Genomic DNA, 144,179 nt, shown 5'->3' with positions numbered 1-144,179 from the left:
TTTATCTATCACGTACTTGACATTTTAAAGCTTTTCATATTTGCTATTAAAAAACCAATGAAATTCACAGAAAAAACCATAGGTTATAGTGGATATATAGTTAGGAATTTGCATTTACAAAACCTTGAAAATTCAATGAAAAAACCATAGGTTATAGGCCATATATAGTTAGGAATTAGCATTTACAAAACCTTATTTTACTTGCATAAAACCATTGAAATTCCATATATAGTTAGCTAACTATAAGCGCTAACTATATATCGCGCACCCGCAATCCACTGCTGATGATGTCACATATTACATCATTCATGACATGGTCAGTGACATCACTGATGACATCACTGATGACATCTCAAATGACATCACTGATGACAACTCAAATGATATCAATGATGACATCTCAAATGACATCACTGATGACATCACTGATGACAACTCAAATGACATCACTGATGACATCTCATTTGTCATCACTGATCACATCACTCATGTGATAATACAATGAACCTCTTCAGACTCTAATATAACCTTACATACACTCAGTATAAACAGACACTCACAGACTGTCACTCATCCATGGAGTTACTCACACACCTAGTCAGTCATGCAAAGAATCAATCACACCTCCATTTCCTCAACTATACAGTTATACACATCTTACTTATTCAAACATATAATAACACATATTTACTCTCTTATATAATCCCTGATACAAGCTCACAGTGATCGATACAGCCACTCACACATTCACTGGGTCTTATGTTCAGTTATTTATATATCTCAACTCTCACATGTATTGTGTTTTACATACGTACTTACTTGCACATGTAGCAATGAGAAATCCATTCACTCACCAACACACCCATGCACAGTCAACCGCCCATATAGCTGTTTCCACATGCACTCTTGAACTCATACTCCTAGTGAATCAACTGCTTACACATCTATGCACAGAGTCACGCACCTCCCAGCCACCCACACACACACTCAGCCTCCCATTCAAATATTTGGGCAACCAATCAATAACCCATATGGCCACTCTTATAGCTACTGATCAACACATGCAGCAGCTTACACAACAACAAACATACTGATGCACGAATTAAGACAGTTTAGTCACTAACCCATGTACTCAGTGAGACACATTTAATCACTCACTCATACAGTCAGTCATGCACCTACTAAATTCTTCATCCAGACACTTATACATCCACTCATTCTTCAATATGTGAAACATATTTAAACTTTACAGACACATACAATCACTGGTTGTTTTGATCAGTGATGTCATCAGTGATGTCACTGACCATGTCATGAATGATGTAATATGTGACATCATCAGCAGTGGATTGCGGGTGCGCGATATATAGTTAGCGCTTATAGTTAGCTAACTATATATGGAATTTCAATGGTTTTATGCGAGTAAAATAAGGTTTTGTAAATGCTAATTCCTAACTATATATGGCCTATAACCTATGGTTTTTTCATTGAATATATATATATATATATATATATATATATATATATATATATATATATATATATATATATATATATATATATATATATATATTACCTACTGGCTATCGCCAGTAGGTATATATAGTTAGAATTTTTTCCCTATGGGACTTTTGAAAATTCTATGTCTAATAACTTTGGCGTTTGTGGACGGAATCGGCTGAAATTTTCAGGAAAATGGCACATTTTGTTTCTGAGCAGCCCCTGAAAATTTGGTGGGGTTTCGTCAAGGGGGGGCTGAGAAAAAAGGGGGGTCCCAAAACGCGTTTTTTGCATTGAGTTTTCCATAGGGCGGTTGGACTCACTTTTAGCTCGAACGGCTGAATGGATTTGCACGAAACTTGGCAAAATTGTAGGGACTGTTAGCCCGATGTGCCTTTGCTAGGTCTCAATATATGTGCTCCAGTAGTTTTTGAGAAATTAACGTTTAAATCAAGATATATATCTGTAACAGCGCTCCGGGCAGCGATCCGGTCCGCTTACTTTTCGCTTATCGGAACTTTGCGCGCAGAAAGCTGATTGGCTCTCCGGTGTCTGTCAACATTCTAAACAGTCCGGAGCGGACGCCATCTTGTCTCTCGGTAGGATCGAGAGAGAAGAAGAGGTGGAAAACGAAGGGGGAATTTAATGAAAGGGGGCAAGGTATCCCCCTCTTGACCCCCTAGGAATGTTGTTGGGGTTATTAAAGGGTCCCGTGGGGAAAATAAAAAAAAATGATTTTTCACGGTAGAAGCGCGGCCGCGAACTGGTAGCGAAACGGGAATTCGCCATTTTGTGCTTCGTAAATTAAATTACTAGTTATAAGTGGGTGCGGGAGACGTATCCTAATCCCCTATGTTTCCTGAGGGTGGGTGAGGAGGCTGATATATGTTGATACATCTCTTCCAGCGGCTGTGCGTGAGCTTTTTTTTTTTTTTTGCTGCGTGACAGTCCGGAGCGGCCGCCATCTTGTCTCTCGGTAGGATCGAGAGAGAAGAAAAGGTGAAAAACTAAGGGGGAATTTAATGAAAGGGGGCAAGGTATCCCCCTCTTGACCCCCTAGGAATGTTGTTGGGGTTATTAAAGGGTCCTGTGGGGAAAATAAAAAAAAAATGATTTTTCACGGTAGAAGCGCTTCACGGGCCGCGAACTGGGCCGCAAACTGGTAGCGAAACGGGAATTCGCCATTTTGTGCTTCGTTAATTAAAGTACTAGGTATAAGGGGGTGCGGGAGACATATCCTAATCCCCTATGTTTCCTGAGGGTGGCTGAGGAGGCTGATATATGTTGATATATCTCTTCCAGCGGCTGCGCCATCTTGCCTTTTTTCGAATGCCACAATTTTGTCGTGCACGGCAGCCATTTTAGATGCCAGGCTGGTTCCAGGCTATCACCTAACCCTGCGGATGTAGTTTATGGCCCCAGCTGTAGAGAATTCAGACATGCCAATCCTCCTGATTCAGGCGTGTGAGTACTGATTTCAGTGCTAGTCTCCCGCCTCCCGATTTCTGCAAGCAAAAACCCGGGGGCATATTACGAACAACTAGCGATAATTTTTGTCTATAACTTGTTTAGAGACAAAAATTATCGCCGCACATCGGCGATTTTTATCGCAGATAAACCTTGCTATTATCGCAGAAAAGTCAGCGATATTCATGTATTATCGACCTAATGCTCTTAGCCATGTTATCCACCTCCCATTGGATAACATGGCTAAGAACTGCTCAGGGCAGGTGTTAGATTTTGGAGATATTCGCGCTTAGCGCGAATATCTCCAAAAGTTGGTAATAGGAGATAGCGATGTTAGGGACTGTTTCCAGTCGCTAACATCTTGGCACGCCACTTTGCATGTCATTAGTGATAAGTATCACTGACATGCAAAGCGGGGCCCAAGATGGTCGCTATCTCCTTTTAGCTGTCACTAACTGGTGTTAGCGACAGCTTGATAATAGGGAAATAATTTTATCTCCGCTTTCATGGTTTTTAAAGCCAAAAAAGCGGAGATAAACCCCCTTGATAATATGCCCCACGATTCCTTGGGGGTTTCAGCTGACAGGGCTTGGTATTGTGTTACATGGTAATTTTTCCATGAAACGTCAGAGGGTCGATGTAGGGGTTCTAGAAGAGGTGATAAACCATTTAAGCCTCATGAACAAGCGCATGGTCTTTTAAAGATTTGTGAAGTACTCGGGGCGGCGGTGTGTGTGTGCCCTCTTTCAGGAGCGGGCGGGGGGGCACTGCCAGCAACTTGCCAGGTCAGGTAGTGTTCAACACGTGCATCACCCTTTCTCTGCCTGCTATTGCGCTCCATGCTTCGGAAAGGTAATAAAAAGAACGTGCATTTGTGTTTGAAATGTCCGATCCTGCAGCAGCACACTTCCAAAGCCCACACATGACAATAACCCGAATCAAGGCCCCATTCACCCGTTTTAAAAAAAATAGATAACACTCCAACAAAGTAAGGTTATAAAACTTTATTAACTACTAACTTTAACAAACGGAACAAAAACTAAAAACATTTAAACATTTCTCCACACAAAAAGCAACAATGGTTAGAAGCGGTCTTTTGTGCGAATAGTCCCAAGGCAGCACAACGTGCAGAGTTCTGGACGGCACCCAGGTGATGTCGCCTGGGTGCCGCACTGGTTTAGGGATCCTACAATGCTGCTCCGAAAATTGGCGTGGGGCGTCCCGGGTGGGGCGGGAGGAGGCCTCGTCAGTAGCGGTCTGTTGTGCGAATAGTCCCAAGGCAGCACAACGTGCAGAGTTCTGGACGGCACCCAGGTGATGTCGCCTGGGTGCCGCACTGGTTTAGGGATCCTACAATGCAGCACAGAAAAACAGCGTGGGGCGTCCCGGGTGGTGCGGGGGGAGGCCTCGTCAGTAGCGGTCTGTGTCCAGTGTCACATGGCTGACACAACATGTACGACAGGCACCCAGGTGATGTCCAGTAAACTGCTGCACTGGTTTTGGTATCCTACAATGCTGCTCCGAAAATTGGCGTGCGGCGGCCCGGGGGGGGGCGTGGGGGAGCCGGCGTGAACGGGCCTCCCCAGGTGGCGGCCATCTAGCTGAGTTGCGCTCGCTCTTGCGGCCACAGCGTCTCGCTCACCATGTTGTTGAGTTGCTCCCACTCTTGCAGTGCAGCGATAGGCGGCTGCCACATGGCTCTTAAAATGGCGGACGGCTCCTCGGTTTTGGGCCTGGTCCACTGAAATGGCCCTGGGACACTTTGGAACTCGGACGCTTGCCTGCTAGGGCTTGGGCTCCATTCTCGAAAAGCGTCCCCTCAGCCGTGAAGATTGTATAAAAGTCTTGGGGGCCCCCGACTCCCGCAGACTTCCGGTGGGGAGCGGCTGCCATGATTGCTCGCGGAATGACCACGACGGAGCCACGAGATGGTGGTGCTCTCATGCTGACGCCAGCTTCAGTCTGAATGATCCAGAAACAAGGTGGGGCTTTCATCGTTTGGGAAAAAAAAATGTTCTAAACCAATGAAAAGTGTTATTTTTAGGTCATATGACCAAGCCTTCCATCTTTAGGAAACCAAAAGTAAAATGAACCAATGAAAAGTTTTATAAACAAGTCACATGACCTGTTATGCGACATAGGGCTACAAAAAGCGTAGAAAATCCGTTGGCACGTGAGGCGGCGTCAGTAGCGGACCGATGTGCGAATAGGCCGAAGGCAGCACAACGCACCGAGATCCGGATGGCACCGAGGTGGTGTCCAGCAAATTGCCGCACTGGTGTGGCCATCCTACAATGCTGCGCCGAAAGACGGCGTGTCCAGCTGAATTGCGGTCACTGTTGCGGTACAGTGACTCGAACGCGCCGAGATCCGGATGGCGCCGAGGTGGTGTCCAGCAAATTGCCGTACTGGTGTGGCCATCCTACAATGCTGCGCCGAAAGACGGCGTGTTCAGCTGAGTTCCGGTCACTCTTCCGGCACAGTGACTCGAACGCGCTGAGATCCGGATGGCACCGAGGTGGTGTCCAGCAAGTGGCTGCACTGGTGTGGCCATCCTACAATGCTGCGCCGGAAGTCGGCGTGGGGTGCCCCGTTGGCTTATGAGGTGATGTCAGTAGTGGACTGATGTGTGAATAGGTCGGAACCAGCACAAGGCGCCAAGATCCGAATGGCAAGTCCTGGATGTTGAGTGCCTCAGTTGAGATTTCTGAGCAGTGCTTGTAGGACTGTCTGAAGCTTATTTGCACCTGCTGCAGCTTCACTAGGTCCGGCGGAACTTTTTGCCTTTTCCTTTCTGCTTCTTTTCCTACAATGCGTTTCTTCTGAAGACACGACCAGGTCCCTGAATGTGTGCAGGGGGACGCTATTGATTGAATGAACGCGCCGAGATCTGGATGGCACCGAGGTGGTGTCCAGCAAATTGCCGCACTGGTGTGGCCATCCTACAATGCTGCGCCGAAAGTCGGCGTGGGGTGCCCCGTTGGTTTATGAGGTGATGTCAGTAGCGGACCGATGTGTGAATAGGTCGGAACCAGCACAAGGCGCCCTGCACTGTTGAGCCTTTTTCAATGTCTGATTTTTGTTGTTTCCCCTCCATCAAAAACAAAACAAAAATACAAGGCGCCAAGATCCGAATGGCAAGTCCTGGATGTTGAGTGCCTCAGTTGAGAGTTCTGAGCAGTGCTTGTAAGACTGTCTGAAGCTTATTTGCACCTGCTGCAGCTTCACTAGGTCCGGCGGAACTTTTTTCCTTTTCCTTTCTGCTTCTTTTCCTACAATGCGTTTCATCTGAAGACACGACCAGGTCCCTGAATGTGTGCAAGGGGACGCTATTGATTGAATGAAAATGGCGGCTTGACACAAAGCTGACTCAAGCGTTACTGTTGGTGCTATACAGACAAAAATTGGTTTTCAGTTTGTACATTCTTCAGGTTTTTTTTTTCCATCCAAGTCTGATTGAGAGTTTGTAGAAAAATGGCTTCAGATTTTCCACATACTACTCTTCAACATTCTTCCTAAATGTAACAATGTGAAACTCACTAGGAGAACGGCTGTTTCTGTTTCCTTTCAAAATGCTGCCACCAATATTTTCTGAATGGAAGACACCATCTTGTAGCATAAAGGGCCGAAAGGGGTTCTGGTCTGGCCGATGGTTGGTGGAGACATTTTGACTATATCTTGGACCTGCCCGGCCTCGCCCAAAATGGCGCCGGTATAAATGGGACTCGTAACTCTTTGCCCGCAAATGTATATCTAGAAAATGTTATTGTAAGTGGCCCTGTCGTATTTTAATTACAAAATGTACGTCCACCGATTCCGCAACTGTTAGACACCTTTGTTCTTGTCACCTAATGGCCCGCTCGTTACGTTCTTCTACAGTGTAAATGTCTCCTCATCATATACGATTTCAGTTTGCTCCGTGGCCGGCCCACGTGGTTATAGGACCGTATTTGTATACTGACATTTTCACAATAAAGGTTTTTAAAACAAAACACGGTAGTAGTATTTTCATTTGTAAAGTTTTTACTTTTAGTGACTGTTTTCGAATCAGTAAAAGGCAAGTGAAATAAAGCAGTCCAATTACATGACGGATAAAAGGTATAATATGTAGGAACGCAGTAAAGATAAATGGTCAAGGGCAGTTGTGTTTTTCATGTCTGCAACATAAAGTGATCGATAAGAATCTGATAATCAGGCGTATCGGCGACTAAGACAGCAGGCCGAATCTCTTTTACTCAACGGCTCCGTCATGGAAGGAAGAAACGCCCTTTTTCTCGAAAAAGGAATATATTTTACTTGCAAGACAGTTGTAAATTTTCCGGGAAAGTACATTAGCCTGGAATATTATAACATATGTTTGAAAAAAAAATATTGTTCGAAAATAATAAAAAGCGTAATTTTTAGGTCATATGACCAAGCTTTTCATCATTAAATTAACAAAAGTAAAATGAACCAATGAAAAGTTTTATTAACAAGTCACATGACCTGTTATGCTTACGTTACGCGCTGCGCGCCGCGCCTCGGATCACTTCCGGGTGCGCTAACGCGGCGTGTCATAAAACGCATTACGCGACAATGTAGGTCAAGAATATAGTCTAAATGTCTCCACCAACCACCGTTCAGAACACAACCCCTTTCAGCAGTCCAAAAAGTTCTGTTAAATGACAACAGAGGGGACAGGCAACAAGAACCATCAGTCAAAGAGGGGAGGGCAAGTTCTTCTCTTCCGGGTCATGTTGGGGCGCTACCGGAACTGATCGAATTGGTAGTCTACAGTGTTTCTGGATGTTTCAGACTAAAGCTGGCGTCAGCATGAGACCACTACCATCTCGTAGCTCCGTCGTGGCCATTCCACGAGCAATCATGGCAGCCGCTCCCCACCAGAAGCCTGCGGGAGTCGGAGGCCCCCAAGACTTTTGTAGAATCTTCACGGCTGAGGGGACGCTTTTCGAGAATGGGACCCAAGCCCTAGCAGACAAGCGTCCGAGTTCCAAGGTGTCCCAGGGCCATTTTAGTGGACCAGGCCCAAAACCGAAGAGCCGGCCGCCATTTTGAGAGTCCTGTGGCAGCCGCCTATCGCTGCACCGCAAGAGCGGGCGCATCTCAACTACATGGTGAGCGAGACGCTGTAGTCGCAAGAGCGGGCGGAAAACAGCTGAATGGCGGAAGAGGCACAGTGTAGCAAAAGCGGGCGGAATGGCAACTAAAACGATAAAGGGGCGCCCCACTACAGCTTGTCTTCAGGTCAAACGGATTGTGGGACAAGGTCCAGAATTGAAGAGTCATCAAAAGGCAAAAAGTTCCGCCGGACCCCGGGAGCCGGCCGCCTATGTCGGGGGCGATCTCAGGCTACACCAGTGCTATAAGACTTGGGGAGGGTGTCGGAGCCAAGCGTCTTCTCCGAGTCCATGGCCATCACACCGCCCCTCAGGGGCCTCCGTCAAGCTGTTTAGGAAGGTAACATATCACATTGTTTTCTAATGCAGTCAGGTCCACAAACGACACTCACTTACTTTGAGAATAGTGAAGCTGCAGTAGGTGGAAATAAGCTTCAGACAGTGTTACAAGCGCTGCTCAGAACTCTTAACTATGGCACCCAACATCCAGAACTTATGCTATTTGAGAATGGTAGTGACATCGAAGCATCTCAGGGACCAAAACCATTAACGTACTTTCACGTATGAAAATCTTACTTGGGGAGGGGGCAGGAGCGAAGCGCCCCCTCCCAGTCAGCGCCACCACACCGTATGTTGAAAATCTGAAGCCATCGTTCTACAAAGTCAACCAAACTTGGATTGAAAAATCTAGAAAAATGTACAAACTGAAAACCAGTTTTGGTCTGCATAGCATCAGTAACAACGCTTGAGTCAGCTTTGTGTCAAGCCGCCATTTTGATTCAACAAAGCACAGGCATTGAAAAAGGCTGAAATTCAGAACTCTAAACTATGGCACCCAACATCCAGGAGCTTGCTATCCGGATCTTGGAGCCTTGTGCTGTTTTCGATCTATTCACACATCGGTCCACTACTGACATCATCTTATAAACCAACGTTATGTAAATAGTTTTTTAATAAAATGTTTTACCCTGTTTCTTTGCTGGTGTGTTGTCTATATTTTTAATATTTGCATAGGGTTTGTCATTATTTTGTGCGGGATGGGTGATGGAGCCGAGCTGTCTTGCAGCCCTCATGGTGTGGAGCTCAGTTCATCTCACTATTTTCGTATTTCTCAAGAAGGGTTGTTCCTAATATTTCTATTTTAGCGAGGTCAAAAAGAGATCCAATTAGTGGCCTACTGATTTTGCTCGATTACTTTTATTTTTTTACACGATTTTTCACTATCTGCAAAGACTAAACAGAGTATTGCGACTTTGTGCTTGTTTGTAAATAGAGAATGATCCAAAGAGAACCAATTCTAAAACAGTAAATGCTTGGACAACAATCAATCAAATGGAGAGACAAGGAGGCACGACGGATTACAACGGGGGTAAAGGCCTGCGTTAACTACCCTTCAGTATCTGCAAAGAGAGAGTACTACTAAGGCAAAAGAGGGGAGGGGGGGGGGGCAGCGTTCAAAGCACATCAGCGTGCATAAATACGAAAATGTTTTTATCTATCACGTACTTGACATTTTAAAGCTTTTCATATTTGCTATTAAAAAACCAATGAAATTCACAGAAAAAACCATAGGTTATAGTGGATATATAGTTAGGAATTTGCATTTACAAAACCTTGAAAATTCAATGAAAAAACCATAGGTTATAGGCCATATATAGTTAGGAATTAGCATTTACAAAACCTTATTTTACTCGCATAAAACCATTGAAATTCCATATATAGTTAGCTAACTATAAGCGCTAACTATATATCGCGCACCCGCAATCCACTGCTGATGATGTCACATATTACATCATTCATGACATGGTCAGTGACATCACTGATGACATCACTGATGACATCTCAAATGACATCACTGATGACAACTCAAATGATATCAATGATGACATCTCAAATGACATCACTGATGACATTACTGATGACAACTCAAATGACATCACTGATGACATCTCATTTGTCATCACTGATCACATCACTCATGTGATAATACAATGAACCTCTTCAGACTCTAATATAACCTTACATACACTCAGTATAAACAGACACTCACAGACTGTCACTCATCCATGGAGTTACTCACACACCTAGTCAGTCATGCAAAGAATCAATCACACCTCCATTTCCTCAACTATACAGTTATACACATCTTACTTATTCAAACATATAATAACACATATTTACTCTCTTATATAATCCCTGATACAAGCTCACAGTGATCGATACAGCCACTCACACATTCACTGGCTCTTATGTTCAGTTATTTATATATCTCAACTCTCACATGTATTGTGTTTTACATACGTACTTACTTGCACATGTAGCAATGAGAAATCCATTCACTCACCAACACACCCATGCACAGTCAACCGCCCATATAGCTGTTTCCACATGCACTCTTGAACTCATACTCCTAGTGAATCAACTGCTTACACATCTATGCACAGAGTCACGCACCTCCCAGCCACCCACACACACACTCAGCCTCCCATTCAAATATTTGGGCAACCAATCAATAACCCATATGGCCACTCTTATAGCTACTGATCAACACATGCAGCAGCTTACACAACATCAAACATACTGATGCACGAATTAAGACAGTTTAGTCACTAACCCATGTACTCAGTGAGACACATTTAATCACTCACTCATACAGTCAGTCATGCACCTACTAAATTCTTCATCCAGACACTTATACATCCACTCATTCTTCAATATGTGAAACATATTTAAACTTTACAGACACATACAATCACTGGATGTTGTGATCAGTGATGTCATCAGTGATGTCACTGACCATGTCATGAATGATGTAATATGTGACATCATCAGCAGTGGATTGCAGGTGCGCGATATATAGTTAGCGCTTATAGTTAGCTAACTATATATGGAATTTCAATGGTTTTATGCGAGTAAAATAAGGTTTTGTAAATGCTAATTCCTAACTATATATGGCCTATAACCTATGGTTTTTTCATTGAATATATATATATATATATATATATATATATATATATATATATATATATATATATATATATATATATATATATATATATATATATATATTACCTACTGGCGGTCGCCAGTAGGTATATATAGTTAGGATTTTTTTCAATAGGGAGTTCTGAAAATTCTATGTTGAATAACTTTGGCGTTGATGGACGGAATTGGCTGACATTTTCAGGAAAATGGCATATTTTGTTTCTGAGCGTCCCCTGAAAGTTTGGGGGGGTTTTGTCAAGCAGGGGCCGAGAAAAAAGTGGGGTGCCAAAACGTGTTTTTAACATTGAGTTTTCTATAGGGCGGTTGGACTCACTTTTAGCTCGAACGGCTGAATGGATTTCTATGAAACTTGGCAAAATTGTAGAGACTGTTTGCCCGATGTGCCTTTGCTAGGTCTCAAGATATGTGCTCCAGTGGATTTTGAGAAATTAACTTTCAAAAAAATATATATATCTGTGACAGCGTCCCGGTTAGCGCCCCGGTTCGCGTACCAGACGCGTAACGGAACTTCGCGAGGAGAAGCGGATTGGCTCTCCGGTGACTCTCAACATTCTAAACAGTCTGGAGCGGCCGCCATCTTGTCTCTCGGTAGGATCGAGAGACAAGAGGTGGAAATAAACGAAGGGGGAAATGAATGAAAGGGGCAAGGTAGACCACTCCTGACCCCCTAGGATTGATGTGGGGGCTATTAAAGGGCCCCGCGGGGCAAAAAAATAAAATACATTTTTTTTCGATTTTTCGCGGTGGAAGCGTTACCCGGTACGCGTACCGGGTAGCTCACCGGTAGCGTAACGGGAGTACGCCATCTTGTGTTTCGGACGAATTTAGTCACAAGATGGAGGATAAACAATGTTGGGAATGGGTATAAGGGGGCACGGGAGACATATCCTGACCCCCTAGGTTTTCTGAGGGTGGCTGAGGAGGCCCATATATGTAAAAAAAAACCTGTTTTTTTCAAATTTTCGCACGGTTGGCGCCCGGTCCGCGCACCGGGTAGCGTTCCGGAAAGCGTCACAAGGGGAAAACCAAGGGAAAGAGTAAAATAATATTTTAGAGTGCTTTGAGGTAGGGTAGCTCTGAATAGAGCTGTTGTGTTGTGTGGGTGATGTAAGTACCAACATGTAGGTACCAATGAAAAGTCTAAAATTCAATGTACACCGTCTCCTCTGTAGATATTTTGTATGTTCTAATATGGGTTATTTAAATGTAAATGTGTGGAAAAGCACTTCATGCTTTAAAGCAATTGTATTTTTGAACTGATTGTTCTTTCCTCTTAGTCCTCCTCTTTGGTTTTTTTCCCCGCACTCTACTTCAGCATGATAGTTGATAAATTTGTTCCCTCAAAAAATTTATATCCATAAAAAAATTATATTAAATACATATAAAATATATTTTTCCTTTAAAAGAAGAATACATTTTACAGCTTTTGATATTTTCTATTAACAAACCATTGAAATTCACTGAAAAAACCATAGGTTATAGACCATATATAGTTAGGAATTAGCATTTACAAAACCTTGAAAATTCACTGAAAAAACCATAGGTTATAGACCATATAAAGTTAGGAATTAGCATTTACAAAACATTATTTTACTCACACAAAACCATTGAAATTCGCATATATAGTTAGTTGCACTAACTATATATCGCGCACCCGCAATCCACTGCTGATCATGTCACATATTACATCATTCATGACATGGTCAGTGACATCACTGATGACATCTCAAATGACATCACTGATGACATCACTGATGACAACATCCAGTGACTGTATGTTTCTGTAAAGTTAAAATATGTCTTACATATTGAAGAATGAGTGGATGTATAAGTGTCTGGGTGAAGGATTTAGTAGGTGCATGACTGACTGTATGAGTGAGTGATTAAATGTGTCTCACTGAGTGCATGGGTTAGTGACTAAACTGTCTTAAATTGTGCATCATTATGTCTGTTCTGTAAACTGCTGCATGTGTTGATCAGTAGCTATATGAGTAACTATATGGGTTATTGATTGGTTGCCCAAGTATTTGTATGGGAGACTGAGTGTGTGTGTGGGTGGCTGGGAGGTGTATGACTCTGTGCATAGATGTGTGAGCAGTTGATTCACTAGACGTATGGGTTCAAAAGTGCATGTGGAAACAGCTGTATGGGCGGTTGACTGTGTGCATGAGTGTATTGGTGAGTGAATGGATATCTCAGTGCTACATGTCAAAGTAAGTACATATGTAAAACACAGTACATGTGAGAGTTGACATATATAAATAACTGTGCATAAGAGCCAGTGAATGTGTGAGTGGCTGTATGGACCATTGTGAACTTGTATCAGGGATTGTATAAGAGTAAATATGTGTTAGTATATGTTTGAATAAGTAAGGTGTGTATAACTGTATAGTTGAGGAAATGGAGGTGTGATTGATTCTTTGCATGACTGACTAGGTGTGTGAGTAACTCCATGGATGAGTGACAGTCTGTGAGTGTCTGTTTACACTGAGTGTATCTAAGGTTATATTAGAGTCTGAAGAGGTTCATCGTATTATCACATGAATGATGTCATCAGTGATGTGATCAGTAATGTCAAATGAGATGTCATCAGTGATGTTATCAGTGATGTCATCAGTGATGTCATTTGAGATGTCATCAGTGATGTCATCAGTGATATCATTTGAGATGTCATCAGTGATGTCATCAGTGATGTCACTGACCATGTCATGAATGATGTAATATGTGACATGATCAGCAGTGGATTGCGGGTGCGCGATATATAGTTAGTGCAACTAACTATATATGCGAATTTCAATGGTTTTGTGTGAGTAAAATAAAGTTTTGTAAATGCTAATTCCTAACTATATATGGTCTATAACCTATGGTTTTTTTCAGTGAATATATATATATATATATATTCACCGAAAAAAACATAGGTTTTACAGACGTTATAGTAAGGAATTAGCATTTAAAAAACCTTAGAAATTCACAAAAAAACATAGGTTTCAGGGACGTTATAGTTAGTTGGACATTTCGCTAATACAACATGATAGAAATCCCCCTGTTATAGTTAGTCAAGCTAACTATAACTCGCTCCCCCGCAATGCACTGCTGATGACGTCACAATAACTAACCCTGGGCGGAGTGGGGTTTCGCGGAGCTACGCGTAGTGGGCGAGAAACTACGCCCACCTCCGCACTCCGCGTAGCCCCACTCCGCAAACACCACTGGCCGCCAGCCCCGCCACCCGCCTCCCTCCCGCCCTCCCTAAATACTTTCAATTAAAGGAGTCAAATAATTAAAACGCACTTACCTTGCCCGCCGCTGCCCGCCGCGTCCCCGGGGCTCGCTATCTTCCGTCTTCTTTACTAATGCGCATGCGCGGGCGGCTGCGCATGCGCATTTCTCACGAGAAAATGCGCATGCGCGGCCGCCCGCGCATGCGCATTAGTAAAGAAGACGGAAGATAGCAAGCCTCGGGGACGCGGCGGGCAAGGTAAGTGCATTTTAATTATTTGACTCCTTTAATTGAAAGTATTTAGGGAGGGCGGGAGGGAGGCGGGTGGCGGCCAGCTACGCTCCGTCTGCGGAGCTTGCGTAGTGCCGCCTGGCTACGCCCGCTCCGCAAAATGCGGATTAGGCGGCACTACGCACACTCCGTGCACGGAGCGTAGCTGGCCGCCCACCCCTAAGAATAACATCACTGATGACATCACTGATGACATCTCAAATGACATCACTGATGACATCACTGATGACATCATCCAATGTCTATGTTTTTCTATAAAATGTATACATGTTTTATATATATATGCCAAGCTGTATTGAAGAATGAATGGGTGTGTAAGAGTCAGCATGGATGCTTTAGTAGATGTGTGACTGGGTGTATAAGTGAGTGATTAATTGTGTCTTACTTAATGCATATGTTAGCAACTGATACACACATTCACACAGTTTAGGGTGTCAGTTGGTTTGTAAGTGGTTGCATTGGTTGGTTAGCAGCTAAACGAGGATCATTATGGGCTATTGATCTGTAGTCTGAGTATCTGTATGGGTGCCTGAGTGTCTGTGTCGGTGGGTGGGGGTGGGTGTCTGTGCATAGATGTGTAAGTGGATAATTCACTGGGTATATGTGCTCAAATCTCTATCTCTAAAAGGCTGTATGGCTGGGTGAGTGTGTGCATGGCTGTGTTGGTGAGTGAATGAATACCTCAGTGGTACATGTGTAAGTAGCTGCATATGTAAAAGGCAGTATATGTGAGTGTTGGACTGTATAAATGAGTATATGTGACAGTGAGTGATTATGAGAGTACCTGTATGGATCAGTGTGTGCTTGTTTTACTTATTGTATTAGAGTGTAAGTATGTGTGTTAGTATATATTTAAATAAGTGAGGTGGTATGTGTATAACTGCACAGGTGAGTAAATAAAAGTGTGATTGAATATTTCCATGACTGATTAGGTGTGTAAATAATTCTATGAATGAGAGGCGGTGTGTGAGTGTCTCTATAGATATGTGAGTACATATTATAATGCTGTATTAATAGCTGACTGTATGTATAAGTGACTGTATATGTAAATGAGTGGATATGTGTGTAGAGCTAGGAATTAGTGACTGGATATGTAGTAACTGGTCACAATCAAAGAACAACACGTGGGTTGCTATTTGGTCTGCACATCTTTTGACATTCTAAGTATAGCTAGAACTGTTTAACTGAATTGGTACAAGGTGCTTAAAATGGTGTCTTAATACCCACCAAGCAGGGTAAATTAATCTCTAGACCTGTGTGGTCTGGAGCAATAATTAATCACAATACACCAAAGCACACCCAATGGGTCTTTTGCACCATATTAAAGCATGAGAATACTCAGTTATCGTTTTGGTGCATTTCAACTACACTAGGTTTCTTTCTACACCTTTCCACTTTATCTAATCTCGCATCCGGTTCACATCTTTCAATACACTCTTTTTACACAAGTGACTATGAATTCACTATCTGCTTTTAATTGCCGACTTGAATGCATTCTCTATGTATACATTATAGACTATGTCTTAATTGTAAATTTACAATAGCTGTTATGTATGTATTCCTCTGCAGCCTTGAAAAAGACCTGCGGGCGAAACGCTCGTTGGCTGCTGCTGTGTCTTCGTTTGTTGTGGAAATAAAAATCAAAAGACCTGATTTGGAAGTGTGGTTGAAGTATTTCTTGAAGCCTTGTTCAAAGGACATTTGATTAAGGACTTATGGGAAACACACCAGAAGGGAGAACTTCCACTGCTATTTGCTATTGAATTATAGATATAGTGATTGAGTGGGCTTTGATGTAGTAACTGGTATTGGTGTGTTTATAGTTTTGAAAATGATAGTCTGTATTTCAGAGTGGATGTATCAACTGTTATATGAGAGTGTGATGAGGTGCATCAGATTTTTACATGGATGATGTCATCAGTGAAGTCATCAGTGATGTCACTGACCATGTCATGAATGATGTAATATGTAGCGTCATCAGCAGTGCATTGCGGGGGGGCAAGTTATAGTTAGCTCACCAAACTATAACAGGGGAAGTTCTATCATTTTGTATGAGTGAAATGTCCAACTAACTATAACGTCCTTGAAACCTATGTTTTTTTTGTGAATTTCTAAGGTTTTTTAAATGCTAATTTCTAACTATAATGTCTGTAAAACCTATGTTTTTTTAATGAATTTCGAAAGTATTTTAAATCTTAATTTCATATTTTAATATTTATAAAACCTATATTTTTTCTATTTTTGTTAAATATTTTGCAACTCTATTATCCTTTTTTAACTTAATAATTATGTAATAGTTTATATTTTCCCCCAAAAAATATGTATATCAATTTTTCTCTTTTTTTTGAGAAAAATAAATTCCCGTACTGGTAGTCTACCAAGCTCCATCAGCACGAGAATCCTATCCACCATATTGAAATAATGTACATTTGGAATCCAACGTATTCATGACAGCGCGTCCCGTGTAACAACATAAACGGACAAGGTCACGCCACCTACTAGTTTGGTATGTGACGGATATGCAGTACCAAGCCGTGCATTACGTCATGTAAGTATCTGATTGCGCCCGCAGCGCGTTGCGTATGCAACAGGTGCACACTGCCAGGCCCTTTCTTACATCATAGATTTATGGTGTTGCACCGGGTATGCCATTCCCTCATTTTCCGTTATGTCTCAAAATTATATGTAAATACATTTACAGTGTATATGACAGCAAGCGATAATCTAAAATATTTCAAACATTTACATATTTCTAACTGTAATAAACATATTATAGTAAATATATTGTTTCAAAATTGCATCGGGTGCGTTCTCCTTCGGCACTGAGTGCGTGATTACCATGTATCCTTAAAAAAAGCTTTTGATTAGTTCATAACATTTCCCATTGTAATTGTAGCAGTTGAAGGAGCCACCCATTGTAGTTATTCTCTCTACAGCAGTTCATGAGACATACCTCTTATACTTTGAGAGCTTTTTTGATACTTCTTGCTATGTACACATATCTTGCACTACACACAGCAGTCAGCAACCATCTTCATCAATATTCATCGTCTGTAAAGTAGTCTTCCACGTATGATAGCCATACACCTAAAAGTTACATAACCAAAGTTTACCCCACTATCAGGGATAACATAGTTACATACACTGCCCACAGCACAATGTAATTTAATACAGCTCAGGGGCAGTATCATGCTTAGATAATAAACACACAGACACAGATAGATAGTGGAAGTGGGTATGGGCGCATGCGCCCAACACCTTTTTATTACCAGGGTCACATATCCAGTGGCATCTGTGGTGGAGGTGTGTGGAGTCAGTGTAAACCAGCCCTCAGGGAATAGCTGCTACTGTCATCAACTACAACAGTAATCATTGGATCACACACAGACATTCAATAATAAAAGAATGAATAATTTGTGCTGCAGCAGGGTAGGGACAGTGGATGGTAAATAATACAGAAAAATATTCTATTGTAAAAAAACACAACTTGTGGTATACTAAGGCACAATTAATAGATCTGAAATAATACACAAACATTTTTATCATAAAGGGTCCATCAGTTCTAGTGCACTCAGATAGCCACGTCAAAATCATTCAGTATGTCAACAACCAGCGATGAAGTATGCTGTAGACGGGCAAGTTGTACTAGGAGTAATATCTGTTGCCATCAGCACAACATCATCTGCAATAGCAACTCAATATAAATTGTGAACACTGGTGTCTACAGTGTAGGCCAGAGAGAGCAGTAAGTAAGGGCCCACAGCTACGTAAGGTGGAATTCGGCCACACAGTTTGCCATACGCGAAGCAACAAAAAGCGTGTCTGGAGCCTGTAATAATACGTATGCATGGTGTAGACAGAGCGCACTGGAGCAATGTCTTGTCCTACAGAACTTTGTCATCTACAAGACCAACTCAATCTGAATTGTGGACACTGCTATCTACAGTGTTAATTGCAGACAGTACTCACACAGACATTCATGAATACTTTCTCTCACTTCCTCTTCACAAAAGACATAAATTGCAAAAAAATCTGCAATAAAACAAAACAATTCAAATACCATTTCTGCTGTCTACAGTGTAGACTTCTCAGTGTTCCTTTGCACTTGCAAATTAAATTTGGTCATTGTAGTAAACCTATAAGTCATTTCAAAACATGTCTTAAAGTAAGTATACTAAAAACATAATATGTATATTCCATAGACTTTGTAGTTAGTTACTTGACTACTGGATTCAATAATTTAACAATCAGCACTCAATCTGATCTGTGAACACTTCTGTCTGTATTGTAGGCCAGACTCACTATTCATTAATGCCTGACAGCCATGTACCGTTTAATTCAAAAGCATGGACTTGGTTGCAGCTGATCAGAGGGGGTACACAGAAATAATAACAACGAACTTATGACATCCTCAATCATAGAATCAAGACCACATTTCACTGTTCAAACCTGTTTTATCGCAGTGTACTGCACCGACTAGTGTCAACAAAGCACAGTAATCATGTGCAGCAGTAAACTACTCAATCACAGAGTCTGATGCACCTCAACAGAGGGAGTTCTATCAAAACCAAGCAGCAAGTAATATTAGACATCTTCCACTGTGGAATCAAGACACATTCCACTGTTGGGACCTAGAGTTGCTTGCACCTGGTTGATGTAAGTACGTTCATCCGGTCCTCGGAAGCTAGTTTCCGGTCAAGGGAAGACATGTCTGAACTGGGGTAGCCGAGTGGGCTAAAGAACGGTGATGGATTAAACCCAGATCTTTTGACTGGGTGTGAGTGTTTGATTGATTCAGATGCTCCGTCCATCACCACCCCCTTTTGTCCCAGAAGTACGTTCATCTCCACTCTCACATGAAGTTCTAACATCCTCCATTGTGGGATCAAGACACCGTTCCACTGTTGGGACCTAGAGTTTGATGCACCTCATCGGAGGGGGTACCACAAACCATCACAAACTGTAACTTCTGACATTCTCAATCATAGAATCAAGACCCTGTTTCACTGTTCGGACCTGCTGTACCACGGTATAGTCCACCACCTACAGTCAATCAAGGCCATTAGCACAAAGTGTGATGCACCTCAACAGAGACAGTTATATGAAAACAAAGCAAAAGCTTGTATCGGACATTGTCCATTCTAGGATCGAGACACTGTTTCACTGTTGGGACCAAGAGTTGATTGCACCTGGTCGAAGGGAGTACCTTCATCTCCACTTTCAGATGCGGTTCTAACATCCTCCATTGTGGGATCAAGACACTGTTCTACTGTTGGGACCTACAGTTCGTTGTGCCTGATCAGAGGGGGTACACAAAAATCATCACATATTTTAACTTCTGACATCCTTAATCATAGAATCAAGAACCCATTTCACTATTCAGACCTGCTGTACCGCGGTGTACTCCGCCGACTGGTGTCAACCAAGCACAATAATCATGTGCAACAGTTAGCTACGTAAGCACTGTGTCTGATGTACCTCAAAGGAGGGAGTTCTATGAAAACCAAGCAACAAGTAATACCGGACATCTTCCATTGTGGGATAAAGACGCCGTCGCACTGTTGGGACCTAGGGTAGGTTGCACCTGGTCGAAGGGATTACTTTCATCTCCACTCTCAGATGCAATTCTAACATTGTCCATTGTGGGATCAAGACATTGTTCCACTGTTGGGACCTAGGGTAGGTTGCAGGGAGTACTTTCATCTCCACTCTCAGATGCAATTCTAACATTGTCCATTGTGGGATCAAGACACTGTTTCACTGTTGGGACCAAGAGTTGATTGCACCTGTTCGAAGGGAGTACCTTCATCTCCACTTTCAGATGCGGTTCTAACATCCTCCATTGTGGGATCAAGACACTGTTCTACTGTTGGGACCTACAGTTCGTTGTGCCTGATCAGAGGGGGTACAGAAAATCATCACACATTTTAACTTCTGACATCCTTAATCATAGAATCAAGAACCCATTTCACTATTCGGACCTGCTGTACCGCGGTGTACTCCGCCGACTGGTGTCAGCCAAGCACAATAATCATGTGCAACAGTTAGCTACGTAAGCACTGTGTCTGATGCACCTCAAAGGAGGGAGTTCTATGAAAACCAAGCAACAAGTAATACCGGACATCTTCCATTGTGGGATAAAGACGCCGTCGCACTGTTGGGACCTAGGGTAGGTTGCACCTGGTCAAAGGGAGTACTTTCATCTCCACTCTCAGATGCAATTCTAACATTGTCCATTGTGGGATCAAGACATTGTTCCACTGTTGGGACCTACAGTTGGATGTACCTGGTCAGAGGGGGTACACAGAAATTATCACAGACTTTAACTTCTGACATCCTCAATCATAGAATCAAGACCCCGTTTCACTGTTCGGACCAGCTTTACAGCAGTGTAGTCCAGCGACTAGAGTCAACTAAGCCCAGTAAACATGTGCAACAGGTAGCTATGCAAGCACAGAGTCTGATACACTTCATCGGAGGGAGTTCAATGAAAACCAAGCAACAAGTAATATCGGACATCTTCCATTCTGGGATCAAGACAACGTTCCACTTTCGGGACCTCGAGCTGGTTGCACCTGGTGGAAGGTGGTACACAGAAATAATCACAGACTTTAACTTCTGACATTCTCAATCATAGAATCAAGACCCCTTTTCACTGTTCAGACCTGCTGTACCGCAGTGTACTCCATGACTTGTGTCAACCAAGCACAATAATCATGTGCAACAGTTAGCTACGCGAGCACAGTGTCTGATGCACCTCAAGGGAGGCAGTTCTATAAGAAAACAAGCAACAAGTAATATTGGACATCGTCCATTTGGGATCAAGACACTGTTCCACTATTGGAACCTAGAGTTGGTTGCACCTGGTCAAAGGGAGTACCTTCATCTCCACTCTATGATTCAGTCCTAACATTGTCCATTGTGGGATCAAGACGCCATTCCACTGTTGGGACCTACAGTTGATTGCACCTAGTCAGAAGGGGTACACAGGAATTATCACCGACTTCAACTTCTGACACCCTCAATCAAAGAATCAAGACCCCGTTTCGCTGTTTGGACCTGCTGTACCTCTTTGCAATTTCAACTTCATGCTTAGCAATGGCTGCTTCATTTTCCAGTATTGGTCGTCCAAGAAGATCATGACTACATGGACCACTAGTTTCACTATCTTGAGAACTTTCATGACTAATTTCAGCTGCCATAGTCTTTTTCTGTTCAACTTCCATCATTCAACATTTTTAAATACATAGCAAAAATTGTACATGCAACGCTACCTTTACATGTATTACAAGAATCTTTGTAACAGTCAAAGTCTCCAAATAATTCACTTTCACTACACCATGGCTTAAAAAGTTGCAGAACTGCTAAACAGTAACATTCTCGCTTATCTTAAGTTTCACAACTAACTTTCTTGTGGTTATGAGATTACTCTTTGCATGTTTTACTAAACAACCATGACATCCAACTACTGCATATTTTCCTTCTTTTAAATTCTCTTTAACATTTATTTTCAAGCTGTTATGTTGAAGAACTTCATACAGACATAGCTGTTCTAGATGTTGACTCCTTTTTGGTTAGTACATGCCCAACATATTAGTTTTAAGATTGGCTGTACTGTCTGTTTCATTTACTGCTAATTCTTTATTTACTTCAAATGATTTCAAGACTCTACTTCATTTGCAGGCAAGACCTAAACTTACTCAAATGATTCCTCTTGACTTTGAATTTAAATTTGAAGAGCACAAGCAGTCTGAACATTCATACAATCCAATTTCTTGGTAGGAAAATGTTTTCAAAGTAAAGCTGTATCATTCTCCACTAAGGCTATTTTCTTGTGCAATTTCTTCCCGCCTTTTTCTAATCTCTATTTTTTTCAGATTTTGTTATGTACGATGTAACATAACATGCAACAGCAATTGAGTTATTTGCAACATACTGAATGTCCATGTTCGTATTCCACATTTTAAAAAAAAGACTGGATTGTAATCATTGATACACTTTGACACTTCTCTTCTTTTTAACTTGTAGTTATTCTTAGCAGCTTTTCGAGTTATTGTGTGCATTACAAAAGAAAAAAAAGAATTTACTCTTCCTTTACAACTGACTGGACTGGAAAAACCAAACCAACATGTGGTGTAAAATGTTCTTTTAGACTTGTATTTTCTTCTGCAATACTTTCAACAACTGTGACTTTGGAAACGTAAAACTTGATATCTCAAGCTTCTGTCTCCTTCTTCTCTTGGTATCTCACATGTCACATACTATTCAATGAAAGAAAAACAATTCTGTTTCATCAGAATCATTCCCAAATGTAGGTCATCCTTGATCCATAGTAGCATATGTATATGAGATGTACCTCTTGCTTGATACTCCTTTCTCCAAAGAAATCGGTAACCTCTCCAAGAGGTGTATTCTTTTCATTGCACATAAAAGACATCATAGATTGAACCTATCATTAAATATCAGCACACATTTACAGGATCCAAAGAACACAGTTCCCCACAAGTCTTTATTTCAACTTTTTTTATATTGGAATTCGCTTCTCTTAGAAAGTCAAGCAAATCTTCCCATGCATACTCTAAACAGCTAAATGTGACAAACCATGTTGTTGTACCTAAGTTCCGTAACATACACTTGAGTTCTTCATGACAACTATATAAATCCCTATTTGTTCCACATTGACATGCCATCAAATTGATTAAGTGTCCTTTTAAATTTTCATCTGTTTCTTGAACTTTCTCCACAAATTCTTTCACAGAACAAACTTATTGATGAACTTTAGTTTTAAGTATTTGGTTCACTGCATACGAAAGAGTCCACTTTCAAACAAAAGGTGAAATATGTATAAAATGCACTGTAAAAATCTAGGATCTTCAGAATATAAACTGAAATTTCAAGTGGTCAAATTGAGAAAGTGGACAAGTCAAGGACTGAAGATATTTATGAGCATTACAAAAGATATCTTTTGCATTCAAAAGAAGTAATAGGAATCAGCATTGAGTTATTTGAAATGAAAAAAAGCACAGGGAACTCCAATGAGTGTATGGGAGAAAACCTTGGAAGGTCATTATTTTCCATAGCTGTTTCCTTCTGGAGAAGGTGGACGGTATAATGATCAACCTGTACAGATTGCAGCTCCAGAATATCGGTCAACAAGATTCATCTTCTAAACGTATTACCTGTTCAACCACATTTATAGTTTTGTAATAAATAAAGGTAACCTTTTCAACTTTATTAACACCCATAAATTCTTGCCATATTTTCCGACTTTTTGTTACTACACCATTTCCTAGAATGACTACTGCCTAATTTTCCTCTTTTACTCCAGCAATAGTTTCAATATTTTTCTTAAAATATAAAGGTAAGTACACCACTATTCCTTCAATCCTTTTTGCAAGTCTGTTGGTGGCAGTTTACCTGTTTTCGGCTCCATCCGAAGTATAGATTGAAAATAATGAACACATCGAATTAGAACAGACTCATATGTATTCAATTCTGCCAGTTCCTCTGGAAAAGCTACTAATTTTAAGTTATTATGTACTGCTCTAAAAGGCATTTTGTTCTCTTCTAATTTGTTGTAACAATATTTACATATATGTTGATCACTACCTAACTCAAATTGACCTTCCACCAACAAGTAAATTGCAAACTCTACCCACTTTCCATTGCTCTCCTTTTCACTTTTCAAATACAAATCAACATTCCTACTTTGACTTTTATTATCAGTACGTCGACAACAAACACAATCATAGTTTCGTATTTCCGACCACACTACATTAAACTTTCCAATTTCTTCTTCAAACTGATCAGTACTAATCACTTTCCCATCTCCTCCAAAATCTGTAATTGTCAAACTTCCACCTTCTAGGAACTGCTCCTCTAAACAAAAATATCGCATTTCAATATCATCACACTTTTTTGAACAACTAATAAAGAAGCATATAAAAGACTTGTATCAGTTCACTTAAAAATAATCTCGAACTTTTTACATAGTACACTTTCCTCACAAACTTCCGCATTTCTGAATGACGTACTGCTAACATCCTCAACTGATGAAAAACCCTTTTATATACTTTTCTGCAAAGACTAGCCAGAGAATGCTCATACTTCTCAGTATATTTTCTTACATGACATGAATCTGGTCCTTTTTCCAACCAAACGTTCTATTTAATACTCTCTCTTCAAAATCACAATGAATAACTTCTGTTTTAAATTGAAAGCACTATCCACTATACTTTTAATACGCTGCCTCTCTTTCAATTCAAACACTTTCATTTATATTTGCAGCATGTTTTCATTGAATTCTGAATCACTTTAGATCAAAAAAGTTTCTGACGAATTTCATGAAACTGCTTTTGTCTCCGAGTAACAGATACTATTTCTTTATCATGTTTCCTTTTCCTGGTCTTTGGAATTGAACTCTGCTTCACCTTACTTGAAAAATTCTTCTTTTTTCCTCTTGTGTGATCCTTTTTTCACTACAAGCTCATAATATAGTTTTTTCACAAGCTATCTTGTCCTTATAGTAGAACAAACTGTTTCTGTAATACTCACATTTTCTTCTAATTGAAGATTTTGCCTTTTGTGAAATATATATTTGTCTTCTCCTTTCTTTTTTTTCACTTCTTCTTGGCATTTCCAAATTTTAATCCAAACGAAATAATTTTCTGAAAAACAAAAAAATAGATTCAAATATTTTTCACATTTGTTCACTATGTTTAAATAATAACAAACAATTTCAAAACTTCCACTAATAACTTCCACACCTAGTACTGCATTGTGATTAAGCGAGACAGAGGAGCACTGGGATGACAAGTAGTGCCATAGAACATACTGCAAGTATTTATTTAATTATTTACATACACCTTTAAAAATGTATATGTAACTGCATTACCTCATACTTTTCATCTCTCCACTGCACCCCACCACCCCACACCACTCTCTCTGCAACCCACTGCAGACAACCTTATAGATAGTATTTTTTTAAATTTTAATTTTTGTACTTAGGATGATATTATTAACCAAACAGCCCCCACAAAAATTACCTTTATTAGCCTACAATTTTATCTGCAACTTCCCAAACATAACACTGCACCCTGGGCTTTAAGTGGGGGGGGGGGGGGTACTTTATTTTTGGGGGCCTAAAAACAACTCTTTATGGGGATCTCTTTTCAGGCCTCGCAAACCTCATCCGTTTTTTCTTTTCTTTATCGCACTGCAGTGAGACTATGAGAGCATGCACATTACTAATTACTTAGAAGTGCAGACATCATGCCAGGTAAATCGTATTGTAGGAGAAGGAAAATCCTTTAAAAGACAAATTTTCTCTCGAAATTTCCCTTCTCTTTTTGGAATGCAGGAGCAACATCATCGTGGGAGGGTTAGCAAACAGATCACCAGGCGCGCATCGCCCATTGCCCCAGACTCTCTCTGACAGCTTCCCACACACAGCCACACCACAGTACTTCACAGGTCTTCAAAAGATCATTTTTTGGTTAAGAAGACTCTGTTCTTTTTTCGGTTCACCCTTTTTTACAGCCCCTAGATTCCCACTCTGACTATTGCTGAAAGAATTAGGCACCCGTAAAATTTCGCTCTGGTTGCACCTCTGGAATCAACCACAAGCAGGCAAGTCCAGCACGAACCTGCTCTGACCTTACACACTCTCTTGTTTTAGTGCAATGAAAACACACACTTTGTCTGCCTCACTTAGTTCTCACACCTCCTCTTTATTATTAACATAAAAGCTTTCCAATTACTTTTATATTCTTATACTGTGCTTCACATGGAAATATAGAACTCAAGGTTCTCACCACCCCAAATTAGCTCTCTGATATACTGTCCCAAATGTATTAATGTACAGGTATTCAGTATCTGTCAGTCCCGGCCTCTTTGAAACAGTGTACCTATATAAAACTCAACAGAAAGTTATGTTTCTAAATTAACGTCTTACACTTAGGAGCTCCCTTACATTTCTTTTGCTAGATGTACCTTTCTTTAAAACACCACCAGAGAAGGGTGGTGAAGTATGCTCCACAAATGGCAACTCAAAGCTTTGTTATTCTTTATAAAAAAATCTGCCTGTAAATACTTTTTGCAAGCCTATAAGATGCTGGGTGGATGAGTATAATACGTCGTATTTAGGATCGGGTGGACGATGCACGCAAATAAGAATGTATAGTTGAATAAAGGGCACATGGATGCATGGCCAGATACATCAAGGCATAGACACATAGATGGATGTATCAATGTATAGAAGGAAAGATAAATAAATGCAGGGACCAGTACTTACGATAGACGGGTGGGCTGGTAGATGCTTAGGATTGGATCTGGGACAGATGTATCTATGGATATATAGGCGTATGGCTTCATGAATGGCACAGTGCTTCCAATAGGCGAGTGGGTTCATAGATGCGTAAGATAGGTGCAGGAAGAGATGTATATATGTATATAAGTAGGAATGTATGCATCAATTAAAAGATGGTTGGATGGTGCAGGGCTTAAGATGGATGGATGCTGGACTTTAATTGGGCTGGGTCTGAGGACAGGCACTTATTTTAGGCAGCCACCAAACAGGTCTCTATCAGGCTCTATTTTCAGCCGTCGCAAACATAGTATGTTTTTTATTACACTGCAGTGAGAGCATGCACATCGATGTACGCATGCATATTTTGCTCACTACTGAGAACTAGAGATATCACGCTGGGTTACCCACATTATAGAAGGAAGGGAAATCCTTTAAAGAATGTTTTATTCTGAACGTAGGATAACAGAAGATGATTTTCTAAAGCACACAATGATACTTATCTTGATTTAGACCACAGCCCAACTTGCATAGCCCACACCCCTTTAAGAGCTTAACCCCCCCCCCTCCCTTTGAGAGCAAACTCACTTTTTTTCCCACTTAGAACCCTAACTACATCATAGTAACAAAGAAACAGTGTAAGCTTCCAATGATATCTGCAATGGCACCAAGTTTCATTATTTTCCATCAACGCTATCAGTCTTCTACCACAGTACAAGAGTGTCTATCACCACGACGATTTCTTATCCACAGAAATGTTGTGTAATTTGTGTACCTGTCTGCTGGAACACTCACCACCAAAAAGTATTAAAACATATACCATACCATAAAGCAATTAAAAAATGGGCACACTGCCACTGCACCACCCTCTTCCCCATCCTTTCCTAACCTAACAAAATCAAAGAAAGAGCCACACCAAACCTAGTAGACACACTATAGCAATACAGGAACTTTAATTTCAACAACTGTCTGCAGGAACGCTCATGAGCAAAGCGTATTAAAACATGCAAATGTGTGGGTAAAACATATACCATGCCATAGGGCATAGGGTACTTTATTAGTGCTCCCGGTAGTACTACATCACCTTCAGTAGCTCGACATTGCACGGTACTACATTTTGTGTTTTAATCAGCAACATAACCACCTCCCCCACACTCACCCCACCCTTCCTTTTTTTTTTTAAATCTGTTTATTTGCATAGTAAGTAGAGCAGCAGTATGGAACAGTTGGTATACAGAGAAATCGTGCAATAATACGCTCTTCTAGGCACAATGGTAACAATTATGATATACATTTTCCATTTTGTTGCATTTTAGTTAAACTAAACAGAACCCTCGAGAAAAACCCCACCCACCACCCAATTGAAACCCACCCTAGGCACTCAGACATCATATTTGCATATATCCATTGGTATTTGGCTATGCCCAAAAACAGCACATTCCTGATACGGTATCCTGCACAATCAGTCAGTGACATAAACAATAATTGTATGAGTTCCCCCATTGCCGTGCACAGGTGCACCAAGCATTCCTGCGGTACGTTGTGGTCCATTGAGATCAATTTATATTTCAATCAACAGGTAACGAAATCGTAGACTCAACATCTCCCCCCGTTTCAAAAATTCCTAGTATATAAAACCAGTCTAGCGAGATCGGCGTCTTCCTGAGGCCCCTGCATTCCTCATGCTGTAACGCATCCCCCTCTGCTCTACCCCATCTTACAACTTCTGTCTTACACAAGTCAGGGTCAGGTGGTTTTGGCGATTTCCACCTCATGGTTATTGCGCGTTTCGCAAGTAGCATGGCCATATCAGTAAAGCGTGTCGAAACACTTCTTTTACGCGCCACTGGTCCCAGCCCCAGTATTGCGTACTCTAAGGTGTGTGCCTGTAAGGGAGCACCCGCTCCGGCGAGCGATTCGTGTATAGTGTTCCAGTAGTAGCCCAGTTTTGGGCAGTCCCATAGCATGTGCATCAGTGACGCATCATCTGCTCTGCAACGGGGGCAGGTGCTATCAGTGTCAGGGAACATAGCGTGTATACGTTGTGGCGTTAGATACGCCCGGTGTAAGACCATCAGTTGAATAAATTTGAACTTCGGTTTTCTAGCCACTTTTTTGGGACATTGAAGGATACGCTCCCATTTCTTGTCCCTGAGTGGTCTTCCTATGTCGCCCTCCCATTTGGCCTTGAGGGGTAATAATGAGATTGCCCTCCCTATTCTGATACCAGCAGTAAGCCATCTGGTCAGACCCCACCCTTCCTTAACAGTACGAAATCAAACAAAACCCCCAACATTCCTAGTAGCACCACTATACCCATACACAGGCTTAATTTTAACAGGTGTGTGCCGGAACTCTTATCAACAAAAACGTATTCAAACATGCAAATTGCATGAAAAACAGAAACCAACCAATAGCACGGTTAATAAATGGGCCCAGTGAAACTACATTACCTTTACTAACTACACATGCCCACGTTACAAATGTCCGTCTTATAATCAGCAAATGCGCACCCCCCCACCCCCACCCATGCCTATGATAAACCTTACGAAATCAAACAACGAGCCCCAGCACTCCTGTTACCACTACTATAGCCATACATTGACTTAATCACTCATCAGCAAAAGCTATTAAAAACTGCAATTTTGCAACTCAAACATACACCATACCATAAGACAGTTTATAAAAAGTACCACTACACCACCTCAACACCCACCCTTGCTTCACTTTACGCAATAGAAGAAAGATCCCAAGCAAATGTAGAAGCGCCACCATAGCCATACAGAGGCTTAATTTCAACAGATGTCTCCCGAATTGCTCATCAGCAAAAATATTAAAACATGCAAATTTGTGGGTAAAACATATACCATGCCCAAAGGGTGCTTTGTAAGTGCTCCTGGTGGTACTACATCACCTTTAGTAGCTCCACATCTACAAGGTACTATATTTTGTGTTTCAATCAGCAACATAACTACCTCCACCACACCCACTCCCGCCCTTGGTTAACCGTACAAAATCAAACAGAAACCCCGCACCATTCCTAGTAGCACCACAATACACATTCACAGGGTTAATTTTAGCAGGTGTCTGCCGGAACACTTATCAGAAAAAAACTATTAAAACATGCAAATTGGTGAGTAAAACATAAACCATCCCATAGCACAGTTTATACATGGGCCTAGTGAAACTACATTACCTTTACTAACTACACATGCCCACGTTACAAATGTCCGTCTTATAATCAGGGACATACGCACCTTCCCCACCCCCACCCATGCCCTTGCTTAACCTTACGAAATCAAACAACGAGCCCCAGCACTCCCGTTACAGCCTCTATAGCCATACATAGACTTAATGTCAACAGGTGTCTGTTGGAACACTCATCAGCAAAAGCTATTAAAACATGCAATTTTGCAACTCAAACATACACCATACCATAAAACAGTTTATAAATCATCACAGTACCACCACACCACCTCAACATCCGCCCTTGCTTAATTTTACGCAATGAAAGAAAAAGCCCAACCAAATGTAGAGGCGACACTAAAGCTATACAGAGGCTTAATTTCAACAGATGTCTCCCGAAACGCTCATCAGCAAAACGTATTAAAGCATAAAAATTTGCGACTGAAACATATCCCGTGCCATAAGTGCTCCCAGTGGTACTATGTCACCTTTAGTAACTCGACATCTGAACGTTATAATATTCTATGTTTCAATCAGCAGCAAAACCACCTCCCCTACACCCATCCCGCCCTTGGTTAACCGTACGAAATCAAACAGAAACCCCTAACATTCCCTGTAGCGCCACTATACCCATATACAATATCAATTTTAACAAGTGTCTGCCCGAACACTTATCAGCAAAAAGTATTCAAACATCCAAATTGGAGGGTAAAACATAAACCATCCCATAGCACAGTTTATAAATGGGCCCAGTCCAACTACACCACCTTTACTAGCTTGACATCTATATGTTAGGAAAATCGTTTAAACACTCTGCAGAGTGTACAGCTGGGGATGCGGAGAGTAAACAAAGTTCTACTTCCCAAACTTTTGATATACCATCCCTTTACTGTATCTATATTAAAGATATTAAATGGAATGAATAAATTGACGAGTGTCTCAAAAGGGATAGTGAAGCTCAGCCACGGTAAAACATGGACTACTTCAACACCTACATAAACCCACCAAAGCAACACAGCCTAACAAATAGTATCACTTAAAATCACATGTAGTTCTCTAATATCAACAAAGTCATACAGAAAATATTCCGCACATTTTCATTTTTTTATCTCTCACACATTTATAAAACATCTCTTCTAAAGAAGCACTTCCCAACCACTTTTATTCCATAAGAACAGACAATAATTAATACATTTACTACCATATATATTTTAGTATATCTACCTTTTGATTAATGACTAGTAACAAAGTACCAAAACTATTAACTATACCTAAATGCAAACCAGAAACCATGTTCCTAATATATCTCAACCTAGGATCACATGTTTCAAACTATGCTTACATATAAAAGGAACGTATCACTTTTCCTATCTCAATCTACTCTCTATGTAATCTCCAAACATTCTAGATGGCCCCACTGTACAACAAATTACTTAGACTTTCAGTGTCAAAAATGAGACCACAACCTGCCCACATAACATTTCTGGGTTTCGTTTTATCACTTTTAACTTAATAACACATACATCTCCTACCACCACCCCCACTCCTCTATTTCCACATAAAGTATAATTTGCAAACGTGCAACATTTTATTAATCTCCCCAAATACGTTACAAACACAAATTAGTGGTGTACCTCATTTTCAAAATCATACAGTCCTATAAAGATGACAAACTACACTTCTTCTTTGTGAAAAATCCTTAAACATATATAAAGTACTTATTTAACAACAGCTCAAATTTTATTCATATTTTATAACCAATATCAAACACCACACTTTACTAACTTTATATTACTTTGAAATAAAAAATACTTTTTAAAATTAAAAAACATCACCTCAAATACTTAATCACTACTACAGAACACATAACACATCTTGTTCATTTCTAACTCACCTTTGTAGTTGTTATCCAGATTTCAAATGTCACATACGCATGCAATTCTTTCTTTGTCACATAGTACATGTAAAGCACCGATTTCATCAAGAAGGGAACCAGGAATGGTACAATTTCTCTGTCGCTCAACACATAAATACATGTAAAGACCAAATCAGAATACTTCATTCCTTCAATGACATTCCAAAAGTTATCTCCATTGGTTAATTTTTTTATTTTCCATACGAAAAGCTATTTAACCCCTTCCCTGCGGAGCATATTCCCCCGTTGTGCTGGGGGAGGAGGGGCGCCCAGCTCCCCGTTGCTCATGACGAGTTCAGCTCGTCATGAGCCACGGTGGTCGAGTGCTCATGACGAGCTGAGCACCTAATGACCACACCCGTTTCTTTAGAACGCTTGCACAGCAGGAGAATTTACCCAACATGCGAGCGTTCTAACGGTCATGACGAGCTCAGCTCGTCATGAGCACACGAGCACTGAGACTCATGACGAGCTGAGCTCGTTATGAGCATGGAATGTGTTAATATCCCATGCCACATACAAGTCAGAAGTATAACCTATTTTATCACCACACTTTCTGGAACATTCTACGACACCTGCAGGTTAAAAGTTCATCAATTATTTTTGTAACCTAACTATATACTTTTGCAACATTTTATCGAACATTTAACAGCACGTGCAGGTTAAAAGTTCACAATAGGGGACAGTAGTTCATCAGCTTTATTCCCAACTTCAGCAGCACCGCAGCTTATGCCCCCAGCGCCATCAGACCCGTAGGAGTCTTGCTTTCCACTTTCCAAATACCAAATTCATTTCATACGCATGAATAATCTTTGCACTCCCTTTATAATAATCCCTAAGCACCATACACAAGTTACAATGTTCGGAACAAAAGTTCTTCCGAGTAGCTATAACTACATGCTGACACTACTTGGACAGATGTGGCACAGCGGCCAGAGCACATGACTTCACAGCATATGACACACAGTTTGGGCTCACGCTTTCATCCCTGAGTTCGGCAGCAGCTCAGCTTAGCAGCATGACACTCTACACACTACCTCACATATTTTCCGTACCACAGGACTTTCAGACAACTACGATTTAGTAGTTCATCCTAGTAGTTATAAACACATGCTACACTACTTCCACAGCTGTAGTGCAGCGGCCATGGCACATGACTTCACAGCATAAGACACACAATTTGGGCTCACCGTTTAATCCCTGAGTCCCGCACCAGCTCACCTTAGCAGCATCACACTCTAGGCAATACCTCATTTAATTTTTGGAGCCTAGCACTTTCAGACTGGGAGTTATGAGTAGGTCACTTCGCTCCCCCTGTATAGCACACCCTAAACACCCCACAGAGGTTACAGTGCTCCTCCTTCCGATTTCCCACTTTTTTGCCCTTTTTTCCCCTTACTCGCTTCAACGTAATCCCAAAATGGCAGCAAACACTTTTTAGTTGCAACCGCTCACACCGCTCGCAGCCAATAAGCAGCAAGCTCGTGCTCGTAACGCCTCAGCCAATCAGATGACAGAATTCCCAAAAATCGATATCTGTAAATGTCGTAATTTCTCAAAAACTACACCAAATAAACAAAAGCGTGCTTTCTAGACCAAGACCCATCTCTCTGCCAAATTTGGTCCATGCCCTAAGGCCTACTTTGCTGCATGAGTATTTGGGTACTGACTGAATGATTACAGTTCTGGAAGGAGAGTGCCAGACTGAATTTATAGGTGCTTCAGTTTTAGCACAGTGAATATATAAGCACATACTGCTGAATGGCTCACTATAATAATGAAGCAGCAGTGACAGAGTGTTTGATGGAAGTGTAAGGATACAGACTGGGGAATTGAAAGTATAAAAGACAAGTTTGCAGGTGCATGGAAGACTGCATGCATAGTGCATAGGGGTTTGAGGCAGTCCATGCCCTAAGGCCTACATTGCTGCATGAGTAGTACTTGAGTACTGACTGGATTATTACAGTTCTGCAAGGAGAGTGCATAACTGAATTCATAAGTGCTTCAGTTTTAGCACAGTGAATGAATAAGAACATACTGCTGAGTGGCTCACTACAATACTGAAACAGCAGTGACAGAATGTGTGGTGGAAGTGTAAGGATATAGACTGGGGAATTTAAGGTATAAAAGGCAAGTTTGCAGGTGCTTAGAAGACTGCATGCATAGTGTATAGGGGATTAAAGCAGTCCATGCTCTAAGGCTTACTTTGCTACATGAGTACTTGGGTACTGACTGAATGATTATAGTTCTGCAAGGAGAGTGCCTAACTGAATTTATAACTGGTTCAGTTTTAGCATAGTGAATGGATAAGCACATAGTGCTAAATGTGTTACTACAATAGTGCAACAGCAATGACAGAGTGTTTGGTAGAAGTGTAAGGATACAGACTGGGGAATTGAAGGTATAAAAGACAAGTTTGCAGGTGCATAGAAGACTGCATGCCTAGTGTATAGGGGTTTGTAGCAGTCCATGCCCTGAGGCCTACTTTGCTGAATGAGTACTTGGGTACTGAATGAATGATTACAGTTCTGCAAGGAGAGTGCCTGACTGAATTCATAACTGCTTCAGTTTTAAGCACAGTGCATAGATAAGCACATACTGCTGAATGGCTCGCTACAATACTGAAAAAGCAGTGACAGAGTGTTTGGTGGAAGTGCAAAGATACAAACTGGGGAATTGAAGGTATAAAAGACAAGTTTGCAGGTGCATAGAAGACTGCATGCATAGTGTATATGGGTTTGAAGCAATCCATGCCGTAATGCCTACTTTAATGCATGAGTACTTGCTTACTGAAAGCGGGGTTGGAAATGAAAATTATGTTAACTTACGTTTCACCACTCAGTATCATCAAAATAGGATTTCTTTTCTAGACATTGAACTATATATTCGGGATATGAAATTATGTTCAAGGATGTACAGGAAAGAGAATAGTTGCAACTCAATATTGCATGCAAAAAGCTGCCGCCCAAGCAGTCAGATAAATGTGATACCCTATGGCGAGATGGTTAGGGCTAGAAGAAATTGTTCTGAAGACTCTGAATTTCACATGAATGTGCAGGATATTGCAAACCGATTTGAGGCGAGGGGGTATAATTACAAGGTGATTGAAAAGGCTTGGAAGAGGGTGCATGGTCTCAAAAGAACTCATACTCTGGTACCAAAGAAGGAAGCAACTGGTGACACGGCGGAACGTAAAGTACACCCTGTTACCCATTATAATACTGAGAGTTACAAATTATACTCTATACTTAATAGACATTGGCATTTGCTTCATGCAGATAGAGACTTACAGCCCTTCATTAGTGACAGACCAAGTGTAACTTTTAGAAAGGGTAAGACACTATCGAATGACCTCAGTCCTAGTTACCCCATGAGGGCGTCCAGAACTTGACTCACTAGTCCGACTAAGGGCTTTCACAAGTGTGAAAGGTGTAGTTCTTGTAGGTGGGTCAGGAAAAAGGTGACTAGTTTCCGTTATTATGGTTCTGAAACTTTTGAGATAAATACCTTTATGAATTGTGACACCACGTTTGTGGTATATACTATAGTCTGCACATGTGGGCAAATGTATGTCGGGAGTACAATCAGGAGACTACGAGACAGAATGGTTGAGCATTTCAGAGCATGGAAAAATGGGGATACCAGGTACCCCATAGCGGCGCATTCTGTACAGAATTTCGGTAAAATGGATTAACACAAATTTAGCTTCCATGGGATAGATCATGTTACGCAGGACCCACGTGGAGGTAAAAGACTGCTGAAACTTAGACGCAGAGAGGTAATATGGATAATGAAACTTAGAGTAGTCGAGGATGGTATGAGTACTGACAATGAATATCAATTCTTTTTGGGACAAAACTGAAGATTTATAAAATTTGTGGAGTTACGCATGAATAACAGCTCAGAACTATTGTATAGATGGATGAAATGGGAATAGTTGTATTGGAGATGATTTTGTGTATATAGTTACATGTTTTTAGTTAATTTTATGAATCTACATGATTCTTATGTGTACACTGAGTAAAACACTGCCTCCTCTCTGGCCTTATTGACTCATGTGTAATGACTGTGATCCAAGAAGCACCCTGTCGATTAGGGGATACATTAATTATGTGTAAACTCTGAGAATAATTTTTGTTTGTTTCTATCAAAAAAATCTGCTAATACTAGATAAATATGCTTCTTATAATTAATTTGTGAAGGATTGATTATTGAATGTAATCTATACTTGCCTCCTCCTGAATTAATTTAATCTATACATTAATTCCTAACTTCCAGCACCATTATGTCTTTTCATTTTCTCTTTTGACTTCTGCATGAGCATGTTGTTTTATTTTGTTTTATTTGTGCTTTTCATATTAGCGAAAACCAACTCTTTATACTACACTCTATCTCTCCTTTTCATGTCGTTGATTATGCTGGAAACTGTCCTTCCGGTAACTGTCCGCCCACGTTAGGAAGATTGTTTAGATTGTGAAGGACCAATAAGGAAAAAAGATAATAATACGTATATTTGACGTAGAGTTTGGTAAATTACTGTAGATTTAAATATTTACACTTAGTAATGGTACAACAATTATTATCTCTGATTTTTGGGGCGTGGTAATGCACTCTCAGTTCAGTTGATTGTTTATCTTTGTTATTTTTATTATATTTTTCATATGCGTCGTTGGTGCATAGGTAGGTACCCTACTGAGCCTTTTGGGTATGAGGATTCAAAGAATCCCGTCTTGCCGGTTGCAGCTCTATGTCCTACTCTTGCTCACGTGACTACATGGGTGTGCGAGTATTGTTTACTTTTAATTTATTAGAAATAATTGAGTAATAATTGAATGAAAGATAAAGGAGTGCAAGGAAGGAGTGGTTCCTGTGTTCGCAGGAAACACATGTCAATTCATATTACAACAATTATTATGACATGTGGGATTGATGTCTTGACACATGGAAATTCAATGGCCTTCTTGCACATTACAAGATGGCGCCCTGCATCCAGGAGCGCTTGTGGTGCCTAATGTATTGGCTAGCCTTAGGATAGTGAATTTAGGAATTTACGAATCCGCCAATAGTAGTGCTGATTCTTACAACTTTATGGGGTATCGTTGCAATAATAATTCAACTATATTAGGAGGAAGCCCTGGAATATGGGGAACTTATTGGTTCCTTAGGTACATTAAAAGATGGTGCCCAGAATTTTGGATCTCGCAAACTGTTTGCGGAATTTGGTGTATGTCGTTTAATTTGGAGGGTTAATCCATTTGATCTAGGCGTCAGCCGATATCGGGCTGTATAATACATGAAGTGATTTATGGAGGGTTGAATTAAACAGAATCTAAGGAGTATGGACGTATTTGCATGTTTTAAGATGGCGCTGGTGGTTTTGGGACTATATTAGATACTCTAAGATGGCGCCTAAGTGGCACACAAGTTCGGGAGTGAAGATATTCGCTACCCACACTTCGATAAGTCTGCAGTTTACACTGTAATTCTAACTGTGGTCATTTAGCATCCGTTTATGATAATTAATGAGATCTGTATATCTTTTTGCAGCATTTGGACTTTGTAATATTAGAGTCTTTTGGGAGCGTATACGTTCAATAGAAATTGGAGTTTGAGGGTGAGTTGGATTTATATTATTATGATGCTAGGGGTGACGAGTTGGTCTTTTTGTTCCTTATTTTAATTCGTAATGTATGATTTGATTACAGCATCGAACGGATGTTGTGACATGATATGATGTGATATTTGAAACCACAAGGAGTTTTTACTTCAGTGAAGGAACTATATCAGATGATACGGTAAAGATATGATTCCTTATGTTGATTTAATGCAATGTGCGCTTGCACTATTGACACAGCATACTAGCGAGATGCATGGTGTCGTGCCATGATGTGATTGGACTTACCAATAAACTCAAGGGCTGAGGAAACAGCTGTACTGTAGGGCTTTAGGGACCTAAGCTCTGTAATTATTTACATTAGACTATGGATCTGTTAATATGTTTTGTGTGGCCATTTTTTGTGATGATGTGAACAACCTCGGATTACTTTGATTTTCGGCGGCTTGACGGTACCTATGACTGCAAATTTATGACTGGGACGTCTATACGGAAATTACAGGTGATATAATACAGAGATAAATGCACGGTATGATTTTGGGTTTGCGATGATACTACCTTTATTCTGGTAATGGATCTACTTGCTTCCCACTTATAGTAGGTGGAGCATGATTATGATGTGGGCTTTGCTATCTTTTCACAATCTCCTTTTTGCACTGGGTATTCTGACTCTGCCTATTCCTTTCCCGAACTATAGTATATGTTATATGGAAATGGGCGAGGATGGAGTCCCAGTGACATATGAGAATTGTATGTTTATTTGGATTGCAGCCGTGAGAAAGTCAATGTGTTTTACAACTACCACGAAGAAACACATGTTGGCTGCATCTTGAAGAAATTATGTTCTAACTGGAATGAATATGAATTTGAAGAAAATAAATTTGGTTGGATAATCATTTCCGGAATATCGGAACTTTGATTTTAGAAACTGGACTGTGGAGTTCTGGACTTTTTGGTACTGTCCAGAGGTGTCAGGGACAACACCCGAAGACCCCTGAGTTCTACCTGTCTCGGTGCACAAATAAACAGAAACACGGGCTTCTCGATGGTGGCGTCAGAGACCAAAGGTTTATTACTGCAGGGACACAGAAGTCACAGAAACTACACACGGGCAGAATCTAGGAGCCTGTTCGATTTGCATTAAGTGGTTGCTCCTTAAATACAGAATATTTAGCTGGGGGCAACATTCTCCACATACTAGTGTGTTTCTCAAACATGGTGTCCTAAACAATAAATATTTGGCGTTACACAGGAATCGTCAACCATAACTGATGTCAAAACATTACGAATGAGAGGTTCCCACTGTTCCATCATAATCCCATGTCATCTTTACATTCAAGAGCCGGACCGCCTCATCGTAAACTTCGTTACCTCCCCCTAATAAAGGCCCAGAAGGAAAGGAGCAGAGCCAGGTGCAGAAGATAGAAAAACAGGATAAGAGATGTTAGTGGGTCGTAAATGGGCAAGGCTACCAGCTTCGGCCGCCTAATCATGATCAGGCCAACGAACACGAGAACCAGTATAGCAGGACTGGCCTCGGGCAGAGGAGGCAGCTTCTGCCGAGTCATGCGGCCACAGCGTTTCTGTCCTAAGGTGCACGTGTCACTAGAGAGGTGTATCGCCGGCTGAAGCCTACGTGTCCTTAATTGAAATGAAGTGATCAGGGGTCACTGCGTGTCCATTGACTATGTGAGGGCAAGAAAACAAGATGGATGCCATGATCTAAAATGGATGCCATCGGTATATCGGAAATGTGGTTATAACAGGAGTGCTCTTGCTCGTAGCGTAGCAAAAACACCAGGATATACTAAATGGATCATTTGCGGTTCATCGGTACCAAAATTATGAGTTTACGACAATGTTGAAAACACGGGTTCAAATCGTCACGGAACCTCAGTCCCTCCTTTTGCCCTTACATAGGCAATTACTCAATCTATGTCAGAGTCTATCTCGATGTTCATTAGGCCAGTGACATGTTGTTGCATCATCATCCTTTCTCGTACCTTGTCTCCAAATACAGGCGGTTTTCTAAGACAGGTTGCAGCACAGAGGCTACACAAAGCGGGACCACATTGGATAATAAGACAGCACGAGAATAGGAATTCTAAGATAATACCACCGACCATTAGAACCTTCCATCCCCACGCTGAGAGTAGAGTCCAGAGCCATTCCATTAAGGACCAGTTTCCCTTGTCTACATGGATAGAATCGGAAATCTTATGAAGCTTAGAGATCGCTTCATACACCGTTGGAGCATTATTGGGTATAAAAACACAGCAGCTCGATTGGATCATTCTGCATACCCCACCTCGATCTGCAAGTATTACGTCAAGAACCATACGATTCTGCAACGTCATGAGACGATCCGCCTGGAGCTCAGCTGTTAAATTACTAAGGGCACCCGCAGTCTCTGTAATAGTAGATTCAACTACCCGTGTTAGCTGTCGTAGATTTCTACTATTGGCCATAGGCCCCCAGAATGGAAGGAAACCTTTGAAGAAGTCTCCGGCTTCCTGACTAGCGGTATCTTCCTTGCTGAAAACACCTCTTGCTACTCTGGTCTTGTGATAATCTGGAGAAGCAGTGTATGTCGGGGGCAATAGTCGAGCAATATAGCATGAACCTGAAAAGTCAGCAGGCAACCATGTATATGCCCTATCCTGACAAATGAAGTAGGTACCCTTAGCAGTTAGGAAGGCAGGGGAAGAGTTAGACGGATACACATAAGTCTCAACGCACTCACTCTTCCCTAGCCGAGCTCTTGGATTTCTCCTATTTCCTTGCAAACAGACTTGACCTCGGTGAGGCACGACCCAAACTGGAGTGGAGCTCATACGCGTGCTTTCACCCAAACTAATGCGATACTCCGTAGAATTCCAACTCAGATATACTCGTAGTTCATCCCTAGGATAAGATGGGGTATTATTGACGTCTTTAATCATGTCAATGATTCCCTTGACTAAAGCTTTATTAGCGGAATTATATTTAGCGGAACGTGGTGGACGCGGGGGATAGGTCTCAAGGGCATAGACAAAAAAAGTCTGAAAGGCCTGAAATGATCCATTATAGCTAAAAGGCAAGACCAGATAAGGAATGCCTTTATCCATAGTGTGTGGTATCAGACCACATACCCAGCAGTCTGTTGTGTTAACTACCAGTTGGTGTTGATGTAAGAGTTGTACAAAAGTGTTGTTTATGAATTCTGAGCGTCAAGCTTGTTCGTGTTCAGGAAACGGATGAAAGGAATGGTAAGAAGCAATAGTAGAAGAAACAGGATCAAGAGGAGGTACTGTAGTTGTTATCGGTGTAATAATCAAATTGATGCCAAAGACGATTCCACCCACCAACATTATTAAAACAATTAAATACGTAATTGCACATTGCATCATAAAACATTTGTTATGAAGAATCTTGTACAGTCTATTTCTGCGACCATAAATTACATTTTCTCGGTGCAGCCCAGGAAGCTCCATCTTCTACAACCGCTCGCGACCACTGATGGTATGTACGTAGTTGAAAATGCCTCTACCAGCCCTGGGAGTTCCCAGAACTGACAGAAAGACCGACCTTGTGTATGGCCCCCGCAGATTCAACTAGGCACAAAGCCACGACCCTATGGCTACCCAGACGGCAAGGTATAAAGCACAAATAGAAATATACAGAGAAATGAAAAATGTGTTTAGCAAACTTCCTGGCTGGAGGCAATGTATTAGAGCAAAATTATATAAATAGGCAGTTTCCTGCTTTATTTGTCCTTTAATTGAGAACGTAAGTTGTATCTCAGTTTTCCTGGTGTAGTTTGATCCGGAAATAGACTGTGTTCAGCAGGAGTAACAATGTTCGGGTTCGCAGATGGCAAGTGTTCGTTTGATGCAGAGGACAAATGCTCAGTGTTCAAAGGAGCAGTTTCAGATGGGGAGTCAGAGTTCGGTGAATCAGTTCTCAATTCTGCATCGCTGAAAGGAATGTATCTAGGAACTGGTTCGGTATCAGAGGCACCAATTCCTTTTCTCACCCAGTTATCATAAGGGAGTGGTAAGGGCACACGCTTGGTATGCGTCGCGTGGATCCAATTTTTTCTACCGGCCACTCGTACAGCAGTCCTCGTCGCCAACTGCACCTGGAATGGTCCAACGAACTTGGGTTGAAGATTTCTGGTTCGTCCAAAGTTCCTTACGACGACAAAATCTCCAGGTTTCAGCTGATGACCTGGACTCTCCGGAGGCTTTGGCAATGCATCGAAAACCTGTTGATGAATGAGACTCAATTTAGCAGTCAAGTCAAAAAGATAATCGATTAACATTGGGTATTCCAGCTGCCTAAACTCCCTAGGTCTTGGTACCCCCCAAATATTAGCAGGGCGACCGAACACTATCTCATAGGGACTAAGCCCTACTCGGGAATGCTCAGTCGCTCTTGTGGATAACAAGGCCAAAGGTAAGGCATCTGGCCAGGCCAAGCCCGTGGAGGCTTGTATCTTAGCCAGCTTCAGTTTAAAGGTGCCATTGTACCCTTCAACTAAACCTGCTGACTGGGGGTGATTCGCACTGTGGAACTTTTGTTTTATCCCTAAGCCTGCACACACACTCTGCATAACTTTCCCTACGAATTCACTTCCATTATCTGACCATACAATCCGTGGCATGCCATACCTGGGGAAGTACTCCTTGAGGAGGATTTTGGCAGTGGACAAAGCAGTGTTGTCTTTGAGTGGATAAGCTTCGATCCACCTTGAAAAAGCACAGACTACCACTAGGACGTACTTAAGGTTATTGCATCGATCCATGTGAATGAAGTCTAACTGAATCACTTCAAAGGGACAGGAAGGAGGAGCGAAATGACCAGCAGGTGTGGGGGTTCCCTTGCCAGAATTATGCATCAGGCATATCATGCAGTTTCTCACCACTCTTTCTGCGCACTTACTAATTTCATCATTCTTCCAGACTGGAGCCAACATCTTACAAATCCCTTTAGAACTGATATGCGCTGTTCCATGCGCCATCGTTACTACCGCAAGCACATACGCATCAGGCAACATCCAACGCTGTTGTTCCGTCAGATCAATCCAACATCCATTCGAGTCCAAATTACCCGTTTTCTCTTTCCATGCAAGTTTTTCCTCTTCAGTCGCTTCTTCCTGAATCATTCTCACACTTTCCATTGTGTCCTCACACATTCCCGAATCAGTAACCTATCTTGCAGACGTTGCAACATACATCCTACTCATCGAATTCCTAGCTGTCTGTTTTGCTGTCTTATCAGCAAAGGCATTTCCTCGACCAACATCATCCGTGATTGCTCGATGAGCACTGCACTTCACAATCGCAACTTCCATTGGTAAGGTTAGAGATTCCAACAAGTCATTAACTAGCTGACCATGCTGGATCTTAGTCCCATGGGACGTAATAAAACCTCTTTCCTTCCACAATCGTCCAAAACTATGGGCTACGCCAAATGCGTACTGACTATCTGTGAACACATTCACTCTCTTTCCCTTAGCTAAAACACACGCTCTAGTCAAAGCAATTAATTCTGCAGCTTGGGCAGAATTCTGACTCACTCTTGCAGTCTCCACAATCGTACTCAAAGTTGTTACTGCATAGGCAGCTGTTACATCACCATTCTCCAATATAAAACAAGACCCGTCAACATACAACGTGCCATCTGGATCTGACAACGGAGTGTCTTTAAGATCAATTCATCCTTTTGTCTCCTCCTCAGTTCTGAAACAACAGTCATGTGGTTCGGAATCACTTGACTCTTGACTAGTCGGCAACAATGTTGCTGGATTCAATACATTGCATCTTTTGATCTGAATATGACTCGCTAACAATGTCAACTCATAGCCTGATAATCTAGCACTGGTAAGGTGCTGCGTTTTTGTTCGGTTCATGAGTGTATCCACGGCATGTGGAACCATGACCACTAGCATGTTGTTCATGACCAAACCAGCAGATTGTCGAATGGACGCTGCAGCTGCCGCTGTAGCTCTCAAGCAACTAGGCAACGCTCTAGCTACCGGATCTAATGTTGATGAAAAATACGCACAAGGGCATTGTTTATCACCAAATTGTTGCGTCAAGACACTCAACGCGCAACCTTCTCTCTCGTGGACATAGAGTGTAAATGGCTTACTGTAGTCAGGTGTACCCAACACAGGGGCTGAACATAGTGCATTTCGTAACTCAGAAAAGCTCTGCTGACATTCGTCAGACCATGGCACTGGATTCGGAACACCTTTCCCAGTCAAAGCCACTAACGGTTTTGCCCAGAGAGAAAAATTTGGGATCCATTGTCTACAGTATGAAGTAATACCTAAAAACGCACGCCCTTCTCTCTGTGTACTAGGAACATTCATCTGCATAATTGCTTTTATTCTCTCTGGGGTCAACCTTCTTCCCTCCTTTGACAAGAGATGACCTAGGTAGGTCACTTCTTGGCAGCAGTATTGCATTTTGGAAGATGATACCTTGTGGTTCAAATGAGACAAATGATGCAATAGAGAAATTGTAGCTGCTTTGCAAGTTTCCTTGTCATCGGCAGCCACTAGAAGATCATCGACATATTGCACTAAAGCAGAACCAGGAGGAAGTACAAAAGAATCCAACTGACTTTTTAATGCCTGACTGTAAATGGATGGGCTTTCACAATAGCCTTGTGGAGCACGTTTAAACCTGAAGCTTCGTCCTCCTAGAGAGAAGCCAAAAATATCTCTGCTTTCCTCGGCTATCGGAATGCTGAAAAAGGCATTCTTCAAGTCGATCACTGAGAACCACGTGGCTGTAGCAGGAATCAATGTTAACAATGCAGTAATGTCTGGAACCACAGGAAACTGTGGAATCACAATCTTATTAACCTCTCTAAGGTCAATTACAAACCTATAGACTGGAGGTTTTGTGGGGTCAGTTCGTTTTAGAATAGGCAGTACAGGGCTATTACAGACATTTCCTCTAGTTTCCTCTATCACGTCTTTCTTGATCAAATCTTGCACTATCAATAGGAGCGCACGCTCACCTTCACTAGAAATTTTGTATTGCGGGATTCGCGGAAATTTGACATTTGCCTTTAAAGTCACTACATATGGTGGGATTTCCAAAAGACCTACATCGTTAGGACCAGTCGCCCAAAGAGTATCAGGGAGAGAACGCATGTCCAGTGGGAGCGCATCCATTGACAAATACATCAGGGAGATTATTCTTTTACCTAATGTAAGCTGTACTCCTGAAGGAGAACAGTACAATGTCGCATATAGGCGTTTTAACAAGTCTAAACCAAGCAGATTTTCATTAGAACCAGTCGTCAAAATTAAAGGTGCTTTCAATTGACGAGGCCCAACAGAAATAGACAAAGGACCAGAAACAGGGTTGTAAACAGGGGCGCCTGAAAAACCTACAGAAACATTTGTTAAGCCGGACAAAGGTGCGCCAGGGAGTTTTGCATGTATGATAGAACTTTTTGCTGCACCAGTATCCAACAGAAACGGTTCGACTACACCTGATGTTGCTACTGCGACATAAGGCCCACTCTGGTCTACTGGAACTGATACTACTCCCTCTCTTTGTCCAGGGCTGTCCTAGTACTCATTTTGCTGAAATTCCTCACCAACTTCACAGTAATCTTCAACATGATACTGTTGAGATCTAGCTGGCTGTGTAGTCTGACTATTTCGTTGATCAAAATAATTAGAAGGGCGATCATTCGTTTGTGGAGGCATAGTACCTCGTCCTCGACCTCTAGAATTTTGCATAGAACCACCACGACCTCTCTGAGCTGCTGCAGCATTATTTTGTGCTAGTATCGGACACTCATTCTTATAATGACCTTCCTTCTTGCAATAAGCACACTGATTCCATTGGTACTGCGGTCTCTGTGAACCATAGTCAGTCCTCTGATATGACCCTTGCTGTGTATTCGTTTGATTCGTACGAGGCGGATATGCTTGTTGCAAAAGGACTTTAGTTTTTAAATCTTTCGTCTTTTTATCTGATTTTTCCTTCTCTTCTTTATCCCTATTTTCATAGTACTGGGCAGTTGCAAGTATCTGTGCAGTCGTAGAGACAGCCCACGCACTTTCAGAATTCTTTAATTTATTACTAAGCTCTGGCAATAGATTGTGCACAAATTTATCAACAAATAATCTTTGACCTCCTTCTGTGCTCATATCCTGACCACTGTGATCTACGAAAGTTTCTTCGAATTTGGTGAAAAAGTCGGAGACGCTTTCGTCTTTCTTCTGCCTGCATGCGGACAACTTGTCCCAGTTAACACGCAATGCCGGCATCAGAGTTTTCATTAAATCAATTATTCTACCGGGCAAATTAGCAATTAAAGGTTCAGGTTTAGAACCCCCAATTTGTTGACAATCCGCCGCAATAATAGCTGCCCAGTCACCACCTAGAGCAACTGGATGATTCTCTCTACGAATTTTAGCCCAAATTGGTTGCGGAACTACATTACCAAATAGCATGTCAATGTCCGTTAGATTCATTACGCAAGCTTCAACCGTCTGAGCCAATTCTTTGTAGTATCCAGCAGGATTTTTACGCGGATCTGGCAAGGCCTGTTTTACTGCTAACACTTCAGCTCGCTTCCACGGAATGTGTATCCACACTCTCTGGAATTGCGCTGGAGCGGCTACAATACCATTCACTGCGTCAGCTTGAATGGCTTCGCGCCATATTGGTGGAACCTCTCTCATAGGGCAGTGGTTCCCAAACTTTTTTGACCGGTGGCTCCCCTGACCTAATTGGCAGTTGGCCGTGGCTCCCCACCATTTTTTTACCGGTGGGTGGGTGGTGTGTACCTCCTGTTATCTTCCTTAAAGTATTTGGGACGCAATGAAGGTATTATATTGGTTGGAATGCTTGAATTATTAATCTCATCCACTGACAATCACTTTGGGCTGCATCCCAATCCATCGTTTTTTTCCCCAACGGAGTGCCTGGTCCCAAACCCTTATTTATGCCAGCTGCTGCTTTCATTACCTTTTGGTACTGAGACCCGCTCTGAGAAAATGGAACATTGAGTTTGGTCTGTCGTAATCAGTATCCCCAGCCTTATTTTACACTAAAAAGGTCTGTCCTTCCATCTGTGTGCCCATCTATATCCAAACAAATTCAACCATTTGCACACCTATCCACCGTATATCCTTCCGTCCATAATTTCACTCATCCATCCCTCCATCCACCCTTTCACTCATCCATCCATTATTCATCTACCCACCCTTTCACCCCATCCATCTGTACAATCATCCATGCATCCACTCTTCCACCCAGCCATCAATTCACTTACTCATCCATCCACCCATTCACTTACTCATTCATTTACCCAGTCATTTATCCTTCCACCCATTCACCCTTTCAGTCATTCATCCTCCCTTTCTCTCTCCATCCCCCTTTCACTTATCCATCTATCTACCCACCCATTTACTCTTCCATTCATGAATCCATCCATTGATCCTATTACTCATCCATTGTTTCACTCATCCAACCATCCGTTCACTCATCCAGCCATCCGTTCCCTCATCCATCCACCCTTTCACTTCACTCATCTATCCATCCTTTTGTCCATCTACCCCCTTTCATTAACTCAGCAATCCTTGCATCCACCCTTTCACTCATCCATCCATTCACCATTTCATTTATCAATTCATCCATCCACCCATTCACTTGCCCATCATCTACCCTTTCATTCATCTACCCATTCATCCTTTCACACACCCATCCACCAATTCACTCACCCATCAGCTCCCCTTTCACTCATCCATCTATCCTTTCACACACCCATCCACACCTTTACCCATTCATCTACTCTTCCACCCATACATCTACCCTTCCACCCATACATCCATCTATTTACCTTTTCTCTCATCCATACTTCCATCCATTCACTCATCCATCCATCCTTTCATTATCTATCCATTCCCCCTTTCATTCATACATTCATCCTTTCAGTAATCCATCCAGCCATTCAGACATTCCTTCACTTATTGACTCACCAACCTTTTCACATTATGAGCTGAGCCTTTGTTTGCAGAGTCGCAGGCATAAGAGTCCCATCAATAATGAACTACAGCAAGGGGTGGGCTGGTGGAGAGTTCACTATGCCCCTGCACATAGGCAGACTGAAAACGCAGAAGGCATGAGTCATGCATGATGCACAGTGCCAGGATGTGAGGTTACTGTAACATGGTGTTGTTTCCAGGGCTTTAAGCGGTGTAAAAAAACTGGGAGGTCTCTTCAAAGGGGGTGTTTGACGTAATTGAAAGCGCAGCTTAAAACACCTAGGCTAAAAATCTTCTCTTAGCATAGTGTTCCGCCTCACTGGTATTATGTTGTCTCTGTCATTGCATCCAGATATATAATACAGCAAGTATCATTACACCTCAACAAGCCAGGACTATTGGCTTTGTCAATGGTTGCTAGTTCCTTAAAAAAAAAAACAGGAGCAACCATGGCTTTGTTGAATACAATATTGAAAATACTTCAGTTCTAAAATGACAGGACAGTGAGAGAACGATAACCTGTTCTTTTAAACTTATTTTACAGGCTTCTATGAATGAAGTGCTTTCTAACGTTGCAGCGTTGGCGTTTTACTTTTTATCGTGCAGAATGCCCTTCTGTACTCTGAGGCAGGAGGAGGCCGCCACATGGTGTCACACCCCCAGACTGCCCCATTGTCATTCAGTAGGTGGCAATCAGCGGCATACTGAATGACAATGGGCGGGAAGGGCTGCTCTCGTGCTCCTGGAGGAGTGCGAGGCACCTCCAGCAGCAGGGGTGAGGCCTCTCACAGGGGAGCAGCGCTGCTCCCTGTGATGGCCAAAGTTACAGCTAGTGTGCGCGGCGCCCCTGGCACCTCATTATGGCGCACTGGGGCGCCGCGGCGCACAGTTTGGGAACCACAGTCATAGGGTATTGTCGACCTTTACTACTTGTGCTACCTTTCTCCAAACCCCTTGGTGAACGGAGGGAAGGATCAACCCTAAAATCCAAAATTAGTTACATTGCTTCTTTTATCTCCTGACCAACTATCATACCTGCAGCAAATTTTTGTTGAATATGAATTAATTTGTCTGGAACTTGTTCAGAATCATTCTCATCCCATTCCTCACGCAATAGGGAACACATAACATCAAACACATAGCGTTGTGTCGGTTCGTTCCATTGCATAAATGTATCTAATACATCTCGTACATTATATCTTCCAACTTTCGAAACCCACCTGAGAGCAGTGGAATCTAATATTCCTCGTTCTTCGATATTAGGAAGCTGACTACGTCTCTGAACAGATTCAGAGGCAGGACTTTTAATCAAAGTTTTGTAGAAGGGAGAGAGAATATTAGAGACGGAATCAGTGATTCTCCGACGAACAGAAAGCGGAGTCATATAGCTAGAGGAAGTTTGAAGTAGAGTGGTAGTTGGGACAGAAGAAACAGCAATAGTAGGTGTAGGAGGCAAAGTAGCTTGCGAAACAACAGGTATTAACGGTACAGGCATAGGCAAAGGAGCAGGAGCTGGCAACCCTGGAAGAGGAGGTGCCGGAGGAACATTGATAACCACAGGGATGACAGGAGCTTGATTCAGGGGAGCAGGAGCAGGTATACCAGGCTGTCCAGCAGCTGGTAACACAACATTCGGCAGAGGAGGAGCCGTAGCACCCTGTGCATACGGTGGAGGTGACCTCAACAAGTAAGACAACAGAGGATCGTTTTCAGACTCCTCCAATATCTTAGTTGTACTCGATGGCAAATCAGGGTAGCACTTGTCAATCGCTAAATTACGCTCTCTATCGGCTACCTCTATCGCTTTCTCAGATTCATTAAGTTGCAGCTGCTTAGCAGACTGTTCTAGAGTCAACTCTTGTTCTTTCTGTTCTTTCTTCAACTTCTTAGTCTCTCTCTGTTTGGATTATTTTCGCCAACAACGGAAAGGATCAAACATTGCCAGCCGGGCTTTCTTTTTAAACAACTTTCTTTCTAGATTGTCAAGAATTTCAGGTTAAAAACTACCATGTAGTGGCCAACTAAGGACACCATCTTTTTCCGTATAGCGGATCCATACCTCGTTATAGGAGATAGGGCCCACACCGAACTTGCAATAAAGATCATAAAGAGGAGTTCCAATCGGAGGAACCGAACACGAGTCCTCCAACCGGGAATCCCTGTTGCAAACAAAACATGAAAACATACAACTTTTCCGACCTACCATTTTATAAAACCGGAACACAGAACAAACACAAACAACAGTGCGCACTCGAACTTAGGCCTACCAAAGAGAACAAATGTATCGATACCCAAACTAAACCAAAAGATTATCGTAACTAGAGCAACCAGTGATAATCTTACAAAACTAAACCAAACCAAGGAACTAAAAGGATTATCCGAACCCTTACGAAGGAACCAAACAACTAGCGACCACTTAATACTTAACTGAGGTACTGAAGACGTCACCAAGGAGAAACCCGTCACGTCTCGCTGTACTAAGGTCTGCACCTCGGGTCCAAGACAGGGCGACGGTCAAGGCAACGGACCACTGCAGCCGTCCGAACGGGAACCCTCGTGGAAGAGAACGTCAGGCCACTTTTGCGATATGCCGGGATCGATGAAGTGGGGCGCCTCCCTCCGGAATCTTCACACGAAGCTTCTCGAACTCTTCGGGCTTTTGGACCGGTACCGAATGACGTCCCCCCACGTTGTGCGCCAATTGGAGTTCTGGACTTTTTGGTACTGTCCAGAGGTGTCAGGGACAACACCCAAAGACCCGAGTTCTACCTGTCTCGGTGCACAAATAAACAGAAACACGGGCTTCTCGATGGTGGCGTCAGAGACCAAAGGTTTATTACTGCAGGGACACAGGTGATATAATACAGAGATAAATGCACGGTATGATTTTGGGTTTGCGATGATACTACCTTTATTCTGGTAATGGATCTACTTGCTTCCCACTTATAGAAGGTGGAGCATGATTATGGTGTGGGCTTTGCTATCTTTTCACAATCTCCTTTTTGCACTGGGTATTCCGACTCTGCCTATTCCTTTCCCGAACTATAGTATATGTTATATGGAAATGGGCGAGGATGGAGTCCCAGTGACATATGAGAATTGTATGTTTATTTGGATTGCAGCCGTGAGAAAGTCAATGTGTTTTACAACTACCACGAAGAAACACATGTTGGCTGCATCTTGAAGAAATTATGTTCTAACTGGAATGAATATGAATTTGAAGAAAATAAATTTGGTTGGATAATCATTTCCGGAATATCGGAACTTTGATTTTAGAAACTGGACTGTGGAGTTCTGGACTTTTTGGTACTGTCCAGAGGTGTCAGGGACAACACCCGAAGACCCCTGAGTTCTACCTGTCTCGGTGCACAAATAAACAGAAACACGGGCTTCTCGATGGTGGCGTCAGAGACCAAAGGTTTATTACTGCAGGAGCACAGAAGTCACAGAAACTACACACGGGCAGAATCTAGGAGCCTGTTCGATTTGCATTAAGTGGTTGCTCCTTAAATACAGAATATTTAGCTGGGGGCAACATTCTCCACATACTAGTGTGTTTCTCAAACATGGTGTCCTAAACAATAAATATTTGGCGTTACACAGGAATCGTCAACCATATCTGATGTCAAAACATTACGAATGAGAGGTTCCCACTGTTCCATCATAATCCCATGTCATCTTTACATTCAAGAGCTGGACCGCCTCATCGTAAACTTCGTTACCCTTACCTCCCCCTAATAAAGGCCCAGAAGGAAAGGAGCAGAGCCAGGTGCAGAAGATAGAAAAACAGGATAAGAGATGTTAGTGGGTCGTAAATGGGCAAGGCTACCAGCTTCGGCCGCCTAATCATGATCAGGCCAACAAACACGAGAACCAGTATAGCAGGACTGGCCTCGGGCAGAGGAGGCAGCTTCTGCCGAGTCATGCGGCCACAGCGTTTCTGTCCTAAGGTGCACGTGTCACTAGAGAGGTGAATCGCCGGCTAAAGCCTACGTGTCCTTAATTGAAATGAAGTGATCAGGGGTCACTGCGTGTCCATTGACTATGTGAGGGCAAGAAAACAAGATGGATGCCATGATCTAAAATGGATGCCATCGGTATATCGGAAATGTGGTTATAACAGGAGTGCTCTTGCTCGTAGCATAGCGAAAACACCAGGATATACTAAATGGATCATTTGCGGTTCATCGGTACCAAAATTATGAGTTTACGACAATGTTTAAAACACGGGTTCAAATCGTCACGGAACCTCAACTGTGGAAACTGTGCCAATTAAGACTTGAATAAACTGAACATCATTATAATTTACTTTCTTATATTGTTATTTGAGTGCTCAGGAGGGAATCACTAGTACTTGGGTACTGACTGAATGATTACAGTTCTACAAGGAGAGTGCCTAACTGAATTTATAACTGGTTCAGTTTTAGCATAGTGAATGGATAAGCACATAGTGCTAAATGGGTTACTACAATATTGCAACAGCAGTCCAGAGTGTTTGGTGGAAGTGTAAAGAGACAGACTGGGGAATTGAAGGTATAAAAACAAGTGTGCAAGTACATACAAGAGTGCATGCATAGTGCTTAGGAGTTTGAAGCAGTCCATACCGTAAGGCCTTCTATATTCATAGTAGCTTCATTCGATAAAAATCATATCATAAAAGCATTTCATACATTTTAAAAACATTTTAAAACAGCAATCATCAGCATAAGAACATTTCATAGCAGCATATTGGATGTGAAGGCTCAGTCACTGGATTAACAGTTTTCTTGCAGCTCTAAGACGCCAGGCCCAGCCCAAGAATTTTGCCATGCAGGTGGAAAAGAAGGGTCTAGCATCTGTACGTAAAATGCGCAGTGCTTCTAGGTGGGAACGAGTTCCCAGACACCTGCAGAGGGGCTTCAACCACCTACGTCTCGGGGCTGCAAAAACACTACACTCAAACAACATATGGGACACAGACTCTACCTTTAGGTCACAAAAAGGGCAGTAAGGTACGGTTTGGGCCGGCGGTCTCCAAGTGGACGTAAACTCACATAATGGAAGCACCCCCACCCTAAACTTGATGTACAGTGATCTGTCCCATGAGCTCTGGATAATATCCAAATAAGATTCCCTTAAGGGTATCTCTTTGATCGACAAGAACAGTAATACAGATTTACAATGGTTTGTACTACGAACCCTCTCACTGTCTACCCATGCCCAAAAAGCCTTCTTTAGCTGTTGTTTCGGGGGTGCAGATTTGTTGGCCCAAGCCTCTCCTAATCCTAGTTTGTGCAACAACTTTTTGACTTCCCTGAGCCAGATGATTTTATGCGAGCCCGGTAGTGACATAATGTCATTCAGGGCTTCTGCATAACTTCTAAGTTCCTGCACATTCCAGATTCTGGACCATAACAGGAGTGGGCGTAGTTTCGCTTGATCGCCGATAGCCCGGGTACCTGCGTCTAGCAGCAGTGGGATGGTTGGTGTGCTGTGGGGCAAACCCATTAGATCTTTATGGAAGTTATTCTCAAGGTGAACCAGAGTGTCAACTTTATGTGTGCCCCACAGTTCGGCACCGTAAAGTGCCGCGCTCACAACCCTTGCCCTATAGATATCCAGGGGCGCCCCAATAGGTTTTAATGATGAGGCTCGCTGCTCCTTGAGCAAGGCACCTGCCACCCTTTTGTGAATCAAGAACACTTTTTGGTGGTGTGCCTTCCAACTCATGGTGTCAGTGATGCGTATACCCAGGTAGTCAAATTCTTTGACGCGATCAAGTGGAACAGAATCTAGGACCGGGGGAAAGACAGACTTTTTGGGCGGGTTGAGAACCAAGAACTTGGTTTTCCCTATATTTATGGCCAAACCCCTTTCATCACAAAAGGCCTTGAAGCTGGAGAGCAGCGATTGAATGCCCATTGGGGATTTCGAAATTAGGAGGGTATCGTCCGCGAACAGGAGCGTTGGAATTTTCCTTCCAGCCAGGGTGGGTGCGTCTGATGGTTGCTGGAGTAAGTGCTCCACCACTCCGTTGATATAAAGAGAAAACAGAGTGGGGGCAAGCACACACCCTTGGCGGACGCCCCTGTCCACGGGGATACAAGGTGTTTTCTCTCCCTGTGTACCCCATCTAATTTGGGCAAAATTCCTGTCGTGAAATTTTACAAGGAGCGAGAGCAGGTAGGGGGGAAGGCCTAACCCATCGAGGACGTTCCATAAAAGTGCGCGTGGTACTAGATCGAACGCAGTCCGCAAGTCAATGAAGACCAAGTACAGACTGCCCCCTCCCAGCACCACCACTTTCCAATAGATCATTAGAAGGCGGAACGTCTGCTCGATTGTGCCTGTTCCTGTTCTGAAACCCGCTTGAAGATCTGACAGGATATGATTTTCGTCGGCCCACTGGATAATTCTGCCCAGTACCACCTTTCCTGCCACCTTTTGGGAAGAGTCCAGTAAGCTAATTGGCCGGTAGTTCGCTGGGTCGTCCCTAGAGTTTTTTTTAAAAATAGGTACGACTTCAGCGCCCCTCCAGGAGTCAGGAAAAACTCCACCCAGTAATACTTCGTTCAGAAGGGAGGCAATTAATCTGCTCCAGGAAGATGGGTAATTCTTGATTAAGTCTCCTGGGATCCCATCAGGACCTGCCGCTTTGTTTGGAACAATGCATTGGATTGCTCTCTCAACTTACAAGCTGGTAAATAGCCCGTCATGACACATGGGATCAGAAATAGAATTAGGCAGTAAGACCATGGGTGGGCCCCCCGACTGAGATGCACCTGGAGGGGCAGAATATAAATTCAAAAAATGGTCGAACCATACGCCCCCTGGGATGCTACAAGTAAGCTGTTGGTCAATCGGCTTTTCCCTAGATCTTAATAGGTCCCAGAACCCCTTGGCATCCTTCCTGATGCTTGCCTCTACTAGATCTCCCCAGAAATTGGAATCATATTCCTGCTTGGCTTCAGATAAGGTTTTTTTGTAAATTTTCCTAGCGGCCCTAATATCAGCTGCGTTTTTGGACTTTAATGTGACAACAAGTTCCCTCTTAGCTACACGACATTTAGCTGTAAACCACTTAGCTATTTGTTTCAAGGGGCCCCTACGAGTAGATTGGGGAACAATGAATAAATTACTCAATGCCAATACAGTCTCAGTGTATAGGGGTAGAATCTTAGTATCAGTTAGCCTTGAGGTGTCCATCCGAGACTCTGCTCCTTCCAAAATAGTCCCGGCTTGGGCCATCCTTGTTTCATCGACTGAAACTTTCGCCCACTTCAAGCGCCTACTGCAGTTTGTAGGGGCTAATTCGTGGGTAGATTTCCACTTATGGCCGGGAGGGCCTTGGTTTCCACCCTGCCAAGGAGATGAGATAGTTAGTGATAGAGGGTTATGATCGCTATCACCTGACACTATAACCTCCATGTCTTGGTGGTATTGCCAGAGGTTATAGTTGAGCATCACGAAATCGATCCTTGATGTATGGCCTGGTCTGTTGTAGGTATGGGCACCTGTATGGTCAGATTTGGAACGCCCGTTTGCTGCACGCAAGTTATGCTCCATGCAAAGAGCATTGATCTCAATAGCGTTTTGCGACCATTTAGGGATCGGGTCAAGGCTAAGAATAGGAATGCCTCTCCTGGTATCCTCCTCAAAAGTGTCCAAGATGTCTTCTCTGGCCAGAGGTTCAAAACAGCAATTGAAGTCGCCTGCAAGCATTACGTAAGAGTCCGCACTGCAGGTGGCCAGATTGTGGTTTAGGGCTGTAGAGGGTAGATGGGATGCACCGCCTTTGGCACCCCTCAGGTAGATATTAAAAAGTTCCAAGCTTCTTCCCCCTTTGTGGGTTATCGTTAGCCACTGGAGATCAGGTGACTGGGTGTTTCTTACTATTATTCTAAAGTCCAGTGCAATATTGATCCAAATAATAAGGCCGCCTGAAGGGCGACCTTTGGAACCTTGTTCCTGGGCAGCGGGGATGAAAAAGGTAGAGAATCCCACTCGTTGTCTTGGCTCCAAGCACCAGGTTTCCTGGAAAAGACAGATGTGATAAGGTTCCAGGAAATCATTCCATTCAGGAATATCGAAGTTGCGACCAAGACCAGCTACATTCCAACTTAAGATTTTTAGGGCAAAGTCACCGGGTGGAGAAGCCTTGGTAGAAACAATAGGCCTAGGAGAAACAAACGTATCCTCAAGTTTAGGAGACCTCACAGATAGCTCAATTTGCTGGTTAGGGGTCACAAGGCAGCCAGAAGAGGTAGGACCAGATGGTTCGATAGAGGTAGCTGCAGAGTGGGACATATAGGGTAGGTACCGCCAATCTTCCCTGCCGGGAGTTTTGGTTGTATCAGATGTGGATGGCTCCCCTTCAAACCGTGGGCTGTTTGGTCGTCCCACTTTATTTGTTACAAACTCAGAACCAGTGCAATCATTGGGATCATGCCCCTGCGATGGTAAGATTTCCATTCGAGGTTGGTTAGCTGGATGCACTGGGAGTCAATCCACCTCCTCTAGGGTCCCGAATTTGTTGTAAGTAGAGAGACCGTTCCAATGTAGGAGGGTCTCCTTCTGGCCACAGGACTTATTCAGCCATGGATGTTGCTGGACCAATGTCCAATTTTCCCCCTGGTTTCGGCTTGGTCGAGGAGGATAAAAAAAGGATAATGGTTTAGGTGTAACTAGGGAGTCATCATTGCTTGGCCACGTGCAAATGTGATGCGCCGTGTGGGGATCTTCGAAGGTCACTACTACGCAGTCTCCCGGGATGGATTTCAGCGTTGGGCCTACCCAGGGAGTTCTGCGAACCATTAGTACGCAACTTCTTCGGCCATTGGGGATTGGTCTGTTTACGTTTAACCAGTGCATTATTTTATTTTTGAGCGACCAGTGGTTTTCAGATTGGCCGTCACCTATCATGGGAACACCCGTCAGAACAACCACATAGTCGTTTGCCTCTGGGGGGAGGTCAATATAGCCACCTCTAAAGTTGTCTTTTGCTGGAGGGACCTGGGATTCGCTAGGAATCGACCTGTTGGGTATATTATGTTTGGAATTTTGCTGGTGACGTGAAGAGCCCCGTGGAGGAACCTTTGGTTTTTCACGAGCTTGCTCCACCGTAACAGTCCTTGGTTTAGGGACAGGCTTTATTATGGGTAATACAATAGAGGAAGTTTGGTTGGTTTGGGGTGCAATGGATTGTGGCGTTGGGTCAGCAACAGTGATACCCTGGTTTTCAAGACTTTTCAACCCAAGAGTGGCCAGAGCAATAATGCTCTTCTCCATTTCTAACAAGTTGTTTTCGATCCTAGATAATCTTAAATCTAGGGGTGACAAAAGTTTTTTAAGAGTCTCCCATACCACCTCTATAAATTCCTTGTTATTTTTAGTTAACCCGTCTACTTCAGAATCCGCACCTGCTGGGGTATTAGGGGAGGGAATGGATGGAACCCTTTCCTGTCCCTCACTAGGTGGCTGTGCATTAAGAGTATGCTCTGCGCCAGCATTAGGTGCTGTGATGTTAATCAGAGGCAGATCTTTGGGAACAGCAATTTTCGCTTTTTTGCGGAAATAAGCAGAGCGAGAATTGCGTTTCCTCTTTGGTTGCTTGCCACTAGAGGTAGTATTAGGTAGATTTAACGGAAAGGGAGCGATAGGGGCTGGGTTGGACACACTAGATGGTATCGGTGGGATTATTTCAACATTATTTCCTAAAGCAGGTTGGCGAGTAGCCGGAGTCGGGGAATGATGGACATCGACCTGAGTAATTATACAATGTGGAAGGGCCGGGCGCTCAGGGGTGACAGAAGTGGCTATGTGGCCTAAGGAAGATTTCTTGGAAAGTGCAATTACTTGGGACACTCGTCTGGCAGCATCTAGTTCTAGCGAGACCCGGTTTTGAAGTTTGGATATCTCTTCGTCAATGGCTATGTTGGTGCGGGTAATAAAGTCATCCATGGGGCCGCTAATCTGTGACCCACCTTTGGACGTTTTGCTGCGAGTTACCCTTGAATTCATAGCGAAAGGAGCACAGTGGCGAAGGTGGATCTTGAGTCCCTACGTAAATCTATTGAGTCCAGGAATATCAGGTGGAAAAGGGATGGGCCAGTCCAGTCCTCTCCGTCCTCGAACGGCCTCAAACGGCCCGCTCTTTGCCCGGTCTTCGCCCCGGTCGCTCCCGCGCGCTCCCGCGCAGCGGAAGCTCCACCCAGTAAAATAGAGAATAACAGGGGGCGTTACCGGCGGGAAGAGCGGCCACAGGTGTTGCACGCAGGGACTCCTGGTCACTGGAGTCCCTGCTAGGCAGCTCGCAGCCCCGCCGGTGCCCAGAAGATGTAGTTAATTGAAGGGCTCCCCCTCGCAGCCTCACGGGAAGTCTCTCCTCGCAGCGGGACCCGCGCAGCGGGTCCGGCAAGTCGTCGATCCAAACAGGCAGGATTTGAGGGCTGGGTCGGTCCAGGTCGCGCTGATGCGTTCACAGAATCCCTCTGTGCAATGGAAACACTGGGCTTTAACTCCGTTTGGTTGAGGGCGTTGCCGGCGGGGAGAGCGGCCACAGGTGTTGCACGCAGGGACTCCTGGTCACTGGAGTCCCTGCTAGGCAGCTCGCAGCCCCGCCGGTGCCCAGAAGATGTAGTTAATTGAAGGGCTCCCCCTCGCAGCCTCACGGGAAGTCTCTCCTCGCAGCGGGACCCGCGCAGCGGGTCCGGCAAGTCGTCGATCCAAACAGGCAGGATTTGAGGGCTGGGTCAGTCCAGGTCGCGCTGATGCGTTCACAGAAGGCCTTCTATATATCTAACTACTGCATTTTACTATACAACTCTAACTCATTTTGCAAATACATAAGCAATTTGCTGCACTATTTGAACCTTCATTACATCTAAAAAGTGACACAATACAACCATAAAGAGGCACAAAGTGCTTGTAAATCTGTTCGAGTGTGTGCAGCAGTGTGTATGTATACTGAGTAGGAAATTGTAGATTTGGAACACAAGTCTGATTCTAGACAAGCAACACTATAAATTACTCTTGAAAGGCTAATATGACTGCACACATTCCAGAAATATAAATACTGCATTTTACTGTACAACCATAAGTCATTTGCAAATACAAAAGCAATAACTAGTTTCTAGTTCTATCAAAACTTGAAAAAAGGATAGATTTTTAAAGACGTTTTTGTCTGCAAACACAAAACATACAAAAATGCTTCCCTCAGAATAATTCCTAAATGCACACAGATGCACAGTGTGATGCTAGACAAAAAATATTAGACCTTGCATTTTATCAAAACACATTTACTAGTCTAGAAACAGTAAAGTGACTAAACACAATCTATATATATGACTGCTGCATTTGGCCCATATTACCTTTGTCTATTGAACTCTGAGAGGTTTATGAGGGTTTAGCAAGTAGTAAAGGGGCTAAGGCGCCAGGCCCTGATGAGGTCCCAATCGATTTGTACAAATGTGCAATGGACCTATGGTCCTCAATCTTAGCTAGAGTTTTTAATGCAGCAGCTGAGGGTAAAATCCCCCTATCGTGGGGATAGTCCATTATTATCCCAATTTTTAAAAAGGGATCTAAATTAGAAGATAATTATCACCCAATTTTACTGTTAGATTCTTCAGTGTAGGTCATGAGTAGGAGCCTGCTCAAGCGACTTACGACCTGGGCAACAGATAACAGGATCCTCTCCCAAATATGCGTTCAGGAAGGGGATGGGGAATATCGATCAGTGTGTCAACCTTGACCTCCTGATTGGCAAATATACATTGGCCAAGGAGGGCAATTTGTTTCTATGTTTTGCTAACCTCAGCAGTGCATTTGACCTTGTGTACCATGCTGTTTTATGGTCTACATTGCTTGGCCTTGGTGCCCCGAAAGAGATCATTTATTTTTTAGCTAGGCTATATGAGAGGTTGTTGAGTACAGTGCGCTATGGACCAATGGGGGAATGTACTCTTTTTTTTTAATGTTAATAGAGGCATCCGCCAGGGATGTGTCTTAGTGCCTTTATTGTTCTCATTATTTATTAATGGTGGGGACATGGCACTGAGGCAGGTCCCGGCGGATGCCCCTTCGATAGACGGTAATGTTATACCTATCTTGTTATGTGGAGATGATGCTATCTTATTGTCACGTACTGTTCTGGGTTTACAGCGTCTTATTAACAACTTTGTACTCCTTATCGAGAAACAGAGACTTTTAATAAACAAATCCAAAACATTTGTTATGGTATGCGGCAAGAAGCTTAAAAAGAAGAGGCCCTTTTATATAGAGAACCCAATTGTGCAAACAGTAAACTCTTTTTGCTATCTTGGCATTACATTTGCTTGGGATGGGAAATGGGACTGTGAATGCGAGAACTCCCATTTTAGAATGATGAGGAACACTAATGGCATTTTCATATTTGCGAAAAATTGGGTAACCGCCACATACAAGATATGGTGAGCATTTTTACAGCCAAATGTATTTCCTCTGCTTTGTACGGAGCCGATATTTTTGGACATTGTCAACATAACTTACTCCAAAGTAACAAAAATGTTTTCCTCAAACGGTTATTATGTGCTCAAAAATCAGCCTCTAAGGAACTTATTCATAGGGAGGTGGGCTTGAGATATATTTCAGACCTTGTTGCCCTACGCCCGCTTTTACTTTGGAGATCGATTTGGGTAAAGTAAGAGACCCTGTTTACACAATTTATCATTAAGGACTGTTTAAAGTCCCGTGGCTTAAATACATAAACGATTGGTTGAATCTTTTATTTAATTGTCACATCCAATCGGATCCAGGTTCTGTGGCCTCATTAACAAAGACTGAAATAAAAACAACGTTAATATTGTACAAAACAGAGGCCCACAACAGTGTTAATTGGCAAACAACCTACTTTAATGTTGTATCAACAAATTGAATTAAAAAGTGGTTATCAAGCTTACCTGACAGAAGTTACCAGAGTATCACACAGTTTTGTGCTGACCCGTTGTAGCCTAGGTGTTGTTCATCACCTTGTAGCCTTCCCTATTATGAAAAGGAGTTCTACTTCCTATTGTCCATGTTATGGTAATTCTCACCAAAGCTGTTGCCATTTCTTATCATTTTGTAAATTTTACCATTGTCTTAGGAAATTTTATTAGAAACTTATTAATTTAAATATAAGGTTAAAACCACCAAATGTGCTTTGAAATTTCTGATTTCCTTGGCATATCCTGTATTGTGTTTTCACTTAGCATCACTCATCCTCAAATCGATTGATGCCAGGAAGTCTATTGTTGTTTATAGTTGTTTATAATTGACGGTGTTTAGTATACTGGTCAGCTCATTTGCTTGTTATCCATATGATGTGTCTCATGATTAACTGTTACAGGATGTATGATGTATTATGATAATACTAAAAATATATATTCCATACATCATGCGGTGTTTCAGTTTTTTTGCACATTCTTGTATTTTAGCACTTTTAAAGAAAATGATTCAATATATTTTTACTTATTATGGATGTATATTTGATTTGTTATTTTTATGTCTGTGCTTATATGGTTGATTATTTTAACCAAATTAAAGCTTTTAGCTTGACTTGACTGCTGTATTTTACTATACAATCCTGATTCATTATGCAAATACATAAGCAATTTAATGCATTATTGGTGCCAACCTTACATCAAAAAGTGACACAATACAACCACAAAGAGGCACAAAGGGCTTATAAATCTGCCCCAGATTGTATGTAGCAGTGTATATATGCTGACTGGGAAATTGTAGATTTGAAACACAAGTCTGATTCTAGACAAGCGACACTATACATTATTCTTGAAGACCTAATATGACTGCATACAATCCAGAAATATATATACTGCATTTTACTGTACAACCATGAGTCATTTTGCAAATACAAAAGCAATAACTAGTTTCTAATTCTATCAAAACTTGAAAAAAGGATAGGGATAGATTTTTAAGCACTTATGTATCTGCAAACACAAAACATACAAAAATGCTTCACTCAGAATAATTGCTAAATGCACACAGACGCACACTGTGATTGTAGGCAAAAAATATTAGACCTTGTATTTTATCAAAACACATTTACTAGTCTAGAAACGGTAAAGTGACTAAACACAATCTATATATACGACTGCTGCATTTGGCCCATATTGCCTTTGTCTATTGAACTCAAAAAGGTTTATGAGGGTTTAGTAAGTAGTAAGGGGGCTAAGGCGCCAGGCCCTGATGGGGTCCCAATCGATTTGTATAAATGTGCAATGGACCAATGGTCCTCAATCTTAGCTAGAGTTTTTAATGCAGCAGCTGAGGGTGAAATCCCCAATCGTTGGGACAGTCCATTATTATCCCATTTTTTTAAAAAAGGGATCTAAATTAGAAGCTTGTAATTATCACCAAATTTCACTTTTAGATTCTTCAGTGAAGGTCATGAGTAGGAGCCTGCTCAAGTGACTTATGACCTGGGCCACAGATAACAGGATCCTCCCCCCAGTACAATATGCGTTCAGGAAGGGGATGGGGACTATCGATCAGTGTGTCAACCTTGACCTCCTGATTGGCAAATATACATTGGCCAAGGAGGGCAATTTGCTCTATGTTTTATTGAACTCAGCAGCACATTTGACATTGTGGACCATGCTGTTTTATGGTCTACATTGCTTGGCCTTGGTGCCCCAAAAGAGATCATTTATTTTTTAGCTAGGCTATATGAGAGGATGTCGAGTACAGTGCATTATGGACCAATGGGGGAATTTACTCCTTTTTTTAATGTTAATAGAGGCATCCGCCAGGCATGTGTCTTAATGCCTTTATTGTTCTCTTTATTTATTAATGGTGTGGACATGGCACTGAGGCAGGTCCCGGCGGATTCCCCTTTGATAGATGGTAATGTTATACCTATCTTGTTATATGCAGATGACTCTGTCTTATTGTCTCGTACTGCTTTGGGTTTACAGCGTCTTAGTAAGAACTTTGTACTCCTTATCGAGAAACAGAGACTTTTATTAAACAAATCCAAAACATTTCTTATGGTATGCGGCAAGAAGCTTAAAAAGAAGAGGCCCTTTTATATAGAGAACTCGATTGTGCAAACAGTAAACTCTTTTTGCTATCTTGGCATTACATTTGCTTGGGATGGGAAATGGGACTGTGAACGCGAGAACTCCCATTTTAGAATGATGAGGAGCGCTAATGGCATTTTCATATTTGCGAAACAATTAGCTAACCGCCGCATACAAGATGTGGTGAACATTTTTACAGCCAAATGTATTTCCTCTGCTTTGTATGGAGCAGGTATTTTTGGACAGAGTCAACATAACTTACTCCAAAGTAACAAAAATGTTTTCCTCATACGGTTATTATGTGCTCAAAATTCAGCCTCTATGGAACTTATTCATAGGGAGGTGGGCTTGAGATATATTTCAGACCTTTTTGCCCTACGCCCGCTTTTACTGTGGAGATTGATTTGGGTAAAGTAAGAGACCCTGTTTACTCAATCTATCATTAAGGACTGTTTAAGGCTGGATGAATGTTTTAAAATCCTGTGGCTTAAATACATAAACGATTGGTTGAATCTTTTATTTAACTATCACACCCAATCGGATCCAGGTTCTGTGGCCTCATTAACAAACACTGAAATAAAAACAATGTTAATATTGTACAAAACAGAGGCCCGCAACAGGTTAATTGGCAAACAACCTACTTTAGTGTTGTATCAATAAATTGAATTAAAAAGTGGTTTTCAAGCTTACCTGACGGTGGTTACCAGAGTATCACACCGTTTTGTGCTGACCCGTCGTAGACTAGGTGTTGTTCATCTCCTTGTAGCCTTCTCTAATATGAAAAGGAGTTCTACTTTCTATTGTCCTTGTGATGGTATTTCTCGCCAAAGCTGTTGCCATTTCTTGTTATTTGTACATTTTACCATTATCTCAGGAAATTTTATTTGAAACCTATTTATTTAAAATATAAGGTTAAAACCACCAAATGTGTTTGGAAGTTTCTGATTTCCTTGGCAGATCATGGATTGTGTTTTCACTTAGCATCATTCATCCTCAAATCGATTGATGCCAGGAAGTCTATTGTTGTTTATAGTTGTCTATAATTGACAGTGTTTAGTATACTGGTCAGCTCATTTGCTTGTTATCCACATGATGTGTCTTATGATTAACTGTTACAGGATGTATGATGTATTATGATAATACTAAAAATATATATTCCGTACATCATGTGGTTTTGCAGTTTTTTTGCACATTCTTGTATTTTAGCACTTTTAAAGAAAATGATTCAATATATTTTTACTTATTATGGATGTATGTTTGATTTGTTATTTTATGTCTGTGCTTATATGGTTGATTATTTTAACCAAATAAAAGCTTTTGGCTTGACTTGACTTCTGCATTTTACTATACAATCCTGATTCATTTTGCAAATACATAAGCGGAAATTGTAGATTTGTAACACAAGTCTGATTCTAGATAAGCAACACTATACATTACTCTTGAAGAGCTAATATGACTGCACAGATTCCCGAAATATAAATACTGCATTGTACTGTACAACCATGAGTCATTTTGCAAATACAAAAGCAATAACTAGTTTCTAATTCTATCAAAACTTGAAAAAAGGATAGATTTTTAAGCACTTATGTGTCTGCAAACACAAAACGTACAAAAATGCTTCACTCAGAATAATTCCTAAATGCACACAGATGCACAGTGTGATTCTAGACAAATATTAGACCTTGCATTTTATAAAAACACATTTACTAGTCTAGAAACAGTAAAGTGACTAAACACAATCTATATATATGACTGCTGCATTTGGCCCACATTGCCTTTGTCTATTGAACTCAGAGGTTTATGAGGGTTTAGCAAGTAGTAAGGGGGCTAAGGCGCCAGGCCCTGATGGGGTCCCAATCGATTTGTACAAATGTGCAATGGACCTTTAGTCCTCAATCTTAGCCAGAGTTTTTATTGCAGCAGCTGAGGGTGAAATCCCCCAATCATGGGGATAGTCCATGGGGATAGTCCATTATTATCCCAATTTTTAAAAAGGGATCTAAATTAGAAGCTTGTAATTATCACCCAATTTTACTGTTAGATTCTTCAGTGTGAGTAGGAGCCTGCTCAAGCGAATTATGCCTTGGGCCACAGATAACAGGATCCTCTCCCACGTACAATATGCGTTCAGGAAGGGGATGGGGAATATCAATCAGTGTGTCAACCTTAACCTCCTGATTGGCAAATATACATGGGCCAAGGAGGGCAATTTGTTTCTATGTTTTGCTGGCCTCAGCAGTGCATTTGACCTTGTGTACCATGTTGTTTTATGGTCTACATTGCTTGGCCCTGGTGCCCTGAAAGAGATCATTTATTTTTTAGGTAGGCTATATGAGAGGTTGTTGAGTACAGTGCGCTATGGACCAATGGGGGAATGTACTCCTTTTTTTAATGTTAATAGAGGCATCCGCCAGGGATGTGTCTTAGTGCCTTTATTGTTCTCATTATTTATTAATGGTGTGGACATGGCACTGTGGCAGGTCCAGGCAGATGCCCCTTTGATAGATGGTAATGTTATACCTATCTTGTTATGTGCGGATGACGCTGTCTTATTGTCATGTACTGCTTTGGGCTTACAGCGTCTTATTAACAACTTTGTACTCCTTATCGAGAAACAGAGACTTTTAATAAACAAATCCAAAATATTTGTTATGGTATGCGGCAAGAAGCTAAAATAAAAGAAGTCCTTTTATATAGAGAACTCGATTGTGCAAACAGTAAACTCTTTTTTTTAACCTCTTCGCCGCTAATGACAAGGGTAACTCGTCATGGAATTTCCATTGATTTCAATGGAAATTACATTGATATGCAGGCACCACCCTTAGCATCCAAGTGGTTAAATTGTGTTTTATTTTATAACAACAAAGCAAATGGGACAGATCTGCACAGGATTATTACAACAGGTACATGAATACTTTAGCAGGCCTTTCGCAATTACATTCAAGTTGAAGCACAAATATTGGGCATGACATTGTGAACATATCACTACTTCCACGGTACATCCGAGCAAGCACTATTAGTCTGGTTCCTCATCGTCGCCAGTGTCTCTTGGTGGTTCGCAGATGTTACCCCTAAACGTGTTCCACGCACCCCATATCATACCCCATTTTCCTGGGCAGCCACGCCACCATCGCCCCCAGTAAACTCTTTTTGCTATCTTGGCATTACATTTGCTTGGGATGGGAAATGGGACTATGAATGCGAGAACTCTCATTTTAGAATGATGAGGAACACTAATAGCATTTTCAGATTTGCGAAAAAATTGGGTAACCGCCGCATACAATATGCAGTGAGCATTTTTACAGCCAAATGTATTTCCTCTGCTTTGTACGGAGCAGGTATTTTTGGACATTGTCAACATAACTTACTCCAAATTAAAAAAAATGTTTTCCTCAAACGGTTATTATGTGCTCCAAAATCAGCCTCTACGGAACTTATTCATAGGGAGGTGGGCTTGAGTTATATTTCAGACCTTGTTGCCCTACGCCCGCTTTTACTTTGGAGATCGATTTGGGTAAAGTAAGAGACCCTGTTTATACAATCTATCATCAAGGACTGTTTAAGGTTGGATGGATGATTTAAAATCCCGTGGCTTAAATAGGTAAACGATTGGTTAAATCTTTTATTTAATTGTCACATCCAATCGGATCCAGGTTCTGTGGCCTCATTAACAAAGACTGAAATAAAAACAACGTTAATATTGTACAAAACAGAGGCCTGCAACAGGTTAATTGGCAAACATCCTACTTTAGTGAGTGTTGTATCAACAAATTGAATTAAAAAGTGGTTTTCAAGCTGACCTGACAGAAGTTACCAGAGTATCACACCGTTTTGTGCTGACCCGTCGTAGACTAGGTGTTGTTCATCACCTTGTATCCTTCCCTATTATGAAAAGGAGTTCTACTTCCTATTGTCCTTGTGATGGTATTTTTCGCCAAAGCTGTTGCCATTTCTTATTATTTTGTAAATGTTACCATTATCTTAGGAAATTTTATTTGAAACCTACTTATTTAAAATATAAGGTTAAAACCACCAAATGTGCTTTGAAGTTTCTGATTTCCTTGGCAGATCCTGGATTGTGTTTTCACTTAGCCTCATTCATCCTCAAATCTATTGATGCCAGGAAGTCTATTGTTGTTTATAATTGTTTATAATTGACAGTGTTTAGTATACTGGTCAGCTCATTTGCACGTTATCCATATGATGTGTCTTATGATTAACTGTTACAGGATGTATGATGTATTATGATAATTCTAAAAATATATATTCCGTACATCACGTGGTTTTGCAGTTGTTTTGCACATTCTTGTATTTTAGCACTTTTAAAGAAAATGATTCAATATATTTTTACTTATTATGGATGTAAATTTGATTTGTAATTTTAATGTCTGTGCTTATATGGTTGATTATTTTAACCAAATAAAAGCTTTTGGCTTAACTTGACTTCTGCATTTTACTATACAATCCTGATTCATTTTGCAAATACATAAGCAAATTACTGCATTATTCGTGCAACATTACATCAAAAAAGTGACACAATACAACCACAAAGAGGCACAAGGGGCTTATAAATATGCCCGAGAGTGTATGCAGCAGTGTATATATGCTGACTGGGAAATTGTAGATTTGAAACACAAGTCTGATTCTAGACAAGCAACACTATACATTACTCTTGAAGAGCTAATATGACTGGACACATTCTAGAAATATAAATACTGCATTTTACTGTACAACCATGAGTCATTTTGCAAATATAAAAGCAATAACTAGTTTCTAATTCTATCAGTCTTGAAAAAGGATAGATTTTTAAGCACTTATGTGTCTGCAAACACAAAACATACAAAAATGCTTCACTCAGAATAATTCCTAAATGCACACAGATGCACACTGTGATTGTAGACAAAAAATATTAGACTTTGCATTTTATCAAAACACATTTACTAGTCTAGAAACGGTAAAGTGACTAAACACATTCTATATATACTATACAATCCTGATTCATTTTGCAAATACATACGCAATTTGCTGCATTATTTGTGCCCACATTGCATCAAAAAAATGATGCAATGGCAGCACAAAGACGCGCTAGAGGCTTGTAAATCTTCCCCAGAGAGTTTGTAGTAGTGTATGTATGCTGACTGGAAAATTGTAGATTTGAAACACAAGCCTAAATCTAAACAAGCAACACTGTTAACTACTCTAGAACTGAAAAAGTGACTGCACACATTTTACATTTTTCAGTACTGCACTTTACTGCACGAAGCTGACTCACCAAACACATTAACTTACCAAATGCTTTTATCACAATGGTTATCCAAATGCAGACACACTCAGAATGTGGTTCTACACTCTATAGAAGGATAAACACATTACTCTTACTAAAAACAAAGTGCACCACATACATTCCCTTACCAGTTATCACCTCACCTTTCAAATTGATTTGTAGATTACAAAGAATGCCAGTCACACAGCAGATATTCTTATACAGAATCTCTCTACTTCAGTGTTCTTAGCCAAATCAGAAAATGGCACACTTTCCCTCTCAATCTACACATATTTACATGTTAATAACAAATCAAATTGCTTCCCACATTAATTCAAAACCAAACACACATTTCTATTGGTTGAACATTTAAACCCTTTCCAACTGACATACCTTTGAACCCTACCCCCAATTTGTTTTTTGCTGTTACCATACTAACAGATCATCCAAAATTCAACTGACCACAGAGGTCTAAAGTTCAGCACACTGTAAAACACTCCTCAACAAGTTTAGACTCTGCATAGGTATTTATTTATTTATTTTATTTATTGTATTTCTAAAGCGCACTATCACCTAACTGGCATCTTGGCGCTAGTAACTCAGCCTGACAACCTCCGTGGGACCTTACTGTAGCCAACCCCTAAGTCTTGGGAAATAGCCATATTTTTAAATTCCTTCTAAATGGAAGGAGGTCACTGATTTGTCTCAGCTCGAAAGGTAAGGAGTTCCAAAGCCTTTCAGCAGCGACCTAAAGGATCTACCCCCTGCTCTAACTTTTATGAATTGGGGAATTTTTATCAATTTTGCCACAGATGAACACAAAGTTCGGGCAGGAACGTACCACTCAAATTTGCGTTAGAGAGAGTTAGAACCCATTCCATGCAGGGCCTTAAATACTAGGCAGAGTGACTTGAACTTTATTCTCTGTTTCACAGGTAGCCAGTGCGACTCCACCAGGGCCATAGAAGCGGAGGACTGTCTCAACCCGCCTAGCACCAGCTTGGCTGCGGTTGACTGCAGCCTCTGCATCCTGTCCAATAGAAACTTTGGAGATTCAAGGAGCAGGGCATTACAGTAGTCAACTCAGCTAAGTACGGTACTCTGTGCTATCAATGAACGCGCCAAAGGGGGGAGCAACGGAAAAATCTTCTGTAAAGAGCGAATGATGGCCAGACAGCAACCCACCACTTTCGTGACATGCGCCTCCAAGGTAAGATTACAATCAAATGCCACACCCAGGTTGCGAACTGTCTTGACAGACTGGCCAAAATTAGGGGAATCTGCGGGCCAAAAGTTACTAGGCAACGCAGAGAGGATCCTTCCAATGGCACAATAAAGCACCTCCGTTTTAGAAACATTACATTGTGGCGAATTATCCCTCAGCCACAATGTTGTGTCCCGCAGGCAACTGTGAAACCCCTCTAAAGAAGTTGACTATGCTCCCTCCAGGGAGAGGATTAATTGCGTATCATCCATGTAATTAACGATCTTGATGTTATAACGCTTGATGAACGCCATCAGGGGTCTCATATAAATATTAAAAAGAATCGGGCTAATCGCCGAGCCCTGTGGCACATCATGCGAGACACTAGTAAAAGCAGATTGGTAGGGAGAGAGGGACACTGCCTTCTGCCTACCTGACAGAAAAGAGTGGAACCACCTGAGGACGCAACCCGTCACTCCCACCTCTTTCAATTGTCTCAGTAGGATTTTGTGGTTAACTGTGTCGAAGGCGGCAGACAGGTCAAGCAGAATAAGTACAGCTGCCTGACCCCTGTCTGCCCGCCCCCAAAGTTCGTCCATCACGGTTACCAAGGCCGTCTCAGCGCCATGTGCGGGCTGAAACCCAAACTGCTCCTCCTCCAGAAGCTTAGCTTGTTCTAAATATTTGGACAGCGTGCCACTCACCACCCATTTCCTATTTTAGCAAGAAAGGGTAAGAGGGAAATAGGTCTAAAATATTTGGGACACTCTGGATCGATGGAGGGCTTCTTAAGCAGGGGTGTCACCAATGCCTGCTTCCACTGAGACGGCACCACTCCATCAGTGAGGGATTGATTGCAAATCAGACGAAGCGAGGGGAACAGCTCTTTCCCAAATTCCTTCCAGATCCTACAAGGCAACAGGTCCACAGGAGATACCGATGCAATGCAATCAGCTAATCTACAGAAATCCTCAAGCTCCAGAGGCGGAAACTCGGAGAGCAAGCAAGTGGTAACCCCCTCCAAGATGACACCTACTGTCAGTCAGTCAGTCATAAATCTTTTATTCGGTTGCCATAATTTTGTAGGAACCATAAAAAGTACATTACAGCATACAATTTATAACAATTAGTCAACTGTAAAAGTATTTCCGAAAAACATAATTACATTTAAAAAAAGATTGCAATTTGTTAAAAATTGTTAAAAAGGCGGAGGATGTGATAATAAAGTGCTAGTGCATTAAAACAGCATTTTAATCGTAGTTGCGTCGGTATTTTATACACATTTTAAGAAAACATGCTACACATTTGGCAATGAATACAGAATCCAAATATTGCAAAGCCAGAAAAGCGGGATGACAGGATCTCAGGCCCATGAATGAGAGTAGAGGAATGATCCAACACTTTCGAGGCAATTCGTAAAACTTGCAAAATAGTATAACGTGAATTGTGGATTGGTCCGAGGAGTCGTCACATGGGCATTTAATGATAGATTTAGACCAATCCTGTTTTTTTGGAAAAGAAATAATACGAAAGAAAGTATTAAAACAAAACCTTGTAAGGAGATATTTTTCATGTGCATGCAAATGATATTTTAAATACGGTTGGATGTCTGAAGTGGTTTGGACAGTTAAAATATGAATATTAGAAGGCTTGCTAATTTCTTGAGATAAACGCAACTCCCTTAAATGTGATGAACATTGAAATGTTTGACATAGTTAATAGCTCAAGAAAGTACAGAGACAGAGCTAAGTCCACCAAAAAATTGTTCACATAGGTCAACCAAGGGATTTTGGCCCAGTATGCCAAGCCCAGGCAGTCGGTAATAAGGGTACGAGTCAAATGACACTGATCCGTGGTCCACACTCGGTGCCATAAGAGAATGGGCTGTATTTTGATGTTATCAGTAATATAGTCCATACCCAACTCAATATGGCTACCGTAAGTTGGAGCACTTTTAAGAACTGCCAGCACATACCTAATAAAAGCGTTTTCTACAACCTGAAGATCGTCTGCGGCAGCATAGCCCCAAACGTCCGCACCAAATACTGCCACGCTATGGCATTTGGCGTAATACATTTTCAAAAGTTCTTTGGAGGGAGGCTTACCAAGCTTTCTTGCAAAGGCTACCAGGGCAGTGGTGGCGCATAAAAACAGTAGTTTCCTACTGCACATAGCCTGCCTCCAAGACATTTTACTGTCAAATAGAATGCCTAGATAGGGACAGGTGTTAGTACAATCCAGCTTGTCGTTGGCGATAACAATCGGTTTGGGTTTCTTTAACCACTTGAACAACTGCCACAATGCTAATATCCTCCGTGGCAAGCAGAAGAACTTTCGCCCCCACAGGAGGATAAGAGACTACCCCGGGATCCTTAAAGATGTCATTAACTTTGTTATGAAAAAAGCTGGCAAGATCATCGCAAAGAACTTGAAAAGGGGGAATCTCCTTTTTGGAGCAATCTGGGTTGGTCAGGCCGTTAAGAATATTAAAAATACTTATAGAGCTATTAGGGGCATTAAGTATCTGGGTAGCAAAATAATATGCTTTAGGCCTATTAATAGCCTTCCTGTATTCTACAATTTTTATTCGCCAGGACATCTTATCCTCATCCAGGTAGCCATGCCTCCATCTCCTCTCAGCCCTTTTACAATCACGTTTCAGATTCAGATCAATTTTCTTAGAAGTACCAATAAAGAGAAAGGCTCTTCTTAGAACCAACCAACATCTAAACACATAAAGATTGATAGGTATCTGAAAAACATATGTTTTTTCTTTTTTTTTTCTTGCTAAGGTACGCGTACGGGACGTGTTACATACCTCGCAGCATACGTGGTACAGCAGCGCTCGGTACGTGTACCCTAATTTAACCATAAAAAGAAATAGCCCCTATCACTAATTTTTATTATCCCCATATCCCCTGGGGCTCATATAAAACGTTAGGGACCGTGGGGAAAGCCCCAATGCCCCCCACGCTCCCAGTCACCTCCCCGCGTCCTTCGGGAGCCGGCATTGCTTTTCTGCATATGCTGCTCCCCATGTAGAAAAGCAATCGGCTCTGGTTTTTGGAAGAGAGAGCAGGTTTCCTGCTCTCTTCCAAAAACCAAAGCAGTTTGCTATGGTAGGGCGGGAGCCGCACTCCCAACCTACCATAGCAAACTACAATGTCCGGGTGTAGGCATCCCGGGACACTGCAGGAGCTGGCTCTGGGTGGTGGAGGTCCCCAGGGCCATTACAAGGCTCCAGGAGTGGTCCGCGTGGCTCCCTCCCAAAATTTAAAAGCCCTGGGGGCTGGAGGGTCTGTCCCTGACCCCCCATTTTAGAAATGTAATACCCCGGGGTGGTGGTGGTCCCCGGGGCATGTGGGGGGGCTTGACCTCCACACACATTTTTTTAATATTTAAAAAAGTAATATTTTTCAGATATATATCAAGCTACTGTGTTTAGATCTAGAGTGGCTCTAAAAAGAGCTGTTGTGTTTAATGGGAGATTTTGGTACCTACAAGTAAGTACCGATGCAGAGCCTAAAGTTGTTGAGGAAGACTCTGTTACCCTCATCTGTAAAATGTACACCATCTCTCCTATAGATGCCATCCATATTAAAACGCAGATTGTTGTTGTAAATGGACCCCATTCAATATTCTCTGAAATAAGCAGAAACAGCTTTATTGACATGTTTCCTAACTTTCTCAATCTATGGACAAAATTGATTGGTTCCATTTCTGTCTTTGGCACATGTTAGAATACACATGCCCTGGTTTGGAGTGTCGACAGCCAATTAGCATGCAGTTCATGATCAAGAGGGTGCGCACTAATTGCGCTGATCCACCGCGGCCATAGATAGATATGTGATTTTACTTTTGATTTTCTCAGCAACTACTAAACGGATTTACACCATTTAACAAAAAGGCACGAGTCTAAACCAAGGGCTACCTCTTTGCCAAATTTGGTGTAATTCCGTTCAGCAGTTCGGGCTGTAGCTGCGGCTAAACAATCCTATAATTGCATGGGGAAAAGCGTTTTGGGACCCCCTTTTTTTCTCAAACCCCACTTGTCAAATCACTCCCAAACTTTCAGGATAGGAGCAGAAAGGAGTGGTGCGCAAGTTTAGAACATTTTGCGAAGATTTATCGACCGGCGCAAAAGTTTTTCCAAATAGAATGTTGTGGATTTCGTATGGAAAATAGGTCGCCAGTAGTTACTAAATAAAAAAAATATATATATGTATATATATATATACAGGGCGCGTTTGCAGAGGGGTGCAATCCATCACCTCAAGCCCCGCTCCCTACCTTTACCACTGTGCAAAGGTGCCCTGTGGTGCATTCTAAATTGGGGGATTAAGTCCCTTTGAATAATGGGGGGCCCTGGGGGCCAACTAGCCTACCAGGAACCTCCACTTTGTGCCAGGGGGCTGCGTTGCAGAGAGGGGTAAAAAAGGGGCATGGCCTTATTACACCACTCTGCAACGCAGACCCCTGGCACATACTGGCGGTTCCTGGTGGGCTACTTGGCCCCCAGGGTCCCCCAGTATTCAAGGGGAATTACTGCCCCCTCTGTAAATGCGCCAGAGGGGCGCGTTTGCAGAGTGGTACAGGGAAGGGGCGTGGCCTCCTCCCCGATCCCAGTTTTTTGTTGTTTTTTTAAGAACGGGGGCCGTGTTGCCCCTCTTCTTTTTCTTTTTTTGGGGACCTGGGGAGCCTATCTCCCAGGGCCTGACCCCAAAATATTTATTTTTTAATTTTTTTAACGGGCCGGGCCGCGTTGCCCACTCCCGTAACTAATTCCAGGCCCCGGGGACCCCATCCCCTGGGGCTGCCACATTTTGTTATATATTTTTAAGGAGGGGGGCCACATAGACCCCTTCTCAGGCAACTTAAGGCCCCGGGGACCATATCCCCCGGGGCCGGCCTGCCTCCTTTTTTTTTAAATTTACATTTTTTTTATTATTTGCGGAGGGGGGGGGGGGGCAAGTGGCCCCCTCCCAGTCCACTTCTGGCCCAGGGACCCCATCTGCCTGGCCCTCTTCGTTGGGTATTGTGGGGAATCCTCTAGCCCCCCACGGTCCCTGCTTTTCTGCATGGGGAGCAGCTAACATGCTGTCCCCATGCAGAAAAGGAATCGGCTTTGGTTTTTGAAAAAGAGAGCAGGTTTCTTGCTCTCTCTTTCAAAAACCGAAGCAGTGTGCTATGGTAGGGCGGGAGTCCATAGCAAACTACAGTGTGGGCACCCCGGGACACTGTAGGAGCCGACCCAGGGGGGTGGCAGTTCCCAGGGCCACCACAAGGCTCCTCTCAACATTTATTTAAAAGCCCCGGGGTGGTGGTCCCCGGGCCTGGGAGGTCCGTCACGAACCCCCCAATTTAAATATGTAGTGCCCAGGGCATGTGGGGGCTTGAGCCCCCCCACACAGGTTTTTTTTTTTTAAAGAAGCCCCTGGGCTGGCGGTCCCCGGGGCTGTGGGGGGCTGTGAGTCTCCCGCATACATCATATTAAAGCCCTGGGGGGTGGTCCCTGGGACTTAGGGGGCCTTAGAGGCCCCCCTAATTATACATTTAAGCCCCGGGGCTGGTGGTCCCCGGGGCTGTGGAGGGGCCATGTGCCCCCGCTATAATACATACCATGCCCCGGTGGATGGGGCAAGGTATGTGGTGGGAATTGGGCCCCCCACACTTAATTTTTATAAAGCTCCCGAGATTTGGCCCTCCCGGGGCTAATTACCATTAAAGCACGGGAGCTACGCTTCGTTTTTTTGGAGGATCGGCAGGGTACGCGTACCTTACACACATCCCGCAATTTAAAAAAATGTTTTGGGGGGGCCTTGGGGATCCTTGTGGGACCCCCTAAGCAGGCCTAGGGGGTCAAGGTAATTCTACCCTGCCCCCTTTTCTTTTTTTCGTGTTTCTTTTTCTTTTTTCTTGTGCCTCGGCTCTACCGAGGTACAAGATGGCTGCCAACACTTCCTGGTTTGCAGTGCTGACAGCCAATTAGCATAACGCTCCGTGCTCGGGAGGATACGCATTCGGTCTATAGATATATCTATGAGTTTACTTTTGATTTTCTCAGGAATTACTACACAGATTTACACCATTTATCAAAAAGCGTAAACTGCGAGCCAAACTCTACCTTTTTGCCAAATTTGGTGTAATTCAATTCAGCAGTACGGGCTGTAGCTTCAATTAAAGGTCCCTATGGAAAATTGCATGGGGAAAACACGTTTTGGGACCCCCTTTTTTCTCGGCCTCCGCTTCACGATTCACCCAGAAACTTTCAGGGAAGGAGCGGAACGGAGCTCCCCAGCTTCTCTGATAACTTTGCAAAGATTGGTCAACCAGCGGAAAAGTTATTCCAAATAGAATGTTGCGGATCTCCTTTGGAAAATAGGTCCTAACTATAACTACCTACTGGAAATCGCCAGTAAGTAATAAGTATATATATGACCCGGCTCACCCAAATGCAAAAGCAGAATAGCAGAACATGAGGGAGTGTCATTCTTTGTGAAGCTATATTGTGCGCATACCACAGCTGAGCGTAGACAGCACCTGTGGCAGCTGTTTGTTCTGTTTCATTAAGTGGGTTCTGAAGTGTATTTACAAAATCCTGCAAAATTGAAAATAATTTTTGATGGGCGAACCTGCAGTTTTATTTCTGAAATTCAGGCACATTAATTTTTTCAAGAGTCTAATGGGGGGTCTTCCAAAGAAGTTAGATAGTTCTGAGGCACTGCGGGGATTTTCACGATTCTGGCAAGGATCATATAAAGCTGCAATGATTGAGGAAAAAGTCAGGTTTAGCAGAATAGGCTGCAGGTTCTTCTTTGACAGGGGAGAGTTGGGCAGTGGGTTTGTTGGGTAAGGTGCACATCATCCAGGCTCGGCTTGATTGCAAATTTGTTTGCTGGAGGTGGGGGAGTAGAGAGGGGTGAGGGCTTGGTGGGTTTTGGCAGGTTCTGGGGTCGTTGGGTGCTTTGGCCTCATAGGTTGGTGGGCTATTGAGGTGGAAAATTGGTTGTCACAGAATGAAATGTTCAGAGTTGGTTGTTTTATTATGGATACAGGATCCAGGAGCGATTTGCAAGGCCCGGGAACCAGGAGGACGTGATGGGGGAGGGGACATTACAGATAGCTACCATCAATATTTGTGGGGTGAATGATGCAAACACAGGCAGAGAGATTCACTAGGGCTTCAAATGCTGTATGCAGATATTATTTGTCTGCAAGAAACTTAGATAGGAGGGGCAAAGAGGGATGTGTTAAAATGCCTTGGGTATAGATTGATTGGGGTCACATCTCAAGGTGGGCACACTGGCAGGAAGCAGTTTTAGCCTCAAAAACTGGGGTACAGTTCAGACAAACGTGGGTGGACTCACATGATAGAGGGGTCACCGTTGAATTTGTGTCCTCTACTGGTTTTATATTTACACTTTGCTCAGTGTGTGGATGTATAACAGATGACCCAGGTGTATTTGACTGGTTTTCGAATGAGTTAGCTCTTAGGCCCCTTGCAATCATACAATGTGGGGATATGAATAGTAATCTACCAGGTGAATGGTGAATGGAAGAAAATAGACTTATGTAGGAAGTAAACCCAAAGTATATCACTCACTGAAGAGTTGGTGCCAGGATCATTGTCTGGTTGATAAATGGTGATATATGGCATGGAAAAAGATCTACTGAAAAAGGGTACACATACTATTCAGCACTGCATCAATCTGACTAGATAATTTTTTATATCACATGCTTATACAGGACAGTAGAACTCAACACTACCAGCAATATTTGTCTGACCATAACCCTTTAGTGCTAGAGATTCAGATAGATGGGTTTATTTATACCTATTACTTTAGAGTTTTCTGATCAGTTGCTGAAGAAAGTTGATGATATATTGACTCAGTTGTTATGGGCCTATTCAAGACCAAGAAGAGCACTTACATTTCTCTAATTTCCAAAAGTGAGGGGGGGGGTGAAGTTGGGCCCTCCCTAATCTTAAGTTATGTTTTTGGCCTAACACTTTGCAGCATTGTACTATTTTATTATAGAAACACCTTAGTGGAGTTGTAGAGGATTATATTACGTCTCCCTTTGAACTTTTAATCAGTTTCAAGGAATGGGGTTGCCTTTGACGACAGCTGGAGCTCGGCCACTAAAAATGGGTTAGTTTTAACACTCTATTAGGTGCATTTAAGGTATGGATATCGGTTTATAGATTGACAGGCATAAGCAGGTTGAGGTCCTATATGCCCCTCATGAATAATAAGAACCTACCGGAGATCTTCAGGTGCCAACACGTGTTAACATGGATCACTGTCAGGTTGTATAGAGTAGGGGCATTTTATTCTTTAACTGTGCTTGTTTAATTTAATGAACTTAAGTTTGATGTTAGTCAAAATAATTTTTCTCTATATCTCCAAATAAGAGATTTTCTGCAACATAAGGGGGAGGTCCAGCGGGCTTTTTAAAAATTTAACTCGTAGACAGACTGGTCCAAAATAAATGCTGATTTGGTACAATATACCATCTTATGAATAATACAATGAAAGATAATCTAGAAAAATACACACTAGAATGAAAAAATGAGTTAGGGGTATCGGAATCTCTATTTTGTACATATTTTTCATTGGCACAGTATAATTTAATGTCAGCAGATTTACAAGCTCAGTTTTATAAAGCCAGTTTATTTTGTATATTATACATTACACAGGATTGCAAAATGGGAACGGTAAAGGAAAATGTTGTCTTTGGTGTCCTTTACATGGAGCAGACATAGTTCTTATGTTCGCTATGTGTGGAGTCCTTCTCCCTTTGAAAAATGAAAGTACCAGTTTTTCTAAATGATGAATTTAGTTTGAAGGTAACCATAACCCCCACACTGATTTCATTTGAAGTAAAAGGCGTAGAGGGGTAGAAGAGGGCGGTGCTTTGCTTTGTGTCTCCATGGCGATTTTCAGAATAAGTATTGCTTCAGCCTGGTTTTCCAGAAATGGCTGGATGATTATTAGTGGTATATAAATTAGAAAAGTCTGTTTGTGCTCCTCTAACTAGGAGCACTCTAGAGGTTTTCTGACATGGTACTTGGCTGCTACTGCACGTGTCACTTTTATTGGTAAGGGGGCTATTAGTCAAGAATGAAATATACTATATTATAATGAATAGTTCTTTAGAAACTGCATCCAATTAACTTTATAGGCGGTGGCATCAAAGTTGTGCTGATAATTCTGTATGGCCATACAATGTGTGATGTAGGATTTGGGGGGCCTGGGTGTTGTATTTATATGTATAGTTAAAACTGAGCGATACAAAAGGGGATGATGGACGGAGCATTTGAGCAAATCAAACACTCACCCCAGTCAACTGATCTGGGTTTAATCCATTACCATTCTTTAGCTGACTCTGCCACCCCAGTTCAGACATGGCCATATGCAAATCAGTCTGACCCTGTGCCTCATGGGAACAGTCCAGCCCGAACTGCCAAGCCATGTCTTCCCTGGACCGGAAACAAGCATCCTGGGACCGGTTTCGGATTCATAATCCTCATCAGCCAGGCTATCTTGAATCCAGTGGCAAAGTGAGCAAGGGACTCACTTCCGAGCGTACCAAGACAACTTAGGGCGAACAAAGCTATCCTGGGTAATGAGGGCTGAAAGTCCGAAACCGTTCCTGGGATGCTTGTTTCCTGTCTAGGGAGGACATTGTCTGGTAGCTCGGGCTGGACTGTTCCCATTGGGCGCAAGGTCAAGGTTGATTTGCATATGGCTGGTTCCAAACTGGAATGGCATGGTGAGCAAAAAACAATAGATTTAGGCCCAGATCTCTGTATTGGGGCGAATGCATGACATTGTTCTGCATTCTGTCCATCAATTGTTCTTTTTGTCTTTTTCATATTTAAAAATGCAAATAATTTTTTTTTAAATGATCGTGTTTCAAGGGCAATCAGAAGTAAATGTCTCAATGTGAACCAAAGGAGAACCTTTATCTCTGGTGTTCTGAAGCCTGTGTAGCTCATACAAGGGAACACGTTTAGCATTTAACTCTTAGGATTTCAAGACATAGCAATTCAAGGCTGGCCCAAGCATTTGCGAGTAGATAGACTGCTAGAAACTCAGAAACAACAAGCACAAATAACAGCCACTAAACTAATGTGACTCCAGTGATTTTAGGAAAAGTACTATAAAGTACACATAGCTAAACACTAGGCACAAAATCAAAAACATTTACGAAGTTATAGGGAGTAATATAATTCAGAACCCATCCAAAGGGGCTTTACAATAATTGCCACCCTAATGATATATCAGAGGGGTAACTAACTCTACAAACCTTGCTGGTTGATAAAATCTGCAAGCTTCCATGCAATCCTTAACAAACATGCATGACTTCACTTAAACAGCAACACCTCCCTAGCAAACCCACTAGTAAACAATTGCCCTCAACATATGTTGAAGCCTACTGCAGTCTATTGCAGACTCTTGACAATGAACAAGAAAAGCCTAAGCCTACAGCCTTGAACATAGCATTTCATTAACAAAATACAGTCCTACAGCTTTTGTCATTAATAATAAATCTCAACATAAAGACACTCTTGATCCTTACCACATCCAAAAATGTTAACATACAGTGTCCTTTGGAAATGCAAACATCCAAAATGGCCAGTCATGAATATAACATGTTCGGATTAAGTGCATCCTAATGCTTCCAATCGGTGTTGACAGCCGCTTTTCCTCTTTTTCACAAGGCTCCTTCTCAGCGCATCCTGTTTGCACAGTAGTTTAAAAAATGAAGTGAATAATTCTTCTGTTAGAGGAACAATGACGAAATTTAGAGATGCCATAACATCCTTTAGCCTCTGCCTCTAAAGGGACAACCTCCTGGTTTATTTATTTATTTATTTATTGTGTGTACTTATAGAGCGCAGTCCTGTCACCCAAAGGGCATCCTGGCGCTTGAACTTCGAGCGGTTGCACTTTTCAATGCTCAGACAATTTTAGGAAAGAAATGTGTTTTTAACGCTTTCCTGAACGGAAAGTAGTCCCTGTGGCTTCTCAAAGAGAGTGGCAGGGAGTTCCAAAGTTTGGCCGCTGCAACACTAAATGAGTGGCCGCCCATCCTAACTCTCTGAAACCTCAGGACTACAAGCAGTTGTGCCGAAGAAGAGCGGAGGGGCCGCGAGGCAGAGTACCAGGCAAACATATTCTGCAGAGGTACTGGGCCCTGTTGATGTACTGCCTTAAACACCAGACACGCGGCTTTATACAGCACTCGCAGGTGTACCGGGAGCCAATGTAGATCTCTTACAGCTAGAGTAGAAGAGCTAGACCCAGGGCGGGAAAGAGCCAATTTGGCGGCCATATTCCGCACCCGTTGTAACTTCCCCAACAGGTTTTTTGGGGCCTCCAGAAGTAGCACATCACAGTAGTCTAGATGACTTAGTATGGTACCACAAACTACTTCCGGCCTGGCCTGGGCGGGGATAAGGGGCAGAACTTTACGCAGCATGCGTAGCAGCATCATGCACGTAGAAATGGTTTTATTGACGTGCATGTCAAGCTGTAAATTTGGGCCGAAGATCACCCCCAAGTTACGAGCTGATTCCGCCGCCGACACTGGCTCGGAGAAGGTGGCAGGCCAAAAGTTCTCTGGAAGTACCCGCGGGATCCGATCTATGGAACAATAGAGCACCTCCGTCTTTGAGCTGTTAAATTGTAAGGAGTTGTCCCGTAGCCAGTCCGCTGTGGCTGCCATACAGCGATGAAATGTCTCCAGCGGGACCGCATTGTTTCCTTTCAGAGAAAAGACCAGCTGGGTGTCGTCGGCGGAATTAAAAGCCGAGACACCAAAAGATTTTATAAGCTGGACCAGGGGGCGGAGGTACAGATTAAAAAGTATAGGGCTGATGGCCGAGCCCTGTGGGACCCCCTGCCCTACTTTCCGTGGCTCAGAGCGAAATGGAGGGAGCGACACCAACTGTTGCCGGCTGCCAAGATAGGATATCAGCCAGTCTCTTGCACCCTCTGTGACCCCACACTCCTCTAGTCTCCTGATAAGGGTCCGATGGCAGACCGTATCGAACGCGGACGACATGTCGAGCAGCACTAAAAAGGCTGCCCGACCACTGTCGACACGCGAACGAAGATTGTCCAATACGGTTACCAGTGCGGACTCCGTCTCATGCCCGGGGCGGAAGCCAAACTGTGCCTCATTGAACCATCCGATATTCTCCAGGAAGGCTGAGAGTGAGCGGGTCACCCATTTTTCCATGATCTTAATAGGAAAAGGGAGCAAGGAGATTGGCCTATAGTTGGAAAGGCAGGCAGGGTCCAACGTTGGTTTCTTGAGCAGAGGTGACACTACTGCTAGCTTCCAGCACTCAGGAACAGATGCCAACTCCAAAGACTGGAGACAGATGGAATACAAAGGCTGAAAAAGTTCCGCGTGGAAAACCTTCCAGAATTTGGGAGGCAATGGGTCGAGCGGAGAGCCCGAGGACACCGTATGTGCCAAGCTGCAGAATTCTTCAAAGGAGGGACAGGGAAAGAGTCTTAGTTTGGGGAAGAGGTATCAGGAGCTCCCAAGCAAAGAACTGGGTCGCTCGGCTGGGGTCGACTGGGTGATCCGTCCGGAGCTCCCAGACTGGGGCCAGGGGCACCCATCTGGGGTCAACTGGGCGGGCCAACCGGAGCTCCCGAGCCGAGAGCTCCCAGTATGAGAGCTGAGTCAATCGGCTGGGGTTGACTGGGTAACCCGTTCGGAGCTCCCAAGCCAAGGCTAGAAACAACTGGCCGGGGTCGACTGAACGGGCTAACCGGAGCTCCCGAGCCGAGAGCAGCGGGCAAAGAGTTTTTTAAGCCCTCTAAGATCTTTGCAGTCTTCTCCTCAAAAGCACCTGCCAGGGAGTCGCACAGGGCCTGCGACGCAAGGACCGTGTTAGCCACACACACGGGGTGGGACAAGTCCCTGACAATTTTAAACAGGGCTTGAGATTTATTAGGCGCCTGGTTCAAGGTGGATTCCAGAAAAGCCGCCTTAGCCAGCTTAATCTGCGCCTTGTAGCCCTGCAGTGCGAGCCTGAACGAGGCCTTTGCTGAGGTTGAATACTGCTTCCTCCAAGCTCTCTCAGCGCGTTTGCAGCTCAACTTCAACTGTCGTAGCTCTTCCGTGTACCAGGGAAAAGCCCGGTTCACTCTCCCTCGAGACTTACGAAGGGGCACAACCTTGTCTAGCGTGTCAGTAATGGACCGGCACAGAGTAAGATAACTTTCCTCCACCGAGTTACTCAGACAGAAGTTGTCCGGTAGTAAAGAAGGCAGTGAAGATGAGCTGAGTAGTCGGGACCAAGGTCTACCCATTTTCGACAGCCCTACACCGGCTGCTTCAGAGGGATAATCCCCTATGCAAAGGGAGAAAGCCACCAGTGCGTGGTCGGTCCTGCATTGGCATAGGATATCGTTGACCAGTACTGATTGAGTGTCAGCGAAAATCAGATCCAAGACATGACCTCCCCTGTGAGTCGCTGAACGGACCAGTTGCTGCAACTGAATGTCGCCAAAAGCTTGGCAGAGTGTCGTAAACGCCCCATCCAGTGGACCACCCTGCCATAAGTTGAAGTCCCCCAGGACCAACAGCTTGGAGTGAGTGTTAGATAGGTCATATATCAGGTCAAGGAAATCTGATAGGGAGGGTACAGAGCCCGGTGGACGATAGCATAGCACGCCTGTGAGCAGTGTTCTCTCCAGATCTTTAATAGAGAACCCCATCAGTTCGAAGCCCGAAACCTCACTGATTTAAAGCTGGAAGAGACCCAGCATTTCTCTATAGATGATACCAATTCCACCCCCTCTATTCTTCGGCCGAGAGGTGTGAATGATTTTAAAGCCTGGGTGGCAAGCCAATCCCAATTCAACTAGACAGTCCTCCTGAGTCCAAGTTTCGGTTAGGAACAACACGTCCAACCCTGAGGATTCGATCAGGAAGGCAATCTCTGTATGGTGCTTGCAAAGCGACCGAACGTTAAGCAGTCCACAAGACAGAGATTGAGACGGGAGTAGAGCAGTAGCCCTCTGAGTCGGGGGCGCCTGAGTCGGTCTTAGTTCCAAAAGGGCAGCCCGAGAATAAACTAGGCGGGGAGAATGCGAAAGACCAGAGGGAGCGGCCCTATGCGCGCCCGTTGCATGAACGGGCGCAAACGGGCTTACCTCTGGCGCACCTCCGGCGCGCCCACGACGCGCCCGCTGCGCGCTACCGCTGCGCGCTTGGTCGGTCATCCTTTTTTATGGTATTAGACCGAGTGGAAGTCCGCCTCCTGCGTCCCTTGCCCTTGGCAAGGTGGCGCCCGAAGTGCTCCCTGGCTTCAGCCCCACCCAAGATGGCGGTCGGACCCGCTAGTCTGTCTATATCCCGCCGAATGCGGGTGGAGAATAAATAAAATGCAGGTAAGCCTGTCCAATTCCCCGGCCTACGGAGCCGACACTAAGTGAGCGGCGCAATTATTAGCAGGATTAGCGAGCTCAAGCAGCTCTCTGACGCGATGCCCAGCAGCGCAAATAAGTTTTAAAAGTTTTAAAAATCACAGTTAATATAAAGTTACAGCAAAGAGCACGCAGGCCAAAAGTTCTGACCTGTCTTCGCACTCGGTGGCTTAAATAAGCTCACCAAGTGCGGAAGTCCGCCTCCTGCGTCCCTTGCCCTTCGCAAGATGGTGCCCGAAGTGCTCCCTGGCTTCAGCCCCACCCAAGATGGTTGCCCTACCTATGTCCAGCATGTGAGAGAAGATCCAAGATGGCAAATTGTCAACACCTTCCTGCACATAAACAATCTTCTAAGGCGATTTTCTATTTCTATGTGTGCTGCAGAATGCAAAGAAAGAGCAAAATATGAGGAGAAATTAATAATTTCTCATTGTATCGCCATCCTAAGCCCAAGTTTTACCTTGCCTTAGTTTTTGCAAGTTTCCTATCCTTGTAAAGTCCACAGCAACACCCATTGCCAGCCATTTGCTTCAGGGAACTGCTGCGGTAAGGGTATATTTCCAAGGTGCTGTTAAGCCACGTTAAGTGGTCTAACACCATCTTGTAAATATGGGGTAGAGAGCAACGCCACCGGAGCGTCAAAAAAAGACACACTCTGGTGTTGTGTAGGTCCTGTAAATATACCCCTTACTCTCCTTTAACTGCCATATTGTTCAACTGATGTTTAGATTGATCCTAAAGTTGGTGGGAACGGCAATTAATTAATTTGAGTCAGCAACGCAGCTCACAGGGCAAATTTCATTACTTGGAGATTCAGGAAATAATTCTTTGTACACAGGATCTATTGCAAATCTGGTGTTCCATGAAAACGGAATTTTAGGCACAGTAAATTCTATGCATGTTTACATTGGGCTAATGCTTGCAAAATCTCTTCACACTGCTTTGAACCACGTCATATCATTTTGGGAGAAGTAAGAGAGCATAACTTTTACAATTATAAAAGGCATAATGGTTTGCTACTTCAATAACTTAACTTCATAGTGAGTGCCTTGTTAATTACAGTAGATGGCAAAGCCTTGGTAATATTAAATACAATAGGAATCAGATAGTCCACATGACGTTTGGAAAAAATAACCAAACGTTTGCATTTGAATGGCATGATGAGAGAGATAAATAAGATGCCCATCTTTATGAATATCAGCAGCAGTACGCCTGCAGTATTACTCAATGTAATTGTCAATGTAACTCACATAGGTAGAAGTATATATCTCTGACTATGCCAGACCTATTTCTCATTAGAGGTGATCTCCACTAAGAGTGCATGGAAATCTGTGTGCACACTTCTACGTTTTAATGCATTTTAGTTAAAAACGTGGGAATGGCAAGCTGGAGTGAAAGGATTTGAATACTACAAAGTGGGAGGAGGAAATGTAAAATTAGAGATGGCAATTGGGATGGGAATAAAGCTTCATAAAACCACAAGTCAGATGCAATACACAAACATTACAAGCAAGTTCACATCTACTGCAGCCAATCATTGGATTAAGCCAAACATCTAAAATGGCCACTCAAAGGTATTGCAAGGAAATCACAAAGTAAAAAAAGTAAAAAATAACACTGCTAGTACAAAATGTTCGTAGCCAAAATACGGCAAGACTCAGGAATCCCAACTTTTATTAACCTAATTTTCCTGTTTGTTATCAACTAAGACTGGAAAGGAAGTCTCTTTCTTGCAAGGGCCGGAATGAGGAATATAAGGCTTCTTGAGTGAAATATGGAGGAAGTATGGACTTTCGAAGTTATTAGAAGATCCATTGGAAATTGAAAAGGGAGCAAATAATATTAGAGTAAGCATAGATTTGTTTATGGAACTGAAAAGGTTAGCAGAAGATAGTCAAATCATATATCATATAGGCAGAAGCAGGTCATATCAGGCTATTTATTTTGTCTTTGTTCAGAAGTTATAAATTAGACATCATGTTTTTGTGTACTTTGCTTAATCTTGTCAACATCTCACCAACAGGAAAACATGTTCCAGTTCAGGAATCTTAGGAAAAGATTAAGGATAACAAACCACAAAGCCTGGTAAAAGTGTGAACAGAATTATTCTAGGAAAATGTCACCATAAGAAAGAAACTCTTTCTAATTAGCTTGAAAAGCATAAATATAGGATTGTCAATATTCAACTAGGGTTTTATTTAGTCTCTTGGGTTGAGTGTTGGCCTGGGGTGATGCCCAGAAGTTAAAGCTCTCTGAATGTGTAAATTCTTAGAATGACTTCTAAAATCTTGGAGATTTATAGAAGCCCACACGCAAATACTATTTTGGTTAGCAGCCCATGGAGTCTGAAGATTTCACTGAAAAAATTGTAGCTATTACCATCCTTGAGAGAACCTTTGGTAAAGTGGTAGAATGGAGAAATAAGCCATCTTGTTAAAATAGTTATTGATTTGCACAAGGGCAGTAAAACCATCAGAAGAAGGCATGTCAACTCTCCCATAGTTTGGATGGAATTTTAGGATTCAATAAAAGACTATGCATGTTTGAACAACTTGCCTTACAGTAGGTCATCACACATTTTTCCTGAGGAGGTCCTCGGTTACCTGGTGACCTTTATGGCTTCCTGTTCTGGTGATATGAAGCATTTTGAAGCATGTGGTTTAGAGCTCCTTAGTTGGTACAAACAGCTTTCCTTGAAAAATAACATTGTATTCTGTAACTTTGACCTTGGGAAACTGCTGACTAAAAGAATAGTTATCCAAATCCGTTGTGCTCTTTTGAAGGAGCTCAAGGAAAGAAAGAATGATTTCATTAATGAATTAGGTAATGAATGAATGAATGTATGAATGATGGAACTTTCTATAGTGCACGACCACTCATAAGAGTGTCCCAGCGCTTTATGCCTGCCAAGGATGATTAGACAAAGGTTTGTCCACTCCTGTGCACCACTAAAGTCTAAATAAAAATGTTTTCAATTCCTTTTGAATTTGACTTCCTCAGGAAAAACTCTCAGATATTGTGGTGATTTATTCCAACAGTTCCTGCTTTAACAGTGAAGGAGGAGCCTCCCCTCTCCAGTTTCTGAAAGGGAGGAATCAAAATATATCCTGCAGAACTGAAGTGCTAAAGTCTCCACAGCAATATACCTCAATGCTTTCATTTAGGTACATCAGACCCCTATTGTGAAGGGCTTGGTGTGTTAACATCAATGCTTTGTATACGGTGACGGACTGGCAGCCAGTGAAGTTTATTCCAATAAGATGATACCGAGGTAAATTTTGACATATTAAATAGTGAGCGGACTATCATATTTTGCATGACCTGTAGCCACTGGATCAGATAGTTCAGGAGACTGAGGTATAGGGCATTGGCGTAATCCAGTCCAGAAAAAATCAGTGACCTGACCACTGTCACTTGGGCCTCAAGGGTAGCAGAGGTGAAAAATTTCTTCAATGTGCAAAAAATACAGAAACATGATTTTACCACTACTGATACCTGTGTTCTGAAAGAAAGCTGGTCATCAAACAGCACATCCAGATTTCTGGCCACAGCCGTTGGAGTGGGGACACTATCAGGCCAAGCTCCAAGCTAGCCAGGTAGAGGATCCAGTCCAATCAATAAGACTTCTGTTTTATTGGGATTATGCAGTAATCTGTTAGCCTTTAGCCAATCTAGCATTGCCACCAGACAGCTAGCAATAACAGCCCTTGCATTCACAGGATCCCAAACATATGTGAGTAGGAGCTAGGTATCATAAGCATATGAAATTATCTTGATGTTAAAGGATTCCAACAGGTATGCCAAAGGAGACATGTAAATGTTGAAGAGCGTGAGACTGAGGGAGGAACCTTATGGCACCCCCCATTTCAAAACATTACCTCCTGAGGCATACGGCTTCATCCATACCATCTGCTCACATCCTTTGAAGAAAAGAGCCTAGCCTACGCGGTGCACATCCTGTTATTCACAAGAGCTCTAGCCTGTGCAGCAAGATAATATGGTCCACACTATCAAATGCTGCTGACAGGTCTAGCAGCACTAATGCCACATTTAGTCCTGTATCCAGAGAAAACTTGATGGGATCCGAGACTTCTAATAGTGTGGTCTTGTTGCTGTGGTGGGCTCTAAACCGAGATTGGGACTGGTAAAGTAGTTTTTTTCCTTTGAGGCTGGAAGAAATATGCCCACCTGGCCTGACTACCGTTCTGACATTCTGCTTGATGAAGTATTTGGAGGTTTTGATGATTAGTGTGAACAGCCCTAAATCGGGCTCCTGTAATAAGTGTCACCATTCAATAAATGCATCCTTAATAGCAAAAGTTTTTTATTTAGCACACAATAATTTATTTCTGCACGCGACACATTTTTTAGAAACATATGCTGGGATGTTCATCTCCATCGGAGTCCTCTTGAATGAGGACTGCACCTACTCCTTTTCAATAATTGATATTTGAGCTCAAGCCATGGTAGCTATGGCACACAGCAGACAGCCTTGAACTGAGAAAATGTATAAATCATTTAGAAGCACCAGTACATTTAAGAAAGAGTCAAAACCCCCACATAATAAAAATCCCAATCTAATATATAAAAATAGAGAATACTTTCATTTAAAAAAAAATGACACCAAAATGTCAAAGTTCCAATAAAGGGTACCAGAGATGTAATATTTTTTAAATTTTAAATGAAAATATCACCCAAAAGCATTAAACACCAATTACTGTCATCTGGTTGCATTTGTCTGAGAACTAGGCATGATTTAAGGCCAACTATGAAAGAGCGCTGGTCAGAAGCAGTTTTATCTTTTGTCTTAGTTTCTGAAGTGAAAATGAAAAATTCTCAGAGGTTGAAGGCAGTAAGATGTGGTTAAGAAGGCTTCTGCAAGCCCGAATAGCCATCTGACGAGGTACCAGTGAAGCTATTGACCTTTAGTGGGAAAGCTCCAGGCAGTACAAATTTACGTTTTGTGCCAGTGGAAGGTCTCTCATGAGTCAGATGCTTTTGGCGCCTTCGCCCAGTGATGATTGCTATCTTCGAGCTTAGTCACTGATTTGGAGCGCTGAGTCATCCAGTTGGGCAGGGCTGAAAACTGTAGCGGAACTAGCCTCCATGAAGCTGAATAGACCCTTTGTGGCATCCCACTGAAATAGATTTGCTGTTGCAGAAAAGCTCTGAGTGGGAGCAACCCGAATCCTTGGACCATTAGCAAGGCATTCTTATTGAATTGATTAGGTACGTTTCTTCCAGTCCTCTGGTTGTCTTTGGAACCAAAAGGTTTCTAAGTTCCAGGTTTTTCAGGATGGTAGGAAGTGTACATGTTAACAAAGCCAATAGTCAGAGGAGCTCAGAAAAAGCACCACGGAGTCAAGACTCACTCCAGCAGAAGAACAGATGAAACCAAGGTCAATGGGAGCCCGCACCAAGGGACTCCCATTGACCTTGGTTTGATCTGTTTCTGTTGAGGGCTATAGGCCCAGCCACACAAGTGGAGCAGCATTTTGATCAGCACTAGTTGGGTAATGCCAGATTATATGAATTTTATCATTCACATAAATAGAAGGTCAATGCATAGTTTCAGACTCATGGGCTGCATACAAATCACACTACTCTGGACTCCAAGACATTGATCTCGTTCAAAATAATTTGCAGGCTTGCTTAGGCACAAAAGGGGGTGGTGATGGACGGAGCATCTGAATCAATAAAACACTCACACCCAGTCAAAAGATCTGGGTTTAATCCATCACCGTTCTTTAGCCCACTCTGCCACCCCAGTTCAGACATGGCTATATGCAAATCAGTCTGACCCTGTGCCTCATGGGAACAGTCCAGACCGAACTGCCAAGCCATGTCTTCCCTGGACCGGAAACAAGCTTCCGAGGACCGGTTTCTGGCATTCCAGCAACCGGTCCTCGTAAGCTTGTTTCCGGTCCAGGGAAGACATGGCTTGGCAGTTCGGGCTGGACTGTTCCCATGAGGTACAGGGTCAGACTAATTTGCATATAGCCATGTCTGAACTGGGGTGGCAGAGTGGGCTAAAGAACTGTGATGGATTAAACCCAGATCTTTTGACTGGGTGTGAGTGTTTGATTGATTCAGATGCTCCGTCCATCACCACCGTCTTTTGTACCTGGTTAGGTACAGGCAGGTTTGCTAAGGGTCCAAAATCCCCAGCTGCCCACAATACAAAAAAAGAGTCAATTTTCTGTGGAAAAATGTAATGCGTCCAGGTTGCGTTTTGGGCTGTTTCCTGCCACAGGCACTGGACCTACCCACAAAAGTGAGGTAGCATTTTTATCGGGACACTTGCTGGAATGTTAGGTGAAAGGTTTGTGACTCCTCCACAGATTCCAGATCTTTCCGTCACAGAAATATGAGGGCCATGAGTTTTTTGTAGCCAGAGTGTTGGATTTGGCCTTTTTGGCAGGTTCACCCCGAAACTTTATGCGTTCTCCTAGCCTTTTTCTGTAACCGGGTGTTGGTGATTTTAGGCCTCTGAGCAGTTTAGCACTGTGGTCCAGTGTAAAGTGTGGGCGCTCTCTGTGTATATGTGGTGACACTGGCCGGCCCTCCCATAGGAATGCCTGGGGGATATGTGTGTCCATGGAATTTCCTGGTATGAGAGGAGAACAGGGGCGAGTTTAGTATGTATGAACTCGAGAGGATAAATGCTGCACAATGGTGTGCACAGATTTATGATGACTGGTGGAGAAATGCCACTTTTAGAAGTTATTCAGAAAAGGGGGTGGTGATGAACAGAGTGTCTGAATTAAGCAGACCACTCTTACCCAGTCCAAAGATCAGGGCTTGATCCATCACCGTTATTTATCTCACTGCACCATCCCAGTTCAGAACCTGGCTATATGCAAATCAGTCTGTCCCTGGCCCAGTGCACCATGGGAACAGGGCAGACTAAACTACCAAGCCAATTCTTCACCAGAAAGGAGACAAGCTACCGGGGACCGGTTTCTGGCTCGTTTTGTCCACCATAAGCGTGGAAGGGTATACTCAGATGTGAGTCCCTTGCTCATTGCACCATCAGGATTCAAGCAAGCCGGGCCGAAGACGGCTGTAATGCCAGAAACCGGTCCCCGGAAGCTTGTTTCCATCCCAGTATAAGAATTGGCTTGGTAGTTTGGTCTGCCCTGTTCCCATAATGCACTGGGCCAGGGACAGACTAATTTGCATGTAGCCAGGTTCTGAGCTGGGATGGTGCAGTGAGCTAAAAAACGGTGACGGATCAAGCCCTGATCTGTTGACTGGGTATGAGTGTTCTGTTTAATTCAGATACTCTGTCCATCACCACCCCCTTTTCTGAATCGTTTTGTCCACCATAAGCGTGGAAGGGTATACTCAGATGTGAGTCCCTTGCTCATTGCACCATCAGGATTCAAGCAAGCCGGGCCGAAGACGGCTTTAATACCAGAAACCGGTCCCCGGAAGCTTGTTTCCTTCCCAGTATAAGAATTGGCTTGGTAGTTTGGTCTGCCCTGTTCCCATGATGCACTGGGCCAGGGACAGACTAATTTGCATGTAGCCAGGTTCTGAGCTGGGATGGTGCAGTGAGCTAAAAAACAGTGATGGATCAAGCCCTGATCTGTTGACTGGGTATGAGTGTTCTGTTTAATTCAGATACTCTGTCCATCACCACCCTCTTTTCTGAATCGTTTTGTCCACCATAAGCGTGGAAGGGTATACTCAGATGTGAGTCCCTTGCTCATTGCACCATCAGGATTCAAGCAAGCCGGGCCGAAGACGGCTGTAATGCTAGAATCCGGTCCCCGGAAGCTTGTTTCCTTCCCAGTATAAGAATTGGCTTGGTAGTTTGGTCTGCCCTGTTCCCATGATGCACTGGGCCAGGGACAGACTAATTTGCATGTAGCCAGGTTCTGAGCTGGGATGGTGCAGTGAGCTAAAAAACGGTGATGGATCAAGCCCTGATCTGTTGACTGGGTATGAGTGTTCTGTTTAATTCAGATACTCTGTCCATCACACCCCCTTTTCTGAATTACTTTTAGAAGTTGGCATTTTGTTTACTGTGTGTCTGCCTGCCTGATGTGGATTGCTTGTCTGGCTTGTGATTGACAGTAGCTGAGAGGTGTGGGTGGCTCCAGGAGACATGGGGGGGTCCGCCCAGTGGTGAATAGAAAAATCTGTATGAAGATGGGAGGGAGCAGTTGCACCTGGGACCTGAAAAGGACTGTGCCTTCCCTCCACAATGCTGCCGCTGCCCCCTGTGAGGCGTCTGAGCACTGAGCCCCCACCTGACAAAGGAGAGAGGAGCTGAGCAAAACAAAGTGCTCTAAAGCTCCCCTGAACCATTTGCATCTGGTTCTCCCATGCCCTGCACTTTGACACAAAAGATTATGTGGTATAAATATAGGGGCTGTGACCCCATGAAATTGTTCAGTTCTTGGTTGCTGTTCCTGCCAGGGCATGCTGCTGCTGGGGACCAGGGTGGCTACAATGAGGGCTTCGCTCCCTGGGCCCTGCATTGCCCTTTTCTTCTGAGAGGACTTTTTGAGACCTTTTATATTCTTTCTTGATCCCTAAGGGCTTCAATCCTTGCACCTGGGGAGCGCTTAATTTCATTAACTACAGTGTGCTTTATTTTTCCTAAGGAAGAACGCTCCTGCAGCGTGGGCTGCGATCATCTGCGAGGGAATCCCGACGTATGGATTCCCCCGATTGGTCTGACTTCATAGCGGGTGACCTCCCCGCATTGTCCGCCCTGGTGGGTAACCACCCCGCTTTGTGTGGTTTTAGGAAGAGGGAGCCACCGAGAACCGAGATCACCTATACGGCCCGAGACCCGGCAAAACCGGAGGTCAGGCAACATGGTGCCTTGTGGACTTCCGGTTTTGCGAGGGAGTCCGGCGCATGACCCCACAGCCTGAGGAGATGTCAGGAGCCCCGCAGGCTCCATGCTGAAGTCCCGGTCCCTTAAGAGGGACCGGGTCGAAGAGCGGAGTGCCGACCCTGGGAGCCCCCGAGAGGAGACCGGAGCAGAAAGGAGCAGGGAGACCTGCCCCACAGAGCCGGTGAGTAATGGCTCTTTTGCTGTTTGGTTCCTGTTGAGGCCGCTCCCACGTTGCTAGCATGAATGCAGACATTGGGCCCAGAGGGGTCCGTGCCTTCCCGTTGGGCAAGTTTATTTTCAGAGCCCCGAGTGGCTCCAACGAAGGCGGCATGTTATATCTAGAATGCCAGTGTGCTCCAAAGTTTGGCATAATGTTCTTCCAGAGCCGTGTGGCTCCAATGTGGGCCATATTTGTTGAAAGGCCCAGTGAGAGTGCCAGAGGGCACCGCATGTTATGGCCCTCGTTTGATTTACAGCTGCCCCATCTTGCTAAGAGGGCAGCTGCCACATTTTTGGGGCCATGTTGTTTGGAGAGCCCGGGTGCTCCAGCGAAGGAGCCAGTGTGATGTATAAGCTTCTTCCCCTACTCACAGCTGTGCCGCACCAGCGTGGGCAGCTGCAACAGTGGCCAATTGTTCTAAGGACACATGGAGAGTCCAAGTCTCATTTTAATAGTCCCAGATGCCCAGCAAGTAGTGGGCAGCTGCACCGTTTAGGCCATTCTTTACCTGGGGACATACCTTTTGAGTTAGGAGTGGGATGCACTCCTTTGCCCCTGACATTCACAGCGGCGTTGCACTTAGTGCCAGCTGCAATGTTTAGGCCTGCGCACAGTGCGCACCCTTAACTTCCGCTGCTTTGGCAGCTCGCCCTGACTCTCGGGACATAGGGCACTTGAGCCCCTTTTGAGATGGCCAGGTAGCCAGGGGGATTGTTAGGTTTTAGAGCACCAGGCCCTGATGTGATTTATAGGGTGCTAGGAAATGTAATGTATGTAGTATGATTTACGCACCCTATGTTATACCTCTAAATGTGTTTTTTATCATTATGAAGTTGTTTTGCATATTATGGTTTATGCTAGTAAGATTATGTTTCACTGGGTGATTTATGCCCCTAATGTGAGTTATGCTTAGGAGGTTAGGGTCTAATGTGTTTAGACTTGTGAGAGAATTGCATAATGTGTTTATGCTGGTGAGGTTGGTGCATAATGTAATTCATGCCTGATGTCATACTGTGCATAATGCAGTTTATGTTACAGGCTGATGCTAAGTACAGTAATTACCAGTGGTTACTGGTTGTACGTTTATGATCTGTTTTACTATTACTAAGTTCGCTTTGTGATGGTTCTGACAGTGGTCCACTGGGCCCTTTCCAGTTGATGTAATTCCTTGTCGATATGACCTAGTGCCAGGTGGCACCATGTATATTATGTGTTTACTATTATAAAGTGTTATGAGAATACAAAGGCTATATTTGATATAACCTTGTGTGGAGTTCCTTTTATGATGTGCTTGTGATGTTGTTGCTGTGCGCGTGCGCAAATGCCTTACACATAACAGTCGCGATAAGCATGACTGCTCATGCCAAGCTACCAAGGGAGTAAGCAGGGGCTATCTTTGATGTGTAACTCCCTTGTCCTGAATAGAGTGTTGGTCTCTGCCTGGCTTTGGTGCAAGCCTTAGCCAGCCAGAGATCCCATTTCTAACACACAGTCTGAGGTTTGCAAAAAATTCTGGGTATAAAAACTGATGCAAACCCACAAATTCACCCCACCCTGGATTACTCTAGGTGTCTAGTTTTCAGAAACGTACAGTTTTGCTAGGTTTCCTTAGGCGTCGGCTGAGCTAGACCTAAAAATCCACAGCTAGCCATTTTACAAAAAAACGGTCAGTTTTCTTTGGAAAAACGTGTTGTCCATGTTTGCGTTTTGGACCTTTTCCTATGGCAGATACTAGGCCTACTCAAACAAGATAGGTGCAATTTTTCTCAGGAGACCTGCAAATGCAAATGCAAGATGGTACGAGGTATGTGCCTCCCTGCAGATTCCAAAACTTTCAATCACAGAAATGCGAGGGAAATGTGTGTTTTAGAATAAGTCTGAGCTTCCAAGGGATTCTGGGTATGGCAACATGGCAAAACTATGCTGGCCACATCACCCTGGATTTCCCCAGGTGTCTAGTTTTCAAAAATGTGCAGGTTGTTTAGGTTTCCATAGGTGGCGTGTGAACTAGGGCCCAAAGATACGGCTACCAACTTTGTGTAAAAGGATCAGTTTTTCTAGAAATATCTGATGTGTCCATGTTACATTTTGGGTCGTATCCTGTTGCAGGCACTAGACCTACCTAACCAAGTGAGGTACCATTTTTATATGGAGACTTGGGGGAATGATAGGTGGTAGGAGGTTTGTGGCTTTCTACAGAGTCCAGAACTGTCGATCACAGACATGTTAGGAAAATGTCTTTTTAGTTAAAGTTTGAGATTTGCAAAAGATTCTGGGTGAACAAATCTTCTGAGAACCACACAAAACTCCCTACTCTGGATTCTCAAAGGTGTCTAGTTTTCAAAAATGTTTAGGTTTGCCAGGTGTTGATATGTGCTGCCTGACATAGGGCCCACAACCCATACCCACCCACATTGGAAAAAACAGTCAGTTTTCAGGGGAAAAATGTGATGTGTCCATGTTGCGTTTTGAATCAATCTTGTTGCTGGCATTAGGCCTACCCACACAAGTGAGGTGCCATTTTTATACTAAGGCATGTGGGAGCTTTGAATAGATGAACATTTGTTATTACAAATTGCATTTTGCTGTATTTGTTCCTTCCAAATGTAAGCCACTGTGTAGGAAAGAAGACACTTTGAAATTATATGCTTGTACGGGTACCCAAATATTTAGAGATGTATAAATAACTGGTCCTAATCTCCCTATCTTGTGCTGATTTCCAGAATTCATAGGTTTCATTGATACCAATTTTTCAGATATTTCACCATATGAATTGGTCTGTACTCGGTGCACAATGAACCGCCATTGTACATTGAGGCTCACTTAACGGCTGTGGGTACCTCAGGTTCTTAGAGAACCTACAAACTCTTTATATCCCTGTAACCAGAGGGGTATAGCAGATATAAATGCATATTGCTTTGTAAACCGCTCATTGTGACAAAATGCTACTGATGAAAACGTTGTCATGAATGGCTATTTTTTCTTACAGTTAGTTTTTTGGGTGAGATCTTGAGGGATCTGCACATATGACTCCTTGCTAAATTTAGGATGTTGTCTAATTTTTAGAAATCTATAGGTTTATTGGTTCTCTTGTGGATTTTACATCGGTTGCCATCACATACTGGAAGTAGGTTGGAGGCACAAAATATAGGAAAAATGCCAAAACTGTGGTAAACAAATTGGCATCTTAATTCAGTTACTCATGTTTCTGTAAGCTTAGCACAGAAACTCGTAAACTGATGCAACTTTTAGGGGAAAAATCATACTCTTTTATCCGGAACACTGATTTCCTATTTTTCCTCAATACTCTGAATTTAGCTATGTTTTGAATAACCCTGGGCGGAGTGGGCGGAGTGGGGCTTCGCGGAGCTACGCGAAGTGGGCGAGAAACTACGCCCACCTCCGCACTCCGCGTAGCCCCACTCCGCAAACACCACTGGCCGCCAGCCCCGCCACCCGCCTCCCTCCAGCCCTCCCTAAATACTTTCAATTAAAGGAGTCAAATAATTAAAACGCACTTACCTTGCCCGCCGCTGCCCGCCGTGTCCCCGGGGCTCGCTATCTTCCGTCTTCTTTACTAATGCGCATGCGCGGACGGCCGCGCAAGCGCATTTCTCACGAGAAAATGCGCATGCGCGGCCCGCCGCGCATGCGCATTAGTAAAGAAGACGGAAGACGGAAGATAGCGAGCCCCGGGGACGCGGCGGGCAGCGGCGGGCAAGGTAAGTGCATTTTAATTATTTGACTCCTTTAATTGAAAGTATTTAGGGAGGGCGGGAGGGAGGCGGGTGGCGGCCAGCTACGCTCCGTCTGCGGAGCGTGCGTAGTGCCGCCTGGCTACGCCCGCTCCGCAAAATGCAGAGTAGGCGGCACTACGCACACTCCGTGCACGGAGCGTAGCTGGCCGCCCACCCCTAGTTTTGAATATTTTCTCAGTCTCCTATAGGAATAATTCACAAACTCTGTGTACCTTTATAATCCCCAGCATGTTGAAAAAAAAGGACTAAGTGGACAAAACGTTATGGAGTTACATGCACAAACAACCCTTAATGGCCTAAAAAGGTCTCACCAGGGGGAGTGGGGCAGTTAAGGAGTTAATCAATGGCCACATACTTTGGATGAAATACGGTTGCAACAACAAATATCATTCTCTTGTTCCTTGAGGAGCAGAAGGAACGTCTAGCGATATTGAAAAAGACAACAAAAACTGAAAACGTATACATGGATATTATATCAAAAAAACATCAATCGTGTCAGTGATAACGACAGAACATCATATTGTGTTGAAAAATATCAGTCATTTTTCCTTTTTGTTTCAAAATATGTATAAAACCAAAAACCAATGTTGCACAATATTGTTTACGCATTTTGACACGAGTGATTGCAATTGTTTGCATGCTGAAGTATTCACCCTTTTCCAAGATGCATTTATTTCAGTTTTTTATTTAGTGATAGACCCGCCATTATCCACAAACCATCGCCATATTGAACTAAACTGACCTACCTCTCTCACAGAAACACGTTTCTTTGTAGTCTGTGATAGTCAGCAAAGACGGATTCTCTTAAGTAATATTGTTTGAGGTTGAAAGAAGACCCAAGAGAAGAGCATTTGACTGACCTTGAACTTTTAAATTCTATTTAATTCCTTACTGCCTTGGACGAAAGCACTCTTGAAAATGAGCTGTAGCTTATCAATAGTTTCCCTGCTGCTAAAATGTTTTATAAGAATTAAATAAGAATTGGCTTTTTTTGCCTATGTTTTAGATTCTTTTGTAAATATAATGTAATATTTCAAGGTAAGCTTGTCAATAAATTTCTGAACGTTTGCAACATTATAACTAAATCCTTGTAATAAGAATAGAAACCCTTCAAGAATAATATGTTGAATGTGCTTAGACAAAGAAGATCATGAAACTTTTTTTGAGTACCAGAAACTATTCCAATGCATAAATAGAAACACAGAAAAAAGCATGGCCTTACATGATACAAAAAGTGGTCTCTACCACTGATTTGTTGTAAAAAAGGATTACGATGCAATGTATTATTTTATTTATAGTTTTAGCAATCAACTTCTTCAATAGATAATACAAAAAAACGATAAAAGAGACTATAGAGTTTCTAAATCAATATATTCAGTGTGTTGCCATATTGAGCATACAGTTCACTTGATCATATATATATATATATATATATATATAGGTATATATATATATATATATATATATATATATATATATATATATATATATATATATATATATATATACACACACACACACACATTTTGTATTTGATTCAAGTTTCATTCAAAACCTATATTTGTTAATTAATTTCGGGCAATGTCGCTTTTGGGACTCTCATTGATTATGCATTAACCGTCATGTAATAGATTTTATCTGGCCACCTCATGATTTTGCAATAGGAGCACTATGCTCCCACTGTTACTATGTGTTTTTCTTGTTTGCATTTTATACAAGCAGCCATGAATGAATTCATTGTTTGATTCTATGCCATCGTGTTTATTTGTGCCTTTCATCCCTTTTTTCATGGGTGATAGAGCTTTTTAAACACTATATAATATAACACCTACTTTGGGCGCGTCATGTGACCAAGCTCCGCCTGCGGAGCGAAACGCGTCGAGGAGAGCACTTGCTCTGTATTAGCCGAAAATAAATTACCACTGCTGACACAATTGATGGTGTGATGGCGCTTTACTTCAAAGTTTGAATTGATTTGTGAAAGGAGAAGAGGTCTGCGCCTGTCTGATACCGCGTTGACAGAGGTCAGGATTGCTACGATATATATTTATGTATACATAAATATTCCAAATGCATCTCCATTTTGCCGGGGGCCCCCGGTCCTGCAGGGTGGGCTCTGAAGCCAGGAATGGAGATCCTAGTAACACAATATTTTCACCGAAGAAAGAGTCCAACACCGACTGGCAAGCTAGACTTTTATCCGTCAAGGAAAGCAAAGATGACACACCCAATCCTTACGCGTTTCAGCCGCTAGGCCTTGGTCACAGGTGAGTGTTATGTTCATTTAGTAGTCCCAGTGGTCACAAGGCTTGTGCAAGACTGCAAGCCCCAGAATACAATGTTCCTTTCTTGTGCATTGAGGCACAGCATATTTTCAATTTTGCAATATTCGAGTGCATTGACAGTGTCCCAATAATTGCTAAAATCACCAAAGCATAGTGCAGGTATCTCTGCTGTCCCACAATATGCGCTTGTCATGCGGTGCCGTCAGAAAAATAACTAACTTTCACTTCTCCCTTTCTCGAGCGGAAAACTGCCACGTAGCAATGGCAATCCTTTTGCTGGCGCTTCCACGAGCGGACCATATCCCCTCAATTAACATTCCAAAAGCATCTCCATTTTGCCGGGGGCCCCCGCTTTTCTTGATGATTAAAAGTCGAGCAAGCCAGTAAGTCGGTGTTGGGTTCTTTCTTTGGTGAAAATATCATGTTACCAGGATCTCCATTCCTGGCTTCAGAGCCCGCCCACTAATTATATATATATAATAAAGCATTTATACTGCTAAACTGTTTGACTGGTGACTAGGGCTTCAGTGACATTTTCCTGATGCTGATGGAGAGACATTTGAAGACCTTTCAGTGCAATAGGAGTGTGTGGAAGCAGGAGGAGGAGACCGCATTGACCTGCCATTGCATGGTGAGCTTGCTGTCCAGGGTGATATCAAGGTTTCTTGCTTGGTCTGTAGGTCTGGGTCTGAGTTTTGAGGGATACCAGGTGTTGTTCCATGGGAGGTGTTATTCCCCAAAATGTGAAATTTCATCTTGTCCATGATAAGCTTCAGTCAGGTGTTTGTGGAAGTTGGCCCACATGATGGAGGTGTCTTTGAAGAGTGAGAGGATGAGCTGGGTGTTGTTTGCTTAGGATATAATGTCAAAGCCATGGGTTCTTACGATGTCAGCCAGGGGCATCATTTGAACAGGGTGGGGCTGAGAGAGAAACCTTAAGGGGCACCACAGATGTTGCACTTTGGTTCTGAGATGAAGAATGGTAGGTAAATTCTCTGGGGTTGTCCTATGAGGAAGGGTGCGATCCATTTGAGGGTGTCTCCCTGGATACTGATGTGGTGAAGTCTCCTGATGAGTGTGTGGTGTAATTTCTTGTTAAACACTGCAGAAACGTCGAGGAAGATAAGGAGACCTGCTTCACCCCTGTTAAGGAGGGATCTGATGTAGTCAGTGATCAGGGCAGTCTCTGTGCTATGGTTGGTGCAGAAACTGGATTGAGAGGAGTCCAGCAGTTTGCTTCTCTCCAGCTGTTCAATGAACTTGTGATTTATGTCCTTCTGATGGACTTTGGCGGGGAAGGGTAGCAGCAAGATAAATAGGGTGGTTGTTCTTGAGTTCACTAGGGTCAGCAGAGGGTTTCTTGAGGATGGGTCTGACCTCCACATCTTTCCATCCGGTGGATAAGGCGGACTTGGTGAAGGATGTGGTGAGAATGGAGTTGAGTTTGGAGCTGATTTTCCTGCTCCTGAGGTAGAAAAAGCAATGGAGGTATGGGTACGTGGGTCAGGGTGCTCTGGATTGGAGGGTGTTCATGATGGCTGTGATGTTCTGTGTGGTGAGCTGTACCTATGCAGTGAGTGGGCGGGTTTGGGAGCGAACCGTGGTGTGCGGAGGTTGTAGAGGTTGGTTGGCTGGGGTTCGAAGTTAATGTAGATGAAATCTTGTTGTGGAAATCATCCACCACAGAGCCGCAAATATTCTGGGAAGGGTAGATTTCTTCTCTGTACAAGACAGGCTGGAGAACTCTGCCAGGATGCCTCTTTTCGTGTCTTTAAGGTGTTGGCAGAATTTGTTGAGAATTGACATGAAAATGGCTCAGTGTTATGTATGGTCAGCCCTGTCCTTGGGTGATTCTGTTGCATGACTGTGAAACATTTATAGCTTATGTGGTTTGGTGCCTCAGGAGTGCCTGTGTATTATGTGATTGATTGTGCTTGCATCGCTGCCTGTGTAAATCAGCAATTGCCATGTTTCCTCAATGTATATTGCTTACAGACATTATCTTCAGGAGCGCTATGATTAACTATGCGCATCACTTGTGGTCAGTAATAATTAAAGTCCCTGACAGCCTATAAAACAGGGCCCCACCAGATGACATGTGCTCGTTATTAATACAGAGTACCTTGCAGACACAGCTCCAGAGTAATCCCAACAGCAGAACTTTGGTAGGAAATACACATACATCAGACTGGCCGCTGTAATAGTTAGAGAATCCTTCATTTGACCTTACCTAAACGAATTTTGAACATTTCAGCCGCATAATTGTTGATCTAAGAAGCACATGCAAAAGAGTATAAACAAGCCCTGTCACCCCTATGATTAGGGCAGATAGAAAACAAAGACTAAGCATATTAACCTTAACAATGAAGCATCTTACAGACTGTGCCATAGAGCGTCAAGGAAATTTGCATCAGCACAGCTGAAAAAACCAAAGGGTGTGAATCAATACCTAAGATCACAGGCATGAGAGATGTGTGGACAATAGCACAAGACAACAGTGAATAAACTGTTGAGTGGCATATTAATGATTGCAGTGAATTAGAAAAGGACAATTACAAACAAGCATCTCTATAAGGTAGATTATGGATTAAGTTGCTATGTTTACCTACACAAATGCCTAAAAGCCTTGAAGTTGTTAAAGACTCAAACCTTTAAATCCATAACAGGTAAGAGGAAAGTTAGAGTTGTTTATCAATCAAAAGGTTTCTGGTGTTTAGTCCAGTGTTTCATAGATTTAACCCTAATAATTTGTCATCACTGTTCAAGGTCTCACTCCCTGCAGTACCTTCTTCAAAACTCTTCCCCGCATTTGTCATTGACATTCAAGGTCTCCCTCCCAGCAGTACCTCCTCACCGTAACTCCCCAAAACCCTTCCCCCCTGTCTAGCCACTCTGAGCATCTGGTGCAATATATTCACCAAGTCAGTGCTACCAGAAGGTGTGCATTGGAGGGTACTGCTCCTGAAGAACCTGCTCCTGACACTCTGTCTGTGGAATCTCTGCTGGTGCGCCATCTTCTTTCTAGTCACTTGCAGTTGCATTTCATTGTCCTGAGTTCCGGTGTGTACTAGCTGTCTGGTTTGGTGAATCTGCTGGTCTTGGCTGGTTTGATGCTGGAGACTCTGTTAGCGAAGTTGATGATCTAGCCCGGGAATTCTGAATAGCCTATTCCAGGTTGGTTGCGGAGTCTGGCTGGGTGGTTTTGAGGGTGTCAGTCCATTCGGCCCTTATAACGTTGGTCCAGCTGCGGTGAGGGAAGCTGGGAGTCCTGGTGGGGGTGGTGCAAGGGGATGCTGCAATGGTGAAGTGAATGATGGCATGATCGGTCCAAATTAGTTAGAACTGTACTTGACTCTGTTGCTGGCAATGAAGATAGGGTCTGGCATGTGTCCTGCACAGGATGTGAGGTTTGGTCACCAGTTGGGTGAGGCTGATGTTGCTCATGCTTTTCAAGAGGTGGGCAGAGTAAGCATCTATGGAGTCGTCAAGGTGGATGTTGAGGTCAGTGAAGAAGATGAAGTGCTTAAAGTCAATGGTTAGTGAAGGGATGAATTCAGGGATTGTGTTGTAGGATCTGGGGTGTGGTTCTGAGGGTTTGTAGACAAGGGTGCCTCTGATGGTCATTCTGTCAGCGTTTTAGAGCTGGAAGTTGAGGTGTTCCATGATTGGTGTGATGTTATCTGCAGTGATGGTGCTCAGCAAGAGGATCTTTGTATTGTCCATGTAAGACAGTAGTATGTTAAAAAACAAAGATGTGAAGGATACAGAAGGAGAAAGGAGAACGAAAAGAAAGAAGGAACAAGAAGGGAAAGGAAGAGAAAGGGAGTATAAATAAAGGGGGAATACTTGCAAGAAAAGGAAAGAACAAAAGATCAACAGGGGGATTTGGAAGAGAGATAGGAAGTAAAAGGGAGCCAAAGGAGATCAGATTTAATTTTTAGGGAAACAGAGGAAGATGAAGCGACAGAAATCTTATGTTCATCACTAATGAAATTCCACCAAGTATGTACAAAAAGTTTAGAGTTATCTTTCCAACACGATAAAATCACTTTAAAAGCAAGAGCAATAAAAAGATCATGTAATCTGGCATTAGAGGATACAATATCAATATCAGTTGATAAACAACCTAATAAAAACATTCAAAAAATGATAAAGAGGATGAACATTGAAACATTGGCATGCAAATATTCCAAATAGAATTCCAAAAGGATAAAACAGAGGGGCGATCGTATAATTTATGTTTAAGTGTGCCCATTTCTTTGGAACATGACCAGCAAAGTGGGGAAGAAGTTGAAGACAACTTATGAATACTAACAGGCGCAACAACAGCTCTATGATAAATGAAAAACAAAGATTGAGTAATGCGTGCAGCAATGGAAACTTTAAATAGTTTGGACCATAATCGATCCACGTAGCAATAGAGAAAGAAACAGACAAATCAGTTTCCCAAGCAATCTCAATGGTATCCTTCCCTTCTTTTCTTTTCTTCTCTTCCCCTTTTAGCTTATATTTTAACTTTGTCATATGCCATTTGATTTTCTTCCTTTTGTTAAATCACTCTGTTCCTTATGGCTTATGTATTGTTTTTGCAAAATTCTAACAAAAAATTCCTAAAAACAAAAAAAACCAAAGATGTGTACAAGGGTGGCAAAAGGGGAAATGCAGCAGTAAAAGAGAGTGGAGCTTAGTGAAGCCCCTTGGTGAACCAGATCCAATAACATATTGTGTTCCTGATAGTGTGTAAGCTGATCAGTATAAATGTTTTCCAAAAATGCATATGAAAATGGGAGTGATGAAATGGGTCAATAATTGCTGTGGATTTTGGGATACACTGTAGACTTTTTTAAGAGAGGTATAACTAGACTATGCTTCCATAACTCAGAAACAGTAGCACAGGCAAGATAGAAATTGCAAGGGTTGGTTAAAGCAGGGTATAAGCAGAATATAAAGCTTCAGGATTAAGTGTGAATATGAAGGCAGGGCAAGAGTCTGGTGCACAAACACTTCCATTTTACATGTACACGTTTTAAAGTTGACATCTTTTTAAACAATTACTTTTAGCACACATTTGCTTACGCGCCTGTATGAGATAGTGTTCTCAGAAAAGGTTTGCTTACAATTACATTTCCTCATAGGTATATTATCATACCTTAGAAAATTCTGTTCAAAGACCCAGAACACTGCGCAGACTGGCCTTGTTTATTGCTGTCTGTGCAGTGACAGCTCAGGGTGGGTAGAATCAACATGACAGCCAGACCTAAATTCAGGCACAGTACGAATGGGTTCAGTTTTATTATATAAACAGCACTATGCCTTTGTTTAGGCAGAGGCACATTTGGATGGATTGTTGCAGTCTCCACATGCTTGAATTCTAGCCTGGCTAAATTCCATCACTATCCAGAGAGGGACGGCGACTTGCTCTTCACCAAGACTAGCTTTCAGGTGACCCATGCGCACAGCAAAAGGGGGATTTAGACCACTCTAAAGTATCCAGCAGAATACATCCCAGCATATGCTCTCTAGGCAAGGCAGTGGTAGGTAGGAGTACAATAATATGTATTGGTATAATCAATGTAAATGCACAAGAGTTGAATTGCTAATCTGTTTAACCATTCTCATAATGCTGATTACTATGCTCTGCTTTATTCTACTCACAATTGCAGCACACATATTTTACACAGGAATCCATTTGCTTTAAAAAATGTTTGAAAATGTCAATTTGTGTTTTCCTTGTGTCTCCCTTTGGGCATGTTTGATTTAAAAACGGAAAGGTAAATCTCAGTAGCAAAGGGAAGAGGGGGATGTTCTTCCTCAGGCAGCATCAGTTTTAGGGGCAGCAGCCTCCCATCTACTCTTACCTGTGGCCATCACAGGAATCGCCAGCACCCCTCCTCTCTCTTACATGCATCCTCTGTGGGATGCAAATGCAGGGAAACACAGGGATCGCCACGGGCGGCTCAAGGTGTAGGTATGCCACTGGTAAATCTGTTTCCACAAAGGCATCATGTTTTGAGGTTTCAGGCACCATCTGGTACCTTGTAAGGTTTAGAGGGGTCTCCAAACCGGTCCTGGAGGGCCGGATCCATGCCAGATTTTTTGGGATATCCCCATTGAGATACGTGTAGTAATTTTAAAAATCTGGCATGGATCCGGCCCTCCAGGACCGGTTTGGAGACCCCTGGATAGAGGTCCAGATGGCACACTGTGTGCTAGCCAGGAACTAGATCAACATATTCTGATGGTACAAGTGGAATCAGTACTCTCTAGTTATGACACTTATGCTGTCGAAATGCACAGTCTTTCTGAATTAGTACGAACCATACAAATAGAGGAGAATCAGACTTAATGGTAGAGGCGAGAGTATATTTCTTTTAGAGAGGGAAAATAAAAATAAGATAATTTATTTTGCTTGATTGATTAATAAAAATCTTTGCAAATGCATTACAAAAAGATTATATACACAGATAAATACAATTAAAAGCAATTAAAACCACATAATGTAAAAAAGGACATCAGCTGCATATGCAATTAGCTGTTTTAAAGAGTTTATCATAGACTCTTATGACTAATGTAATGATATCTGACAATGACTACCACAACTTCTCTGGTAGGATGGCACAGCTTAACCATGTCCATTGTCCAGATTAGAGTCTTGGTAATTAAAGTGCAAGTACAACTAAAACAAGATAGTGAGTTAATTTTACACTTAAAAAGCATTTTAGCGGGTTTCGGACAACGACAAGGTTTTAAGTCTCTTAGTTACCATCTCAAAAATTTTTGTTAGCTGACAGTTAAGCTGGACATTACTGGGATTGAAGCAAAGCTTAACTGCCTGCCTACAGGACTGGATGCCATGATACCTAAAAAAAGGACATAACAAAGTGCATCTTATGTCTTTTAAATAGGGGCAGTTGCAGATAACGTGAGTGATGTCTTCCTTCCCACTTCCACATAGACGACAAGTCGGAGTGCCTTCCTTTCTTTCCCATGGTGGAAGGTGGGGTTTGATCGCAATTACTCCCAGGCTCAACTTTAAAAAGTTTTCCTTCCTGCTTATCTTGATTCTGGCACTCAAGTAGGCTTGAGGTTTCAGCCTTACATAGTCACTAAGCACTATCCAGCTATGGGCTTCTTTAGTAAAAGTTGCTTTGTCATCTAAGACAGATAGCATGGATGTTGTTTTCGCAATGCTTTTTCGAAAGAAAGATGATCCGTTTGAGCGGCCCAGAGTTCAGATAAGCCCAGGACCTGCATAGAGTCAAACAGATAGTCCCCAGCTGGGCTTTTTTCTTGATTGAGCAAGGTTTTTCATAAGTGGGAGTTTAAAGATCCTGCCTCAGCACTTCTGATTTTTTGCCAACTTTTGATGTGGGTGCTTTTTCTTTCCACCATTTGTCTTTGGATCCCAAATTCTAACCAAATTTGAGCCGGGGAGACATATTTTTGGAGGTGGAAAATTGCTCTGTAGGAGTTGGATATTATAACGTCTAAAACTGCTGCATTCTTACCTATTAGAGCCTCACTCCTGTATGTCAATGTTGGCAGCAATTTGGCCATTAGGACCTGTAAAAAGGGATCGAGCGTGAGGTTGGGAAGGCGTCTCTTCAGTGACTTCAGTGCTAAATATCTTGTAGTCCCCTTTCTTCGCATGAATTCTAACTGAAGTTTGAATAAGCTTTTCTGATCCATTAGGATTCCCAGGTATTTATACCTTTATACTTGATCCAAATTTTGGCCGTCAAGGAACCAACTATTGATCTTGTTTTTGTGGTAGTTGACTGCCATAATTGTAGTCTTCCTAAGGTTTATTTTGAGGGAATTACGAGTAGAAAAACAGCTTGTTGTATTTAGTAGATGCTGAAGACCAATCAGTGTCCTGCTGATTAAGACCAGGTCATCAGCGTATAGCAAGTTTGCCATTAGCTTGTTTCCCAATTTTATAGCATGGGATACACAGCTCCCCAGGCAGGTCGGACAGAAAAAAATTAAAAAGGATTGGGGCAAGGACACACCCCTGCTTGAGGCCTTTCAAGGTCATGTTTCGTTTTGAGATGTGTGACCCTGCACCTAGTTGGACCCTGATCCATGTGTCTGTATGCAGCTGTTTTAGCCGGCCCAAGAGGGTGTTTGGTATACCCCACTTATCCAGTTTTCCCCAAAGTTTCGAACGATCGACATGGTTGAAAGCAGCTGTGTAGTCAATAAAACACAGGAAAAGGGGAGTTTTGTAAACTTTGGCAGCATCCATTAACAAAGTTAGAGCTAATGTGTTAGTTGTAGTTCCTTGACCACTGCGGAACCCAGTTTGATTAATGGGAATAATCGAGTTGTTTGAGGCCCAGGATGTGAACTCGTCCAGGATTGTTCCGGCGTAGTATTTAGCGTCTACGTCGAGGAGGGCAATCAGTCAGTAATTATTTGGATAATTTCTTTTGCCTTATTTAAAGATTGGGCTAAAAATAGATCCTTTCCAAGATTCTGGAATGGTGACTGTGGTGTTTAAGCCCTTGAAGACTGGTAGTAGAGCCTTGCTCCAAAAGATGGCATTGTGTTTATACAGTATCGGGGGAATCCCATTTGGGCCGGGTGCTCCCATATCTCTACCCTTGGTAATTAGAACTTTTATCTGTTTTTCCATGGGGGTGCATCCTACTTCCACAGTAAGCTATGTAGAGGCTAAATCGGCAGCCGTCAGGATCCCCTGTTGCTTAAGGATGTTGGTGCTGCTGACCTAGTGAGCTTTGGTTGTACAGTTTTGTATCGCTTTTCCCTTATTAGCGGGTTCGGTGTCCGGTACAGCGGTGCCAGGTCCCTTATTTGGTTCCCCTGTCTTGTTGTTAAAATGGGCAGAGAGGTAATCTACCCAGTCGGCCTCTGTTATGTTGGAACTGATTCCTGGATGATTCGGTCGCTCTAGCTTATGAATTGTTTGCCAAAACTTAGCAATAATGTGTTGCTTGGCATCATGCAATAATTTAACCCACATTTCGTCATTCTGCTTCTTTATATTTCTCCACATCCTCTTTCTCAGTAGTACCTTTGTTTGTCCAAGAGTAGACCACAGCTCCAAGTTCCCTGGTGTTTTTCACGATTGCCGAAGGGTTCGGTTTGTGGTGCGTTTGAGGCTCATGGTTTCCGGGCTGGAGGACACTTTTAATATTTTGTCATCTGGTTGTCTTAATTTGGTTCCAGTCCTGGTCGCAAAGTTACCACTGAAAGTAGTAATGACGTTTTCCGATGCTGTTACAATGGAGGTCCTAGTACCTTTTTCTCTCTTTCTCTCAAAATTTTGGTAGAGGTTAATAGAGCTTCAATGTTATTGGCATTGCACCTTAAGCGCTTAAGTTTAGAGACTTCTTCGATTGCAATCAGGTTCCAAGTGTCTAGTGTAGCAGCCGGCCTCGCATTCAACAATACTACCTGTGGGAAGTGGTCGCTCTGAGCCAAATCACCTATTTTGAAGGTTGCTATTTTATCGAACATGGCTAGTGTTACAAATGTGTAATCTAAATAGGAGGATATTTTTTGAGGAGTGAAAAGTAGCAGCTGGTGGATTATCATCCAAGAAGCGGCCATTCAAAGCTCTTAAATTTAGATGTTCCAGTTCTTGTAGCAGATGTTTGGCCCATCTTGAGGGTTTGCTATTGTTCCCTTGGCCCTGATTTGGTATCCTCCAAAGTGATGTACGTTCATGCACAGGGCCATCATCCATCTTGGCTTACCCCAAAAAGGTGTAGATTGAAATCGCCAGCAACGATTATGTGGGCAGTGTCTTGCTCATCCGTGATCCGTTTTATTTCATTTGACAGCTCCTTTACAGATTTTTGTTTTCGTTTGGGGTGCATGTAAATGTTAACTAATATAACGTCTTGTGAATTATTGTTGAATTTGAGCTTTACTTGTATTGTGTGGACTGTATTGGGTGATGTAATTTTTCCCTCTATAGGTTTTATTGAGCCAATTGTGGTTGCTGCATCCAACATCATTAGTCCTCCCGAGTAGCACCCAAAATTAGAAACCCTTGTTGCCGGGACAAAGTAGGAGGAATATCCTTGCAGTTCCTTGGCGTTGTCTTCCCAGAATCCTGGAGAAGTATTAAATCAAATGTTTTCAAATAATTGACTACTTCGTGGTCGACCAGTTTGGCTGCCAGGCCGTTAATGTACCAAATGCAGAGCTTAATTTGACCTTGCACAAGTAGAGATGTCTGTGAGGTATCACACTCTTGTCAGTTTGGACGATCTGTTAGTAATGTGTGTGTTATTTGCAACTGTGCCTTTAGTCCCGATTTCACAATTGAAGTAAATGGCCCTGAGCTTCTGCTTAAATTAGATCCCTCTATACAAGCAGTGAGTTTGCCGAGGGTTCTGCTTCTTGCCCCTCTAAATACTGATGTGGTAGTTTTGTCTGGGACGATGGTTGGGGTTTTTTGAGAACGGGGTTGGATAAGGAGATTTCAACTCGACTGCCATTTTTATACCCCAGTTTTTGAGCGTGTTTTCCTCTTCCTTGATGTTGTTTGCAGTTTCATTTAAACTCCATCTTGTCCTCGTCACCTCCAGGCGCAATCAGTTATTATTTGGAAGGAATTCTATGGAAAGTAAGTCCGATGAGTTTATATTTCCGAGGGTCGGGATGGAGCTTAAGAGTTGTAGAATGTTCCCTCTATCTAATATGTCATCTCGCCCCGTGATTTGTATTCCGGAATGAGAGTGATACTGACCACTTCTTCGGTTGTACTTTCCTTGATTCTGTAAGTAAGAATTTTGTCCTGTGAGTGGGGCCTTAGTTGCAGAGGGTTGTTCTGATCTGCTCCTTTGTTGTCAGATTTACGAGAGATTGACTGAAGGGCAAATGGAGACTTGGTTTTGCTGGGTAAGCAGCTCCGCTTTGCAGGATCTCCCTTCAACAGTTTTTGTTGATCCTCATTTTTTAACAGGTGAACTTCATTAGATGGTGCCCCCTGGGATTGATCTTTCGTGATATGTTTCCGGGATCCTGGATTTTTTACTGTTAATGTTAACTCGTGCCTCTCATTTGTTATTGGGGTGTTCCTTCTATCTGGGTCATTTGCTGTTAGTGTTTGCCAATGTCTGAAGGACCGTAATCTGTAAGTCCATTTTATGCGATTAATATTGTAGAGCTGTGGTTGAATATTGCATTGAGCTTAAAATTGAGGCCCAAATTGAGTCAGTGGGCGCAATATTGTTGAAATTGCTTCTTCCCTGTAGTGGTGTGTTAAGTGGTACAGCAGATGTGTTATTTTTAGCAGGTTTTAGATTATATGAAGCAACTCCTGTGAGTCCAGGAAAGAAAAGTCCAGGCTTGATATATGCGAGTCTTCATAAGGAGACATCGTGTGGCGTTCTGATAGTTTAATGACCAAGGTGCTGTGGGGGGCCCCTAGATAATTTGATGCACTCGATTCGCCTGACTTTGATTTATTCTGCTGGAGTGGGGAGCTGTTTTTTGGCGACAACAAGGGAGCCATTCTCAATCGATCTGGTAGCTGGTTCTGGGACGTGCCCCCTAATGTGTCAATTCCAGTTCTTGCCGCTATTTCCTCTTCAGAGGCATTTTCAACTAGCCTGGTATCAACAGTGCTTTTTGGTGAAGTCAGCGGATGTTTTCCTTTGGTCGGTTTTGACTTGATTTTTAACTTGGTTATGAATTGGTGAGGTGAAGTTTGGGGTTGAGATTCAAATGACGTGATAGGTGACGTAGGGGGAGCCAGATAGGCTGGCTGATTGGTTGGCTGATTAGGCTGGCTGATTGGTTGGCTGGTGTCAACGGCAATCTTTGGTGGAATCTGGTTGTCTGTCGTAGATGTTTTTCTTTGATTGGATTTGACTTGATTTTCAACTTGGTTATTAAATTGGTGAAGTGAAGGTTCGGATTGAAGCTCAAATGGCGTGGTAAGTGACGTAGGAAGGGCCTGATCAGCTGGCTGAATGGTTGGCTGATTAGTTGGCTGATGAGTTGGTCCAAACCTCTCTGGCTGTAATGGCGATTGCAACCCTTTTACATTTGCGCTCTTTGAATAGATTGCTGTGCCCGGATCTTTCAAAAACGCGAATTTCGTGTAAATTTTGGGTTGCAAAGTGCAAGGTTTTTCTTTTGAAAGGCGCCGTCGATACTTAAAAGGGCACAGTTCCCTTGTCTCCCTTGTGTACCTGGTGACTGCGTAGGGTTAACTGGTTGATAAGTGGTTAATTCGCCCATTCTTAGCGTTATACTTGCGTAATCGCAGTTAATGGGAGAGTTTGCGCCAGAGCAGAAGCTGATAGGGCCCATGGCTGGGATACGTTCTGTACTTTCTGTGCTCTTTTTAGTAGATACTGACCCCACTCATAGCCCAGTTGACTCTTCTGTGCTTGCTTTAACTTCATGGGGGTCTTCCTTACTCGGCCCGATCTCATGACTGACTCTGTGGGCTGTGTCTGATTTACCACATTTAACACACAATATATAGTGAATTTGAGTGGACTGTACAGGTGGGAAGCCCGGTGGAGGTTCCGGATAGAAGCTCAGTTGCTGGAAATATAAGTGTCTACCGGTGTCCCAATTACTGAAGCTGTCAGGCGCTGATATAGCAGACTCGTTCTTCACACTTTTCTTTGCACATGGAAGATGCCTGCCACACTCCTCTCTTCTCCTCTCCTATCCTCTTTGCTCTGTTCTCGCTGCTCATCCCAGGCTTCCCCGGGCACCAGACTAATAGACCAGCAGCCCAGCAGGAAGGGCCTCAGCCTTGCTTAGCCTCAGCGCTACCCAGCCCCCTAATGTCGCACAGGGCACTACACTACACTGCACTCCAGACCAAGTGGGGCCAAGAGGTTGATGTAGGGCGGATGAAGGTGTTGGTGCTGATGAAAGTGCTGGTGAAAGGGCTGAGAGGGCTGCTGTTAAAGCTGGTGAGGCTCAAGGAGACCGGGGAGGTGGAGGACAGAGGGCGAAGGATGAGGCATGGGCAGTTATTTGTTGTTAGTTGGTTGTTGCCTGCTGCCGCTCACTGCAAGAAGTGATGGGGCGTAGGCCAACCGTATCCATCCGCCCCGCCTCCTCAACTTTTCATCGCAGTCTCGCTGATGTTACGGCCAGCAGAACCCCAGCAGAGCAGACCCGTAGACCCGCAAACCACAAACGCGCGCCGCTGCCTCCACTACTGCCCCCATGCCGTGGGTGGTAAATGGTGAAAATGGAGGCTGCAGAAAATCGGAAAGGCGGCAGGCGGCAAGCAATATCGGGCAGGTTTCGGCGGATGGTGGCAGAGGCTGCAACAGACAGCAGCAACGGGGTGAGGAGAGCTTGTGGCAAGCAGCACAGCACAGGAACAGGAACAAGACGGGCCAAAGCTGCTAGTGGGCTGCAGTGGCTGAATGGCAAAATGGCTAAGTGGCAAGGAGCAGATCCACAGCACCCGCTTACCACTTGCTGCCTTACGCTACCGCTACCCTATACCTCCTGTAGTTCGGTGGTCCGTCGGTCCAGGATGTGAGACCACAGGTAACAGGAGTGTTGAGGCTGCAGGGAACAAGCTGCGGATAGCGAGCTAATAACGCTGGATGTGGAGCGCCTGTGGAGCATGAAGGTCCAGGCACGAAAGTCAGGAGCTGCTCCGCTCCACTCTGCTTGCAAACTCCAAGCGGCCAGTCGAGGTAATTAGGCAGATTAGGGGGATGGCGTCAGCGCTTGGCATTGGTGGTTGACGTTGGTGGTTCGCGGCCCCGTTCTATCATAGGGACCGGTGCGCTGAGGAGTTAGGAGCCGGCAGGGTTATCAGCCGGGGAGAGGGTGGGGAACGGGGACAGGAACCGTCAGCAGTTTTGACGTCCTCTTCCCGGCTCGCGTCCTCCTGCACCGCGCTGCTACTGGTCTAAGCAAAGACGTGGCATCTGGATTCAGTCTTTTAGAGAGGGAGATGAGAAAGCAGTCGGGCAAACCCTTGGAGAAGTAGAAGTCAGAGTTGTTCTAGGAAGCCAGATTGTGTTTTTTTATTTTTTATTGAAAGATGACAGAAAGATGAGTAGAGTATCTGAAAAGGAGTAATGAGTCTGTCCTTGAAAGATGGCAGAATGATGAGCAGAGTTCCTGGAAAGGAGTAATTAGTATTACCGACAGTAGGTTTCAGCAAACCTTTGAAAATATCTCCCTGGGGGAATTGTTGGATTAAGTCTGTGCCTCATCATGGGAAGGAAAATGAAATAAATGGCAACATATATGGGAATGTCACCATGGTGCTGCAGTAGCAAGTGGCAATAAGGCCAAATTCACAAAGCTCAGAGAGAAAGAGTCAGAAATCTGCTGCTGCTGGGTTACTTCTATGGAGCAAATTTGTTCTAGAAATCTACAACAATCTTAGAAATTGTGGAGTACTCATTGTCATTTCTCTATTTGGAAAAAGGTGAAAAAATCTGCAGGTGTAAATTGGACCTAATTGCACTTCTGAATATGCACTTTTTGGCAGCAAAATATGTTCCTGATGTCGAAATCTCTTTACTGCAGCCCCTATTAAACATGTGGATGTTCCTATAATTTCTCACCTTGAAAGCACGATTACACCAGCCATTGAGAGGTTTAAATATGCCTGTGTTTCTAGGTTGGATTGTAACTAAGGGCCAGATGTAGGTGGCCGTTTCAGGCCATTTACCGATCGGTAACAGACGATTTTGGCCGTTACCGATCGGTAAATGGGTGACAGGTATGTAGGGGGCATTTTTTTACCGATTCGGTAAAATTACCGATTCGGTAATTTTACTGAATCGGTAAAATAAAAATTCGGTAAATTTACCGAATCTGAGGCTCCCAGATGTAGGTGGGACTCTTCTGAGTCCCAGAGGCCTTACAGAATAGGTATTTTACCATCAAATCCAATTTGATGGTAAAATACCGATTCCGGTGCGCATGCACATGTGTGCATGCACACCTATGTCATGTGACAGGCAGACCCGCCCTTAGGGCATGTATGCCTGCCACATGGCACCCGAGCCTGTTTTGGGGGTGCCAGAGGGTGTCAAAGTGACACCCCCTGCACCCTTGTGAAAATCGGTATTTACCGATTCGGTAAATACCGATTCGGGAATGCCCATTCATTCCTATGGGCTTCAAAGCCCATAGGAATGAATGGGCATTACCGATTCGGTATTTACCAAATCGGTAAATACCGAATACTTCCGATTTGGTATTCCAGCACATCTGGAATACCTACATGTCCACAGCTTAGATTTACCGATTTTTAATGACAGAATCAGTAAAATTCGGTAATTAAAAATCGGTAAATCTATTTTACCTACATCTAACCCTAAATGAGGCTATATTAAAACATATATACACACAAATGTACTTAATAGTCGATGTCGATGTCCAGCTGCTATTGTAGTACGTCACCTTGAGAAGATATCGACAGTCCAACACCTATTTCTAAACTCTGAATGCTGCATGGTTTTGTAAGTGCCCTGTGTCTGTAAATTGGCACCATTTCAGACAGTGTAAATCTTGATTAGGATTGCAGGGTCTCAAATCAATGCACATTGTGCACACCAAAGTACCACTGATGCAAAGTTCTATGTTAATCAAGGCGTATGTCTACGAAAAATGTGAGAAACGTGATGAGATTTGCTTGGGGTTAATACATTCTGGAGGACCTGGAGACAGGGCAAATGGAATGAGGAGACCCTGGATGCATTGGCTTCCTTTGTTGCTTCTTAGACTTAATACAACAAATTCCTTGTAGGCAGCAAGCAGGTCAATATTTGTTTCTGCCGATCATTAAAAAAATATATAGATTCTTCAGAGCAGTGTTTGAGCATGAGATAGGAAGAAGAAGAAGAAACCGCAAACAGGGTCTTTACAATGAGCCTAGTTCTCATGGAGGTCATGAGTATTCAGGTGTTTACATACTTTTCCCATATATACATTCAGGTGAAGAGATAGAGAAAGTTAAGTTTTAAGGCAGGAGTATTAAAAGTATAACAACACCTCCACTGCTAGGAGAACTCTTTTTAAATACAGGGCTCATAGCTTCCAACACATGCAAGGAGTCTTTAGAACATCCGCTGTCAGACACTTTTACAAACTGCAATTTCTAGACTGAGCACGCACTCAGGCTAATGCTGCTAGAGATAAAACTCTAATAATCATTGTTTCTTCAGAACCAAATGAAGTAAGGAATTTGTCCACCGTACACGCCATTAGATTTGTGAAAGGACCCCAATAATAATGTTTACTTTATAGCATGGAAAAAGGAATTTAACTTTCAGATGTCTGATGAAGTATGGTCAGTTATCCAACAGAGAGGGACAACAAATCCCTCTGCTCTTAACCGAAAGACAATGCTTATGAGATCCCTACATGTGGTACTTACCAAATATAAGATAGAAGTTGTAAAGTTTGTGATGAGCCGGGCACAATGTTGCACATAGGCTGAATGTTATTTTGAAAGAAGATAATAGAGGAAAGAGGTTATATTGCATATAAGAGATATAACAAGCACCGTTTGATGCTTATTCTGAGAGATACAGTTGAGGTAGGAGATTATCGTCTTTCAACTGTGTCCATATCATTTTATTAACTATAGCCAACACTTCGAAATTACCCCACACCGCTCCAACTGTGCTGTACATGTCTAAATGAGGCTATTATACACCATGGAAAATGTAGCAGCTGTTGTTAGAGACAGCTGTTTAGACACAAATGGCCTGAATCACACATTTTATGATTATTTTCAATTCAGAAAGGTATTTTACTAGTAGTATATTTACAACTGTCTAAGTCTCAGCATATAAAAAGATAAGAAAAATCTGAGCACCCTTTTGTACATGTCAAGAAAGATGAGAATATTATAAATGAGGATAAATATATATCCCATGACATACACCAAACTAATATTAGTTCCAAGACCTCCCTCCCTTACTTTCACAAGTGGGGACCATAAACACTGAATTTGTTGATTCAACATCTTGATGTTTTTCCTCACTCTTGTACCTCTTTAAACGTTTGGCAAAATCCTCTAGAGCTGTTGTCTGATTACAAACGTTCTATATGGCTCACTTGTAAAGAAGATGCAACATGATTTCTCACATTTCTATGACCTCCCCCGATGGCTCAGACGCCAGCCTGAAGTATCGACGGACAGAGCGATGCTTCCCCTTATTTCCTGGGCCGCGGCCAGGTGGGGTGAGGTCGGCACACCTTACGAATTGGAACAGCATTCTGATTCATGAGGCAGTGAACATAACGGACACCTAGGATTATCAGGTTGAACTCTGTTATTGTTCCTTTGCTTTCTGGGTGTCACTTTATGATTTTTTTCTTTATCTTAATTCACATTGCAGTAGTATCCAGTTGTAAGGTCCTGATGAAAGCAAGAGACAATTAATGTCGTCCACTTGCAGAAACATGCTGACCAAATATTCAGCTGGGTAGTCCAACATCTATCCGACGACCTTGCCTACTTTTTAGAGTAGACAAACGGGCAGCACCAGAATAAACTATTTACAGTGCCCGTTTATCTTATTTTAAAGTCACTCACTCTTTGCATTTTTTGTTCCATCACTTTTTATACACTGCAACACCAGTCACCCATGTCTATACCATCTACACTACCAACATCACATTTGAGTGAGACCATTACATCTTTAGGGAGGGATCTAATCCAGCTATGGTCCCTTAACCTTCTGGCTCTCACTGTGAGATGGTCCTTTGAGGAAACCCAAATGATGAAGGGCGGCTCTGTGTGGTGACTGATGGGCATCCGGACCAAACACCATGAGTTATCTTTTGGTTGGCTGACCCGTAGTTTAAGTACACTTGGGAGTTTGAGAGTATGTCTTTGGTTTCTGGCTAATACTGTCAATAGGCATCACTATGCATGTTGACCCCCTGACATTTTGTTGTGTTACTGGTATTCAAGGGAACAATGTCAGGGCTAGGTTGGTAAATATTTCCCTAGGGCCCTCCTCAATTAGTTGTTTTATGTGATAAATATATATCCCATGACATATACCAAACTAATATTAGTCGCATGACCTCCCTCCCTTACTTTCACAAGTGGGGACCATAAACACTGAATTTGTTGATTCAACATCTTGATGGTTTTCCTCACTCTTGTACCTCTTTACCCGTTTGGCAAAATCCTCTAGAGCTGTTGTCTGATTACAAACGTCCTATATGGTTCACTTGTAAAGAAGATGCAACATGATTTCTCACATTTCTATGCATTTCTCTCTGTGCCAAAACATTTATGTTGTTATTCAAAAGTAGACTTTCATCCAGTCCCTTTGTATATGGTTTGTAGCTGTTTGGCATAATTTAGGTACAACAGAGCAGCACCAGTCATATCCTGGCTCTTCGGCTGACCCGGAGATGCACCCCCCCCTAGCGCCTTGAGGCCCTCACAGGTGAGTAGCGCACTTCACAAATCCCTGATTGATTGATTGATTGATTGACTGATTGATTGATTGATTGATTGATTGATGCATGACCTTATAGACTAATCAGGGGGACTGTAGGGCAACATTTTTTGAATTGTCAGTTAGTGGAGAGACTTTATGGCGGTTGTAACCTGACGAGATTGTCTCAGGCCAAGACAGAGTCAGGCAGTAAAAACCCTCCCCAACAGTAAATACTTGTCATTTGTTTGCCCACTTTAATCTATGGAGCCGTCCGAGGTGTATTTCTGAGGCAGAAATGGAGTAGTTTCCTCCGTCGACATACTGAAGGTCCACCGACTCGGTATGACGTAGTAGAGTTTCCTTTGTGCCACATTTTAAATTGAATCCTTAGTATGCTTCTTTTTTTTTGGGTAAGCAACGTGTAAAATGGTCACAGTCCAAACCAGGGTGTCTTGTTTGAAAATGTACAACTCCTCATACCGAACGTCCAGTGTTCATCAGGGCTGGGAACACCATTTCACTTTATCTTCATTCAGGTAAGGCCAGTTCATTTATTTGTATCCACAACATTTCAAACATAAATATTATGTGATTAGGCAATTGCAATGGTTAGCACATTAGCGGTTCAGGGTGGTTTGGAATGAGTGATTTTGCATAGTTTGTCCTTGTACTTGATTCATAAGTTTTGTTTGTGCACATACAAATGGTCGTAGCATTAGTGCAGATTTATTTTTGAGTTTCAAAACAGCGAAGCACATGTGCAATACTTAGTCGGCATTTGGGCTGTACCAATGCACAAATGCGCATTGCATTATAGTGCATATGTGATAACAATAAAATTCAAAGTACACTGATGGCATAGTAAGCTCTATGTGTATCACAATACGGTCCATTGCAGCTGCCCAGGTAGAAAATATCTCTTATTCTTTATCATATTTACAGACCTCTTCTATTGTGCAAAACCAGCCAGATTGGGCATCTGTGAACTGAAATGTTGGAGAGGATGCCGATGTTTCAGAACAGAGTTTTTTTTAATTTCCTATTCCAAAGGAAATATTCTTTCATTCATTGATAAAAAAAGAGAATTTGATTGTTCATAGCTTTGCAGCTAGACCAGCCTGCATCCTGCATGAATTTTGTATTTTTATTTTGTAGTGGGGTAAATTCACTATGTGAGATTAATTTACAGGCACGGCCTTGTATTTTCAATCTAACTCCTCCCTGAGCCATACCCTCTTCAACGCCTACATGTCCCTAGTCGCAGCCATCGTTAGGAACCACAGACTCACATCGTCTCCTATGCCGATGACATCCAGCTGATCCTCTCCAACAAACCCACAATCACCAGAAAAAACTTCCACAAAAGAATGAAGGCCGTCGCTACCTGGATGAGAGACAACTGCCTCAGGCACAACTTGGACAAGACCGAAGAACTCATCCTGGGGCCCAACACCTTCACTTGGGAAGGCTTCTGCTTTACAGCAGTCTTAGGAGCCCCTCTCACACCAATGGACCACGCACAAAGCCTCTGTATCATACTGAACTCCTTGTTCATGATGAATCACAAGATTAATGCTGTCTCCTCATCATGCTTCCACACTCTTCGCCTGCTTCAAAAAACATTCAGATGGATCCCACTGAGGCCTGAAACCAGTCACCCACACACTCATCAGCAGCAGAGTCGACTCGACTTCGACAATGTACTCTATGCAAGCCTCACCCAGAAACCAGTCAGGAAACATTCAGAACACTGCAGCCAGACTGGCCCTGAATGTCCACACTGCAGCCACATGTCCAAACACCAGCAAGAACTCCCCTGGCTCCCAGCAAAAAGAGTCATACTCAAGCTCCTCATACATGCCTACAAAGCCCTCAATGACGCCAGACCACAATACCCGAATCCCCACCTCTCATTCCTCGTACCCGCCAGACACCTCAGCTCCACCGAACTGGCCCTTGCCACATCTCCTGGATCTGCAAGACCACGGCCGGAGGAAGATCCTTCTCCTATCCTGCCCCCATACCCCTGAAACACCCTGCTTTCAGCACCGACCGCTGCAATGTTACAAATGCGCCATGCGCCCGCCAGTGCGGCGGGCGCATCCTAATTGGGAGTGTGGGACCACCGAATAAACAGCTGGTGGTCCCATTTCCCCGGAGTATGGTGGGTGGACAAAGTCCGCCCGCCATACTAATGACCCCCTTAGTATACAGTTTTGTACTGGAAGATACCCAACTTTAATTGCTGTGCTGCCTTGTGAGAAATCTTTGTAAATGTGGGCCCCAGAGCGTAAACTTATTGGAAGATGTTTTGACTATAGAGTAAAATAATAAAAGTTCCCATCAACTATACCTCAATTGTACAACCATTTTTGTAAACACTGAAGAGAAACAACAGAAAGGGTCAGAGACTAGAATCCAGCGTAGATGGCAACATTATTTGTATTTTTGGATCTTCACAGTTGAGCTTTTAACAGTAAGTCCAGACGAATCTCTTACAGAGACAGAGCTACTACATGTAGGGTTGTTGCAGGCAGCAGTCCTAGAGAAATAAATTAGCTGTGCATGGTGAACACATTTCAATCCAGCCAGATCTAACTTCTAAATGTCAACCTACAAACATAGACATGATAATATATTCAGACCAAACACACATCCAGCAGCGGCACGTGCAGGTAAGAGCGGTGAAGCGGTGGGGCCGGGTGAATGTGCCGGCCTGTGCAGGTGAGAGCGGTAAAGCGGTGGAGCCGGGTGAGGGTGGGGACAACAACGAGCGAAAATGATTTATTTATTTAATTTTCCCTCATGGACGTCTGTCCAATTCCCTCTCGCCCCCCTTCCCAACTTGGCCCCAGGGCTCTTACCGGCGCTGGCTGCTCCTGCACACATCTTGAATTCACATGTTCTAAATGTGCAGATTATTGACTAGTCTAGCTTTTCTTGCATAAAAGCATTAATACACGTGAAGGAACCTTGATAGCAGATAATTTAACTACAAGTCTAAGTGTAAATGACTGGTATACAACTCCCATCGTTCACGTGGGGAGCATTATTTTATTTTAGCGTGTTTGATTGTCTTTTCACTCCATTGTGTTGCTGTTGTGCGGTGTATTTGAGTCGTATTCTTATTTACTCACATACATTCTCTCTACTTAAAAATGGCAAACACTTTTCATACAATGCCACAACTGTGATACAGTGGTAAAATGTGTTTACGCCAAACGCTGCGTTATTTACGCCGTTAACTTGCAATATCCTCAACAATGTTAATGTTTTGTAAGCCAGTCAAAGCAGGGAGGGAGCAACGAAAGTGAGAAGAGGAATTGAGAGCGGCTGCGACAGAGACTATTTCAACAAACGTTATGTTGAGCAGAGACATTGCATGAATTATATGCGCCATGTTGCTCACCGTAGGTGGTTAAACTTACCTGCCTAGCTGCACACCAGAGTCAGTATATACTGCATTTCATGTCTCTTACAGAAAGCTCGTGCCTCGAATTTTTATAGTTGAAACTGGCTAAATTCCACGCACATAGCACGTAAATGCCCTCCATCCCGCTGCTGGCGAGCAACACAGTGGGAATGCTTAAGCAAACGCCTATTGAGTATTTCATAGGATGGCGTTATGGGAGGCAGCACTATTTTAAGTGTCCATTAACCAGTGCTAAATGACAGAGGAACATTAATTGAAACATTGCTGAATGTTGCCAAATGCTGGATTTAGATTAAATGAATTTAGAATGCAATTAGAGGAAATTCTCCCTGAATACTTAATGATAGGTAGCTGAACAACAAAAAGTGATAATAAATTAAGGAGGTGCAAGTAGATGGAAACATAGGATATCCTCGATGCTTGTCTTGGAAGGATGCAAACTAGAACAACATGTTATTGGTCTAGTGTGAAAAGAATCAACCGCGAGATTTCAAAAAGCTGCTATGTACCCAGCTGGGGTTGTTTATTATCTCTCAGTTTCACTGGAATTCATTTAGATAGTCATAGTCAGCGGCTGCTACAACATATTGTTCATGTTGTGCCAAGACAATCAGGATTGACTGGACAAGCCAAGCATATCTGTTCACCAATATCCATACATATAACCTTTCAGCACCTTGACGCCCAACCCCCTTTTTAATGATTTTTTACAACCACACCCTTCTCACTTTCTATAGGTGAGGTGCCTCTGGTGTCATCTCGACATTGTGTGTTGGCCCATTCTTTCATGTCCTGGCCCTGCATCATTATGTAAGACATGGTTTAGTGTGTCAGTACACAGCTACTCTGGAACCACTCATATTTCAAAATATCAATAAACACCTGAGAGCAGGTGAACCCTGCTCCTTGCTTCTATTTTGTTCTGCCTCCCTTCCTTTGACAAGGAGATGGGAGCTGTTCACAAAGGACCTCGCTTACTTGGGTAACATGGGGGAGGGAAACATGGTTACCACCCTCACCCTTAAACAATAGGAAGCACAATTGTCTGGAAAGCCACTTTTGATTTGACCAATGAGGGATTTGAACCTGACCCTTTTTCCAGGATCTCCCTCAGATTTTTGCTTTCTGTTGTTGCACCCGTTTATGTTGGCATAGGACCCTGTGCACCTTTTTCCCTGCAAACCGTAGTGAAGTGTGTGCACTCTCCCTAAAACATGGTACAATTGGCATCTACCTGATTGGCACACAGTGGCGGCTGGTGACATTTGGAAATGGTGAGCCGTAAATGTTTGGGTGAGTGTCCCTGTGGTGAGTGAATGCAGCGAGCCCGACTGTCATAAGTAGGGTACTGGGGAGTTCTCCCCCGGGAATTTGTTTCAAAAAGAGTAGGCAAACGGTCCATTTTTAAGCCAATTTGTGCCACCATCACAACGCAGTGTGCTATTTGCATTAGAACAAAAAGGAACATGAACAAATCCCCCATTGGGCTCTCTAAAGAGGTAGATGCTGCCTAGAAATGTCAAACTGTGAGGTGTCTTTCGGATTTCACACTGGATTTTTACTTGCAGACAGACAAAAAGAAAAACACACCTACACACACTCTCGTCTCTGTCTTAAAACCTGGTTAGTTTGAACACGATTGTGCTTTAAGTACTTCTAACAATCTGCACTCTTCTCTCTTTCCACTGCCTCTTACCTTGTGTCCTGCTTTTCATAATACAGTTTGCAAAACGGATCCCAGCACGCGCTGCCATAGTTAAAAGTAGTTTTGTTTGGACTAGGACATCTGATGTACATTCCCCCTTTGGTCCAGGTCGGACTCTGACTGTGGCCTTATAATGTGCAATGAAATGTGGGATCTAAGGAACTCAATTTCACCGCACATTATACCCATTAGAAGGTCCTATTTATATGAATGTCAATCTTGAATATCAGCAGCTGCGTGATGCGTCGGTTCTGTTCTTGTTTGTGCAGTGCAGCAGATGAGATGCATCAGCTTCGCTGGGTATACGGACTGGTAGAGCACCTTATGCCCATTCCCATACATCCAGGAGTAGGGTGGCCTAGTTTGGCAGTGTAGACTCCCCGATGTCATAGTCCAGGTGTGGATACAAGGTTGTTAGAAGCCTGTTGTGCCCCTGAGGCTTCAGATCAAGAGTCCAGCCAACTAGCCCTTGGAGCCACTTTGGGTTCTGGATTCAAGAGATACAAGTCCAGTCCTTCTCAACCACTCCAAAGGACAGCAGGCAGCAGAGTGGCAGTCCTACAGCAGCACGGCATCCCTTCTCCCTGGCAGAGTATCAGCAGGTCCAGAAGTGTATTGAAGTGTTGGTGTCTGAGGTCCCCTTTTTATACCCTGGTGCCCTGATTCTGGAAGGTGGGAGAAGCTTCTAGACAGTGTCTTTGAAGCACATGGAATTCTCCACCTTCCCTACGTACAAGCTGGATTCAGTAACAATGTGGGATAATTAGGTCCTTTGTGTGAAGGCAGTGCACAGACTATTCAGTTGTAAGTGGGTCAGTTGAAAGCTCTGCCCCATCCTGCTAGAAAATAGCCCATTACTACACACCTAATCCCACCATTTTGTGACTGTCTGAGAGGAATTCACAAAGTCAGTTACACCTTGACCAGAGACAGGATACAAACACTAAAGGGGTATGGCAAGAAGATGCCAACTTTCTAAATGTGGCATATTCAGAAGTGCTATTTAAAATCTGAACTCTCCATAAGTTAGGATTTTAAATTATGAATCAGAGGATAGCAACCATGAACTGGTTATCTCTTTCCAGTTGGAAATTACACTTACAAAATGTAATAAGGCAACTTCAATGTTATCCTATGGAAAAGATAGGCCTTGCCATAGAAAAAAACGAATTTAAGAGTTTTTCACTACAGCACATGTAACACTTAGAGGTAACTGTCATGCTTTTTAAATGCATTGTACTCTGCCCTCCGGGCTGTCCATGGTCTACCCTAAGGGTTACTGACATGTATTAAAAAGGAAGGTTTGAGCCTCGCTAAGGATTACTTTGCCAGGTCAAAATGGCAGTTTTAAACTGCACACACATGCTCTACACTGGCAGGCCTAAGACATGTTAAAGTGCTATTTAAGTGGGTGGCACGATCAGTGAAGCAGACCCACTAGTAGAATATAATGTACAAGCCCTGGGCACATGCAGTGCCACTTTACTGCAAACATATAAGTGAATTAAATATGTCAGTTGAGTATAAGTCAATGTCAGTCCAATCTATGTCAAGAACAATCGCACTCCTGGATAAATAATGTAGACCAAGTAAGAATTGGTGAGTAGATGCAGCTTGGTTATGCCTCCTGAGTGCGAGGGTGTCAAAGACTATTGATTACCATTATTGAAAAACATTTTAGAGTGCATCTTGGTGACGTTTTCCACTGTTTGGGATAGCGCTATTCTTAGTATAAGCCAATGTCTCCATGTTTAAAGGAGAGGGCAGTGGTTAGTAGTGGCAAGGTGCACAGAGTACTAAGAGAAGTTAAAACAAATTCAACAAAAAAATAGGAGGAGGGAGGCAAAAAGCTTGAGGATGGCCCTACAGGAAAGGTCAAGTGCAACAGCTGTAGGCATAAATAATATATAATCTGCTACACTATCATTAGTGCTAATTAAAAACACTTTTTTATCTCCAGATGTTCGCAAATATTGAGAGGTTTAGCCTTTTGAGGCTGTAATGCACAAGTTCCAGATGTTGTTCGAGTGCACTATAACATTTTACATTGGTTGTGATCCATTATCCTCAGACAGTAAACAATTTCAAAATATACATATTTTCACTGGGGTACTCTGCACTCACATTTTGGCCTATATTTTAAAAACTGCTCTGTGGAATTCCACTAAACCAATAAAAGACTTACTTAGGCCCAAATTACGATCTTGACATGCTGGGAACTCCAAAAACGGAAAAAATGGGTTAGAGGTTAGGTGGGGATAGAAATACATACAAGATAACTAACGCATCCGAATACCTCCTCTTTCCTTTTTTTTGTTTTGCCAACTAGAACTTAAGAAGTTTTTATTTTCTCCTCCTTCTTCCTTTTATGCTATGTCCCGTTTTCTCCAGCCATAAAAAATGTACAAGAAGGGAGCTCACAACAGGGTGCTATCATCTGGTTTTCCCGATGGATATAACAAGGGTTTTCCGGGGGGGGAGGGTTAGTCAGGGGCACGGTGGGGGATTGCAGGAGGAAAAAATAAAAACGAGTCCTCTCTTTCACTTCAGGTTTGTTTTTAGTGTGAAGGGATCATTGTTAAAACATGTCTCAGTTAAAATTTCCTTTTATATGTGTAACCTAAAGATAATATTTTTATGAGTAAAATCTCTATCCTCTCCTGGAATATTAATGGTCTGCGAACAAATCCTAGGAAAAATACTATTATGCAATATCTTCGAGACTCTAGTGCGCAGATCATGGTACTCCAGGAGACCCATTTGACAGAGCCAGAGATGCAAATACTGGTTAAAAGGAATAGATGGATTGATGGCTGTACAGTAACAGAACAAACAACACATACTAGAGGTGTGGCAATATTATTTAGAAAATCCATCAAAGCAAGATTAGTTTCTAAACTTGTAGACCCAGGAGGGCAATGGGCAATAGTTTCATCTATAATACATGGGGCCCCGATAATCATAGTGGGCTACTATGGTCCTAATCAGGACAATCCCTCCGCATTGAAGGCCCTGTTCTCACATCTATATTCATTCCCGGAACCAGTTATCATGGTGGGCGACTTTAATATAGTCCTAGATCCCTTAGTTGATAAATTGCCATCTAACAGAGATAAAGTTCTGTCGAAAACTAGGGCATACCTGCAGGACAATATGAAGCAGCTTGGGTATAATGATATTTGGAGAACAATGCACGGCCTACAAAGAGGAATTACATTTCGAAACTATAGATTCCACCACCAGTCTCGAATTGATTTTTTTCTGATTAGTCAATCCTTAGTTCATCTGGTTAAATCAGTATCCCACTTACCATTTCATCTTTCGGATCACACTGCAATTCTTCTGGATTTGGATGGGTTCCCAAAACCTAGATCAAGTAACTGATCATTCGATCGATCACTATTGTTATCTACTAATATCATAGATGCCATTAAGATAGAGACCCAGTTTTTCCTGGATGAAAATATAGGATCCGCCTCTCTAGGTGTTATTTGGGATACACTTAAGGCATTTTTAAGGGGTCAGATCAATAACAAAGCCATATATAAGAACAGAGTTTATAGGGAAACAGTGACCTTTTTAGAATCAGAACTGGCTAATTTACAAACAGAAATTACCAGTCACCCTGATCCTAGAGCATCTATAGTTCATGAGAGGCAGGTAAAAGTGGCTACATTGAAAGGAGAGCTAAACTCAGTATTAAATGCCAGGGTTCAAGAGAGATGGGAGGCCAGCAAACTGGCACATTTTGAATACGGTGAGGGAGCGAGTAAACTGCTGTCTTGGAAAACAAAGACTGAGTTAGTGCGTAATAATATCAACTCAATTACGACGGGAGGAATCACACTATCAACTGATGTCGAAATTAGGAGAACGCTTCGGGACTTCTTTAGTGAAATTTATTGCGAGAATAATAACGTTGAGTCAAAGCAGATCGAAGATTGGTTGGTGGGCGTTTCTCTCCCTGTCTTGACTCTAGAACAAAGCAATAGGCTAGACGATCCGATCTCGCAAGAAGAAGTCAGGGCAGCTATTGCCAGTAGCAAAAAAGGTAGGGCATCAGGCCCCGATGGATTGCCATCTGAAATTGATAAGGTTTTGATTTCAACCATTACTCCTTTTCTGACGGAGGTGTTTAATAAGATCCTCCTTGAAGAGATGCCCCCTCCTAAATCATGGGATAATGCATCAATCACACTGATTTTAAAACCAGGGAAATCACCATCAAATTGCGGGTCTTACAGACCAATCTCCATATTGAATACAGATTATAAAATCTTTACATCTATATTGGCAAATAGGTTGGGGGCAGTAGCAACAAACATCTTGCACCTAGATCAAAAAGGGTTTGTAAGAGGGCGTCAGTTGTATGAGCTGACCTATGATCTCATAGGTGCAATTGACATGGCAACGACATGAAACTTGGTTGGGAGAGGCTTCCAATCCGGACGTTTTTTCAGCCATTCCTCCGGCGTATAATATTTTCCGGCAGGATAGAGTGAAGGGAAGGGGCGGGGGAGTGGCGGTAGTGGTGAAAAAGAGTGTTTCCTGCTCAGTGCTTCCCCTGAATTCCATTGGGAACTCTGAGTCGCTCGCCTTCACGCTTAGACTGTCCCCGGGCCAAGCTCTGAAGGGGCTGTTGGTTTACAGGCCATCAGGCCCTGTGGGTTCCTTCCTGGAGGACCTGCAGACAGTTATTTCTGAGCTGGCGCTGTCTACACAGCACTGCGTGGTGGCAGGTGACTTCAATTTCCACCTTGACGAGACGGACGACCCGGACGCGATTAAACTGCTGGATATTACATCCCCGCTGGGTCTTATACCGTTTGTCTCAGGCTCAACACATGAGAAGGGGCATACCCTGGATCAGGTGTTCTCCTCTGTCCCGATCGCGGAGGTCGAAACCATGCCGGTGCTCTGGACGGATCACAGGCTGATCAGATTTTCCGCGCGGGAGAACGGGCGGCTGGACAATAGCGCCCCTACGCTGCCTCGACCAGCCTCGAGAGCGTTGCACAGAGTGACGCCCGACATGCTGGAGCAGGCGCTTGTGGACCACCCATGCCACCTTTCGGGTGACTTGGAAAGTGACACCGAGGCTCTGCAGCTGTGGCTCACCGAAAGGTTGAACGATCTTGCCCCTAGGGCAGCCCCCCGGTCCACGGCGACACGGCAATCTGCGCCGTGGTTTACGGAGGCGCTTTGTGTGGCTCGCAGCCAATGTAAGGTGGCCGAGAGGACCTGGCGCCTTCTGTATGACGGGGAGGCTAAACTCGCCTATAGGGCGGCGGTGAAGGCCTACCACCGGGACATCCTGGGAGCTAAGAAGGAATATCTGGCCAGGAGGATTGAGGCATCGGCAAACTCCTGTAAGGAGATCTTCACCATTGTGAAGGAGTTCACGACCCCCAGCTCCCATGCGCCCCCACTAGTATCTCCAGATGCGCGGGCATGTGATCTTGCTAGTTTCTTTACCAATAAGATCAAGGCGATTCAGGCCTCCTTCGTGGAGGGGCCGGAGGATGGAAGCGGCGCCCCTGGGGCGGGCTGCGGACCTCCGCACACGCCTGTGGCGGTGTTGTCTGATTTTCCAGCTGTTTCCAGCGACGCATCCAGGCTGCTGCTGGCCAATCTTAAATCTGGCTCGCCACTTGACCCCTGCCCTGCCAAATTCCTGGCCGGGGTGGCGGCTGTGGTGAACCCGCTGGTCAACCCCATCCTCAATGCCTCCCTGAGGGAGGGGAGGGTCCCTAGCTCTTGGAAAAGAGCGATGGTGATCCCCCTCCTGAAAAAACCGGGTCTTGACGCCGAGGCTTTGGCCAATTATAGGCCAATTTCACTTCTCCCGGCTCTAGCTAAGATCACTGAAAAACACGTCCATGGCGTCATGTCGAGCTTTTTGGAAGCTAACAATCTGCTCCACCCATCCCAATCCGGATTCTGCCCTAATTTTAGTACGGAAACGGCATTGGTGGAGGTCACTGAGATCATCAGGGAGACCTTGGATGTCGGCGGTAGGGCCATGCTGGTCATGTTAGACCTGTCGGCGGCTTTCTACACCGTCCCCCACAAGGCGCTTTTAGCTAGGCTTCATGACATCGGCCTCAGGGGGACGGTGTTCGAATGGTTCACATCTTTCCTTGAAAGCCGCCGCCAGACGGTCTGGGTTTCCCAGAGTTCTGCCGAGATGCCGCCACTGGGAGTCGGGGTTCCACAGGGCTCTGTGTTGAGCCCCACGCTGTTTAACATCTTTATGTCCCCTTTGGCGGCCGCGGTGGAGGCATATGGGGCCCAGATCGTCTCCTACGCCGACGATACGCAACTCCTCTTCACATGCGGTAAAGACCAGGAGTTTGATGGAGAGAGAATTCGGGACTGTCTGGTAATGGTCTTCGACTGGTTCCAGTGCAACAGTCTGAAGGCCAATTCGAGTAAGTCTGAGGTTCTATTCTTCGGTTGCGTCACCGACCCGGAGTGGCGGCACTGGTGGCCGTCCGATATGTGTCCTACCGCACAGTCTTCCTTGGTGGCTAAAAATCTGGGGGTCAAGCTGGACAACCAGCTGTCGCTGAGAACACATATTCTCGGTCTGGCTGGCACCTGTTATGGAATCTTGAAAATGCTCCGCAAATTCCTGCCCCTACTGTCTGTAGAGCACAGGCGGATTACGTTGCAGGCTCTTCTTGGATCAAGGCTAGACTATGCCAATGCCCTCTATCTCGGCCTTCCTGACTATCTGGTCCAGCGCCTGCAGGTGGTGCAGAACTCCGCCGCCCGGGCAATTTTCAGCCTGCGAAGACGAGCTCGAGCTTCCGGGTTGCTACAGACGCTCCACTGGCTGCCTATCCGGAAGCGGATTCTGTTCAAATCCCTGATGCTGGTGCACAAAGCTTTGTTTGGATCAGGAGCCGGATATCTGCGGTGGAGACTGGCCTTCTATCGTGCAGCCCGCTCCCTGCGGTCGGAATCCCTTTTTATAGCGGTGGTCCCGCGGGTGAGGAAGGCTCGTGCGGGGGTGCGCTCTTTTAGCTGCAAAGCTCCCCAGCTGTGGAATTCGCTTCCGCTCTCGCTCCGCAGCACTGCTAATTTTCTCCAGTTCAGGAAGAGCCTGAAGACCTGGCTTTTTAATCCTTAGGACTTTCTACTGTTTTCTTTTTTTTTGTTTCTGATCCTGTTCTTGCTCTGTTGTGTTATTTTTACTCTGAGTTGCAGGTGGAAAGTGCCGGGACACTCTTTTAGAGTAGCCGTGCGCTATATAAAAGCACCATAACATAACGTAACAACATAACGACAACATCACTCCCTCTAGCAGTAATGACCTTGGATGCCACCAAGGCCTTCGATAGGGTGAACTGGGTTTACCTATCGGAGGTGTTAGCAAAATTTAATCTGGGGAAAAAATTCAGACATGCAGTCAAACGTCTGTATATGAACCCGTCAGCATCCGTACTTGTTAATGGAGAACTGTCGGACCCATTTAATATCACTAGGGGTACCCGCCAAGGCTGCCCCCTTTCCCCCCTCTTATTCGATCTGTATATAGAGCCTTTTGCTCAGAAGATAAGAGATAATAACAACATTAAGCCTTTTGTCTTTGAGGGATGGGAAAGGAAGGCAGCTTTATATGCAGATGATGTTCTTATTTATACATCAGAATTACGGTCGGCGTTTCCCGCTGTAATCAAGTTGGCCAAAGAGTTTGGAGCCATATCAGGGTATGAAGTAAATGCATCTAAGACAGATATAATGGTCTGGAACGACCCGGAGCCCGTGGTGGGGGCTCAGGTGAGTTCGGTCTTACGTTATCTGGGTCTGAATATATATAAAGATATAGATAAGATAGTCCCAGCAAATTTTGCAATTATAGCCAAAGAATGCCGTAGACTAATGAAATCATGGTCTACACTCCCATTATCTTTGCTGGGTAGATCTAACCTAGTCAAAATGTCGATTCTACCCAAGGTAGCATTTTTATTTAATACTATTCCCCTTTTTTTGATCCTATTATGATTACTAAACTTCAAAGTGATATTCGCTCCTTCATCTGGAACAACCGCAATCCGAGAATCGCCAGGCTGGAAGAAGATCAGGCGACGTAGAGAGAAGGGAGGTTTGGCGGCCTCAGATTTACAGCTTTACGGGTGGGCCTTCCAGATGTCTCACGTTAGAATGTTGTTAAAATCTCCAACAAATATAGGTTGTGGGCAAATGTTTGATGCGTTACTCAGAGGTGAAAAAATGGCTGGTCAAGGATTTCTATTTAAGTTCGGGGATCCCAAGTTTAAAAAAAAAAAAAAAACTGAAGGTGCTTAGAGATATGTGTAGAACATGGGCTAAACTGAGGGGCACTATCAAAATAGATTACTACTCAGGTAAGGCTTCATTATGGAACTCTCCAGGTTCCCCGACCTGGCTGCTTGATAGCCTAGCTACACCGCTGCGCGAGTCGGGTCTGATAGCTTGGGGAGACATTTTTGTGGAGGGTTCACTACTGCCATGGGAGGTATTGAGTCTAAAAGTGGGGTCTCGGTTTTCTAGATTTAAATACCTTCAGATGCAAAGTTGGGCACATTCTCATTTACAGTCTTCTAATAAAGGTAGATTCCAGCTGGGAGGCGATAGTACACTGGTGACTCTACTAACAGATAAGCCTCCATTTAATAAAGAGGTCTCATTCTGGTATAATCTTATTCTAGATGAGGCAGAGGGTGAGTCACATCTACCAGAGCAGTTGTGGTCTGCACACATGATAGATATTAGTGTGGAAAATATATGGTATGATTCTTTTAAGATTATGTGGAGTATTGTAAAACCATCTTGGTTACGGCGTAACCACCTGTTTACGCTACACAGGGCATACTATTCGCCCCAACGTTTATCAAAGTTTTCGGATAGTCCGCCAGTTCAATGCCCAAAGTGTGGCTTGGCAGAGGCTTCGGACTTGCACATGTTTTTAGATTGCCCGCTACTATCACCATTTTGGACCTCAGTTACTACTTTTATTTCTACCTCTTTGGGATCCCAATTAACTCTTTGTCCTGCCTTGGTTATTTTTGGTATTTCTCCAGAGTTTCATGGTCTTGCAAAAGATCTAATCTTCTACTGTATGTTGTTGGCAAGGAGAGAGATATGCAAGAGATGGAAAGACCCCATATCTCCTACCTTGCCGGATTGGCAATCATCAGTGCTACAAGTATCAAAGATGGACCTCTCAAGATCAGGAAATAAAAATAAGAGAAACTTCTGGAGGCTACTAAATTGGTGATATATTTTGGATTGATCTTGGTTTTTTTTTTTTTTTTTCCCCAAGGTCCAATGATTACGTTGCTTGGTATTTTACCTCCTATTTTACTATACCCTATAAAGTTGGAATCGATGCAAGATCGGGTATATGAACACAGCACGTGCCCCATATGGTTGATCTGAAGTGGCTTAAGTGGATTATGACAATATTACTGTGGAGCAATCAGGGTGTTTTCTCTTCGGCTCCTTCCAGATTATCTGAGACAGTAAGGTTTTTCTCCACATGTTACTAGTTGATCACTAAAGGCGAAAGATGAGGACGACAAAAAAAAAAAAAAAAAAAGCCCTGGGCACATGCAGTGCCACTTTACTACAAACATATAAGTGAATTAAATATGTCAGTTGAGTATAAGTCAATGTCAGTCCAATCTATGTCAAGATCAATCGCACTCCTGGATAAATAATGTAGACTAAGTAAGAATTGGTGAGTAGATGCAGCTTGGTTATGCCTCCTGAGTGTGAGGGTGTCAAAGACTATTGATTACCATTATTGAAAAACATTTTAGAGTGCATCTTGGTGACGTTTTCCACTGTTTGGGATAGCGCTATTCTTAGTATAAGCCAATGTCTCCATGTTTAAAGGAGAGGGCAGTGGTTAGTAGTGGCAAGGTGCACAGAGTACTAAGAGAAGTTAAAACAAATTCAACAAAAAAATAGGAGGAGGGAGGCAAAAAGCTTGAGGATGACCCTACAGGAAAGGTCAAGTTCAACAGCTCTAGGCATAAATAATATATCATCTGCTACACTATCATTAGTGCTAATTAAAAACACTTTTTTATCTCCAGATGTTCGCAAATATTGAGAGGTTTAGCCTTTTGTGGCTGTATTGCACAAGTTCCAGATGTTGCTCGAGTGCACTATAACATTTTACATTGGTTGTGATCCATTATCCTCAGACAGTAAACAATTTCAAAATATACATATTTTCACTGGGGTACTCTGCACTCACATTTTGGCCTATATTTTAAAAACTGCTCTGTGGAATTCCACTAAACCAATAAAAGACTAATTTAGGCCCAAATTACGATCTTGACATGCTGGGAACTCCAACAGCGGTGACGGAGATCCCATCCACCGAAATATAAATCCCATAGGATATAATAGGATTATTATCCTGTCCCCAAAGATCGTAATCAGACCCTAAAGAATGAAGAGTCCACCATGCCTTTGAAAATTAGGAAAACCTTGGTCCAGGCCTTGAATATAGCTAGACTCTATTATGAAAATGTCTTGTGTCTGGGTCGCTCTGAATATCTCTTGAATCGGTTACAAATTGTTCAAAATGTGACCGCCAGACTTGTTCTCAATCTTGCCACTGGAACCAGTCTGTCCCCACATCTTTATGCACTTCACTGGCTTCCCAGTAAAAAGAGAATTCAATTTAAAACACTGATCCTGGTACATAAGGCATGGAAAGGGTGCAGTATACCTTAGGAGGAGACTTTCTACTTATGCCCCTCCCAGGTCACTACGATCGACTTTTGGTCATCTAGTCACCAACCCAAAAATCCACCAGACTGGAATTGGTGGAAGATCATTCTCCTATCTCGGTGATAAAGCCTGGAATCAACTTCCGCTGGCACTTTGGGCCAACCGGGAACTTGAAAATTTCAGGAAGAAATTAAACACCTGGCTGTTCCGCAAATGAGGTAATTCCGTCCAGTCTCCTGTGTTGCAGAGAACTTGATCCAACGACAGGACATTCCTTGGAGTAGGTGTGCGATATATAAATGCTGTTTTATTCATTCATTCCTGTATTCAGCAGTTTTGGTGTTACATGTGGAGCTTAATCTCTTCGGCAAAATGTTGACCACTGCACACCCTTTATATCACTGTAACTGTTTCAGCAATCTGAACCAAGATTACATGCTCCCCTGGGCAACCTTATCTTTGGAGTTCCTTCCACACCCATGATGAGTGGTATACCAGCCCAGCAGTGCTGACTATGTGCTGCACTGTACAGGTGTCCTTGTGTATGAACCTGCAATGGAACACTTACATACCAGCCTCATAACCCTGGCTAATGCCTCGTGAGTACTGGGCTGCTGTAGTTGTACTGCTCCAGGTCTGCAGATGCCAGATCGTTTTGCACCCAGCTATTTCTCGGGAGAGGTGGGTCTTCATTTGCTGATACTGGGTTATGGACCTGTTTTGTGGGACTTCGTTGACTGCTAAGTGACCTAAGAGCAACCCACGAGTCACATCATCACAGCTATTATTGAACATGAGAGAGGTGCTCCCCATATCTGTTGACAAATGTAGAGGCAGGTGGCCACTCCACCAGATGGTAATTACTACTGCCTTTAGCCAGTCTGCCTCTTCCGGCATTGGGCTGAATGATGATTACAGAATTGGAGGGTGGGCATGCAGCACTCAAATGTTGGATGTATCCTTATTGTCCGGAGCCCCACATGTCCCCTAATGGTACACTATATGTAGGCATTTTGATCTGCTGATTCTTAGCAAAATCTACACTGCAACACAGTGATTGGCCAATCACAACGTATTAAAGCAATAACCATTTTGGAAGTAAGAATGACTGGTCACCTATTTTACTTTTCACAAAGCCACCGCGATTCTCTAACTAGCACCTGCAATGAAAGATCCTTCAATTTAGACAGATATTTTCGAACATAAATGGGAGAATTCCATTTCCCCTTTCAATAGGCTCAGAGTTTAGGGGAGAAACACTGAAATATCCTTATTAGGTGTCTAAAAATGTCGGAGTCTGCCACTTAAATGAGTGGTGTGGTAATGTATGTGAATGTAAATATATACCATGAGGATATGCGGTAAACGTAACATTTACCCTACCCACTTGTGCTAACTTTGGACATCCCTGAATAAGGCAATTATATAATAAAATTTCAAGGATAGAATACACCTATGCAATTTAGAAAATGTGTAATTCATAAAGAAAATGCCACATCATGTATTGTATTCCCACACATGCCCATTTCATGTACAATTTCATATCTAAAAGACAAATATATAGGCCAGCTCTCATTTGCCCAGTAGACAATTGTTATGAGATAGACATTTGGAAACGTGGGCCTCTGATTTCCGAGCCCAGGATTAATATCATATTGTCACTAACCAAATTGAAAGAGCAAACTATTGATGAATCAACTGCCGCTTGTTATGACATTGCTTTACCTTTTTGAATGTAAGAAAGCATAAATGCAGCAATAAATCAATTCCGCTGCAAATATTAGGCACCATTCTCTCTAAAAGCCTAACTGGTGCCAGGAACAATTTATTTCCAACCCGAGCAAGTGGAGACGTTAAGTGGTAATTCCACTTCCATTAGCTAAATTTGGCAAATATGCAACTGTTTAAAGGCATTGTCAATAGCCATTGCACAATTAAGTATTTGTATTGATGGTTTATTAAATTACCCTTTCTGGTAGTATATTAAAGAGGGAAGCTCACTGTTCAGCTTGTAATATGTGGAATTGTTAGATTTCACAAACTTATTAAGGAAATGCAGCCAAAAAGCAAAGGCGTATTGCAAGTATTTATGGTTTAAAAAGGTTTGTTTCTGTAGCATCTTCTCCAGCCTGGAAGCATGAATATGAATTACGCCACACAGGACCTGAGATTAAGCATTACTTCTTACCTCAGCATACACTAACACACTGCACATTACATCATATTTCCCATTAACAACACCCTAACACCGCCCCACATATTGCGTAGTTCCTGTTCAGAGTCCGCCCAGTACCAAGAGGGTCATAGTGTGCAAAACATCAATATGCAACATTTCCCTACATGTTAAATAAAAAAAGGCAGAGATTATTAAAATCAAATTTCCTTGATTAGTCAGTGAGGTGCTCACACTTGTCTGCTGATTCAGGTGATCCGAGATGATTGCGGTCCACCCTGATCAGGTCCACCCTGATCAGGTAAAATCAACTTTGGTGGGCCAGTCCTGCCGGTGGCATCACCTCATGCATTATTTCAGGACTCAACAATTGTTGTGATAGGTGTTTAAAATCCCGAGTGATGGATTGTCTAGGACAATGTGCTGTCACCATGTGTCACTTGCATGCCACAACCTATAAAGGATCAGCGGCAAGAGGAGTGCCAGTTTTTGTCTCCTCTTGCCAGTCTCTTTTGTCAAAGATTGTCTCCTGGGCATGGCAACACTGAACTGCATACTCTTTCATTTTCCTTTTCCTAGTTGCATCGGTGTCTCGAACCACGTCAGCATTCACTGATTGATACGGGTTCCAATGAGGTAGTTTTTTTTATTGGTCTCCCAAATAGAAAGACCGCTGGCCTCTTACCAGTTGTGGATTTAGGAGTTGAACGATAGGCCCGGAGGGCCTGGCTCATGGCTTTGTTCAGATCGATACCCTCCATGGATGCTCAATGAATGTCTCTCTTGAGGGCATCCATGAGTCGTTCAACTTCCCTATGGGCTTGAGGCCAGATGGGTGTACTCTTTTGGTGTTTGACATTGAGTCGGGCAAGAAATTCTTTGAACTCTTTGCTGTTGAAAAGCGAGCCATTGTCAGATTTAAGGATTTCTGGGATGCCCCATGTTGCAAATTTGCCATTAGGTTGTTCTATGACTTTGTCATGGGTTGTCAAATGTAGGTTTTTCACTAAAGGAAAATGCAAATATTCATTGATGACTACCATAAGATGGTGTTTGTTAGACATGGGGGTCTCTAGTTGGCAGAGGTAGGTAACTTTGTCCAAAATCGGGGCCCTTGCTTCTAGTCAGGGTCAGGGGCATACACTCCTAAAATAACCCCTGCTCACTCCCTTGGTAGCTTGGCACGAGCAGACAGGCTTATCTCAGATGCAATGTGTAAAGCCTTTGTAAACACATACAGTAATACAGTAGAAACACTACAAAGGGACACCACACCAGTTTAGAAAAATAAGTCATCTTTTTCACAACCAAAACAAGACCAAACAACAAAAATCAACAATACAGTTATCAAGAGATCCTCAAAAGGGGTTATTCACTCAAATAAAGTTTGTAGCAACAAATATGTCCACTTGGAGTCAATTCAATTCAATAGAGACTTTATATCGGTTTTGTTTCAAACCATAAAAGTACACATATAAAATACATTGAACATTTCATTTTAAAAATCATAATTACAAAGAAAGACAGTTATGCGTATTTCATTAATGAGTAAGTAGACGAGATCAGCCGTAAAGAGCAATTAATACTGGGTTTACAACATGATATAAGATCTTTCATTAAATAAGCTCAGCATCTTTCAGAGGTGTAGAATCACTGGTCCAGGCAATTTCTCAATTTGACAGTTAATTTTAAAAATTCTATGACATGAAGAACGCTGTCACTGTGCAAAAGCTGTAAATACATAAGTGCTGGTCTTATTTGATTAAAATTTAGTTTCTTTAAAAGAGCAACAAGGTAACGTCTGCGCGGGTATTCATAATACCTACATAAAAATATAAAATGCAGCATATCCTGTGGAGACTTCCCGTCGCAGCCACAGGGAGCAACAGTTTTTTTTAAAAAATGTCCGACTTAGGTCTAATTAAAAGATGATGAAAAATATTAAACCTGAACCTTGTCAGCAGAAATTTTTCATGAGAAGTGAAGGTGCATGTTAAATATAGTTCCATGGTGTCACAGGTTTTTAACATAACATATTTCCTAATATTAGGTTTCTTGAGCTCCTCCCCTTCTCTTTGTGCTTTCCTGTCCATATGAAAAGCCCGCTTAATTGCTGCCACATCACCCTTTACAATCCCACAAGGGTTTTCAAACAAATTCAAACATCCAAGCCTCAAAAAGCAAGATTTCAGGTATTTTAGCCAGGGCACGCACATTGAGTTGTCCTGAGACACAAGGTCTTTCACAATCAGGTGGGTAAGCGGAATATCTTGGTTTAACCACAATTTTACCCAACATGTCAGTGGTCTTAGGGCAAATATATCAGATAGGTACTGAGTCCCCAGTTGTTCGTGTACCGCTAAGTTCGATGTACTGGCCGGAACACAGAGGAGACGTTTTAGAAAATTTTTTCAGAGACCTGTAATTGTTCACCACTTACGTAGCCCCATAACTCACTGCCATATACAGCGGTAGCTATCGATTTAGCATTATAGAGTTTCATCATTGCAGTATTTGGCTTCTTCTCCAATTTCGTGGCAAAATTAAAAATAAAGGCATTTACCCTTGTCATTCCCCCTTTCTTTCTGGCCACGTGAGGGCCCCAGCTGAGCTTTGTGTCAAATACAACACCAAGATATGAAAACGTTTGAGTGATGGGGATCAGAACATCATCTAATTTAAAAACAAAATTATTTTACGATTGTCGGCCAACATGCATTATATATGATTTAGAATTGTTGACCAATAGGTCTCTGTTGGTCATAAAAATATTAAAAGCGTTCAAAAGCGCCTGGAGACCCTTTTCCGTTCTAGAAATTAAAACTGCATCATCTGCGTATAAAAGTACAGGAATACCCCGCCTGCCAACTCTGGGGCAGTCTGATTGTACCTCCTGTAGAGCAGCATCTAAGTCATTAATATAAAAATTAAAAAGAAATGGGGCCAGAATGCAACCTTGGCACACTCCTTTTTAATGTTAAAATTACCAGTGGTTTCCCCATTTGTTGAGTACCTAATATTTGCTCTGGTGTTACTGTGCAAGTCCACCAGAAAATCCACAATCCCTATGTCCACACCTTTCTCCCGCATGGTCTGCCACAGCCTTCCCCTGTTAACACAGTCGAAGGCTGATGACAGATCCATGAATGCAAGGTGGACGGCTCCCTTCTGCACAACAGTATATTTACTCAATATAAGGAAGAGATTAAGGCACTGGGTTATGGTGGAGCGGCCTCCACAGAAGCCGTATTGGGAGATGGACATAATATTGTTGTCAGACGTCCAACTTGATATTCGCTGCAGTAGGATCCTCCCCATAATCTTGACCATGGAATCTATTAGAGAAATTGGACGATAACAAAGGGGGCTACCCTTGTCTCCTTTCTTAAACACAGGGACAATTGTTGATAAACCCCAGGACAAGGGGCAGCCCACTATAGCAGCTGCATTAAATAAGGCTACCAAGATGGGTGCCCAAAAACCTGCATCAGATTTGTACAGATCCGGGGGGATTCCATCAGGTCCATGGGCCTTCCTAGCTGTGAGTCCTTCTATGGCGTCCATTACCTCACTTATATCAAATTTAATTATGCCTCCCCTGACATAAGGTGAAACATCACCTGTTATAGGGTCCACTGAGTGATACAGTTGTTTAAAATGATGTTCCCACTCCTCCTTAGTTATGCAGCACTCTAGGCCATCACCCGGGTCTTCTGCCAAAAATGGTCTTTTGACTAATGCCCAGAATTTAGTGCTACAAATTAAGGTGGAGGGATCAAGTATTTCATCCCAAGCCTCTTTTCTTAAAAACTCCTTACGGGATGCAATAACAGACTTATATTCTTTCCTACACAGTTTTACACCCTCCTGATTTCTCGGAGTAACTGACAGAGCTAACCTGAGATTACGTGCAGCTTTGGTGCAATCATGGTTAACCCACCTGGGACCCCCTTACACCAAGTTCTTTGCGGGGGCCGTCATCAGTTCTGACACCTTTTCCGACAAGTTTTGATATGCAGTAAGGACCTGCCTGGGGTCTCCCCCCTCATGTGTACAGTTCTTAATATCCTCAGTACATTTGTTCATAATATTTTTGTATAGAAGATCTGGGGTAACCATTGACCATTTAAGTCGCCGCCTCCCATCTGTTGTACACAGCCTACCTGAGCTACATTTCTGGTTTCCCTTGTTAACCCAAAGTCCCTTCGGACGAATTATTAGAGGGTTGTGATCACTAAATTCACTATGCTCAATACTGAACGAATCCAGAAAAGTCTGCATCGTCAGTGAGACTAACATATGATCAATGAAAGTGCCCCTTCCATCCCCTTTAAAAGTAGGAATATCAAAGCATTTTAACGGGTCCCTGAGTGTCATAGCCAGTGAAAGGTCCAAGTTGTTCATTAGATCATTACAAAGTTCCCCATCCACTGTATGTTCCATGTGTAAACCACCCAGGCTCTCACAACGCAAGTCTGTTAAGCATTTCTTCAGTGGATCACCGCAGGGATGTACATTAAAATCTCCCATGATCATAAGATTATGACCAAAATCCTTCATAGAAGTAGTAATAATAGAATTCAATGCAGATATTTGATTAAAGCCTGCACTATCATTAGTCGCATTATAAAAATTCACCAAACCAGCCAGACAGTTTTCTCCATTTAAAACCAAGCCCATCACTCCAGAGTACTGTGATTCAATTATACGCATTTTACAAGGGACTAAAATAGAAACAAAAATCACAAGTCCCCCCTTTGGTCTGCCTCTTACTGATGGAGTAGCTGGCACATAAAAGGCCTTATACCCTTCCAGAAAAAGATCACACTCTACCAGCCAAGTTACTTGTAGACAGGTGACCTTAAATTGCTTGATACAGTTAACCCAGTTTTCATCAGCCATTTTGGCAGCCAAGCCCGCAATATTCCATGAAACAACAAAATATCCAGATACTATGTCCAGTGAGTTCTCTACGGGTACAAGTTCACCTGAAGCCACAGTGCCCTGAGCCACAGGTACCTCCCGTCAATCACACATCTCAAGTCCAGACAAAGCATCATACCTATTCTGTGTGTTGATATTAAACCCATGGTGGTAGCGTCCGGCGCTAGTAATCCTATTGTGGGTTTCATCCATATTTCCAGGCCCGCATGGATTAATAATGTTATATAGAAATTGTGTGTCCATGGCTGGGGTCTGAGGTTCAAACACCCGCCTAGTTATCCTTTGTTGGGGTGGGGGTTTGCACAGGTGTGCGTAGAAGTACCCCAATGGGCGCACACAAATACTGTTCTCATTATATACCAGTGAAGGTGCTCTTAAGAGGACAGTTGCCACATGTTGGGGATGTTTAAAATTTACAACAATGCAATCCCCACTTCCCAGTTTTTTGGATGGGCCTACCCAGTTTACCCTCCTTACTGCCATTATCTGGTCAGAGTAAGAAATAGGAAAGCCACAGTTTTTATTAAGCCACGCTACTGTCTTGTTTTTCAGTGAAGCATGGGATTCGTCATATGGTGAGGCGGGATCGGTACCACAAGGGGGAACGTTAGTCAATACCGCCACAAACGGTGCACAGTCAGGTGGTAAGTTCAAGTATCGATTATTCCTAGGGGGCCTTGGAGCTGGTCCGCTCCGTGGAGCTAAATTGGGTTGTGTCAACAAAGCAGGTGCTACTGGGACGACTGGTGTGCTTAGTACTTCATTCACAGTAGTAGCTACTGCAACAGTATTACGTGTGTTCTGATGGTCTTTAGCACTTGTCACCTCCTGCCCTCTTCCCCCAGCCTTGACCCTTCCACTGGAGGGTGCATCCAGGTGTGTAGACACCAGGCCGCCAAGCCTACCCACTTCCGTGACAAGGGTGTCTATCTGAACGGTCAGTGGTTTAATCAACTCCTCTATTTTTGCTACAAATTTTACTTCTAGATTTTTAATAAGAGAAGCAAACTGTTCAGCATTTATGTTAAGACCACTTTCATTATTTCCAGTGAACACAAAGGGGTTTATGACAGGGCAATTAGTTTCTTTCCCATCCAGATCCCTTCTTTTTGTGCTATGTCCCCCCCCCCCCGTTTTTGCTGTGCTATTCTGCAGGTTCGCATCAGCCTTATGACAGGCAAAGCTTCTCCTGATTCCTCGCTTGACAGGACGTGTTGGTCTAAGTGTACCTCAACACTCAACGTAGTGGGCGTCTGCGGGTCTACTCTGACAACTCCACTCGTATTTGCCTCAGCCTCTGTGGTCACCCTTTGCGGAGACAACTCTGTCAAATCCAGTGTCGGAGTCCCCTTCCCTAGTGATGCACGTCTTTCGTTATTAATCTGACTTACTTTCTTCACCATATAGTTGTCAATGGTGCCGAGGCCTATTGCAGGTTTATCATTTTTGGGTTTAGACATCTTATATAAGTATAAAGCAGTATGTAAGGTCGTCTAAAAGCCAATACTCACTCACAAGTAATACATCAAAATAAAGAAATAAAGTCTCACATGGATAGTACACAATAAAAGTCCAGATAAAAAGGTGTAGGGTCCCTGGCCCAGCCCAGTCTCCTCAGGCCTCTGAGGGCCACAGAGGGCCCGCCCTTTGCCCAAGCTTAGCCCGGCACTGCCCACGCGCGTCCCGCAGGACGGGAGGCGTTTCCTGCAGTTATGGCACGTCGATGGAGTCACTGCCGCTGCGCGGCACCGGACCCCCGGGGCAGCTGGGTGTTGTGGTGCCCCCGCTGCGTGCTGCCGTTTCCCTCACGGCGGAGTAGCGGTGCAGGCTGGCAGGTAAGTGAAGGTGATGGCCGTTTCCCTCACGGCTCAAGTACTGGCCCCCAGGAGCGTTCGGCGCTCCCTGCTGTTATGGCGCCTCCAGGCGCGTCGATGGCGTCACTGCCGCTGCGCGGCACCGGACCCCCGGGGCAGCTGGGTGTTAGGGTGCCCACGCTGCGTGCAGCCGTTTCCCTCACGGCGGAGCAGCGGTGCAGGCAGTGCAGGCAGTGCAGGCTGGCAGGTAAGTGAAGGTGATGGCCGTTTCCCTCACGGCTCGAGTACTTGGAGTCATTAAGATGTTGTGATGAAAATCCCAAAGAAAGACACCGACCACAAGGTATGCAGGTTTGGGCCCGGAGTCAAGCAGACCCACAAAGAACAGTACCTTGGAATTGATGACAGACATGGCATGCACGGTTTCGGAGAGGTGATGCTTCGTTGGCGCCTGCGGCGTCGGTTCCTTATGACCCCAGGGGAGGTGAGGCCTCTGTTCCTTACTGCAGCGCAGGTGATGTGAGACAGCAGTTCCTTACTGTGTCGGGGAGGTGGTGTCACGGATGGCGGCGAGGCAGTGGTTCCTTACGACGGTATGATGTAGATGGATTCAGGAGTCACCCACGTCGAGGATCGGATGCACGTTGATGAAGCACCAAAGTCGATGAAGTAGGGGCTGCGGTGCGAGCTGGGACGGTACATCGTGGACGTCACAAGCGGTTTCCTCGGCTCTGATGCAGGCAGCAACCTCGATGGTGGCTTCAGAGTCGATGATGCAGGGTGCCAGCAGGCATCGGGCCTACGGTGCAAGTCGGGGCAGTGCGTTGTGCTCTTCACGACCGGTGCCCACGGCGTAGGTGTAGGTTACGGCATCGCTCACCAGCTTCGGTGTTGCAATTTCCTTCTGTAGCATCTGAAACAGCAGTTACAGATGCAGAGAGACAGAAGGGATGAAGTATTTGTGTCCCTAAGACTTCAGAACAGGAGGAAAGCTTAGTTCCAATCCATTGGATATCTTCCTCAAGATGACAAAGCAAACAGCAAAGTCCTTTTCTCCTTTCCTTGGCAGCAAGTGGTCATTGCAGGCCAAACCCAGACAGCAAACAGCACAGGGGCAGTATTCCCTCCTCAGCTTATCCGGCTCTTCTCCCTAGCAAAGGTTCCTCTTGATTTCCCAGAAGGGATGTAAAAGTCTAAGGTCTGGGTCCCACTTTTTATACACACAATTCCTTTGTTCTCCGAAGGCAGAGAGTGTCTGTACCTGGCCAAAACAGGTTCTGTCCTCACTGGTGCAGCTTCCTGGCAGGAGGTAGAGACAGCATTGTTGAAGGCAGACCAGGCCCATTCAGGTGAAAAGAAAATCTCCTCCCCCTACTGTAAATGCAACCCAGGTCCATTCAGCCCATCATCAGACTTCTGGAGCCACACCCCCCTCTCCAGCCCCTGTCATCCAAAAGCCAGACATGCAATACACAAACCTAGCAGAGGCACACTGGATGGTTAGGCAAGAAAATACCTACTTTCTAAAAGTGGTATTTTCAAACACAGAATGTAAAAATCACCCTCCCTAAAAGATGCATTTTAACATTCTGAGTTAAGGCATACTAAAATGTATTTTTCTACCTGATTCCTTGGGCTGTTATGTTTATAAGATGTTAAAAAACAAACTTCCCATCTGTCCCATGGGAACAGGTAGTCTGGCAATTGCGAAAAACAACATTGGCAGGAATTCACTATCAGGACATGCCACACACATCAGGGCATGTCCTACCTTTCACATACAATGCACCCTGCCACCAGGGGAACCTTGGGCCTACCTTAGAGGTGACTAACATGTAGGAAAGGTAAGGTTTAGGGACTGGCAAGTGTGTGCACTTGCAAAGTCGAAATGGCAGTCCCAGACTGCACATAGGTTCTGCAATGGTAGGCCAGAGTTCCATTTTAGAGGCTGCTTCTGTGGGTGGCACAATCAGTGCTGCAGCCCACTAGCAGCATTTGATTTACGGACCCTGGGCACACACAGTGCACTATAATAGGATCTAACAAGTAATTCAAATATGTCAATAATGGAATCACTAATTCATAAAAACAATTTATAAAGGGAGCACTTGCACTTCTTTGGCACTGAATAGCAGTGGCAAAGTGCCCAAAGCATCTAGCCCAGAAAAACAGAGTCCAACACACAGCAAAAACATAGGAGGCTACATCAAAAAAGGGAAGGGAGACCAACGTCAATTGTGCCAGGTCTAACAGTGTTCATTGTAGAATGGCCCAAAGAAGTCA

Source organism: Lissotriton vulgaris, chromosome 2_1, assembly GCF_964263255.1.
Source record: "Lissotriton vulgaris chromosome 2_1, aLisVul1.2, whole genome shotgun sequence".
NCBI classification, from domain to species: Eukaryota; Metazoa; Chordata; class Amphibia; order Caudata; family Salamandridae; genus Lissotriton; species Lissotriton vulgaris.
Note: the sequence above shows the minus strand (reverse complement) of the source record.